At 36.9% G+C, this 144,179-nt stretch overlaps 8 protein-coding genes, 3 long non-coding RNA genes and 1 other non-coding gene across 17 annotated transcripts; 8 read left to right on the top strand and 4 right to left on the bottom strand.

Moving 5' to 3' along the window:
* Positions 1–12,837: 12,837 nt before the first annotated feature.
* On the top strand, positions 12,838–18,933 carry LOC147489244 (large ribosomal subunit protein uL1-like). Its single transcript, XM_086572779.1, has 6 exons — positions 12,838–13,169; positions 13,255–13,289; positions 14,088–14,307; positions 16,508–16,673; positions 17,843–18,048; positions 18,693–18,933. The coding sequence occupies exons 2-6, from the start codon at positions 13,285–13,287 to the stop codon at positions 18,744–18,746; spliced, it is 651 nt and encodes a 216-aa protein (XP_086428905.1). The 5' UTR covers positions 12,838–13,169; positions 13,255–13,284; the 3' UTR covers positions 18,747–18,933.
* A 797-nt stretch (positions 18,934–19,730) lies between these two features.
* LOC147489242 (uncharacterized) lies at positions 19,731–27,205 on the top strand. Of its 2 annotated transcripts, none has more exons than XM_086572775.1 (5): positions 19,731–19,848; positions 23,084–23,201; positions 23,275–23,967; positions 24,345–24,489; positions 26,815–27,205. In XM_086572775.1, the coding sequence occupies exons 2-5, from the start codon at positions 23,085–23,087 to the stop codon at positions 26,838–26,840; spliced, it is 981 nt and encodes a 326-aa protein (XP_086428901.1). In that variant the 5' UTR covers positions 19,731–19,848; position 23,084; the 3' UTR covers positions 26,841–27,205. The 2 variants fall into 2 exon arrangements, with proteins under 2 accessions (XP_086428901.1, XP_086428900.1); XM_086572774.1 differs by lacking the exon at positions 19,731–19,848 and adding an exon at positions 22,878–23,016.
* LOC147489243 (Iron-sulfur cluster biosynthesis family protein) lies at positions 19,840–22,864 on the bottom strand. Of its 2 annotated transcripts, none has more exons than XM_086572782.1 (4): positions 22,661–22,864; positions 22,461–22,582; positions 22,274–22,382; positions 19,840–20,122 (listed from the first exon to the last, which is right to left on the bottom strand). In XM_086572782.1, the coding sequence occupies exons 1-4, from the start codon at positions 22,805–22,807 to the stop codon at positions 20,060–20,062; spliced, it is 441 nt and encodes a 146-aa protein (XP_086428908.1). In that variant the 5' UTR covers positions 22,808–22,864; the 3' UTR covers positions 19,840–20,059. The 2 variants fall into 2 exon arrangements, with proteins under 2 accessions (XP_086428908.1, XP_086428907.1); XM_086572781.1 differs by having other exon boundaries at positions 22,461–22,585; positions 22,661–22,807.
* On the top strand, positions 26,922–32,800 carry LOC147489241 (1-(5-phosphoribosyl)-5-[(5-phosphoribosylamino)methylideneamino] imidazole-4-carboxamide isomerase HISN3, chloroplastic-like). 3 transcript variants are annotated; one of them, XM_086572776.1, is made up of 8 exons: positions 26,922–27,062; positions 27,553–27,593; positions 27,698–27,908; positions 28,077–28,162; positions 29,808–29,909; positions 30,205–30,338; positions 31,215–31,263; positions 32,371–32,800. In XM_086572776.1, the coding sequence occupies exons 1-8, from the start codon at positions 26,957–26,959 to the stop codon at positions 32,545–32,547; spliced, it is 906 nt and encodes a 301-aa protein (XP_086428902.1). In that variant the 5' UTR covers positions 26,922–26,956; the 3' UTR covers positions 32,548–32,800. The 3 variants fall into 3 exon arrangements, with proteins under 3 accessions (XP_086428902.1, XP_086428904.1, XP_086428903.1); XM_086572778.1 differs by lacking the exon at positions 26,922–27,062 and adding an exon at positions 27,323–27,462; XM_086572777.1 differs by lacking the exon at positions 26,922–27,062 and adding an exon at positions 27,347–27,483.
* Positions 32,801–34,747: 1,947 nt separating this feature from the next.
* Positions 34,748–35,591, bottom strand: LOC147489240 (uncharacterized). Its single transcript, XM_086572780.1, has one exon. It carries the CDS (start codon positions 35,485–35,487, stop codon positions 35,026–35,028), a length of 462 nt encoding a protein of 153 aa, XP_086428906.1. The 5' UTR covers positions 35,488–35,591; the 3' UTR covers positions 34,748–35,025.
* An 8,695-nt stretch (positions 35,592–44,286) lies between these two features.
* LOC147489239 (uncharacterized) lies at positions 44,287–46,170 on the top strand. The gene is made up of 3 exons (XR_015202776.1): positions 44,287–44,437; positions 45,493–45,660; positions 46,052–46,170. It is a non-coding gene; the product is annotated as an uncharacterized LOC147489239 (long non-coding RNA).
* A 33,148-nt stretch (positions 46,171–79,318) lies between these two features.
* On the top strand, positions 79,319–102,182 carry LOC147489238 (Thioredoxin family protein). 2 transcript variants are annotated; one of them, XM_086575183.1, is made up of 12 exons: positions 79,325–79,652; positions 79,728–79,792; positions 81,042–81,114; positions 81,317–81,335; positions 88,043–88,162; positions 92,429–92,498; positions 96,183–96,226; positions 96,353–96,394; positions 96,619–96,678; positions 96,846–96,913; positions 101,774–101,831; positions 101,958–102,182. In XM_086575183.1, the coding sequence occupies exons 1-12, from the start codon at positions 79,393–79,395 to the stop codon at positions 102,048–102,050; spliced, it is 972 nt and encodes a 323-aa protein (XP_086431309.1). In that variant the 5' UTR covers positions 79,325–79,392; the 3' UTR covers positions 102,051–102,182. The 2 variants fall into 2 exon arrangements, with proteins under 2 accessions (XP_086431308.1, XP_086431309.1); XM_086575182.1 differs by lacking the exon at positions 101,774–101,831 and having other exon boundaries at positions 79,319–79,652; positions 101,882–102,182.
* Positions 102,183–102,322: 140 nt separating this feature from the next.
* LOC147489237 (uncharacterized) lies at positions 102,323–113,519 on the top strand. The gene is made up of 2 exons (XR_015203263.1): positions 102,323–112,569; positions 113,174–113,519. It is a non-coding gene; the product is annotated as an uncharacterized LOC147489237 (long non-coding RNA).
* A 7,404-nt stretch (positions 113,520–120,923) lies between these two features.
* ACA1 (alpha carbonic anhydrase 1) lies at positions 120,924–123,825 on the top strand. The gene is made up of 6 exons (XM_086574446.1): positions 120,924–121,241; positions 121,538–121,749; positions 122,449–122,555; positions 122,741–122,843; positions 122,940–123,122; positions 123,523–123,825. The coding sequence occupies exons 1-6, from the start codon at positions 121,175–121,177 to the stop codon at positions 123,655–123,657; spliced, it is 807 nt and encodes a 268-aa protein (XP_086430572.1). The 5' UTR covers positions 120,924–121,174; the 3' UTR covers positions 123,658–123,825.
* A 755-nt stretch (positions 123,826–124,580) lies between these two features.
* On the bottom strand, positions 124,581–124,652 carry TRNAC-GCA (transfer RNA cysteine (anticodon GCA)). The gene has a single exon. It is a non-coding gene; the product is annotated as a tRNA-Cys (tRNA).
* Positions 124,653–126,015: 1,363 nt separating this feature from the next.
* On the bottom strand, positions 126,016–127,355 carry LOC147489234 (uncharacterized). Its single transcript, XM_086571561.1, has one exon. The coding sequence runs from the start codon at positions 127,027–127,029 to the stop codon at positions 126,199–126,201; it is 831 nt and encodes a 276-aa protein (XP_086427687.1). The 5' UTR covers positions 127,030–127,355; the 3' UTR covers positions 126,016–126,198.
* Positions 127,356–129,400: 2,045 nt separating this feature from the next.
* On the top strand, positions 129,401–134,633 carry LOC147489233 (uncharacterized). The gene is made up of 8 exons (XR_015202581.1): positions 129,401–130,173; positions 131,104–131,317; positions 131,519–132,022; positions 132,132–132,304; positions 132,402–133,015; positions 133,253–133,695; positions 133,811–133,917; positions 134,322–134,633. It is a non-coding gene; the product is annotated as an uncharacterized LOC147489233 (long non-coding RNA).
* Positions 134,634–144,179: the final 9,546 nt, after the last annotated feature.

Below are 144,179 nucleotides of genomic sequence, written 5' to 3'. Positions count from 1 at the left end.
GGTGTAGTGATGATGAATGATGCTTGAAGAATTGTTGTCAGATTCAGCCATTGCAGGGGGAAAAAAATGATTTAGGTTTTGAAGAAAATAAAAAATAAAACTGATTTGACAGGGGTTTAAGATTCAAGGATTCAATAATGGGTTCGCGATTCAAGGATTCAATGCAGTGGATTTCAATGTTTTGGCTCTGATACCATGTAGATTCAGAGATTCAATTCAGTTTATTATATACTTGATTGAATTCTAAGATATTACAATTTGGTTTATATAAAGATGACCACAAATAGAAACAAAACAGTCGGTGGCTTGAGAAACACGAGGCTGGTTCGCCATGTTTTACTTGGAGACGAGTGCGGGTCGCTCAAGATTCTTGGAGACGAAAGCATGTGTCGCTCCATTCGAACTTTATCTGAGCGCAGGTCGCGCTCTATACATGAAAACTAATATACAACTTTCTACAAATTCCATATAGTAACATGATGTTAACATGCTGCTACTGTGCTACAGACCAAGTATTGTTATCGTTTTCTTGGCACTACACAATTTAGGATAGATTACTGCGCTTGTGGTTTGTCAAAAAGTTAAAAGTTACTTGTTATAGTATATACTCAAATTGCCAACTTATAAAACAAAATTATATGTATATACTCAAAAATATATAATAAAATGAAGTGTTTGTATATACATAATCCATTCTAAAATGAGATAGAAAAAGCTTCAAGTGAATACGGTTATGTTCTCTGAAGTATCTTTTTTTCCTTGTGGCTGTGAAAATGTGGTTTTCAGACATGGCCAAAGTCGAACTGAAGAAGCTGTTTAGCAAATGAATGGTATGTTGAGTCAGCTTCTCTGAAAGTACCAGTTCATTGTGTTATTGCCTTACTCAAGACTTTGAGCAGCCTGGCTGTGATGTTAGCATTATGCGTAAATATATGAATAGTAAGTGAAGATTGTTTAGTCCAAAGAGGTTCTATGTGGCTTACACCTATTTTTTAGCAAGTTTTGGTAAAAGGAAGTTATTTCACACTCAAACTCTCCAAAAAGATTCTACTTAGCCTACTCTTATTTTTTGAGCATGTTTTGGTAAAAACAAGCTATTTCACACTCAAACTCTCCAAAGGGTTCCACGTGGTATAATAGGTTTAGATAAAATGTTATCTCTTATATTAGAGTGTCACCTAAGAGAGAGAAAACTATTTTTTAGAGGTCTCTACTTTAGTATATAGACAAGGTTTTCGACTAGGCCATATGGGCGGGGCTCTTACTGTATTTTACTTGATGGGAGTTTCTCTGTTTCTAGCAGTGCAAGAAGTTTAGTAGGATGCACAACCCATTCAACATGTGCCATTAAGAACTAAATTGAAAATATAGTTAGGCTCATGATTATCTACTACTAACTTTCCACCACCAATAAGGAAACATTTATCTTGTTTTTGACAAAGGACGACCACGAAACACCATGATATATAACAGGCCTGCTTACAATATCAGATTACCATTCACAAATTCATTGCCTCTCCATCTATTGTTTTGTTTTAGATCTATTGTTACCTATGTATGTCATTGCCAAAGTTATTCCCGTTATCAAACACAATAAATATACGCACAATGGGGGTGATAAGGTAGTTCTCTACATTATTTTGCAATAAACTAAAAGTTTAAGAAGAATATTTTCTTACATCCATTCATCCTCATAAAAACCTTTATGACTTACACTTTCCAGTATATAGATGGCTATGTACCAAAACCAATATTCAATTCCATTTCTTAGGTATTATGAAGGAACTTTAAAGCAATCCAAAAAAGTCAAATTGTTTAGATATCTTTCAATTTCAGTCCTCTAGAAATTAGAGTTAGAGCATGTAACTTTTCAATAGTATGTATTCTGGATACGAATGCTCATAAGTCACATTGCGATCAAAACTTAAGATCTTTACAGAAATGACAAAAAACTAAATAAGGTCACTGAAGATCAAAGGCCAAAGCATAGAACAGAAAACAAACTAAACACAACAGTTGCTAGAACTAAACGGAATGACAATTAACATTATGCAATTTCTAAGCCTTAATTGATTGGGCCATAGAACTTGGACTTCTACCATGGCCAAACTTTGAGTAAGTGTGTGTTTATGAGTTTGAGCTTGATTTCCTCCAAGGCCAGTCTTGAGGTCTACTTCAACAATGACTATCTCAGAGTAACGACATGCTTCTTCGGTCACACACAACAACCTTTTATCATAAGGTAAATAGCTTTGACCACTCCATAGTGGGGGAAAACCTCCCATTGAGTAAGTGCATGCGTGTCTATGAGTTTGAGCTTGATTTCCTCCAATGCCAATCTTGAAGTCTGCTTCAATAGTGATTGTCTCAGAGTAACAACACGCTTCTTCGATCCCACACAATAGCCTTTTATCATAAGGTAATTAGCTTTGACCATTCGATAGTAGGGGAAAACCTCCCATTGGAGTATAATTTATTTAATAGATAACAAAATCAATGTCATGGTAATAAAACTGGCATAAGTTTCCAACTTACAAAGTACTTTCTGCACACTAACTCTGAGAATGCCACTGACATTTTCTTCTTGCCCAACCCTATGAGGACATGAAAATAATAACCAAGCATCACACACCACTTGCCATTCATAATTTCCTGGTACATTCATGTTGAGTTTCAATTGACTCAACAACGCATAACAATAGTAGTATGATTGGTTTCTAGTGGTTTTATACTTCTACAAAGAAATTGTAGTGCTCATAGATCAGTTGCAGGTGCTCATAGAAGTTCCCTTAATCGATTAGGCCAGTCATATATTTCCTGGAAAGCATTGTGTACTTCCCCTGAGATTTAGTCATCTCCATTAGATAGCAGGCAAGCAAAACATAAGTGCAAAATCAAACCCCAAAACCAACTTTAATATAGTATGTGTTAATCATAACAATTCACTTGGTATAACAATGATTTATTATCTGCACAATATGTTTGACAATGTACATATCCTTCGTGTCAAAGAGCAAAGTAGATGCATTAAACTAAGACTCAAAATGTATATGAGAATTATTGTTCTTTCTTGCATCACTTTATGTACTTGGGAGCCATGCAAAGAAGAGACAATAAATGCTTAAAAAACATATACCTAAGGAAATCAAACTATAGAGATTTTAATCTACTCCTCAAAATACCTCAAGCAATTCTAACTATATTGTAAAAGCTTCTCAAACTGTTTGGAATTTCCGGCCTGTGAACTTCATTAATAATTTCCTATATGTTGATCATATTATGAAGTTCTAGCAAACCTTAATTTGTTGCACAAAGCAAGTTAATTCAAATTTATAACATCTTTGAGCTTCACTTGATCAAGACAGAGTATCCCCCCAAGCGTACGAAAGACCGCTGTAAATTAGTGACCCCCCTTCGATGATATAACTTGCTAAAGTATCCCCCAAACATACGAAAGACCACTATAAATTACTGACCCCCCTTTGATGTTATAACTTGCTAAAGTTCGATCATCATCGAGTTCTTCTCCTAAGTTCATCTGTCGCAACTTCACTTTGTAGATGACAAAGAGCACAACACGGTGGTAAAAAAATTCCTCAATTTGATCAAACATGCATCAGATTTTTCGGTAACTTCTTTGATACCATGTACCGTGTGTATTATTAGTGTATAGCTTGTCCAGCCACCCTAATATTGGTAGTTGTCTTTATAATAGCGGGAGCAGATATCAACTACCATTTCATCGGACATGCGTATTTTTATTAATGGATTTTTTTTGATGTAGTGAGTAATAGGCTCCGATTGTTTGCCATTCAAGAATTCTTGTTTAGGCAGTTCATATCATCCATACATAGTGGATTCTATAGAACTACCGTGGCTGCTGAACCCAACAACAAGTTGGGAAGAAAATCTAGTTAGGCTCTCTCTCATTAAGTACATGCTATTAAGTGTTTGAGTTTTTTTTTTTGTGACTTATTAAGTGTTTGAGTTGAATTAGGAAACTGAAGGCAGGAACGTAATTGAGTTTTTTCTACGAAAGAACCAACATCTACGTGGCTTCACTCTCTCTTGAGAGAGTGCCACGTAAGGTGTACTATGCTTTAATATAGAGAGAGGTGATAGTATATATAGGGCTGTCAATGGTCGGGTCAGGCCCGAAACCCGATTGAATCCGAACCGATAAGATAGGGACTTAGAACTTAAATGTTGTCCAATAAAACTATTGGGCCAGTTATGGGCATACCCCTGTCCGACCCCGATAATGGGCTGACCCGAAAACTAAGGTTATTTTTTTTGTTTTTCAAATAAATAATATTAAATTTATAACTACTAATATACATAAAATGTTAAGAGGTTTGATGTATTAGTGTTGTAGTGCCACATATAAGGCCTGGGTTCGAGTTTTACTACATTATATTTTAGTTTTTTTTAGAGAAATAATAAAACTCGGGTTCATTTTCTTATAATTCTCAGAAAATGAGAGATGAGATTAGAGAGAGAGAGAGCCGAGGTGTAAATATAACGGACAACATCAACTCTTTGGAGCATTATGAGAAGAGACAAGTACATAAAACGCTCTATTCCCTCTTCACATTGATATAACTAGTATGCTGCAGTGGGGGCCCAAATGACCTTTTGTCCACATACCCCCTCTCGCCCAAAATGTTCACTCCACTCACTTAATTATAAAAAAGGTGATTATAAAAAAGGTAAGTATCACTAATCACCGCATGAAGAAAGGATATTTAAAACTTAAAAACTCACAACTTTAATAAAAAATCCCGAATTAAAGTAAGTCACACAAAAATGCAAAAGCTTATTCAAAACCAAGGCCCAAAATATCGAATTTGGTGAATATTTCGATATACCTAAAAACCGATATATATTGGATATATCGAAAAAATATATTTTTTTGTTGACCAGTTAAAATTTTGTTTTGTATGTCGATATATCGAAAATATTATCGATTATATCGGAAATATCGTCAATATATCGATCAAAATCAACAATATTTGGTCAAAGCCAACAATATCGATCAAAGTCAACAATTTATATCGGATACATCATATATATCGGTTGATATATATATCGTTATATCGGAATTTGTGATATATATCGAAAAAAAAGATTCAATATTTGGTTGAAATATATCGAATATATCCATATCGGTGTACCAAAAAATATATATATATCGACTATATGTCGGATATATCGGCGATATTTTGGACCTTGCTCAAAAAGATTTTCAAGTGAGCAGAACGAATGATATTGGGCTGGGTGGGGTAGGTGGCCCAAAACGTTGCTTGGTTGGTTTCTGTCTGTCCTCAACTTCTCTCTCATTTCTCATTTCTACGCCATAATAACACTCTCCTCTTTTTCTCCTTAGTCAATCACTCATCTATTATTCCTCCCACACTCAATCAATCGCGATAATTCTCCCTAATGACACGTCTCTCCATAATTCCGACCAAATAAATTGAACACGGCATCGATGTGTGGAAATAAGAAATTGGAGAAGAACAAAATCATGACTGATTCTTGAACCCCATCTCAAATTTCTCTAGTACCCATTGATCTCAAAAACAGCTTACCATCTTCCACTCTTTGTAGACGAAAAAGTGTTTGGTCAAACTAAAAGTACGTTTTTTTTTTTCCAATGTCGGTTTCTTGAGTTGGACAAATGAAGTTTCATTTGAAATGGTGTTGTCCGAATATATAATTTTGTTGTTTTTTAATCAGAGTTAATGATTGGAATAATTCGTTATTGTGTAGTTGTTGTCGTTGTGTTTTTTTGTCTGGTTGGAGAGTTGGACACAAGTGCTGGTGACTCAGTGAGTATTAAATAATCAAGTGAGCAAAGCAAACGTTCTGGGCAGAGGTACGTGGCCCAAAAAGTATTTTGGTTGGTTTCTGTCTGTCTGTTCTTGCCCAAAAAGCACCACCTGAGGTTGTGAACTTCCGAAATCTACTTGAACATTTTTCTCTCAGAGAGTAAGTTTTTTTTTTTGAGTTTATATGCCTTTTCCTTTCTTATCCAACACAGATTTTTTTCAAAATATGGTGTGTCCATATAGCCTAGCAATATTGAAACCGTTTCCAATTTGGGATTTCTAAATAGGAGGTATTGGAGAAATTAATGATTTCTTCCAATAAAATATGAAGATGAACTAAGTCAGTATTAGGGTGTAACGTGGATGAACATTGTGCTTGATAAATTGCACTAATAATTGATAACATAATAGGGATTCAACCTACCAAATGATGATACAGTGAATACCCGTAAGCCTAAATGCTTTGGGTTTTTTTACCATATGAAAATTTGCAGCAAAGACATCATTAAGAAGCATCCCTAACTCTGTTCTGGCGTCTTTAGAATGGTGGCTATGGACATTGGAACCGATATATGAGCGATAGAGGTCGCATTGATTACTCTTGGCATCAGCTGATTATGAACAAGAGGATTACGAGCATAACTCCTGCACTGCTGTTACCGGAATATTATGGGGGTCAACTTGATAGCCACTGGGGTACTTTTGGGAACTTCATAAGAAACAAATTTGCTCATCGCATAGATGAAGTACCTTGTAAAGTCCTAAATTATTTTTAAGGGTAAATTAGTAAAGGACACTTGAACCTTAGGGGCGATTACGTACTGGGCCAGTCGGATAGACGGTTAGCTGACGTAACGTAAATTAATTTAACACCGACCGAGGAAATCTAATTAGTTCCGGAAAACCACTTGAAAAGTTCTTAAATTTCATATAATTGGTTACTTAGAATATACTAAAAATCGAAAAGAAGATAAATAAGAAGTGATAAAGTAATTCGATACGTAGTAAACTCGTGGGCACCTAACTAAATAATTTAATAGTCAATAAAAGTCCGTCACCACAAACCCAAAACGTAAAACCGTGAAAACCGATTAAGTCGCCGATCGACGGCTGGCCGCGAATGATACGGTATCACGTGCGCAAACTTGGGCGTTGCACGCAAGGGCGGGGGATTCAAAACCGGGTTGGATGCTAAATTAGAAGGTAAGGGCAGTATGGTCTTTTGACAAAAAAATAGACAAAATCGCACCAAAAATCGCACAGAACAAGAAATCGCACCTCTTCTTCCCCAATTCGCACCTCTTTAAAACCCTAGGAGAGAGAAACTCCCTTCTTCCCAAATTCAGTGATTCCAAACCAACAATTTAAACACCCAAACCTTAGAAATCGTGAATTCGAGTGTGGAGATGCAAGAACTCTTGGAATTTCGTCGGATCGCAGAGAAAGGTGAGTGCGATTTCCGTCTCTATTAGATAATTAGCTTTACATTTTGATGGAATTGGATATATCGATTGTAACTGATTGTATTGGGGGTGTTGAAGGTCGGCAGTAGCAGTTGGAAGAGCTGGAGTGGAGTGAAATAGAGGTGGAGCCGAAAATTCTTGGAGTTGTGTCGGGTTTTCGCGAAAGGTTAGTGAATTTTGCCTACAGTAAATAGTTTGAACTCGATTTCATTCTATTTGGTGGTATTGATGAAGGATAATTGAAATGGGGTGGGTTTAATGTCGACAGTAGCTGTTGGTGGCGATAGAGTGGAGCGATTTTGGTGGAGCAGCGAGCTAGGAGCGATTTTTGCTGCTGACTCGGTAAGAATTTGGTTATTCATTGCAAATTCGAGAGATTCATGTCGATTTATAACTGTTAAGGTGAATTTCGAGAGATTTAATATGAATCAAAGGGCGTGGGATTGGTTGTAGTTGAAATTTGGAATTTGAATTGAGATGTGATAGGATTGGCGTCGATATGAGGGCCTGCCATGGCCCGAAATAGCCGTAGAGACCGTCAGAGTAACAGTGCCCGAAATGGCCTGTAGCTCTGTTGACAGTAGTTATAAGAAAAATTACCTGAAACCAATTTCTTAACGTTGAGATTTCTTCTCGGCTTACACTAGTTAAGAATTCCTCGCTGTTCGATCAATTCTAACAACCGACGTATATGTATATGATGTTATAGGAGTGAATTCGAGTTGATTCGGTTAAGCGGGCTCGATTTGGTTAAGTGGGCTTGAGGAGAAGGAGCTTGCTAAGGTAGGAACCTACATACCAATATATGGTCTGCTTATTTTCATGCATGATTTAAATTGTTTAAAATAGGAAATAGATAGTTGCGTATCAACCATGCATGTATATATGATATTCATGTTTTACACTGTATTTTCTCGATATAAACTGTATATATAGATAGCTTTCGTGTGAAATGGGTTTTTTGGTAAAATCGGGGTAGCGGAGATTTGGTTTCTTTGTTAAAAGAGAAAAACTGGTTTTGGGAAGGGTTCGCGTCTCTTGTCTCAGTAAGGAGACAGAGAGATGGATTTTGTATGCGGGTGAGGATTACCCGGGTTGTTTGTAAATATGTGTGAGGTTCTGGATTGTCCCCGGGATAGAGTTTCGTGGTTATTTACGATGATTCGCCGTTTGGGAATCATCGGTTGTTATTTACTATGACTGGCCCGTTTGGGAGTCATAGGTTGTTTTTACTCGATGGTGGGAAATCTAGGAACTCACACATACAGGATCAACAGTTTTAAAAGAAAATCTAAATATGTATCTATAGTATTTGGAAAACAATCGGTAATACGAGTATATATATAGATATTACTATGCTTATCACGAGGGGATTTAGAAAAGGAATTGTGAATTCCTAAAAAGAAGGAACTGTTGTCGAAATTCCGGAGACGGCAGTTCGCTCTAGGATTCCAACTGTGGTGTACACCTTTCGAGGTGGTGGGCCACCTTTAAAGGGATGCATCACTGGATGTAGTCCGGGAATTCCTTTTCTACTTTTCTAGATAACCATGCTTTAATGCGTGTCTTATTGTATGGTGATTAGCTTGTGTGGGGTTACATGCTACCTCGATGAGGTTTAGGCGGAGGTGAGAGTTTAGTCCACTCACGGATGTGTGTCGAGGATCCTGAAAGCAGTCTACGGTCGTCGAAGCGGTTGACCACCGTAAGTTAGGTGGCGGCCGTATGGGGGTTAGAGTGGGTCACGGGCCCACTGAGCCCTAAAAGCTTTGGGGATTTTGTGTAATGCGAACACAACAACGGCATTTCAGCTCCTGCCGGTAAAATCAGGAAAACAACGGTGCATGGTTCATCTTTGGAAAGTAATTGAACCGAGATTGCTGCGATTTGGAAGTACCCGGTCGTACAAATCATCATTCTAATAGGATCACGTGACCCACAATAGTTGTATGATGATTGTGAAAACTCTATTTGGTATATCAATGAAGCATGTCGAGATGATTTCTGCTAGTTAGTGATGTATATATATATAGTCACAATATTTGAATACTATTATAGAAACCCTGCATGTTTTAAATGTTTTCTATAAGTAGACTATTTATTGGTTATGTGTGTTTCTACTGGGCATCGTTGTTGCTCATCCTACTTAACATTTCAGACGAGGCGATTCGGCCATGGATGAGGCTTTTCCTAACCCTAGCGATGAGGGTTATGGGGATTTGGGAGGATTCCCTTATGCTTGACGAGAGACAGAGTTAAGTTTATACTTTTGGGTTGTATAGAGATAAGCTAGGTTATTCTTTTGCTGTATATAATGAGCATAGCTCTTTTCTTTTGGTTGTATATTTATAGAGCTCCGCTCCTTTTGATGTATTTATTTGATGTATTCGAGTAGCAGTTACACTTAAACAGTGGGTGGATGTATATAATGTTGTTTAGAAGGTTGGGTTGTATATATATGGTTGTTGGAAGGTTGTAGTTTAGGATTTTCAGGTTATGACAGGTTTATGACAGGTTTTAGGGTTTACGAAGGTCGATTAAACAAAAAAAACTCTGCCGAAATTTCGGTAGAATTGTGATGGTGTCAGCCTCGAGATTCCCTCCTCGTCCTTGAGATGTGTGCTGGGGTCTCGGGGCGTGACATACCTGTAAGTTTCTATTTCCATTATACTCGTACAAGTCTTTTTTTAGAAATCTGAGCTAAATGTTTTAAGGAGATTGATTTCTTTCAAGCTTGTTGTAGACCAGATTAACTTGGGCTTGGAAGAGTATTTATATGTGTTTAGAACATCTAAAACATTGTTAAACGAGTTCCTCTTCATATTTCTTAATTACTTTTGTTCCATCTCTATTTGTGTTTTTTATGACTATATTTAGGAAATTGAGTGTATAACAGTAAGCCCGTCAGGGGCTAGTTTTTTTATTTTTTGCAAGAACGCAAGCGGTTTTTCTATTCAAAGTAAAGAATCGGTTACAGTTAAGAAATCTAGTCTTCATAGAGATAATCTCTCTCACATTTTAAACTGTTTACAAGGCATCATCTACCTCCTAGTATACCTCTTTCCGATTCTATCATCATGGATAATTTTTGCTAGAATTTCCTCTTGGGGGTTGATGAAGAAGCTCTCACCCATTGGGCCTTTTAGGGAGGCTAGGTAATCAGTAGCTTGATTTTCCTCCCTGTACACATGGACGATTTAACTTGTTGAAAGTATTCCATAAGCACCCAAATTTCCAGTACTTCATTTTCAGCTGTCCATGGCGTATGTTCCTCCTTGTTCAAAATCTGAACAGCCCTCTTCGAGTCTAAGGCAACCTTAATTCTTTATAGGTCTTCTGTGATGTCCGTGCCTAGTAGATTAGCATACTTATAAGAATTGATTTAATCAACTCTAATCTACTGGGCATAATAGAGAGATTTCGAGTTCCAGGATGTAATTTTTCTGGTCATGGCGTCTATAAGGAGTTAACAGTCGCCTATCCCAAGTCGAGAAGCCACTAAAGGCATATGTCCTGATACTTGATCGGTGGAATTACCACCTTGCACACCAATAGCACGCGCTAGGTCTACAGCTCCTTCAGATGATAGTCCTCCTACCATGATGCTGCTTTTATGACTATTCATCTTTAGACCTGATATCTCTTCAAACCCTTTAAGAGTGTTCATAATTGTCTTGGTTGATTCTAACTCAGCTTTATAAAAGATCATCAGCGAAGCACATATGAGTTATAATAGGGTTGAAGCATTTTGGATGTAGCTTAAAGAGTTTCATTTGCCTTCCCTTTTCCAGTTTTGCAGCTAAGACCTCCATAAGAAGTACAAATAGGTAAGGTGAGATCGGGTCCCCCAGCTTTATACTCTTCTTGCCTTGAAAGAATCTAACAGATTGGCCATTGACAGTGATCGAGTATGAAGGGGTGGTGATGCATGCTTCTACCCATCTGATGTATTTAAGGGGGAACCTAAATTTAGAAAGAATGTCAAGTATAGCCTACCACTGCACATTTAGAAAGAACCCCATCTTAATTACTTTTGTTTCATCTCTATCTGTGTTATTCATGGCTATATTTAGGAAATTGAGTGTATAACAGTAGCCAGGGTGCTAGTTTTAATTGCTATTTCTATTCCATCTTTCTTAATTCTAATAGGATGGTACTTTGTTTATTTTGCTATTTATCACATTCTGATTATTTTGTTTTCCTACCTTGGCAGAGTGTCAGCGTTGATGAATTGGTAGAGTACTTTTTGGAAATTTTTCCAATGGTCTTTACTGAATTCTTTTGGTTTATAAATGGAAGAAGACGGGTTCAGAATCTCTCTATTAATTGGAGTGTTTGGAGCGTCACAGTGTTTTTTGGCTGAATGTTATTTTAATTAAGTGCGTGGAGCGAACGTTCTGGGCCGAAGAGAGGGTATGTGGCCCAAATGTGATTTGGTTGGTTTCTGTCTATTCTCATTTTTCTTCTCTTTATCTCCCTCTCCTTCTCCACGCCCTCCTCCCTCTCCCTCTCCAATTCTCTATCATCGCCAACCCTTCGTCTCCAATTCTTCGATTCTTCCTCCTTTTCCACTCTCTCCAATTCTCCATCTCCAACCCTTCGTCTCCAGTTCTCCGATTCTCCGCCCATTCCCACTGCTATGCAGTATACTAGTTGAAGACCTCATCTTGGTTTTTATTGATTTTGTTTAGATTATAGGTTTTTATTTCAGTTAAGAGTTTTTTGTTTGAGATTATGTTTGATTTGAGATTATAAGATCTTTTTTAATTGAGACCTAGACTTTTGTACGGATTAATATGTGCTGTAAAATAATCTAGTATGCTTATGTGGTTAAGTGGGTTTTTCCACTACAATAATCCTCTGTGTGTTTTATGAAGGTTGTAGTGTTGGGAGTTGGGAGTCGCCACGGCAATGTTACTCCTGAATAAGCTCTACAGCTTTAAAGTGGATATATAAGTACTGGGGCCACTCATTTCTTACCTGTATTTACAACTTATTCTGTTCGACACTGCATAGGCCCAAATGATGTTATTTCAAATCAGTTTGAATATCAATTACCTGACCTGTTAACGGGTATTGCGTCTTGGTCAGGGCTTAATGGCTTATTTATGTAGCAGATGTGATGAACAGGATCTTGCGTCTTGGTCATTACTGGGCCTATGCAGTTAATTAACAATTTTTGTGTATCCCATTCGTCAAACTTAATTAACAATTTTTGGTGGTGTTTATGTATTATTGAGGGAGACAAAATACATCAACAGTATCTTGATATGTATTTTAGCAAAAAAAAAATCTTGATATGTCCATCATATCATATTTAAGCGAACTGATAAATAAAAGTCCGTGTTGCCAAGTTATGAAGGAGGTGCCGTTAACTCAGGTGATGGCCCCTGAATGTTATGTGGCAGTGGTACTGAACCATTAGTCCATTACACATTAGTCGTAACTCTTTAACTCAACAACTCAATAAGTTATACTAAAACAAGTTTCCTCTGCAACTCAAAAGTTGATGAAGCTGATGCTTCTAAATCTCCTGAATACTGCTTTCCCAGAATTCTTGCAAATAAAAGTAGCCACGTGTCACTTTTTATTTAAAAAAAAAAAAAAAAAACTGGTGCGTACTTTGTCAAATGTACGTATGCTCTCTCTCACGTGTGTTGTTACAAACAAGCGGATCGAGCCATAGATCCAATTGTCCAAGATTTCCAGGCTGGATCCTCAATATTGGGCCTAAAGTTACCCGCCCACTTTACAACCCTAACTCTAGAGGAAGGGGTTTATAAGCATCCTCAAAACTATTTTCTCTTCCTCTCTCAATTTTCGGCCATCCTCAAAACCCTAGTTTTCTAGGGTTGTCATTGTTCCTTTGCTTCAGGTAACTCCTGGTTTTACTATTTTCTTGTTTACAGTAACAGTTAATCTTATATGTTTCTGATTCGTTGCTTATTTTTTGAGTGCAGGGGAGTTGAAAAAGAAGCTCCGGTTTAACCATGAGGTACTTTCTTTATTCTTATCTGGTGTTTTTAATAATACATTTTTATTAGAAATGGATGAAAACTTGTTTTGTTGTTTTTATCCTTTGTACACAGTTTATGATGTCAAGGATTAGTGTCAAATGTTTGGTTTCTATTGAGTGTTAATTACTGCAGCTGTTTGGGCTGCTGGTAAACTGATTTCCCCGCTTGGTTTACCAAACTTGTCTGTACATTGCCATAGGTAGTAAAAAAATGTTGAAATGACCTGATTAATTCTGTTTTTTTCAATGAAACTAATTTACATTTTATATTCGACATAATTATTAGACCCTTGGGACCGCTTACGTGCAGTTAAAACATAGGTGTAAGTAACTAAGTATTTGGCAAATGAGGAGAGTCTCACACGTTTTTTCAATTTGCAAAGGATATTATTTTCTTTTTTTGGTTACAAATGTTCTCTGAGTCTAAGTACCACAACACCTGTTCTCCAATAACTGTCAATTCTGTGAAAATTGATTATGGGGCCTGGTATTTTTCAATGTATAATTATGTCTACATTCTAAAGGAACATGTTGTCGCTGGTATTAAAAAGTTGTCACACCTGGTCTGGTGCAAAAAGTGTAAACAAGTAGGTTTTATTTTTTAATGGAATTTTCCATAGGCAGTATGCACCTTGAAGGGGACACATGTTGCTATAAGTATCTTATTTATACTATTGAGCGCATTTGTAACACCTACTTTCCTTTGGTATGGTTATCTTTGTCATGTGTATTTAATGCAATTTATTCCTGACTTCTCTACTCTGTGTTATTTTGTAGTAAGCTTCAGAGTGATGTGTTGAGAGAAGCGATCACCCAGCTCAATAAAGAGCAAAAGGAAAAAGCTCGTAAATTTACTGAGACATATGAGCTCCAGATTGGGCTTAAGAATTATGATCCTCAAAAGGATAAGAGGTTCAGTGGTTCCGTGAAGCTGCCACACATCCCGCGCCCTAAGATGAAGGTCTGCATGCTTGGAGATGCTCAGCACGTGGAAGAGGTAATGTTTGATCATGCACAATTTGTGATAGGAGATAGCAGTGAACCGATGTTTGACTAGGACCTGTCGGCTCCCTCAGTTAGTTTATTATTATTAAAGGCATCCAGTCATCTTTCATCCCTTGCAGTAGTAATCATTCTTTAGGTAGCTGGCTCTTAAGATATTGTTATTATTTCTTTGCATATAATGAATGTTTAATTTTAGTCAATACTTGCATATTCCACACTTGTACTCATAGTTACTTCTGCAGAATTAGTGAGTGGTATGTTTGCGTAGTTTTGATCTGTGTGTGGAAAGAATTTTGGAGGGGACCTAGTGCAAACCCTTGTCAGTTGCACAATTGTGGCTGAGCTAGACAAGTGTTCCAATGCCCTTTTCAACAGTCTAACACCTCTGTTTCTGGGCACTGGAATAGGTTCTGGAATATGAAACTCTTAAAATAATAGTGAAATTGAAGTAAACGATTTGTCTTGATGTATGGACCTTTGGGTTTATGTGTTCGATTGGGAGTCTTTGCTACAACTATTGTATCTTAGTTCGGGCCGTAGTAGCTTAATACTCCTGTTGTTTTCTGTATTGCTTCTTGACTTGCCATGTAAGAGGGTATCATCCTATTTCTTTCTTTCCTAATATACTATATATCTCTATTTTATCGAGTTGAAAAAAAAGAATTTCACTTAATCGTGGGGAGTGAGTGGAAGATGTATGAATTGTTTGATACATTCTTAAAAAGTTCGACTCAGATTGCAGAATGCACTCAAAATGTTAACTTGAATTCCATTCATTTATCATGTTAAGTTCAGTTTTGCAATTCAGACTTTATGCATAGAGAATATAAGTTGTATTATGTATACCTTGATCCTCACAGAGTTTCAAATCCTCTGGTTTTGTAATGCCGGATGAATCTCTACCTATGTTCGGAGGAGGATCTGATATTGAGTTGGCATCTCAGAAAGCCTGTGTTTGGTCTCAATCTACTCCTGGCTCGCTATGATGCCTACATTTTTTTTGGATATCATTTCCGATATTTTTCACCTAAATGTTTGATGATGTTATAAATAAAGAGGTTAATATTACTTAGTAGTGTCAATGAGTGGAGATTGGGCATTTTAACTTAAAGGTAAGGACAAAACGTGGAGTTTCTCAGACTTTCAAGATGTTATCCACCAAGCGAGTAATTTTCTTAGTCTAGAGGACTTTCTATTGGGAGTTTACGCTTATAGTGGTTCTCTGTGAAGTCCCATTATGAGTAGTTGGTTGAAAGCCACTCATGGGGATTTGGGGAAATTTGAATAGAGGAACAATCTCTAGATAGTCTTATTGGGGGTTAAGGATCTTCTCTTCTCTTGGGTTTTACTGGAATTTTTGCCCTTCCTAAATTCATAGCTGGATGGAATAGAATTATATGTTAAACTTTTGGTGGGAATAAGAAATTGAAATTCTGTATTGGCACATTTTTGTGAAATTAATTGAACTGTGTGCGTCAGCTTGTTCCATATCATTGGTGTGACAATCGCCTTTAAGTGTGAATTCCATTTCAGTTTAAGGTGTCATCCTGACATCATTAACTAAAATTTGGCATGATTTGTATGCTGCTCCCACTTGACTCTATCTTTATGGTCAATATGATGTATAATCACACTATAATCCTCAGATCCTGCCTCTAAAACTCACTATAATCCCCAGATCCTCCAAGAGATTTAAATTGCCTGGGTTATCTAACTGGCAGACCTTGGTGGTTAATCTTTAGCAATGTTTAGGAGTATCTAACATAGAAGTGGCATCTCAGAAAGCTGTTGCTGTCTCAATCAGCTATTGGCTCGCTATGATGCCTACATCACTATTCATAGTGCTGCTCTAGCCACTCTAAAAATAGTAAACACAGCGCTGGATGCTGAACTTTGTAGATTTTGTTAATAGCTTTGAGATGTGGAAAAGCATGATGTTGGGAAAATCTATTTAATTAAAATTAGACAGGCCTTCCTTACAAAGTTCCCTTTCTGGGGCCAGACTAAGTTTTGCATGATTTATGATAAAAAGAGGGTGGTTCTAATATTTAATTTCTAATTCTATTTATATTATAAATTTATTTTTTATGGATTCTTCTGGTTTTAGTCTGAACTGTGTTTTCAGAAGGGTCTATTATCTGGCTTCTGCATTCATTTTCTAGATATTGATGTTTCATTAATATTAAATGCAGGCAGAGAAAATAGGCCTGGACTACATGGATGTGGAAGGGCTAAAAAAACTAAACAAAAACAAGAAACTTGTGAAGAAGCTCGCAAAGAAACACCATGCTTTTCTAGCATCAGAGGCTGTCATCAAGCAGATTCCTCGGCTTCTGGGCCCAGGTCTTAACAAGGCAGGCAAGTGTAGTGCCATTTATGTTGACATTCCGTTTTGCTTTTTCGTTATCAATGCCAATATATCCCAGGTTAGTTAGTTTGAAATTATTGTATGTAGAGGATGCACATTCTTTTATACTAAGTTGTTGGACCCGCCTTGGACGACCTAGTTTCTAATAACTATATTATAAAGAAATTATGCTTCCATTTGCATTGTTTGTACAACGAATTTTGAGTGTCAAGTCTTTCTATGGATTTCTCATCTCTGGAAAATATGATCAAAACTGTTCTCATGTAAAGTGCTGTTATGATCTGATGGCTAAACCCACTTACAGCTTTAAACCAAAGTTATCAGACTCAGCCCGGGCCTCGACCCGGCAAGGGGACCGGGTCACTGGGTTGGCGGTCCAACCAGTGCATTGGACTGTGTTACTGGGTTGAACCACAGTAAGTATTATATAGAAATATATAAATTATTCTAATGTTCAATAAGGATATTCTTTCCCCAGCGGACACTGTGTGCTGTGTTTTCCCATAAACCATGGGTTCAAACCCCTCTAGCAATTTTTGTTTTTAAGAATTGTTATTTTCTATGTTCAAATGTAACTTTATATTAAAGATGGAAGTCACAACAGGTGCGATTGGGTAGGCCAACTGGCAAGTATTTCTGTTAGTGACACAGGGAGCAAGGATCGACCCCGCAAGTCAGCGTATTAATTTTTCAATTTGTGCGATTTGAGAACTGGGTTAATGGCTCGGTCAACTAATAAACCATCCGGTTTAATTGGTTTAACGAAAACTGCCCGAGTTAACCGGTTCAGGACTGGGCCAAATGATCCAATAATAGACCCAACCCAGTTAGGAGTCCGGTTTGCTGGTTCAGCAGGTCAAACTGCCGGTCCGGGCCGGGTCTGATAACACAGTCTAAAGTGTATCAGCTACTTATAGTGTATTATCTAGCTGCTGCTATGGTCACATGCAGACATGTAATAGCTCTGAAGGTATCCAGTGACCGGGAAAAAGGGAATTTGAGGGATTAGGGAATAGAGTTCTAGCTATGAAAAAAATCTTTCATGACTGTTAAATCTACTCACCGTGGCTGTCCCTTTTTCTGGCTAAATATGTACATGCATAATCTTTATACAATTGGATGACTGATGCACATTGTTTTAACATTGTTGAAAATGCAGGAAAGTTCCCTACTCTGGTGACTCATCAAGAATCATTAGAATCGAAAGTAAATGAGACAAAGGCTATGGTAAAGTTCCAACTTAAAAAGGTTCTTTGCATGGGAGTTGCTGTTGGGAACTGCGGAATGGACGAGAAGCAGGTCTTCCAGAATGTGCAGCTCAGCGTTAATTTTCTTGTGTCATTGTTGAAGAAGAACTGGCAGAATGTGAGTATTAACACACCCTTTCGTTATCTTGCTAAGCCTTAAATGTTTTTATTGTAAGAGAAGTCGAGAATAAATCGGAGTACTTCAAGATTTCTGCATGTTTAGAATCATATCTCTTTGGCACTTTGGCCTGTGGGGGTCTCTTTCTATTAATTGTTTCACCTTAATTGTGAATAAGCTTATTGCAGTCTACAGAAAACTAATAATTCACCAGCTTTTGGATGTTTAAGCCCAAATCTGTGGAAATTTGGCAAATATCCTTCACAAACACATACACATCACTAATAAAGCAAAGACCAATAAATATCGAAAACTAGGTAACCCATTTCATTTTGTTCAAATTAGTTGGATTGTAATAAAGACCCTTCTTGTTGAAACAGTAAAGTAATTCTAGAAAAGCATTGTTTATTTATGACTTGAATTTCATTCGTTGATTGCTTGCAAAATTGCATCTGCTATATTTATGAACTGGTTGATGAAATGTTAATGTGATACAACCTTTTGCGTAATATTTTGAAATGCAACAGTCCTTTCTTATTCATGTTAAAAGAAATTGCATTTGCTAATGCTTCGATTGAAAATCTAAAACTTCATTGCTAAAAATGATTTTAGCACTAACTGTTTCTTCTGCTGTGTGATTTCAGGTGAGGTGCTTGTACCTTAAGACCACAATGGGGAAGCCAGTCCGTATCTTCTAAGCATTTTGTGTGCTGGATTGCTATGTAGTGAGAAAGAGGACTATAAAGTTATCCTTGAGTGTTTCTTTTATTGTCTTTTTGACCTCAGTTGGAACTAGGAACGCAGTTAGCAATTTAAAACATTTAATTTCAGTACATCCTTGGATGGACAATTAAAATTAGAATTTCTTATCCTTGTTTGCTTGCATGTGGCAGTTGCAATTATTTTTTTGTCGTAACTTGTTAGTAATTTAGTGAGGTTAAGTTAACTATCTAATTTTGAACTTTGTGTAAACCGTGAGTTCAGAAGGCATAACAAAAGACTTGAATATTGAAGTTGATTAGGGACACTAAAATTAAGTGATTGATGATGAAAGTGAAGTCTGCTATAGGCCTATAGGCAAAGTCGAGTGAGATTAATTTTTGGATGCAAGTTCGGTGAGTCATGTTGAGTGCTACAAAAATTGATATTTTGCAGATCGCAACTGTTAATTGTTCTCAACACTTACCAAAAGAAATCAAAGTGTACCGGGCATTGTAAAAGCCAGACAAACCAATATACCATGCCTCCGAGGATATCCTCTCCTTTTTAAATATTTATTAGTTTGCAAATTTTCACAAACCAATATACCATGCCTCCGAGGATCCTCTCCTTTTTTAATATTTATTAGTTTACAAATTTTCTCTGTTCCAAACTTTTGGTTTAGGTCTAGTAATGGTGGGGAACTGGGGAATGGGGATGTATAAGGGATGATAACCGAAGGTAAAAGAAAATGAAAATGGGTCTGCATAGAGGTGAATTGGTCAAAGAACTGATGGAAGTGGAGAAAAAAAAGGTCGGAGAAGCAAATAATGAGTACAATAAATGAAAGAGAAGCGAGAAAAACTATTCAAACTTTGATTTCGTCCTTGTCGATGGTTCAAACTCTACAGACTTGCCAGTAATTCCAACCAGTTAATTTACGTGGGTGGTTCTGCAAAGTATGGTATAATTGGAAGATCTCAGATGATCTGATGCCAAGCTCAAATAAGCACAGCCACTCTTCTACTATTTCATACCATACAAATCTTCCGCCAGGAAACATTTCAGGACTCGCTAGGGAAGGCAATGAGGTGGAACAAGGTAACTTTTAGTCATAAATTTGCACTACATACACAAAAAAATATTACAGATTTGAGCTGCTACAAAAGATGCGCTCTCATTGCGCTATTCATTTTATTGGACACCATAAATATATACTTCACTGAGAGAAGCTGACAATGGGGACACAATTTTTAATACAGCTGTCTTTGGATGATGTGTGGAGAATAGCTCTAATCTTATGCAAGAAACACTACTTCACCATGAATGAGCTTTTACAGCTACAGCCGCCAACTGCACTTGGATTTTCAGTTACCTGCACATTGAATTAAATGGTTGATAAATGGAGGCTGGAGACGACATCTATAGCATAGCAGCAAACACCTACTACCTTGTCTTTAACTAAGCTCTTTCTCATAAGTGGAAAAGTGGAAGAATCAAATCTAATAAAAGAAACTAAGCAAGGCCATCATCTCAAGACATAGGCAATGAAAGATTTAAGTCATCCTTGTTAGTATAGATTACTATTACAATACTTGCACAACAGTGAAGTTCTGCCATAGAAATGGAAATGGCAAAGAACATTAGTTGACTAATTTATAATCTGATAGATTGGCATTTACCTCAAACGAAACACAGAATTCCAAACAGGTCAAATTGGGGTTGAATATCTTTCAGCTATTATCTTACCTTTTAGGACAGAAGGTTGGCACGTAAAACAGTGGTAAAACCAAAGATGCCTTAACCTTAGTCCCTGGTAATGTGAAACCATCTCATGCATGCTATTCAACCAAGGATTAATAACTCATAATAACTAATAACAATATACAATACACACCCTTCTGAGGGGCTAACAATGACCCTATTGCAGCGGGTATCAAAAATCTACGGAAGATTACAATAAAAAAAATAAAAGCATGAACCTAGGTGTGGTTCCGTTGATTTGTGAGTTGTGACACAAAGCATTTGACCTATCAAAACCAATAGCACAAACATTGTTGATTAATAAAGAACTTTCCATGAACTGGATTAATGTCAAAATGCGCTAGTTTCTCTTCCTATAAGCATGTCTTTCTCCTGACTACTACCCTTGGGGAAACAATTGTGGAATGACTTCAGTCCTCCCCCTTTTGGTGATACTTAAACGACCACTAATCACTGATAGGGAATCTCTGACAGCTATCCATCCAACTCCATTTTTTACAAAAGGAGCACACACAGTTATGGATCCGCTGCGAATCTGGTTTGACAGGAACATGATGGAGAGAAGCATACCATATTGGTTTTCCTGACTCTCGATCAACAGATCCATATCCCAAATCCTCTTCTTCCCAATGAAACCAGGTCTTAAATCTTTTTGAGCCACCATACCCAACTTCTATCATTTATCCATCGTCTCTGAAAACTATAGTTGCAATGAGAAAACCTCGACAAAATTCTACCAGCTTGATTCACTCATTACCATTATGCTTGATCTCAAACGATCTCCAATCAAGTGGAAAACCCCTCTTTTTACTCGTTATAAACTTAAGACAAGTTTAATCCATGATTAACAGACAAAGCCCATGACTGGTTTAACAGAACTTCTTTCCAGATTTAGCTTATAGAAGTTCTACAGTTGACGTAATTTATTCTCTAGACCTAGACCCCGGCTGTGTTTGGTTCACATAATACACGATTCCTGGAAAATGAGAGAAACAAGGAGAGAAGAGAAAGTCACTCCCCCTACTCGTGGTTCCTCTTCCTACCCAATTTATTAGCCAAAAAAGAAAGAGGGGAATATCCTTATATCCATTCCAAAACATGACACATTAGTTCTGAACTGAGTCATTCTTCGGTTCTTCCCATTCCACCTCTAGGTCCCTTCACCCTTAAAAATTCAACGTAAGGCATCAGAAACCAAACCTAACCCTATCGACCACTTACCAAATAGGGAGTATATTAACTTCGTCAGTTCATTTAAGTTGCCATGTTAATTCACTAATTTATCAAACCTTAAGAACATTATGTTATATGAAATTACCACAAAAGGATGTGCTGTTGGTGTATTGAGTATTTCAAAACCTATTCTGCCTTGTTTCTGTAAGGCGCATTGCGCACGCAACCCCCCAGATCCTAGGTGGTTCGCCACAAGCGCGCCTACTCACCACGTTTTCTTTTATGTATTCATAGCAAATCTATCGTAGTCATTGTATTCGTCATATCTAGCGTGAAGACTTCATCAGTTTAATGATATGATAACTGATTGTCAAATGGGAAAAAAGAAGAAAAAAAAATATGCAAACTGGAAATAAGCTTTCAGTCATCATGATCCAACAGAACGGAGTAATAATTTCATGCTAATATGCCAAATACCCATTAACTACCAACCCATGCAATGTTGAAATGTAAATAAAAAACCATTATTTACATTGTTCAGAATTGAAACTAGGGATGTCTTTTATTTAGTCTAATTGGTAAAACTTACCACAAAAGCAGATCGAATTAGCTCCTCTACATAATCCACGGTTGCGCCTTTGACAAAGTCGTATGAGATATTGTCAACTACAAGCTTAACTCCATCTTTCTCGAATATCCTAGAATCATTTAAAAAAGGCAAATGAGATGAAATAAAAAAGTGGATTCTACATAATCTCAAAAACATTGTCTCTGACCTGTCATCAGAATTACTCTTGTCATCCAACAAAAATGCATACTGGAAGCCAGAACACCCACCAGTCTCCACACTCAATCGAAGCATTTTTCCTGTTTCTTTGTCATGCAACTCTTTCAATCTCTGCTAAAGTCAGCGCAAGATCGATAAACTAAAAAAGTAGACTTCTTTATGATTTACAAGAATAATAATAAGACTTACACGTATGCAATTATCGGTCATGCAAACGGGAACAGTAACAGTAACAGCAGCAGAAGATGAATATAAAGAGGTTAGAATTTTATGATTCTGTTTAACTCGGTTGGTCATTAAAGCTGTTAAACGATGAATAAGAAATGATCTACTCATTTTTTTTATTTAGCTAATAAGGTTCTCTGGAATCATGGTTTTTATTATTAACTTTTAACGATGGGCCTGGGTCCATTTGAGGCCCACTTATAGATTACCAACCATTCTGTGTTGAGACTTGAGAAGAAGAAAATGGCAGGGAGCTTTCGGCAATGGGAATCTGATCCTCTCTTTTCCGCTGCCGAAGTTGTCCAAGATTCAGCAGACAGGTCCGGCCTTATTATTTGACTCTTATAGTATAATGGCATTGATATATGTTTTTATTTGTTTGGGCAGAATGGAGTCAATTTATCGGAATTTGTTGCATGAGCAAAGTCTTGTTGAAGCCGAGTCTACTTCACTAGATTATCATAGGCGAGATCTTGCAACTGCTCTTGGAACGACCAAATGGCAGGTAATAATAACCTTTTCTTTTCTTATATCTCTAATAATACCAACACTTTTAACACGCCCATTTTTCCAACTAGTTGGAGGACTTTGAAAGGGCAGTCACTTTGTCAGCCTCAAACGTCAGGGAAGATGTTCTTTCCAGACACAGACACTTTATTAGAGCCATTCAAGATCAAGTTTTTCAAGTTTCTCAGAGAAATACCCACTTGATCAACTTAAATGAAAAAGACCAAGATGGCTTGGCTTTATTTCTCTCTGCTGGAAATCCCGTCGACCCCCTTACCGAGTATGACTCAGATAGTAGTGTTATGAGGAGGTTCCTTGATTCAACCAAGCCTTCTGGATTCAATGATGAGATCATAGAGTTGAGAACTGAAGAAATTGAAGATCCTCGTGAGAATGGTGTTATGCATATAGACCACAGCTTTGATAATATAAAGGAGGATAAACTAAGAAAAGTGGCTTCTAATTACTTTACCCGTCCAGGGTTCGAAACAGTGATTTCCATCGAAGATTCTTCCAAGAACACTCAAGGTGGGAGTTGGGAACTTGAAAATCCTGACTCGAATGCAAAAAACATTTTCTCCAAGAATAAGTTAAGAGGATCACGCAGTAGATTAGACGTTTTTAGTTTTTTGGGTAATATGTGGTATGCCTACGGGGATAAGATGGCAAAGAGTTTTGCAAAGAGGAGAAAAGATGGAGAAGTGATAGGAGATTTTGATCAAAATCCTTCATCATCTTATGCTGATATTTTGCAAGCTGAGCAGGTAATTTTGAATAATCCTTTTGCAAAACTATAATTTGATTGCAATATTTACTTCTTGGTATGTTGAAGAATATGACCTCATCATTTAATTTAGTTTCCAGTTTGTATGTGCTACTCTAGAAAGGAAGACAGTATGATAAGATTATCTGACTACCTACTGAAAGATGAATCAAGTGGGTATGCACTGCCATAAGACGGGAGAAAAGGATAAACCTAAAAATGAACATTTTCACAAAAAAACCCAAATTTTTGGGATGCCCTTAGGTTTAGGAGTTTAAAATCCGTCATGGATGCATGTAAACTTTCTCAGGCTTGTTAGATTTGTGTTTTGAGATGCAAGTTATTAAAACATGTAGATGATCACATTTTGTTTTGCAGGGTACGTATTCCTGGATGGGGTTCTCCTCTGTGCCTAGTAGTTGGTTTGGCTATTATAAGAGATTATATCTAAGGTTGCAGTTACAATTTAATAGGTCTCCATTGCCATTGACATCTCTTCTCATACTTATACTAATGATATTAGGTAAGAGACCTTTCTTTTAGATTTTGAAATACATCGTTTAATCTTCATCACAAGTTTTTCTTCTTATAAATTGTTTACTACTTGGAATTTGTGACTGCAGTAATACCTGTACAGTATATGTAAATTTTCTTTTCTGGATAGATGCTTACATGTCACCTGATAAAAAGATGCTACCCATATCATTTTCTAAAGTTCCTGGTCGTCATCTTTGTTTAGGGCTTTAGGCTGTTAGGCATCATCCCAGTTTCCTGCGTCAGGAGGATGTTCTCCATTCATTTCTGTCTTTGACCTTTCAGGATGAGAGGAGCGTTGAACCATTTGCTCAACTTTTCGGATCATGTTGATTTTGATGTTAAAAGTTGATTGAAATTAAGAAAAAAATGAAGGGGACAAGAGCTTGTTTGATGCATTTTAGACTATAGGTAAATATGCAGTTTATCATCCAACAGTAAGAGAACTGTTGTTTATATCTCTGAAGTATCTCCAATTCGCAATGGATATTTAATATATGAACTTGAGGAACCAACAATGTAGCTACTTGTTTATATACCCATGATGAACACTAAACCAGCTTTGCTTGAAGTACTGCCCTTCATATCACGAGATTTCTCGACAATTTAGAGCCAACAATGATAGCGGAGATGATTGTGAAGACAACGCACTGCAGTAAGCCATTAACCAAACAGAAGAAGAATAGGTAATGGTATACGAGCTCAATTTAAAACACCAGCAGAATAGCTTTATAGTTTAGTGCATATGCTGTCATGAGTTAAAGAAGATACAAAATATGCATATAAAAATGGGAAATAGTTTTTGTTTTGAAGTTGATTAGCATCAACGAAAAAATTCAGAATAGGGAGATGGTGTGAGGGATTGTCTAGATTCTAGACTGATGATCCCCTCAGTAATCAGTTCGGCTATTGATGAAACCTTAAGATGGATACTAGTAGGTGTATACCACTAGTAGTTACAGTTTTTATTGAAAACTGCAGAAGTAGTTGGAGAATGATGCAATTATTTGGCATTAATTAGGTATGTTAAAGGTAACTTAAAGACTTTGGTAAAGTGCCCAGTGGCTGACACCCTATGATTTACTAGGCTTGGATGTAGTGATAGAGGCCTTATGGATGATTTCCTTAGCTTTCTCTCTTTGTTTTCAGTTCCTTTTGGTGTTTCCAAGCATTTGAAGAAGGTATGTAGATGCTTCGTTTGGAATCAGGAGATAGGGAAACAAGATGTATCTAGTAAAGTTGGATACAACCGTGGGAGGAAGGGGGGGTTCTGTGTTTGGGGTGCAAGCACAATTTGCTTATAAATAAAGCTTTTTTAGCAAAATGGTTAAGGAGGTATGGTTAGGAACACACGAAAGAGAGCATCTTCCTATTACAGTTATGTGGACACTATGGAAAGAGAGAACCTCAAGGTCTGTTAATGGCCTTGAAGCATGTTGCTATGGTACATTGATTGTAACTCGTTCTAATTTAAAAGTTAAATTAAATGAATTGAGTTTTACAGATTAAGAGGAAAACAGAAAACAGAAAAAGAAAAAAGAAAATTTCTCTTGGGAGCCTTGTATTACATTAATAGTAAATACTATTGGTATCAGTGTTATGTATTAATTTTTAGTTTTTGTTTGCAAGTCTTCCTGCTTATCTGTTTTGATAAATATACAATACTCCACCTTTTACCGTTGAAAATATAAACAAATAAAGGTTGCCATGGGTTGCTTTGAGTTTTGTGCGCATTATTAATTTCCAGGCTTTCTATATAATAGATCTACAGAGTAAGCTTTTTAGTTTTCAGTTTCATCGATTAAATTATATGCTGATATCGTAGATGTGTCAAAGACTGTTAATAATCCGTATAAATGACCTGCCAATTATTACTCTATTGTATCTTGTGGTGTTTATGTCTTAGCCAAAGCCCGAACCATAACTGATTTGACTGTAGTTCTTATGAACTTTAAGATAATGACAAAATGACTGCACAGTCTCTCAGCTGGTACAGTCTGTACCTTTAAAAGGAAAATGAGCAGAAAAATCCTGGCAGAAATTGTGGACCCGACCTTAATTAGTAAATACAAGTATATCGTGCGACAACCACAATGCCAATACAATGTTTTGATGAATAATCTGATGTTATTATTATTATTTAATTTTCACAATTTATCTTATTCGAGATTTATTTACTGGCTTTTCTTCTGTTTTCATATTCTTTCCGACATTTCCTTCATAGTGTGTGCGAAGTTGATAATGTACACAACACTTTAAGCTCATTTTTGTTGGGTATCGTGTTAGTAAACTAACAGTTACTCTTCTCTCGCAGGAATGCTGTTATTTATACTGGTCTGAGAATGGTCTTTCTGCATCAAGTCTTTGTTGGACATCTCCAAATTTTCAGTATCAATGCACTGTTCTATACATGGATTTCTTTCTAGGAATAGCATTGTGAAGAGATTTCACTGTTTATGATATCCATTGGGCATGGTGTTCCAAAAATCTGTTCTTGCGATTTTGAAGCAGGAGTTACAGATTTATACAATCCAAATGCTTCAAGAGCCTTAAAATTACACGGTGAAATGTATATTTTGTGTCATCCCAAAAATTATCTGCACGTCTTTCTGTTGAACTGTTCAAACTTGTTAATAGTCTTTTCATTCACTAATGGGCCATAAATGTATATATATTTATTAGATGTGAAAAGTAATTTGTGCCAACACCTCTCCCAATCGGCAACACGTACGAATAGAAATGTAAAAATATGTCGACAAAGTTTCGTGATATGTTTCGAAAAATATCGAAATTTTCTGGCAATTGGTGTGCAAATATTAAAAAAAAATTGCGAGGTCTCTCAGACTACAAACCGACAAAAAAAAAACTCTTACTTGGCAATAAAGAATGAATTGTGCCGGGAGTTTTGGATTGGAATCAAATCTTATTAGTTGGTCAAAGAAACAGAGGTTTATTATGAGTGGTGTGGCATATAAGTGTTCAAGTACGTACTCATTACTTGTGTTTTCAATGTTAAAACTCCAGTTATTTATTATTACTTGTTTATTTACAGCTCATTGCGTTCGTTTCCGGCCATGCATTGATATACACAAGGTCAGTAGTATCTTATGGTTGCATGGTCTTAGTATATTTGAGATATTGAATGATTTGGAGTCAGTCTTTGAGACAATGTTACTGGGGTGGGTGATATGTTTTAGGGAAAAGTTAAACAAATTGTGGGATCTACTCTTCATGATTTGAAAGATGGCGGCGGGTCTGATCTTGTGACAAATTTTGAATCGGATAAGTCAGCTGCACAATATGCGGACTTGTATAAAAAGGATGGACTTACAGGTGGTCATGTAATAATGCTTGGTGGAGATGATTTGAGCAGAGCTGCAGCAATTGACGCCTTGCTTGCCTATCCTGGTATGTTGTTTCAAAGACCTTTTCATCTCCAAACATAACCACTATTACATTGTTTTACATCAGGGTTAAGCTTATCCATGCGTTGGGACTAAGATATTTTCATAATATGCTTAAAACTTACAGATTTTTCCTTCTACTGAACTTATTGCGAGGAATGGTATATTCTAGGCGGTTTGCAAGTTGGAGGTGGGATCAATTCTGACAATGCTTTGAGTTATATCGAGAAAGGGGCCAGCCATGTCATTGTTACATCGGTATGCAATTCATACTAATTTACTACTATGAAGTTCTTAGCCAGTTCAAAGAATGTCACACAATCTTTTGGGATATTCGGTTTCCTGCATTTATTTTGTGCCAGTGTATAGTCAATCAGCTATAATATTACAACTTTTACAAAGAATTCCAATATGTCTAGTATTAGATCGTGAGAGGCACATTTATTACTTATTAACCCATACACCAAAAGAAAGAAATCTTGTCTGTTTGTAGAATACATGGTCATGTAGTAGATTCAGTCTTAGTGTCTTACTTTGAGAAAATTACCTGGAACTACCCTTAGCTCTGATTCTTTGACTAGGAAATCTGTTATTCGGAGGTATTAGTGGGGAGAAGTATGGAGGATGTAAACCATGGCTAATTCTGTCAGAGAAGGGAAACATAATATAAATCCCAAAATCTCATTGAATCACGCCTTGTGCTCCATTTGCACATTCATGTGGAATTCGTTATTGACTTACTTCTCCCGCCCTCTTACATATGTCACACCAAACAAGTATCATTATGGAAAATTCAAGGTAACTGTCTTCTTACATAGATAACCTTATTAGGAGAAAAAAGGTAACTATCAACTTTTGCTGCCCTTTGTGTATGGCTGATGGAGAGTCTGTCAGTCACATTCTCATCCACCCATTGTCCTTTTTCATTGGAGATATCAGATATGGGGTCATTTTGTGGTCACTATGGGGTGTTTTGGGTTGTTCCTCGGTCAGTGAAAGGCTTGTTGGTTTCTTGGGTCTTAAGAGTCCATTCTAATTAGGGGTGTAAACTGTGGAGCATCTTACCCTTTGCTATCATGCCGGCTCTGTGGCTGGAAAGAAATAGGAGACACTTTGATGATTGTGTGACATCTATGGCGGGGATGATTATATCGGTCAAAGATTTCATTTTCCTTTGGTCGAAGTTTTGGGAGGAGTGGAGAGTCACACTCTTTGAGGAAATTTTATTCAGATGCGATTTCTTGCTCAGCCAAGCTTGATTGCACTTTGTTGTTGTTGTTGTTATTCTTCTTAGTGGCAGATTTGAGATTTGTCATTGTGTGTTTCTTGTGTTCTTGTTTCCCCTTGTTGTGCTTCCTTGGGATATCTCATCCTATATTGTTGATATTATGGTTATATGTAAATGTAGACAGTTTGCCGATCAAACCAAAAAAGAAAAAGATAAAGAAATTTATAATAAACTTTCACACCCCATTGGGTTGCAAAACAATGCCCTCTTATTAAATAGTGCAAAAGAAATTTGGGAGATATGGAACATTTGTTTTTCATTGCCACTCCCGGAGGATATAGACATAGGTCCTGGAGATGTTCTTAACTCAGTTGGGCAAAGCTAATTGATACATTTACAAGTGTTTCCCTCATCCAAGAGGAAGTGATTATTTGAGCATGTGAAATATGCAATTGTATTGGTAAATTTGAAGGACAGAACAATAGGATATTCAATTTCAAAAGGCATTGTGTGGAACTCTGAACTATAACACAAGTAAACACTCTTCAGTTGGGCCTTGTGTTTTCAGTTGAAACTTTTTAACATAAAAAATTAAATATATCCGCGGAAGAATTTACTGGTATGTTATTGGTATAAACTTGTGTTCTTTCATTAAGCTTCTCAATTTCATTGCAGTATGTTTTCAATAATGGACACATGGACCTTCAAAGGCTCAAAGATCTTGTCTGTAATATAGGAAGGAGGAGGTTGGTGTTGGATTTGAGCTGCAGAAAGAAGGTATGCATGATCTTATTAGTTGTTATAAACATTTACTGTTATTAGACAGGAATTTGCAACTAAAGTAATAACACTAATACAATGTTACATGTGCCACAAAAAAAATGTTAATGTTATGTTCTAACTTCTAAATCTCCACAAGAAGGCAAGTTTTATGATGTAGGACAACAATGAAAATCTTAACAACAGTTAATTAGTATCGAAAGGTAGGAAATATGTTTGATTGTTTATATAGAAATTTATTTCAGGGTAAGAAATTTATTTCCTTTAATTGGTTAGGTATTATATTTTTCAGGGTGGGAAATATGCAATTGTCACTGATAGGTGGCAAAAGTTCAGCAATGTATATCTTGATGAGGAAACTTTGGAATTTCTTGCCGTACATGCTGACGAGTTTCTAGTTCATGGAGTTGATGTCGAGGGAAAGAGGTCAGTTTTCTTATTCTTTTCAATTGTTGTAAATTTTACTTCACATGCCTTTGGCTATTATGGCAAGGCATGAAGGATTTGTTGTTATCTGTTTCTGTCAGAAATCACAATAAAGAAGACTGTCCTTAGAATCAGCAAATATGCTAAAATATTTCTCAGCAGGCAAGTATTTGCAAATAGGAAATCACTGGTTATGACTTGGGAGGTTGGGGCCAAGGTCTTAGGTTCAATTCCCACCCTCATCAGGGAAAAAGGGATTTAAGGGAAATTAGGGAATAAAGGTTCTAGCTATCAAAAAACAAAGGGTAAAAAAAGAAAGGATAAATCTGATTCAGGGGTCAGGTAGTCTATGGCTTTCTCCAAGTTCGGTGAAAGGTATGTTAACCTCTTGGTCTTCGGGTTTGCAATCTCAAAGGGGAAGACGTATATGGAGTATGATACCATTTGCGGTCTTGTGGGGCCTATGGATGGAAAGGAATAGAAGGACTTTTGAGGGGGTTGTGGCATCTTTGGAGGATGTGATCATGTCGATTAAAGGCCTCTTATTCTTTTGGGCCAAAGTTCATGAGGAAAACTAGTAACATTCCTTTTGAGCACTTCGTGTGTAGATGGGAAGATATTTTGACTTGAGATCGTTGTGTTTTGGTTCTTGTGTACTTTGTTTTTTCCTTTTAGATTTCCATTGTAAGGATATCTCATCCTACTGTTTCTCTGTTTCTTAATTTTATATCAATAATATATATATTTACCAATCAAAAAAATAAAATAAAATGACATATTAAAATCAGTTTTTGAAACCGATGCAACTTGCAAGTATCACTAGTCTAATATATGTTCATCTACGAAAGGCAATTTTGACTGCATATTTATTTGCAGGCTAGGAATTGATGAAGAACTTGTTGCATTGCTTGGCAGGCACTCTCCCGTATGTACTATATCAACATTGCATGGTGTTGTTTTTTTCTTTTTAATTTCCTTTGCTTTCTATCCTTGGCCCAATCTGCTAGAGAATGAACAGTAGAGAAGGATTTGGCTTCCTTTGTCCCAAGATTATTTCATTGGCAGTTATTATATAAAATGCTACTGAAATGTGCCTTCTCATTTGATGTTAGCTGTGATTCAAAGTCTTTCTTGTTCTAGAGGAAGTAACTTTTTCATGTTAATCTTATCAAGTCATTTACCATAAACATATTGATGAAGAATTCAACTGCTTATTCAGAATAGTATGTACTCGATGCCTTGTGGAGTTTATCTAGATTGTATCTTTGGTACGCCTCTACAGGGTACAATATATGGGCGACCAATGTTTTTTTTGTACGAAGCTGCAAAACTCGTCCACTTTTTATGTTAATTTACTTTCTTGGTAATGAGTTCATATATTTGGAGTCCACCTCCATGCACCAAACAGCAATCTTATCTACCTCGTACTCCATGTCACCTACTCACAATTTGGAATGCATGTAACGTCTACCAAACACAACCTAACTCATTAACCATTTAGAATATGTTAGTTTAGAATGACATACTATTTTATGAATTTTTGAACATTTGTTTCTCCTATGTTTTTCTTATGGAGGCAATGGCTAGGACAACATTTGAAAATTTTGTCTTCATTATTCAAGGATGAACATGGTTTATAATATTTAGTTTAGACTATATACTATTTCCTATGTTTTTCTTACGGAGACAATTTATGGAACAACATCTGAAAATTTTGTCTTCATTATTCAAGGACGAACACGGTTTAGAATATGTAGTTTAGACTAGATACTTTCTTACACTATCAGGTATATTTAAATCCATTGTTCGTATATCTAGATCGTAGATAAGGAGGTGTCATTTAAGTGAACCGGTTACCAATTCCTAATGTTATAAAGTTGGAACTTTGAGCACCACTCAATTGAATTATACACTACATTATCCCCATCTCTCTACTATGATGTGTTCAGAACTTACAATTTTTCCTTTTATGCACATATTTACACCGTTTAAAGACATGGACACGTTATGATGTGTTCTGTTTTTCTGTTAGATTCCTGTAACTTATGCTGGTGGAGTTATGACGATGGCCGACTTGGAGAGGATAAAGGTGGCAGGTGCGGGTAGGGTTGATGTAACCGTGGGAAGTGCTTTGGATATTTTCGGCGGTGATATCACATACAAAGATGTCGTAGCTTGGCATAAGAAGCAAGAGTCCGTGGCAGTCTAGTGGGCCCCAGACATGCTTATACTGTCGAAGTTTCTAGACATGTTGCTGCTATCAGGCATGTACACTTTACCTTTCCTATTGTGTAATTCTTTTTTTGTTGCCAATGAGGATTCACTTGTTGTATACTTTGCTTTTGGTATAGAACAGTACATGATCATCAGCTAAATTTTCTTGCACTAAAGTGTTGCCTGATTGAATTCCTTTTCTTTATTTTCAAAGTTTTATCTGTGAACTAAACAATGGTTTGATGATCTCATTTGTCTTATGAGACGATCTCTACCCTTCAGTAGTTCATAATTCTTTTTTTTTTTGGTGTGGTGGGGGCTATCACTGTGTTTTATGGTTAGTGATTTCAGGAATCCATTTGTATTTATTAATTGAATTGAGATAAATATTTATGAAATAGTCATTTGAAAAAGAAAAAAAAAGAAAAAAAACTATTTATGAATTATGATTTAGTTTTTTTGCTTAAGTACAAAATTTGACAAGAAAAATTAGATATTTAAAATTGGTAATTTTGTCTTTTAACTTCATTGTGCGTCTGTCTTTTTACTTCATTATGTATTTAAAATTGGTAATTTATGGTTAGTGACTTCAGTCACATTTGTTCTTTTAACGAAGCAGATTAACTCTATAAGCTCACTGTTTGCAGCAAGGCCCAAAATATCGATATCAATCAATATATCGGTGTACCCAAAAACAGATATATATCGGATATATCAGAAATATATTAGAAATATCGGATTTAAATTAAAAAATGGTCAAAAAGTCAACTGATATATATTGTAAATATTGGATATATCGATTATATCGGCAATATAAAGTTTTATATCGGAAATTCCGATATATATCGAGGAAAAAAAAGAGCTCTATATTTGGTGGATATATGTTGGAAATATCGATATCGGTGTACCAAAATACCGATATATATTGACAATATATCGGATATATCGGCGATATTTTGGTCCATGGTTTGCACTAATAGCAAGATTAGTTGACAAGATGAGACAAATTTGTGTCTGTGCTGGTTTCCTGCAAACTTTGCAAATTAAATTAAAAGTGGGAATGCTTTGGTGTTTCACCACGAAAATCGTACAAAAAAAGGATGAAATGTAGTTAAAGACTGCAGTTCTGAGATGGCAGCACTGTGATTCTAGGGAGTATCGGTCAAGGGGATAAACTCTTAATAAATGGTGAAGGGGCTAATCCCTAGTTAGGGATGCTGTGTTGGATTGAAACCCAAAATCCGAAGATTTTAAGATAAGACTAGACTTGACTTTATTAAAAAAAATGGAATAAAATAGTTGAGAAGAGCTGTCGGAAGCATTAAAGTTAGACTGGTTATCTGGATGCGTAACCTCAAGTAAATTAAAACGAATGATTTTAATTGGTCATTTTGTCTAGTACTTGGCTAAAACAACAGTCACACTGACAAAGTTTAAGGTGATTCTATCGGAGCAATTTCCTGACCTCTTATCATATGTTCATCAGCATCATCAATTCACTATTTTGGTAAAAAAGTAATAAAGAGAACTCCCACTGGGTACAAATAGAAAAATATATGCATTAGAGCAAGTCCAATGGGGGCTATATAGGCCACTCCAACCACAAAAATGTTATTCCAATAGACTGTTAAAAGTGTTTTAAATTTGGAAAGAGTCAAAAACCCAGCCAAAGTTAAGACTTTTTCTAGCAGCTGCTATAATAAGTTCGGGAGACGGATGCCCGACGGTATAGTTTCTGTCGTCCTTGTGTTAATTTTCGACGGACGGCAGACACAGAAACTGTGTTGTCCATCCAAAAAAAATTCAATTTAAGTTACAAAATAATGGACGGACGGCAAAAACTATGCCGTCCGTATCATTTAGCACTTTAAAATATAAAACGCGATTGGATTGGTTTTTTGATTTTGGGGTGCCAAATTTGACTGGGCAAACTAAAAAGCCTATGTAGCACCTTTTAGCAGCCCAATTTAGCAGCTTTCCATTGGACTTGCTCTTATCAAAAGAATAGGACAACACTGATATCTAGTTGTCCTTATCATAAACCCATATTCATATTAGATATTAGATTCCAGATTAGCTACAGTGACAAATGAAATAGAATTTAAAACAGTTTACTTTTTACAACCGCGACCTAAGGTGTTGTTTGATTTAAAACAGTTTACTTTTTGCTTCTTGAATATATATGTTCCGAAACAAATGAAATAGGATTTCCATGTATTTGATTGTTCTCTTAAACATGCTTTCCATTAATGTACACATTCTAAGTGTAGCTTTTAAGTTTTAAGGACACATGCTAAGGTGACAGATACCATTAAACTGATACTCTGTGTTCATTAGTTCATTTGCTTTTCTCGTAGAAGTGAAAGCTGGAAACATAACTTGAGTCTAAAACTATACATGTCTATCAAGTAACAGCCGTTTGAAGCCTATAAGTTAGTAAAGTAAAACTAAAAGGAAAGAGACGGGTTTTCAGTCATTCAGGTATACTTTGTAAAACAGGCTTCCATCCATTGCAATTCCTGTCACAATCAACCTCATCTTTGGTTTTCTTTTGAAGCTGTGACACCATGTCATCAACTGAGGGTATTCCTCCCTTAGCTAGCATCTCCTTTAACTCTTGCTTAGTTATGACTATCTTAATCCTCACAACACCAGTTCCCTGCTTGGTTTCTTCCTTTGTACTTGATACTGTTATCATACTCTTGTTGGCTTCTTTTGTTGGTAAAGGTGGTGGGAGAAGATAGTAGAGGCGCCCGCTAAGCATGTCAGTGTCTGCGCAAAGATGCCGCTGTACTGGAAGAGAATCTGAGATGGCATGGCCACTGAATTCTGATAAGACTTGTTGAACTCGTAAAGGTGTCTGATATTCAAGTATCTTGCCATCCGTCTTCATGATCTTAACAAACTTATCTTGAAGGACCAAACAATTCCCCATGCCTTTTCTAATGCTATTCTTGAAGGAACTAAGGAAGGTTGGTTGTTTTTGGTTATTAGTGAAAGGTACAAAGTCACAAAGACAATGGAAGGTTAATATTTATAAGATTAAGATGCAAAACTACCCTTAGAGCACAACCTAAATTACTGAAAAACAAGGAAAGAAAACAGAATAAAAGACCACCCCTTGACCACATTGGTATTGTTTGTTTCCTTGTTTGACAAATTACAAATGAAGACACTTACAACTGACTACAAGCTTGTAGGTTTTCTTGTACGAAATATCAATTTGGGTCCTTGTATGATGCCCCCCAAAGTCTAGTATTATGGGACTTAAATTCGTCTTAAGTGGATTGCTCCCCTACGCTATTGCTGTAGTGGGATGAGAGGTTGAGATTCAGTCGGGCGATGCGAACCGTAGAAAGTGATTGATACTCGGACATGTCTATTCAGACCGATGCATAATTGACCACTATTCTGCAATATTGATTATAATATATATACATTGACTCGTTTAAGAAGATTTGATGCAAATGGTTTTTGCGCATTAAGCACGTTAGGAATATGTTGTGTTTTTTGGTCCAAGTACTATTGATGTTAAGAGTTTTATTTGTTTCTGTTTATTGAGACTGAAAACAAAAGGTGGAGTGCTTTGTAGTAATTTGCTCTGTTATTCAGGGCTGAGATAAGAATTCACAAAGAGACCCACTTGATAGATATGGCAAGATTCATGAATTACTAGATAGATATGGCAAGAATCATGAAGTCCGGTTCGTAACCGGGTACAGATATTAATATATGTAACCGTGTTATTTTATTGTTAAAACTGTGTCGAGATACACAACACATGAAATTCGAGATCGAGATCTGTATTTCGAGGCAAATATGTGTATTTCGAGATGATCCAACTGTTATATAACACGGTTACAGAAATTAATCTATGTACCCGGTTATAGAGTAACCGGACTCTATGAATTACTAGATAGATATGGCGTGATGCCGTGATTCATGAATTACTAGGGAGGAGAGACTAGTGCGTAGGTGATGTTGTCAGCACGCATGCCTGTGGAGAGGTGGGTTTCAGGCTTTAAGCCTTAGTGGAGGTAGAAAACTTTCCATTTTTTTTTTCTAAAGTGTAGTACGTATTTTCATATAATAGTGAATATAATAATCATTTTTACAATTAGAAGCATAATTAGAAGTGTAAATTTATAATCCATCTACAGTGTACCGTAAGTTTGGTATTAGTATTAGCATCTCAATGCGCAGCTAAAATAAATTGTGGCATATCAGTTTTTTTGGTCGATCAAAATTGTTATAATTGTGTCAAATACCAACGCATTTTCACAAGATTTAAGGTTTCTATTTCGGATGGGAATATTTGTCCCGTTCCAATTTAAATTTTCTTCGACAAAAATTGTCCCGTCCCAATCGAAACAAATTTTACTGGCAAGAACGCGGGCATGCTCATGGCAATGCCAACTTGAGCGCAAGGCGCACTCAAAAAAAAAATGAAAACATTATGAACGGCAAAACTTGACCCGTCCAACATCTGGTCGGATAAAGTTGTCTCGTGCGAGTGGTTGCTAAATTTCTGAGTATTTTGGTCGAGAAAAACAAAAACAAAAACGGGTGTTTTAGCGGCGTGTTGGTGAACGAAATTGCCAAAAAATTGCTATTTGTCATATTAGAAATGGTTTTGATTATGCTCTAACGAAATGAAAATAAAACTATGTCCCTACCCACATTCACAAGATAACAACTCGTCTACACCAGGAAATTGAGTTACAGAATTATTCCCGAGTTGTGGGCCCAATGGTAGAAAATCGAGCCATTTTAATTTTTTAATTAAAAAAAATGAAAACATTCTGAACGGCAAAACTTGACCCGTCCAACATCTGGTCGGATAAAGTTGTCTCGTGCGAATGGTTGCTAAATTTCTGAGTATTTTGGTCGAGAATTTAACAAATTGCTGAAATGGAAACGGGTGTTTAGCGCGTGTTGGTGAACGAAATTGCCAAAAAAATTGCTATTTGTCATATTAGAAATGGTTTTGATTATGCTCTAACGAAATGAAAATAAAACTATGTCCCTACCCACATTCACAAGATAACAACTCGTCTACACCAGGAAATTGAGTTACAGAATTATTCCCGAGTTATAGACAAGTCGCTGGAGTCCTTTGTTGAAAAGAAACAACAAAATGATTACAGCGAACAAAGGTGTTGGACAATGACCGTCTATATCATATTTCTTTTTTTCTTTGAGAAAGTGCATATGGGTTTGATCAGATCCGTTCTTCGATCAAGAACCCCCACCAGTGCTTTCGGTTGTCTACAAGACAATGACGGTAGGCGTCATGAAAGAAACCTAGTCAAGAAACAAAACTTTTAGGTTCGAAATGCGTGCATTACAAACTAAACAGGATAAGAATCATATATTTGTTAGCCAGGGTATTCAATATTTCAATGTATCATCATTGTTAACCTGATAGCTCGAGATCTTAAAAGTAACAATGTAAATTTCTTTAATCATCGTATTCAATGTATAACGTCCTAAACAGGGCAATATTTATCTGAAAATCCACTCAAATGACTGAGTGAAAAACATATTTCTAAGTAAGTAGATTTTTAGACACTCTTCTGTTAAGGATCAATTTTTTTAAAATGCGTCATCTGAATGAAAGCAAGTTTTTGTACGAGAGTGCTTCTAGACTTGGTCTAGATAGTGTATGTATGAACTGCCTTCTATGTGTTTTTGATATGTTAAGCAATTATATAGCCAATTTCCGCAATAACAAATCCTCCCTGGTAAGTTAGTTGCCATCAGATCATGAACAGTACAGTCCTTTCAAGATTGAAAACGAAGAGTCCAGATCTTCTGTATCTTAAAATAGAGTACTATTTCAACAGAGATTCTGAGACTTCTATCCTGAATTGATAGAGAGATGCATCAATATTTCTTTTGAAAGAATAAAATGTGAACCGCAAGTCGCAGTAACCAGTGAGTGCATTCCTCAGCTGAAGGAGCTAGCAACCCTTTCTGTTTTCCTACCACGTCAGCGTGACTTAAAAATTCTTTAAGTCGACATGGCATAAGGATAGCGCGTTGCTTCTTCTGGCAATGAGAATTTCTAGTACCCTTCCCCACGGAGATTTTGGTCGATCATCCAATTGCTCCTCTTAGGGACCTAAACATGATTTCTGTTGGCATATATCGGAACACTGTCGACATAGAGATCTAGACTAAGATCACCCAGTGGCCAGGGGTGATTATTAACAATGATTATTTTACGAACTCGGGCACTTCTAATTATCTCTATAATAAAAAGTCTGAAAAGTTTTATTAGCACTTAATTAAAACAATAAGAATGTCAACCTTGTCTTCATTCCGCCGAAGTGACAAGGAATCATGTAGATTGCATAAATGCATAGGCATGTTTTTGTTGTGTGTGGCAAACGCCTAAATGTCTTTTTCCTGTAATATTACAATATTCGTTAATACAGGCCTTTCAACATCACAATATTCGTTGCTCATTGCTTTTGTTACTCCATCCGGCCTTCCCGATCTATATAATGTAAAGACCATTTTTTCTCACTATAGTGCCTCTTTTTTATGTTACTTTTGGACTTCAAGATTGGATGAAGAGGGGGTAAACTTGAACTGATTTGGCAAATGGGATTGTTACATCTGTCGATCTTCTCATTAGTTGGGCGGCACCGCCTAGTGGAATTCTTTGGTTGGGTAGTCATATTTGACTTGGATAGTTGGATGGTTAATCTGCATATTTGATGTTTCACGACGTTCTCTGAATTTTGTTCATTTTGTATGTCTCATTTCCTTTTGTATGTCTTACTCCTACGTTTTTCGCCTTACTTCAAATATAGGTCATCATGATCAGTGGAATAATAATAACAAAAAAATAGATATAAATGATATGCAAGTTACACTATCACTTTCATGATGGTAACTGGACTTGCATAGTGGGTTGGTTGTGTCGAGAACTGCGTCTGTACTCTTGAGTCTTGACGGACGGGCAATTCCTTTTTATAACTAGGGGATAGGTGTAGGTTCGTTTTGAACTTTAGGTTGTCATCGAGGAAAACATTACAGAATTTCTAACAGTGTTTGACAATGCATTACAGCTCCTAGGCATGCTGAGTTGGTCAAAGTGCCCCTTCTGAAATGTTTTTGTTAAATATTTAATCTTAACTTCAGAAAAAATGTTCTCGTTTAGTTCTTCTGGAAACTGGAAAATAGATTATTACGTTCTTATATTTCTTAATATCCTTTCTTTTTGTACCCGCTGAAGAAGTAGAGGGAAAATGACGCATGGCCGCATGGGCCATGGGCCAACCGCCAATATGACTTCAATTCAAACATATCTAGGTCCAAACTCCAAACCTCACCCAATTCGTGTGCTTATGAAATGAATTCTATGTAGTTCTCACAAGTTACAATTCCATCGTTAAAAATATGGGTGTATCATCTTCAAAAAAAATACTATATCATTTCGTTTAAGTTGTTCCTCTCAATTTTTTTTAATACACCTCTCTCATTTCTCTTAACATTGTAGTGTCACCACTCAAAAGTTTTACCGATTTTGTTAGTCGGCTCGTGCAGAAAAAAAAAATAGAAAAATAAAGGAGCATGACCATTTATCCAATAATAGACAAAAAATATTGATCAGTTACTTGTCATCGAGTCAAATAGAAAGTCACATCTTCTCTCCAGCAACACCGCCACCGTCCAGTTGCGCCACCAAATGTCTTTCTTATCTTTTGTTTTAATTATTTGTTGATGTTTCTCTTATTTTTATTTTATTTTTATTCTCCTTCTTTTTCCCCTTCTACACACCACTACCGCCACCAACTATCAATTATTGTTGTTCAACTGCCTTTAAATTAAGTGATGGGGTTATTTACCAATAATTTTTTGGGATTAGTTATCGGCAATTTTTCTAGATGATTTACATCTTAAACTTGAAATCTTAGTTTGATGTAAAAATAATAAATATAGTAATCTCAAATAAATAATATAAAAGTGGTGGGTGCTGGTTGGGACTTAGACTTGAGATTGGGTGGTTAGAACTTAGAAGAAGAGAGAAGGAAGTGAGTCAACCCATTACTTGACTTTTTCTCTACAAATGATGTTAAACTTGAAGAATATATAGGTGAACAAATAGCTAATTTTTGTCTGTAGAGTGGTAGGATGGTCCTGCCCCTTTAAAGGATGCTAGCAATCCTCGGTTTAGATCGAGTGGTAGGATGCCTGAGACTTCCCCAGTTTTTGCGTATTGAGTCACTTGTGCTTTACTAGTTTTATGACTTTTATCAGTTACACAAAATTAGGCCCATAGACATAAATTGACTAGTAATTTTGGCTAGGGTGAACAATAATTTTGGTTTTAGGACAAAAATGAGTTGCAATCATTAATAATTTTGGTTTTAGGACATTTTCGGGATGATATTAGCAAGTTATTTTTGTTTAAGAGCCGGAGAGATCAATCTCTCCTGCTTTCATGCGCGCGAGGGCATAATCGTCCATTGGAAAACAGATCTCACACCAATCTCTAGACACGTGACTGTTGAATAATAAATCAAAGACCATTAATACTAGTAGTTGAAAATGCTCCCAGTGACCCACGCATTTCCAAAGCCTCTTTTTTCTCGAGATCGACACATCGATTTTTCAATAAATTGAATAAAGCATAAAAAAAAAATCTAACGCCCTTTTTTGCATATTTCAATTCTTCGTAACCCAAAATATATATAAAAAACAAAACCCTCTTTATGTACTCTCTTTTCAATTTCAATTGTACAAAACATTTCCAACTCTGCAAAAAAAAAATCATCTCTTCAAACCCTTTCTCTTATTTTTCTTCCAAAATTAAACTAAGGTTATTCCTTCAAGCCTTCCATTCATCAAGTAAATTAAAGCCATGTAATAGTTTTTGCCTATGAACCACATTCTGTTTTACTAATTGGAGTTGTTGCTCTAGCCGATCTCACGGGTTTCATGCCTTTGCCCAAGATCAAGGCCCCCATAGCTTGATGTTGTAAGTGTTGTTAATTTCAATGCCAGTTAGCATAAAGGAGAAATTCCTATCTTCCCACCCATTTTGCTTCTCATAAAAGTTTATCAGGTTTTCTACACACCATTTCTAAGTCAAATATGGACATGGCTGGGCTTACATCGGCAACAAAGAAAAACTTCATCTCTCTCTTGGCTGCTGGTTATAGTTGTATTATAGTGCTAGGTGGAGTACAGGAGGCATTTTATATGGACCGCAATTTTGAGGTCTGTTTTATTTCTTTAACGTGGGCAATGATAGTTCTTTTCGTAGAGTTTTTCCAGTCATTTCTATGTGAGCACATGAAGACACTTGAAAGTTGATAAAGATGAACTTAGGGAATTCCTCAACAACAGTACATAGAGGGCATCTCTCAGCTTATTTTGTGTGCGCCTATTTGTCATCATTTTGAAACTTTCAGTTTAAGCCGTGTTAAATTTCAAATAACTTTTTTATTTTTATTTTTCACGTTCTCTTTCAAATCTCTCTGTTCTATTATGGAGGAAAATATCACTGTTAGACTTGATAAAGGAACTCCTTCTTCCCTATAGTCCATATATCGTGTCATCCGAAGTTGGCCTCTTTGTCTTATGGTTATAATTATTATTTTTTCAACCTTTTTTTGTTTCATATATATTGTGTAGTTCCTTTTAGTGGTAAAACATGCATTTCTTTACTTCAGGAAAGATGTAATTCTCAGTAAGCAAGTTGCTTAGTTCCGAGATTACAACCTTCCCACTAACAGAAGAATTTAGACTTTGGATTACACGACAAGGCTATCCCAAATACAGTTTTGATACCTTAACCTTAGGTTCATCAAAGCTGCTGCTCCCTTAGAGATAGTGTTTTACAAGATTTTGTGTAGCGCTCTAACAAGAAAATTATCTGTAAAAGAAAATTGAAAGTAAGGATGGTATATGTCACAGATTGCTCTAAGGCATTTGTTATCTCGCTTCATGTGTACAAATACGTTGGCCCAAGGTGAGTTATAACTTTAATTTAGAAATAGGCCATGTCGCTTATTATAACCTATTCAATTATGGTTGATATCAAAACTGATTGAGTTTTACTTCCACAAAAGGATTGCAGATTCTATACGTAATATTTTTGACTCAATTGGGTGGCATCATTATTTTTTATTATTATTTTTTTCTGTCATTTCTCTTAGAATTGGTGTTTTATGAGCCCTCTCAGCTCTTTTGAAACTCTTAACCTTGAAACGCCAATGCGAGAAAGTGAGCTATTACTATTTGATAAAGTTTTAGATATTTTTTTGTATGTTCTTTTAATTTTGGGTTTCATTTATTCGCATAGTCGTTAAAATTTTAACTGTTTTTTTCTTTTTCTTTTTAATCTCTTTCATTTTTATAAATGATGTATGAAAATTCTCTCATTAAAGATCTTGCCAAGTGCTCACCATAACTTGATCTGTAATATCATTGACCACTATACTTGGACTCTATTTAAGTTACAGAGTTCTCTTATATTATAGAGTTGTTTCACACAATCCATGATTATTTTAACGAGAAGAGCAATAACATTTTATCATATCTAACATTTCTGTTGGATTTGGATTTAATTTTGTGTTTACTTTGGATTCATAAATGTACGCAAACTGATAACATTTTATCATATCTAACTTTGGAATTCCTATATCATGTTTTAGAAAACCGGACTCCCCAAGATCGCGACCAAGGCCTAACGTTGAAGCGAGGGATGGTACTCCAAAGAAGAAGCAGTGCAATTGTAAGCACTCACAATGCTTGAAATTGTAAATATATCTCATCTTTGTATGTGTATGATTTTGTAAAAAACTTGGTAGATAAGTTATGTTTTACTATTTGCTTTCATTATGGAGTGAGTGTCTAAACTATATTATGCATCGAAGCTTGGTCTTAAAGACCTTTTACAGTTTGGTAATTCTTCTGTATGTTTACATGGTGGAATTTTGTTCTTACAGAAAACTTATATTTTAGAGATCATAAACAAAAGCTATGCCTAAATTGACATTTCAAGAATGAGGAGCATGTTAAAAGTATATATCCCTCTTGTAACATCTTCTCTCCTTTTTTAGTGAAAACTCTCTCTCTCTCTCTCTGACTAGATTGGTAACATATTTTGCTTTAAAAGAATTAGTTGAATCAGGACTCTACCAAATCTGACAAAACAACAGTAGGTTTTAGTTGTTGTAGTGATGAGTAATGATACAACTCTGTTTTATTTTAAAGAAAAGGAGGTGGGAGGGTAGGGGTTCCTATAGAAATGTGACGGATTACCCAAAAAGGAAAAACAATGCCCTCAGATGAGCATATAATAAAGTTATTCATCTTGGATGAGTTTCTCATTTTAACTATTATCTATGCAAGGATTAACATTTGTGATCTTCTATTTTGTGGAAGTTACAGATTTACACAAATATCCTTAATTTCTTAATCTGATCATGAGTTGGCCTTTTAGCTTTGTCGTCCATCCATTACCAAAATGATTAGGAGATCAATGATTCCAAATTTGGTGTAGGCAGAGCCTTGCCCAACTAAAAGTTCCTACCGATTGCCAATACTTCAGCACTATATAATTTGGGACTACCAGTTTTTTTCCTCGGATAACTTATTTTGTTTCTTTCTTTAGTTGGCATTTTATTCTCTGTTGTTTTTGCCAACTTATGGTTCTTACTTGAAAAGAAAAACTAATGAATCTTGTAATCGTGGAGTGCTTTGCTTCAGGAATATACTGTGATGGGTGTAACTGTGTAAATTGCTGTAACAACGTTGAGAATGAGGCTGCCAGGCAGGAGGTTGTCGAAGCTACTCTAGAGCGTAATCCAAATGCATTTTGGCCAAAGATTGCAAGCAGTCCACATGGTGTTCGCGATATTAGGGTATGTTATAGGACTCTCAGGTTTGGAAGTAATTTTCTATTTAATTGTAAAGGTCTCAGTTGCTTCATCAGTGCAATTAGTCATTTAACATACAGGAAACATAGTTAAGTCATCAGGTTTAATATTTAAACTCTTCCTTATTCAACAAGCGTCGTTTAATTAACTTTTTTGAAGCATGGCGTTTATATGCCAGACTTTGCATAGCTCTTATAAAAAATAGCAACGTTAGATGTAATTATATTGTATGACCATCTCCCTACTACCCTATTATGAATTGGGTCTTACATTCTTTTGCATGCCACTTGGAAAAAAACCTCCAAAGCACAATAATGGGAAGGGTTTGGGGGGATGAGGTATTCAGTTTATTGGATGTGTTTTGAAGATGTTAGTATGGTTATATGTTAGTGAGGACTTATACTGTAATTGAAAGTTTTATTTTCTTCTGAAAACTACTCTTATTATTTTTCATTTTAAACATTTTATATGCTCTTCTATGCTTACGGTCAATGGAGATGACTTCATGTTGTGAATGCGAGACCATTACTTGAACAGTATACATGTCGATGCACTAGGAATCCCAATAAGTAAATTTGGAAGACCTTTTGTTAACATTATGAGCATTAGCCGTTCATCCTGATTTTCTTTCTCTTTTTTTGTAATTTGGTTTATTTTTTAGCCTTTTTTTTTTTGTCATTATAGGAATTTGACAATCTAGACAACAATGGTAATTCTCCGATTTCACCATTCTAAACTGTAAGGTTATATAATTGCAATGCACCATTTAGAAACAACGAGTATAGACTACAAGGTTACCTAACATAGATCCCATATTAGGCTGCACAAATAACCGGTGGCCTTTGAGGGTTTGACTAAGCTTTCTACATAACAAATCAAGTAGTGGCAACATAGCCATAACCGTCAACATTCACAACCCAAGTAATATTCTATCCTTATAAGCGTTGATATTTTTCTTTTCAATCAGTAGTTGTCTTCCAGCAGATTTTATGTCTCATAATTGAATGAGTTTTAATATTGTTTTATGGCTTCTCATGTAGCATGGAGGTGGTTTCTTTGCAATTCAGCAAGTTGCTCCATGCCTCCCACAGCTGTGTGAGAAATGTTGACTGTAACCTTTTTTGTCATCGACTTTCCAATTTGACGGACAACCAATGTGAGAACAACTCAACGTTTCCCCCAACGGCCCAACACCTAATGTTTATGAAGTAAGGTTTTTTCTTCTTCTTTTTTCTGCGCATCTCAAAAAAATTGTAAGCATGTAACATGCTCCAAGATTTATTATGTTGAAGATGTGTGGGTTTAAATTTTACCACTTTCATATCATATGCAAAATGTAAACAGTTTTGCCTTACTAGAAAAATAGATTAACCGATTAGAGAATATATCAACCAGGTTTAGGTACTGAAACTTTCAAGGGGTTTTTTTTTATATAAATAATACTCAGGTGCTTCTTTTCATGATAATTGCTCAAGTACGATAGGTTATTTGTTGTTAGAGATATTGCTATCTTTGGCCTAAGTTTAGGCTATGTTTGCTTACACTTTACTTGGCGATGAATGGATTATTAAGTACATTTTGGTGTGATATTAATGTTAGGTGTTGGATTGACAAATGCTAACTAATGTGACGGCCATGCGATAATCACAGTGGAGGCTGCAGTTATTGCTAATGGGCATTGGAATGCTCATCTACAAATAGGTTCAGCAGTACATTTATGTTACAAGAGCAATAAACATTAAATCTCACTCCTGGTCAGATCTACCTCTGGTAAGCTCTCTCATTTTCTTAATAATATAATTATCCTTTTATTTGTTCAGTATCAATCTAAGCATTCATTAAAACTTAGTACCAATGTACAATGTCCCAAAACCTTTAGATGAAAATTTTGACACTAACCCAGTTGTTTATAATTGCATGTATGGTGTTGACGAGTTGATGCGTTATGAGTGCGATAATAATATTTTAATAAAGTTAGTGGTACTTGAATGGTGTAATTGTTATTGAACTTGCGGTTGTAAATCAATTAAACATCGCATGATTTTTCTTTGACTATGCTTTAGTTAAGGGACTTATTTCGTTGTGAATTAAAATGAGTATTCAGTGGGAATGGCGCCTCGAAATTATCAAAATAACCCTTCGTACTAAAAACCACATCTCTTCCAAACCCTCTCTTCATCTTCCGAAATTCAACCAAAAGACTCACATGTTTTAAACAATTTAATTCAATCACACCCATCTTCTTCAAGGGAAGGAGAATCCTCAATTTTGTCAATGAGCTTCGCTCGAGAAGAAATCGAATCAAGGATTCGTCATTCTCTTTGAACTATTTTTTTTGTAAGTTCAGTTCATCGATTGCTTTTACTTTACTGTTTTCATTACTGTTTAAAGAATAATATCTCAAAACCTCACCAAAATAAAATAGTTAATTGTTTTTTTTTTGTTTCTTCATTCTCTTTGAATTATTTTTTTGTGTTAGTTTGTCAATTGATTTTATCGTATTATTCCGTTCCAAGGTCTTGATGGTGGTAAACCAACATATCACTGATATTGTAGCTCAATCATGGTTCTGATTCTGAATCAGGTACGACTGTTTATTTCCTATGATAACCATTTTCTAATTTACCATTCACTTTTATTATATCTTTCTATTCAATGTTACCTGTTCATCAAATATGATAAATATTTATGTATACGAGAATTAATACATGTTGTATTGTTGTTGGTGAAATTGGAATTGCGTGACAAATTGACAATGCTTTAATAAGCTAAGGCAAGCCCTGTGCTAAAACTGGAATTACATTACATGAAAAATGTATGGATTGCACAGGTGAGATCATCGAGCATACACACTGTTGTGATAACAAATGTTTTATTCTCTTTGGTACTTTTTTCATTGATTATTCTCTTAGGATAGTGCAGAAGAGGAGGTTTGATTGAATGCGTGTACATGTGGTTTGCATTGGTTTTTTTGTATTAGGTCTTTGGGTTGTTAATTACTTAGTTACCCCCAGTGTACAATTCAAATAAAAAGCGTGGGGTTGGTTTTTCTTTTTCCATAACACTTAAAAAGACCAAATGGACTTACATAAAATTACAAAGTAGACCAATTTTAGGGGTGTTTTGGTGTGAAGAAAAGTAAATATTATGAAAACATGGTTTTTTTAAAAAATTTCTGATGGAGGCCCTAGAAGGACCATTATCTTAGCCATAAGCCTAGGTCGAAGAGAGATCTAGAAGTATATAAACACTACCCGAAGGAGAATGAAGATGTACGGTTTTGTAGTGGACTTTTACTTCTTTTGTCACTTTTTGTAAATACTTTGTTAATTGAAAATCTTTGTAAGTGTGCAACCTTCTAATAAACTTTTACACTTACTTAACACATCCTCTTTCAATCATATAATGATACAAACAGTTGTGGAACAACTCAATGAAAGTTGTAAGGTTCATTGCAGAAGCAATTGAGCAATGTCTAGGGATTGCTGCTCGAAAATGATCAGGATTTACGGCGGGTGACACAAGGTGGAGCATAATTGATCAATACCAATTAGCAAAGAACGGGAAGAAGACTTCTGTTACAAGGTATGCATTATTCAAACATACTTTTGTTACTAAGTTTTTGTAATAGTTTAACATATACTTGATATAAAATTTGTTACATGCATGAATATGATAGATAGGAGTATTTCTTGCAACCTAAAGGAACATTATGAGACCATATGGTGTTTCATTACTTAGGCTTGCCAGAGCGACTTATTTACAAATAAATTGCTATGAATGGTAAGTGTAATCGATTGGAGCATATTCAAGCTTAGATGGGTCTTCGGTGGTCTAGGTTTTATGTTAGACCTAAAGGTGTGTTTTAAGTATATTAAGCCTACAAATTAAATGTGACCGACAAAGTTGAAATAAAATATGGTAATAGGCTACAATGCATGCGTGTTTGTTAAATTATGTGGTTTAGTTGTTGATAGTTACTTATTTTAATTGAGCTATATATTGACAGTTATTATATTCTCAACCCGATGAATTTAAATCATTGTTAAAATTAAGTGGTATGAGTATTGTGCTTTGCTTCAAGTGAATGCAAATGCAATAAGAATCGAACAAAAGATGACAATGAACAAAGTAGCAGTAAAAGACATAGATATGCATGCATACTAATAAGAAAAGGTTTTGTGTTGAATCATAAATACTTCCTTTTTAAGTTGATTTTGTCCTTAACTAACAATTGGAGGGTGTTTTCATTTAATTTATTTTGGATGTGGTGAGGAAATTACAGCCTTCACAAGAATTTGGAATATGAGTTGATAGTTTTCTTATGGCAATGCATAGCTGGAGTTGTGTCTAAAGCAGACCTCCTTGCTTCTCATCGCTTTATCGTCGATAACGCTTGCTACCTGTGTTTTCAGCACTCTAAAACATCATACCATCTCTTCTTTGTATGTTTGGTTTGGGGCTAACTTCATTACCGTAGCACACTTATATAATGGAAAAACCCATCTCTCCTAACCCTCTCTCTCCTTCTTCCGATAGTAGCCTAAAGGTTAGTTAATTTGGTGATGGCCTGTTTCCTAATTCTGACAAGCTACTTACAAGTACTAACTTAGGGAGAGTACCTTAACATTACAAGAATTCATCATTTTCTTTTGAGCTTTTGAGTTGCTTCTATCACACTCAGCACAATTGGTTTTGCCACAGGGGTATTACGAAAAATCAGGAGAAAAAAATTGCTAAAAAAAATGAGAAAAACTTGTGAAGAGAAAAACTGCTCCTACTCAAAATGGAAAGTAGGGGAATTACAAAAACTCAGGAGACGAAAAAGGAAGTTTACCCGTTTTGAGCTTGCAAATTCAAAACAAAAACAAAACCCTTCGTTAAACCCCTCCCCGGACCACTATGGATCAATTTCTTTCCTCTCTCTCAATCTTTGCCGAAATCTTATCAAATGCCTTCATTAAAATTCACTCCGTCTCCATTCTCAATTAGATAGTTGTTGATCGGTTTAATGCATTGAATCTTCTTCTTCGCAGCTTCATCAGTGGAATTTTATCTAACTTAACCTCAAACTTTTCTATCGTCTTCTTCACTCAAATTAACAAGGAAGTGACGTTTACTTCCTCTTTGCTATTTCAAGCAGTGGTCATTATTGTTTTAATTTGCTCATGTATATCAAACAAACTGATTGATTGATTGAAGTTTTGGTGGGGATGATTACAGAAGTCGTTTTTAATGGAAGCAAATCAATCTTTGTTGATAAGAACTTAATTGAGGGTCCAAGCCCAAATGAAAAAAATAACTTCTTATTCTGGCCGTCCAGGTAATCTTTTCCATCTCCATGTTGGTATACCAAGGATTATAATAATGATAATAACAGTAAGATACTATTATTGTTGTTGTTTTCCTTCTCCGAGCAGTTTTTTTTCCGACCTCTTTGCAATACTTCTTTGTAGTGAAACCGATTCAGCAACCAATCACAAGTGATATCTCAAAGGCGGATAAGCCTCTATGGGAGCTATGGGATACGAGATCGGCTGCTTGCAGGTCCTAACAGCCTTACTTGATTCAAACAAATGTATGACAGATTCTCTGCTGATCATCTCAATTTGTTTGTATTTTGTTCATCGTAGTACGTGTAGTCAACAGAAAACCTAAGCGGCAGATACAACTTAAAGGAGAAAAGCTCAAAAAGAGAATTGAAGAAGAATGAAGTGACAATTTCAAGGTATATTTTACTCAAAATCTGTGAAGCCTACATCGGATGGTCAAGGAGAAAATTGTTTGGGCACATCCGATGGTGGCAAACTTTCTATAGAGTATTAGTGCTATTGGGAAACTCCTAACGCTTAAGAAAGTTAGACCCTAAACACTAAACTCAACACTTTCTTTGTGAAAACAACACCCAAACTATTTCTTTACGGAAACTCAAGCTTCAAGCATTTTGCACAAAGCTTTCACTTGAAAGGTAATAATCGTGCTCGATCTCTAATCTCCTTCTTCTATCTCTGTTTCCTCATCTTATTTGATTTTACTATGCCTCATGCCAATGAGTGTCTAAAGTTTTTTTGATTTTAAAAGATGTCATATTGCATTTTGCACAAAGCTTTCACTTGAAAGGTAATAATCGTGTTCGATCTCTAATCTCCTTCTTCTATCTCTATTTCCTCATCTTATTTGATTTTACTATGCCTCATGCCAATGAGTGTCTAAAGTTTTTTTGATTTTAAAAGATGTCATATTGCATTTTGCACAAAGCTTTCACTTGAAAGGTAATAATCGTGCTCGATCTCTAATCTCCTTCTTTTATCTCTGTTTCCTCATCTTATTTGATTTTACTATGCCTTATGCCAATGAGTGTCTAAATTTTTTTTTTTAAAAGATGTCATATTGAGATTGTTGATTGTTACAATGTTATTATGTGGTGTTAAGTTGTTCACATAGTATAATGACTTTGCGTTTACTATGTTATTGTGTGGTAAAAGTCTTTGATTATGTGTTGTTGATTTTATCAAGTTCTGTTTGATTAAGTCCTTTGCACCCATTGTATCTGACTTAATACCAATTATAAAAGTTAAGGCCATTGTCAAAGGGACTAGCAAGGCCAATGAACTGGAATGGAATTATATATGGATTTAGTGATTCTGGTGAAGTAGTAAAAGCATTCCAAGCAAACAAGGTGCACTGGAAGGTTAGATCAGACAACTTGGAGCAACTTAACAACAACTTGGATCAAATTAACAACAAGTTGGAGGGAAGTTCATTGTGGAGCTAACTTATGTACTATATTAGGAACATCCATGGCCAAAGGAACTGCACAATGGTGAGAAGGTAAGCCTGGCTTCCTACACAAGGTGGAACAAGATGGACTCACTTATTATAGATTTATGAACTAATATAAAAGAGTGAAGTCTAATAAAGCTACCTCTTTAGAGCTTACCATATATATGTAAGACAATGTAGCCACCTTTTGCTATTAATACAGGTATTCTTTTTAGCAAAAGAAAAATAATCTTATTTAAATTTCCCTTTTTGAGTTCAGGCAGGCTGATAATGTAGAGTACCATTATTGCAGTACTTGGAAATGTTAAAAGTGAAGGCATTAGATGTTGAATTTTGTGAACAGCCGAAAGACATGTAGAAAAGGCAACTGGTATTTATATATATTGTTGTTCATGTTTAGGCAAACACTAGCTAGATTCTAGATATAACTACGATGCCTGATCCCATGTTGGTGTTGACTTTGATCAAGTAAATCTATCCTTCCATAGCATGATTTGAGGTTTATGGTCGGATCTATTCAGAATTGAGTCATATTGTCATATACGCGTCAGCAGATTTAACTTATAAGTCTCATAGGTCAATAAAACTACTTTCGAATTAAAATTGTTCGTAATACAACTTTTTGGGCTTCATATTGTGACTTTTTTTTTTTTAGTAATGGGTTTGTGTAGCTAGAATTACAAGATACCTAATTTTTGTTATTGTGAAAGGATTGATATATCTTTGCATTTAGGATTTTGCTGCAAGAAGTGGCTAGAAATTTTTAGATTTTATTGTCAAGTGGGATCATTTGTCAGTAGCTACTACTTAACAACCCCTAATCTGGCGAGATGAATGTAAGCATTCAAAGGGGGATTACCATTGTTTCAGTTTTGCAGTTTTATTCCTTCAAATTGTAACCGGCCACTGAACTTGGAGTCGGATAAAAAAAAATGGTTGTGGAAAGTCTCAATTGTGTTAGTTATTTGTTAAGAGAGTGTAGCTGCTTATTCAATTGAAGAAATAAAGTAGATTAATTGGATTTTTTTTGTATGAATTTTTTAGCTTGGGATTATTGTATTATACTAGAAGATATCTTTTTGAAACGGCTTTTTGACCGACCTACTATAAAACTTCAAAATCATATGCAGATGGAGAGACCATTGTGCGTAATGAATATAATTCAGTTATCGCTTAAACATATGGTATGTTTTGAGAACGTGTTATATTCCTTGATTGTTGCGTTATATTTTGATATAGTTTATATAGGTGAGGAGGATAAAAATCGTTATTTAGAATAATATTAACCCAAAAATAGAAATAAAACCTTTTGTAAAAATCTTTCAAAAAACATAAACTCTTCAAACAAAGTATACTATACAATGAATCATTATCTATCAATATACATATATTATTTATTCAAGTGGACTTTTAGGTTTTTGAGTCATTAGCTATCTATATACCAAGTCCGGCCATTGGCTAGTAAGTAAAAACAATACAAAAAGGAAAAAAAAACGTTTATTTTTTTATCATCTTCCTCAATAGCATGTTCTGGTTCTTGAGAGCTATTATCTTTTTCACCATAGTTCATCATTTTCTTCATGTTCTATTTCCAAAAATGAAAAACCCAATTCGAACTCTTCTTCTTACCCCCATTCAACCAAATCTCAATATTGAAGCCATGAATTGGTGTTTCCAAGATTATAGTTTCTCTTGCTAAAACTCAAAATAGAAAATGTCCCATAAATCCAAAATTATAGTACAAATCGAAATTTTATAGACATGATAATTCAAAACCCTTACAATGACTAATTACCTTACTGAAAATAAAGGTAAAATTGGAACTTCAGGATATCTCCACAACTCTAATAAATCGGATGAAAATAGATTTCTTTTCATTTTTGAGTTTTTCTTTTTGGTTTTTTAGGAGTTCTATACTGTCTTTGTCTGCTTTTCTTTTATTTTTTTGGTCACTTGTTGGTCAACTTGGGAAACAAACCAACAGACTAATCTAACGGATGTAGCCCATGTACGCTCCAAACGAGAAGAGATCGACCTCTTTTTATCATTTGCCTTTGTTTAATACCAATTATGACATTCTTCTCCATCTAACAAAAAACACTAAAACTAAAAATTTGTAAATGTTTTTGAGATCTAATTGTTTCCTTCTTTGAACTAATTGATTTGTGTGTTATGATTATCAATTTAAGATATAAGAAAATATTTACTTTCTTCTCCATCTAGCAAAAAAGAAACTCCGACTAATTATAAACTTGTAAATTTTTTTAAAATATAGTTGTTTTCACATTTGAGCTAGCTGATTTGTGTGTTGTGATGTAACGATTTAAGATATGAGAATATGTATTATTCTCTCATGATAAACACTCTTCTCATTTTGGAATATATTTTTTCACTTTTTAATTATAGGTTATTGTTAATTGAAGAATAATTTGGTCAATTTCAACACCGGTTCAACAAACAATTTAACAAAAATTGAATTTTCTCTTCAAATCCTTGGATCTTATGTTAATCAATTGTGTGATTTATCTCGATTTCAATATTCTCATCGTCAATCAATGATAATTTTAAGTTGGGACTTGGGAGTAATAATCCAATACACTTGCAATATATTTTTTCACTTTTTAATTATAGGTTATTGTTAATTGAAGAATAATTGGGTCGATTTCAACACCGGTTCGACAAACAATTGAACAAAAATTGGATTTTCTCTTCAAATCTTTGAATCTTATGTTAATCAATTGTGTGGTTTATCTTGATTTCAATATTGTCATCGTCAATGATAATTTTAGGTTGGGACTTGGGAGTAATAGTTTGATACACTTGCAAACACCACTATGCATGTATAATATGCACACACCACTATGCATGTACAATATGCACACACCATTACACATGTGCATAACACACATTATATTATACATGTAAATACTACGTACTATGCATGTATATATCACACATACACACACTATTATGTATGTGTGTAACAAACATACAAACACCACTAAGTATGTGTACAACATACATGCACTGTATGTGTATACCACACGAGAGAGAGAGAGAGAGAGAGAGAGACCAAATTCATGTACTAAATATTTTATTGGCTTCGTTCTAAGCGTTACACTACCGCACGCACAATATACACATTAGATACCAAATTTATGTACTAAACATTCACATGCATACTACTAATCTGCATGTGTTTTTCAATTATTTATACCTTGTATATATACGCATAATATTACTTCTCCCACTCTACTTATTCCTAGTAGGTAATTATTTGTTTTTTTTCCTACTTAAATACTCCAAAATTTTATTGATTTCTAAGTGTTGCGTAACACGCATATATACACATCAAAAACCAAATTTATGTACTAAACCTAACCATCACATGCATATTACTAGTTTATATGTGCTTTTATTTATATCTTGCACTTGTATACACATGCATAGACCTGTATGCATATACAATCAATTCACAAAAATATACATGTATGCATGTACATATATACACTACACCATTTGGGCTAATTTGCAACCAATGAGGTTTTTCATTAGTAACACATTACATCCGTTAGGTAATTTAAAACATTTATAATCCATTAGCAATACAAGTATCCGTTGGTAATATTATGTAACATTTTTTGTATATTTTGTCACGTTTCAGTATACGTTAGAGTTGGGGAAGAATTACGTTAAAAAAGAAAAAGAAAAATCACACTAAAAAGAAATAACGAAAACTTCAGCGAGAGTCTTTTATGCTCATCTAAACCCGATGCCCTAAAAAAAACACCAGTGGAGCGGTGTTGTCGGCTAAGGTCTCGATTCCTCACTTCGTAAGTCGTTCTCCCTCTTGTTCTTCTTCTCTTCCTCCTCCCCTTTAAATTATTGTTCAAAATTGATTCCGGGTTTCTAAAGTTAAAATTGATCTATGTTCTAGGGTATCAATTCATTGCTTCTGCCACCAAGTGTTTGCTCTACTCAAGGTAACGAATTTACGCATCAATTTTAATTTTTTAAAATTGGTTGTTGCTAATTGGTTTGGTCCAACTTTGGATTATCAGATAAAAGATGCATCTCTTATACAAAAGAAGCTTGTTTGATAGTTATTAGTTATTTGATTCGAAAAAAATTAGGTTTTTTGTTAGATCTATTTACTCCATGTGTTGTGATTTGATTTTCTAATTGTTGTTATTACTGTTAGTATTGGATGTGCTTGCTTGTACAATGAGCTGGTGTATTATAAAAAAAGATTAAGACAAATGATAATAGCAGCTCATGGGTGTTTTTGGAGCTTGTATGTGGCTTATTTATTAAGATGGTTTTGCTTTGTTTTGTTGTAGAATGTGAACAAGTCAAAATTGGTTTACTTGGATAATGCAGCAACTTCTCAGAAGCCTACTGCTGTTTTGGACTCTTTACATAATTATTACTCAACCTATAATTCCAATGTGCATCGTGGTATTCATTTCTTAAGTTACTTATGTAATCTAGTGTGTTTATTTTCTGCTACCTCCCAGTTTTGTGACCCTTTTTAACACTGTCGTTACAAGAGGTTTTACTGAAAATAATCTTCATCAAAAGTTCTTACTAACTTTTCCTTGCAATTTAGTGCAAGAGCCACTGATGAATATGAATCAGCGAGGATACTAGTAGTTTAATCCATGGATATTGTGACTAAGATTGAAAGAAGAAGAAGCAGATGAAACCATTTGCATGAAACTGTTATGAGTTTTAGACCATAACAATGGTTCTCCTCTCTGCCCATTGCTTCCTTTCCACCTTCAACTTCGAACTACAAGTAGGAGTTTAAAGGAAAGAAATGGAAGGTATGTTGTAGGCTTCTTCTAGGTGAAACTTTACATTGTTACACTGAAATTGATTTGATGATGATAAGGTGATTGTTTTAAGTGATTAATATTGATATATACATTGTAAAGATTTGTCAAACCATTTATTTTGTATAATGGAGGAAGTCGTATGCTGCTAGCATATATTCATCATTGATAAGTGAATTGGTGTCATTTGAAGTTGAAGATTAGGCACGGACTGAGAGAAAGTGAATCACTTAGATTCTTCCTATTTATGGATCTGGATGGTAGGGTTAGGTTCATTTAAGGTAGATTACATGTGTATAGATCAGCAAGCCAAGTTAATTTCATATACTCAAGTAATGCATATTCAACTATACCAAGGTGGATGTGCCAGGTGAAGAGTGATTGTGACAAGGAATGAGGCCAAAGTGTGATTTGCATACTTTTATACTCAAATTCTAGCAAGGGACTCTTAACCTCTAAATTCTTCGCAAACTTGAGTTTCTTAAGCTGTTATGGTTTATGCCCAATTTGGTGTGTTAATTCATGATAGTTTTGAAAGTAGATGAACGTGCCTTTTGGACTTATTTCATCACTACTGTATGGGAAATTCTGATTGAAAGAAATAAATGAGTTTTGAAAGGATCTCTTTAGGTCTTAATGATTTGTAAGCTTTTCTGGATCGCAGTTTGGGAGGGAAACTCTGCCCTGAAAGAGCAATGTAGGAGAGGATGCTTTCCTTCTATCTGCTTGTTTTTCTAAAAAAATTTATTGTTTATTTTATTTTCTGAAGTATCCTAGTAGCAAACTGTTAGTCTTGCCAGTTTACATAACTTGCTGTTACTTGTTGAGTATTATGACCGCATACTGGTAGCATCCATTATGCATTTATGTATAAATTCAGAAACCTGTTTTTTTGCAGCTTATCGGAAGCTTGCCAGGAGCTATCATCCTGACGTAAACAAGTGAGTAATTACGAGACATGCTAGCGTATTTCTTTTCGTACTTGCTTCATATGCTCACTTTTGCAACATCAGTTGGAGTTCAAATCTTTATTTCGCTGTTGTGGATTGCATCCATTTATTTACCTCATTATTGTGTTAGAAACACTTTAAATTTTTGCTGTGTTAATTATTAGCATCTCCTAGCACAAATAGTAGTAGTATGCATATTTTTTATGAACATTTTGTCGCCATTAACGGGAGATTTCAAACTTTAAGAGATTAGTCAGAAGTCTACTCTTAGGAAGTTTATCAAATGTATGTACTAGTTTTAAAAAGATTGTGCCATGTTTGCATTTTCTCCTAATCCATCACATGGCTACAGTCTCTCCATACAACATATGCACTTGGCTATCTTTTTCTCTTCCTTGTATATTGACCTCTCAAGTTTTTTTCATTTAACTTGTATATTGGCGTCTAAAGTATTGGTGTTGACAATTAAACACACATAAATGCTTAAGAATGTAAAAATTCTACTAGTTGTAAAGTTGTAAAACCATTTTTTGTTATATCGCTTTGAACGATAAACATACAGTTGTGTGATTTCATTTGAAATTGTCAAGTGATGAAACGTCATATCACTTTCTGACTCCCCCTCCCCCTCCACGATTTGATAGTTTATTTTAAATTGCATTTTTTCTATTGTTGAAATATTGCTGGAAGACCCATTAGTTTCAAGAAATTGAATTCTACATAGAAGTGGATCTCTCTCCTACATGTACGACAGAGTATTTTTCTGCTAAAGAGGATTATAGCTTATTTTTTAAATTTATAACCTCATAAGTTGGAGAATTGAGTTCTTTAGTCGAGTAAGTACATACATACATATATAACAGTGACATACATACATTATAAAAATTCATGAAGGAACATTTGTGTGAACGATGAGTCAAACGTTTTCAATTTGAACTTTCTTAATATTGAAAGAAGAATATTAGAAGAGGAAGAAGGAAGATAACATGAAAATTTCAAAGTATAAAGGGGAAGGATGAGGTGTTACTCTTATTGGTGAGCTTGTGTAATGTTCGGTTTAATTAAAGATAGCTATAATTAGCTGGTCTTGAGAAAAATTAAATCATAGACATCACATGCTAAAGTGAACATGAAGAAGAGGCCGGATCAACTAGTCTGGACATTAAGTTTTACACAGGCATGTCATACACTGAAAGTCTGTGACAGTACGATTGTCAAATCTCTCTCCCTCTCTCTCTCTTCTAGTATCCAAACGGGGGTCATTTTATTCTATTTTGCGGGGGAACGCGTAACAAAAATTCAAGGACATTAGCAATGCCTATGAGGTAAGCAAATGGTTTTTTACTATCATATCCTTGTGATCAATGTTTCAACCATGGAAGATTTTTGCTTTTGTGGGCTGTGACTTTGGCTACTAATAAAATTTTATATATAGGTGTTGTCGATGATGAGAAACGGTCATTATATGACAGGTATGGAGAATTTGGGCTTAAAGGTGTTGGCATGGACAGATGGGGTGAGTTCATCATCATTTATCACTTGAAGAAAGATTAGGATCTCCAAATATCAAACACTACTATAAGTTTTGCATTTCCCACTCACAAGGGAGATTTGTATTAATTGTAGGATTTCAGCAACCCCTTTGATCTGTTTGAGTCTTTATTTGAGAACATGGGTGGTATGGGTGTTATGGGTGGAGGAGGACAAGGCACTAGAACAAGAGCAGTGGATGGCGAGGATGAGGTGTACAATCTTGTCTTGAATTTCAAGGAAGCAGTTTTGGGGTTGAAAAAAGATTGAGATAACCCGTTTGGAGATTTCGTGGCACTGTAATGGGTATGGTGCCAAACCTGGGACCAAGGCATCCAAATGTAGTACCTGTGGGGGGCAAGGTCAGGTCATCCAATCAGTAAGGGCTCCTCTAGGTGTTTTCCAACAAGTAATGACGTGCCAATCATGCACAGAGGGACGGGTGAATTTTCCACCCCTTGTAATACTTGTAATGTGGTGAAGAGCGAAAGCTGATTGAAGAGCTCGCCGACCTTAACAAGTCTAAGACAACAAATGCAAGAAGATAGTTATTAAGGTGCCACTACCTTCTCATTTCTATTATTGACATCCTGACCTCCCCTGGGCGCAAGTGCTGTTCTCTTGTAATGGGGCCTGAAAGGTTGTTCGACGCTCTAATCTCTCAATCGTCTCGGCATCCACACAATTATTATCTTGGTTGGTAATTATTTTGGGCTATCTCTGTTATAAAACAACTTGGACGAAAAATGAAGACATCTTTTAGGACAGTCGTCTTCCAATTTTATTTAAACTCAAATTTTGTTAGAATGATAAGCCTGGTTATAGTATATTTTATTATATATGAGATTGCAATTGAGAATGTGGTAAATGCTTTCCTTTTTTTTTTTTATGATTATTTTCATATGATTATTTACATTCGTCAGAGTTACTTTGGAATTCAACTGGTAAGTTGCTAGGATTTGTATCGTGAAGTAACAAGAAGAAAATCTGTGAATGTATTTCGAAATGAGGAATAATGTTAATTTATTATTACAATGTTAAAAGTATGAAACCATTTTATTTTTTTTATACAATAAAAATTCGTTAGTAACGGATACAGAACCGTTGGCAACAGATTTTTTTTTATACAATGAAAATGCGTTAGTAACAGAAAATCAAAGTGATGCTTACAAATTTGGTAACCGTTACTAATAAATTTCTAACGGTTATGTATCCGTTATTGAAATTAATTTTAGTGACACTTTATAACCGTTAGTAAATTTTGTAACGGATAATAAGTGTTAGGGGTGGGAATTTGGCCCTAAACCCTAACTTAACCCGACCGACCGACCCTAAGCCCTATAAAGCCATGAAAATAAAGCCCCTCACAACTAAAGCCCTCACAGAGTTTAGGGTAGGGCCCGCCCTAATGCTTTCTAGGGCGAGGGGCTAGGCTAAGATTCTAAAACATAGGGCCTACAAATTCAAACTAAGCCCTAACCAAGCCCTAACCGCCCCCTTTTCATACTTTCACTATAAATACACATACCATAATTGTCCAACTCTTTGTTAAATATTTTCAATTAAAATAACATTGTCCTTTGTAATTTATCACTTACAATGAGGGTACTTCCAATAACTTGTTTTATATAACAAAACTTGTCAACTTAGCGGTCATTATATGAAGAACAATGAGCACTAGCCTAATAAAAAATAAGACTTTATTCCTTTGATCATCAAGTCAAAGTCCATAACTTATTATTCTCAATTTCTTTTCTCACTTATTTCTTATAAATTATATTTTTATTCACATCCAAGCCAAGTCTAAAACTAAAGGTTTCCTTCCACACCATTAAAGCAAAATACGTGAGCGGACATTTGTAACATAGAAACCAAAAACACCCTTTGTCAGAAAAATGACATTTATAATCTCAAACCTTTCTCCATCACTTGTTCAAAAGCCAATATTTTCATTTCCATATACAAAGCTTGAATCACTTTTAAATTAGAAGAAAGGTAATATTATATTTGTTTGAATCTATTATAGAAATAATTTATGATATTACAAATAGTTTAACAACTTCCATGACCCAAGTCTTAACCAAAACTATTATGTTTCTTCTTTATATCTATTACTTCTTCCTTTAAAATGATAATATAATTATTTGTCTATGTATTTCAATGTTAAATGTAATTTTAGTGAGATTTTGAGTACAAGGAAGAACAAATTCGAACTTTCGATGTCAATTTTATTTAAAGTTAGATTGTGGATGTGCATTTTAAATTTTGGACTTATATAGGATTATTACTAGATTGGTTGGACTTTGAGTTTGTAGATTATTGTACATTTTTGTAATATAAATGAATTTTAAAACTGATGTAGTAAAAAAAAAAAATATATAGGCCCGATTATTTAAAGCCCGACTTCTAAAGCCCGAACCCTAAATTAAAGAGGGCTAGGGTTATTTTTTTGGCTTGAGATTTTAGACTTGTGACCCGGCCCGAAACCCGTGACTTTAGGGCAAATTTGGTAACCTTACCCCTAATATCCGAAGGGCTTTAAATGTTTTAGGGCGGACTTTATAACCGTTACCCATTGCCCACCCCTAATAAGTGTTACAAATATCCGTTACTAATATTAGTCATGCTTTTGTGTCAACGCAAGATAACCGTTACTAATATTTTTTGTAACGGATGTTACAAATAGACTATTATGGTGTAGTGATAGACCTGTATGCATGTATATACATGCATAGACCTGTATCAATTCACAAAAATATACATGTATGCATGTACAACCAATTCACAAACATTTGTCTCACCATTAAGTGGAAAAAAATATTTACCCTTAAAAAAGAAATAACATTCAACAAACTGAAACACTGTCTCAAATAACATTACAACACTATCTTAAATATTACCTCAAACATTTACTATTACTAAAACCATACACTAACTCCAATCTCTGTCTATTGCTTCACTACTCACGGCTTCCTTGTTTCACTTATTTTGCTTGCTTAGCTTTCTCTTGATACTTGACTGTCATTGATCTTTAGCTTCCGACTTCTTCTATATATGTCTTATTCATTTTGTTTTCTAGAAACTTTAGTTTCAATCTTTTCCAAAACTTCTACACTAACAAATAATACAATAGAAATGATTGCAAACTTCTCAAAAAATAATAAACTTTTTAATGTAAGAACCTTTATGTAAAGACCTGAATTATTATTAAGGGTATTTTTGTAAATTTCATAATAAATCTAAAGTCATTTATGTAAATTGGTCGTCGGGTTTATATTTCAAACGTACGTAACTTACTGAAACTTAACTCCGACTCCTAAGCCCCGTTAGATGAGCAAATCTTATACGAAAATTTGACCAAAAATGGTGGTTAGCGGTTTTCTGCGTGTGAAGCTGGCACGAGTTAACAGCTTACACGCATGATTGGGTCATCATTATAGCATGCGGTGAGATAGAATATAGAAGATTAAATTTAGCGGGATGAGCTGGAAAAATAATTACGACGCGACGTCAAATTCGTTAGTGGTTAGGAGTCTAAGTAGGACGTTAAGTCTAATTAGGATATATTGGGCTTGGGCCTAAATATATCGCGGCCCAAATAGAACAAACGAAATCGCAAAAATCAAATTCGCATCAAATTCTCTTCTTCTTCCCTAATTTTCGCCCTTGTAAAAAACCCTAGGAGAGAGAAATCAAAATTCTCTAAATTCCCATCGATCCAACCCTCAATTCTTCACACTCCCAACCTAGTAACACTAAAAACCAAGCGTGAAGATTCAAATTGAGTGGAATTTCTTCGTACCGCCGCTGCCGGGTGAGTGTAATTTGTTTCAAACAACTAGTTTTAACTCGATGTCGATAGCTGGTGATGTATTGATGGAAATATTGAACGGGGGTGTGGTATTTCGGTAGTAGCAGTTGGAGTAGCTAGTGAATTTGAGTATACCGAAGTAAAATCGCGGAGACAGGTGAGTAATTCCTCTCCAATCGATAGTGTAAACTTGATTCGATTTAATTGGTGGTATTGATGAAGGATAATTGAAATGGGGTGGTTTTAATGTCGACAGTAGCTGTTGGTGGAGATAGAGTGGAGCGATTTTGGTGGAGGAGAGAGCTAGGAGCGATTTTGTTGCTGAATTGGTAAGAGATTTTGATATTCTCTAGTTCTATACTTTGTTGATGAAGTTATTATGGTTGGAGTGTTGAAATTTGGATGGGATTGTGATGTAATGGAAAATAATAATAATAATAATTATTGAAATTGGTTGTTGAATGTCGGCAGTAGCTTGTTTGGAGAAGGTTGAGTTGAGCGATACTTGATTGGAGCTGACTAGTTAGGGAGCTGTTCTTACTGACTCGGTAAGAATTATAAATATTCACTCTATTTCAGAGAAGTTATGTTATTTATATACTTGTTTAGGATTAGGTCGATTGATGAACGTTTGATAAGGAACACCCCGTAATTATTTCTAGATTTAAGGTGAATTGAAGAGTGGAATTTGTTTGTAGTTGGAGTTGGGAAAAATCTTAATCGTTAGTGGAATTGATAGAGTGGTATTGACATAAAGGCGCGGAGATCGTCAGAGTAATGCTTGATTTAAATGGCTCAGTAGCTCGTTGACGATGTAGTTAGATGAAAAAAATACCTGAAACCAAATTCTTAACGTCGAGATTTTTTCTCGGCTTACACTAGATAAGAATTCCTCGTTGTTCGATCAATTCTAATAATCGACGTATATGTATATGTTGTTATAGGAGTGAATTCGAGTGGATTTGGTTAAGCGGGATTGATTCAGTTAAGTGGGCTTGAGGAGAACGGAGCTTGCTAAGGTAGGAACCTACATACCAATATATAGTCTGCTTATTTTCATGCATGATTTGAATTGTTTAAATAGGAAATAGATAGTTGCTTATCAACCATGCATGTATATATGATATTCATGTTTTGCACTGTATTTCCTCGATATAAACTGTATATATAGATAGCTTTCGTGTGAAATGGTTTTTTGGTAAAATCGGGGTAGCGGAGATTTGCTTTCTTTGTTAAAAGAGAAAAACTGGTTTTAGGAAGGGTTAGCGTCTCTTGTCTCGATGGAGGCAGAGATGGATTTTGTATCTTGGTGAGGATTACCGGGTTGTTTGTAAATATGTGTGAGGTTCGGATTGTCCCAGGGATAGAGTTTCGGTGGTTATTTCACGATGATTTGCCGTTTGGGAATCATCGGTTGTTATTTACTATGACCGCCCGTTTGGGAGTCATAGGTTGTTTTACTTCGATAGTGGGAAATCCGGGAACTCACATAAAAGAACCAACAGTTTTAAAAAGAAAACTAAATATGTAAATAGAGTATTTGAAAACAATCGGTAATACGAGTATATATATAGATATTACTATGCTTATCACGAGGGGGTTTAGAAAAGGAATTGTGAATTCCTATAAAGAAGGAACTGTTGTCGAAATTCCGGAGACGACAGTTCGCTCTAGGATTCCAACTGTGGTGTACACCTTTCGAGGTGGTGGGCCACCTTTAAAGGGATGCATCACTGGATGTAGTCCGGGAATTCATTTTCTACTTTTCTAGATAACCATGCTTGTACGTGTCACGCTGTATGGTGATTAGCTTGTGTGGGGTTACATGCTACCTCGATGAGGTTTTAGACGCGAGGAGTGAGAGTTTAGTCCACTCCTGGATGTGTGTCAGGATCCTGAGCAGTCTGCAGTCGTCGAACGGTTGACCACCGTAAGTTAGGTGACATCCCGTATGGGGTCGTGGTCACGGGGCCCACCCGAGCCCTAAAAGCTTTGGGGATTTTTGTGTGTAATACGAACACAACAAGCGGCATTCAACTCCCCCGGTAAAATCGGAAAACAACGGTGCATGGTCTTTGGAAATCTTGAACCGAGATTTTACTGACCGGGTCGAAGTACCGGTCGTGTACCCTCACCATTCTAATAGGATGCAGCGGCCACAATAGTTGTATGATGAATGTGAAAAACTCTATTTTGTATATCAATGAAGCATGTCGAGATGATTTCTACTAGTTAGTGATGTATATATACATAGTCACAATATTTGAATACTATTATAGAAACCCTGCATGTTTTAAATGTTTTCTATAAGTAGACTATTTATTGGTTATGTGTGTTTCTACTGGGCATCGTTGTTGCTCATCCTACTTAACATTTCAGACGAGCCAGTTGAGGAGGAGGTTTTTCCTAACCCTAGCGATGATGGTCATGGCGATTTGGGAGGATTCTCTTATGCTTGACGAGGACAGAGTCAAGTTCGTAGTTTGGGTTGTATAGAGATAGTCTAGGCATTTTGGTTGTATATTTATAGAGCTCCGCTCCTTTTGATGTATTTATTTGATGTATTCGAGTAGCAGTTATACTTAAACAGTGGGTGGATGTATATAATGTTGTTTAGAAGGTTGGGTTGTATATATATGGTTGTTGGAAGTTTGTAGTTTAGGATTTCCAGGTTATGACAGGTTTTAGGGTTTACGAAGGTCGATTAAACAAAGAAAACTCTGCCGAAATTTCGGTAGAATTGTGAGGGTGTCAGCCTCGAGATTCACTCATCGTCCTTGGGATGTGTGCTGGGGTCTCGGGGCGTGACACTTTAAAATTTTGTGATACTTTACTCACTAATAATTTCACGCAAATACAACACACATGTAAATAAGTGTATGCATATTAAAACATGCATATACTTATTTGCATGTAAATTCGTTGCTCAAATTAGTTGTAAATAAATTAAATAAAACTTGAATAACAACATACCAATTACAAAATACAAATTATTCTAATTCGTTTTAGACAACTAATTCACATATTTACACACAATAAAAATGTAAATAAAATAAATCACAAAAGCTAGGGTTTTACCTTTAATGGTAATTCATTATTATTTTATTCTTCATTATATTCATCTTCAATTCTTCTCAAATTTTCATTAACATATTAATCCGAACGTCTCATTCTCAAATTGTTAGAAAATAAGTATTTCAAATTTTGTAGATTAAAATTTCAATTGGGTACTAGAAGAAATCAAAATTTGAAAATGGTAGATTTCTTAAGTTGATAGATTCAAATACGTTTAGTTAGTTGGTGAGGTTGTAATAGGAATCTTCAAAACTAACTATAGTGAATTTTTAGCTTTCATTGGTTGTGACTTAATTGAGAAGAATAGTTGGGTTAAAAACCATTAAAACAATAAAAGGGGCAATATCTGCCGAACTAATAAACTAGAACCCAAATTAAAGTGCAATATTGTCCTATGGGTTTGTTCTCCGTATCAGCTATGGGTGTTTCAGCCCAAAACCAGACCCAAGGATACTATCCAATTCAATTTGGGCTTGACCCATGGATTACCAGGTCAGGTACTCAGTCAAAAAGTACAAATTATATATCCATCTGGCGCCGGCACATAAAACGATAAAACCATTTATTATGGGTGCTGTATTGGGCGCCACTTATATTAGATCGGGCAGCCTCCGCCCAAGCCCAAACAACAAAGCCCAAGCAATAAAGCCCAATACACCCCCCCCCACCAAATCGAAACCGGCAACAACCTACCATTACCGGTCGTCTCTTTCGCCCAAACCCTTCGAACCCTAACCCCAAATTCGAATTTCAAATCTCAAACAAATCTCCAACAATTCGATTCGAAGTTTCTCCAACAAATCTCCAACAATTGAATTAAGAAGCGGTTGTTGTTTTGGCCAAAACAACAACAAATCTCCAACAACTCGAGTTTGCAACTCGACTGGGTTTGTTTGTGAGGATTGCTGCTGATCATTTGCGACTCGACTGGGTTTGTTTCAATCTCTGCGAGTTCTTCAATCATTTGCCACAATATGTGAAGCATATGTGTACAATTTCTGCGAGTTCTTCTGCGAGTTCTTCATGTCGAACCTGACCTCGTGAGAAAGCTGTAAGTTTCTCTTTTTTTTTTTTATTATTTCCCCTCCAATTATAAGTCATGTCTGTATCATTGAAGAAAAATTTTCTTGTTTGAGTTGTTTCAAAGAAATTATTGAAAACACCTGCATGTGATATTATCATTTGGTTTGTGTAATGGATAACCCACAGAATGAAATAGTGTTGGCACTCCATTGGGACGAAGGTTTTCCTCTGTTTTAGCAAACCCGCCTCCTTGATGGGTTTTTCTTGTCTCTGCTCGGACGGGTAATTTAGGTTGAGGTTATTGAAATGTAGGATTGAGTGACCAAAAGTTGTCGTTCCACCTTATTTAATTTGACCAAGGATGTCATGCAACATTTCTAAATGAAATCATAAATCAGATGCAATGGTGCTTCAAGTTCGGGGCCATGTAGACTCGTCTAACACTAGATGGCGTATCTTGCTTCCTATTCTGTTGGGTTAGCAGTCAGTCCTGCCCAAGAACTTACAACTTATTTGTAACTCAAATTTTTGGTCTAGAGTTCTTGGGTGATTTGGGTTTACCCCAATGAGCACTACATTACTACTCTTGGTTTCCCACGCCTATTATCGTATGGATTGGTTTAACATTATGGTGAAGTTGGACACTAGAGGCATCAGGAATATCACTCACGTATTTTTGGGAATTAATAGTGGAAGACCTTAAAGGGTATTATGATGCAACATCGAGGAGTCTCTTTGCTAAAATGAAGGGCGACCTTCACCATAGGCGAAGCAACAAACACTTTCCTATTTTAGCTACCCAAAAAATATATTTTCCCTTTTCTGTGTGTTGTGCAGAATCCTTTTCTAACTTTTACAATTATTGATATTTTGTTCCTAGTGTTCCACAGTGGCATCTAAAATTCAATTCTTTTTGGGTACTTTGATAGTTTGATTCATGATCTCGTATGAGCTAATCTCTTACTCCAGTTTTTAGACTTTAGTTAAACACGTTCAAGCGTGTTACAATAAGTTAGTTTAGTTTTACCAACTTTGCTAGTTGGCACCTGCAAGCTCCACCATATTCACAGTCATCTTCCACAATTATGAGACACCCGGTGTTCTAATATCTCTTTTTCTTCTTTTTCATTTTTACATCTTCAAGGAGTTGCTACTTGGCGAAAAACTCAAATTAAAATTGGAGAAACTTCGCTGATCTCGTTTCCTTCCTTTTCTTCTTCCACCGACAATTAAACCTTGATATGTCACCCAGCCATCTTGTTAGATTCCTTTATGATAGGTGTAGTAGTAGGCATTGGATCAAAGGGAAACGAGCAGATTTGTAGTCGACATCGGGGGAATCGGTATGAGGTTAACATGTCAAACAAAGAAATGCACTCTGCAAGGGTGGGTGGTGTGTTGAGTTGAGATATCTCTAAGTTGCCGGGCCCCACGATGGAAGGATACACTTATTCCGTGCTGAAAATATGCGAGAAAAGATCGACGAAAAGCCTCAAGCGATACGATTACCCTTATTTATTTGGATTACGATTAGGAAAACCGAGTGCTCTAGTGTGCTCTTCTTTTTGTTGCTTGTTTCATAGATGTAGGTGCTTGAAGGCGAAACCTATTTAACATCGACACTCCATGGGTAGGTTTAAGAAGTAAAAGAAAAAAAGTTCCGTGTCGGATATGACACATGGACTGATTAAAGGTTATAAAGATACTGGTACCGGCGTGTCAAACTCACTTAGGTTGAAAGCGAAAAGGAAAGGGAAGAAAGAGATCGGGATGAAAAAGATAAAAACAATAGGAAATCGGATGAAAGCGATCAAATATGTGATCTATCAGGGAGAAGAACAATGTACCACATGGTTTTAGCAATCTGAAGTCTTTTTAAGGTGGTATGCCGATGCTTATCCAACAAGATCTAATATTATCTCATCTAATCTTTATGAACTTTGCCATTCGTCCATGTTCATGTTGTTTCAAAGATCGCTCTGTTAGCATACCAAATTATCAATGCCTACGTTATGAGTTGACTAGATGAATATATACTTTTGTATGTAATAAGAAGTCGGGTGAGGCTTTGATTCAACTAGATTAGAGCCCCCAGCTTGTACTTGTATGTGGTTTTAGTTGGACTGTTAATCTACATATATGTTGGTTTTATGCTTAGTATTGTATTCTTGTTGCTTTCAAAGAATCTACGCTTTCTTGACAAGAAATGACAGGGAAGAAAAAGAGGAGAGAATCATAAGAGTAGCACCCATCGAATAAGACTATATATTTGTAACACGAAAATGGTTGGTTGAAGAAATAATCGATTGATTTATCATATTGGTCATCTGAGCACGTATGAGACACGAATTTTTTTGGAGGGAAGGATCCTTTCCAAACAAGATTCTGGAGAAGGGGGTACCTCTTCATTTCTCTAATTCACCAATGCCTCGTGAAAAATTTCTCTTGTGAAGGAGGCATTTGAATTCCTAATCCATTCCCATGTGTTTTATTTGTTATTAAATGTTACCCTTTAATCCCCTAAGGAATTCAGTCCCAATGAATCATGGCAACTTACAACCATCACTAATTTAACATTTTTTCTCAAACTCTTTCTAGAAGAACTGGGGTTTAATTATGCAGCTACTTCTATGTAACTATACTCCTCCCTAGTTGATGTTGTTGTCTCTCTCTCTCTTATTTGATTGGAAGATCGTGGAATGTTTTTGAAATACTTTGGCATAGGGAAGAAATCAATCATTGCGGATGGAAAATAATATCATAATGCTATGTATATCGCTATGATGGACAAGAGTTTATAAATGAAATAGAAGGTGTAGGAAGGAGATAGTAGAATGTGGTGCCAAACCTCTTGAATTTCACGATTAGTGCATGCAATGAATGATGAAGGATTTCATTCATGCAATGTGATCTGTGGTGGAGCTTATCCCGAGTTACAGCAAGACCCCTCTCAGAAAACTGTATTTTACATGAGCAATGCAGTTTTTACATAAGCAAACTTCTTATCTTGTTTGTTGTGCATCTTCACTTTACATTTTCTTTGTGCAACGTGTTAGACAAGTAATTGTACGTGTATCCTACTTCGGTTTAATGAGTATCTTATATTGTAATATATAAAATTCTTATTTGGTCGATCTAAACATGATGGTAGGTCTACTTTGGTTTAAATTCATACTGCTTATGTTCCTGAGTCTTGGCTAATGAGTAATGACCTTGATCACATGCAGCTTTTACGAGTACTTGCTTAAGGTCTGGATACAGGGGAACAAAACTGAAGCGGTAAAGCATTATAGGTGAGAAGCTTTCTTTGGTTTTCAAACTTCTTGAATGTATGTTATCAAGGTGGTTTTTTGGGTGGTTTCCCTATGCTTGCGAGGGACGAGTCAAGTTCATTTTGTTGTAGAGAGAGTCCGGTTATTTTTTGTAATACTTGATGTACATAAATGGCGGTTCATACGTAAACTTGATCTTGTATATATATACATTTTGCACTGTCGTGTAAAAAGTTAGGTTATATGTACATATGGTTGTTGGAAGGATGTTATTATTGATTTCCAGGTTATGACAGGTTTAAGTATACGAAATGTTGACCAAACAAAGGAAACTCGCCCAAAATTCGATAGAATTTGGATAAGCGTAACACCTCATTCTATTTCTTCATATATACTTGGAATTATCATAGCAAGCTTATAAGTCTATTAGTTTTACGACTGGGATGATCTCTTTTTTCTAGTAGTTTTCTTTGTACATTGTTTATTTAAATATGGTTTACTAATACTTGTTTTATTTTTCTTTGTAGCGATGGGTCCTCGATCAAAGAATGTGAAGAATGAATGCGAAAACTACATTAAGGGGTGTTAAGAAATTGTTTGGTGGCGGTTCCTCTAGCGGTGATGCAGTTGGAAGAAAAAGACATAGAGGCGAGGCTTTAACGGCATCGGTAGCGTAGAGGGGACCATTTGGAAAAAGAGGTTCTTGAGGTTCCCGAGGTTGATTAAGTTTAGTGAAGATAGTGTAGATAGTGTAGATAGTGATATTAATGTAGGTTTAGATGTAGGTTTAGATGTAGGTTTTAGACAAAGGGAAGAGTATAGTAGAAGAGGAGAGTGAGAGTGAGGAGGAGAGTGAGGGAGGAGAGTGAGGAGGAGAGTGAGGAGGAGGAGGATGAGCGGGGATGATGATGTTGAAGAATATGTGGTAGAAGGCGTACCACCGGTGGAAGAAGCACCTCGGTATTGGATTTCGTAAGAAAATCCAATGATGATTTGGAGTTTCAAAGAGGTGTGTATGGGGGAGGCCCGTATGAGTCGAGTTGTTGTATGACTATGCGGTGCATGTAAATTTCGCGATGTTTGGGAGAGAAGGGTAATATTTTGTTTTTCTTGTGTACTTTGATTTTTTTTTTATAAAATCTTTTGTTTACGTTCATATATATCTAATGCGTGCTTTCGGTTGTTTTCAGGAGGATCGTGGGCGTTGAAGTGTGTTTCACACTTAGCGAAGTTATCAATGGAATTTCAAAATGAATGTGAAAGGTCTCCAGATTTGCCATGCGGTTGAGAAGGATTTGGGTTGTTTGATCTCGTGGAAGGTTATCACGAGCATATGGATCCACCATTGATCGGCGTTTGTGGAGAGATGGCATCCGGAGACCAACACCTTCCATATGCGGTTGGGAGATGATCGCGTGACTTTGGACGATGTTGTCCAAATCGTGGAGTCTGATTAGAGGAAGAAGCGGTGCAAGGGGACGATGAGTGAACTTACAACAATCGATAAATCTCTTACATCTTGGTGCGGGGCTCCTATTGATTTGATTAGGGGAGATGGAAGCTAGCGGGTTCACTTCAAAAGTAAGGCTAGAATTCATCAGGAAGCATTTTGCGAACAAGATTCATGATAGCCCTATATGTGACGCTGGCGGGAATGTGGTAGAAGGCCTCGAAGTTTCGGGATGTTCAACGGGATCATTAGAGCTTTTATTACGTTTTTTCTTTGGATGTGCCGTTTTTCTCGACAAAGTCGGGATTTGGAGTGCCTATATGTTATCCGAGGCGTTGTTGAAATTCGATGAGATAGAAGAGTATGCATGGGGTGCGCGACAATTTTGGCGTTTTTTTATATAGAGGTCTCGGCCGCTGCCACATGTGCGAAGGTGAAAGGAGTTACAGGCTATATGACTCTTCTACAGGTAAAACTTGAGTATTTTAGAGTTTATTTTTTTTAATGTTAATTTTATTACTCTATCAATATGTTAACTATTTGTGTATATCTAGGCATGGATCTATGAGTATTTTCGGTATTCATGACAGTCCCAAACTTCAACTATATCTCGCCTCACCCCGGCGTGCTCATAGACACATCGGTCGCTCCACACTATTACGACACAACGTATGCATTGCGAGTTTTATCGGCGATAATTGATGATTTGAATGAGTTCAATGTAAGTATTAAATTCAATGACAATTTGGTATTTAAGTTTCTTTATATTTATTTTTTAGTAATTGATCATTAGAGTTGTTAATGACACATTTGATTTTGTTTGGGTTGTTTGGCATCCCTACAAAAATATCGGAGATACAAACCCCGATCGATGACATTGCATTTTTGAGGGATTGCTATATGTTTTCAACATTGTCGAGCTTTACTATTTGTCGCTTAAGGGTGGTCGCGTCGGTTGGGTCACGTGCAACTTGTACCTAAAGATCCTCCAATGCCAAATTGGAGAACAAGAACCGTGGCGGGGACGGGTATGAGGTGAAGCCGGACCAATATTGGGCCACTTTATTGGAGTCGGGGGCAGAAGAATCCGTGATTCAACTCGCAACCGAGGACCTATTTCGTCTTATCCATGGGAGTGTCATCAAAACTACATGACTTGGTATGCGAGGAATTCTCATGTAGTTTTGGTGAACCCGAAGCTTCTTCCGATTCATCCCTCCCTCGAGACAACTGCCCTAACTGTTCACCGATTGTAAGTATTGTGATTTTTAATTGAGTTTTCTCTAGCGTGATTTTTGCATTCGATTGGTAACTTATCTTGATTTTTCTTTTTAAATGAGCGGCGTCATCGATGAAACCGGTCGTTTGCTAGAGAGAGGTCTGCAATTGGTGGGAATGATATGCTAGAGGAAGCAAGGTCCTCCTTGAACAGCGTACAACTTGACTAGGTGCAAGTACATTGGTGGTATTATAGTTGATTTGTTTTGGTTTAGGGTTTGTAGAATGTGTTTGTAACTTTGTAGTTTAGTTTGATGGATGTAATTCATACATTGATGGATATGATGTTTGTATGAATGTTTGAATGGAATTTAATGTTTAGGGTTTAGGGTTTAATGTTTGAATGTAATTTGTTTTGGTTTAGGGTTTAATGTATGAATGGAATTTTATGTATGGATGAATGTTTGATATCGATGAATATGGAATTTGATGTATGGAATTTGATGTATTGATGTATGGTTTAATGTTTGAATGTTTGATATCGATGAAAAGTGGAATTTGATGAATATGAAAGTGTTGTAAAAACAAAGCGAATTTTTGATTTTTTTTTTTCTTCCAAACGACCCAGCCACATCGTTTGGCATAAAGGCCAAACGACCTCAGCAGATCGTTTTCCCTTTATACCAAACGACCACGGCAGATCGGTCGCTTTAAATCTCAAACGACATGACCACATCGTTTGGTCTAAAGGCCAAACGACATGACCACATCGTTTGGTCTAAAGGCCAAACGACATGACCACATCGTTTTGTCTAAAGACCAAACGACATGACCACATCGTTTTGTCTAAAGACCAAACGATCTGGCTGGGTCGTTTTGTATTAAAGCCAAACGAGTTCACCGTGTAGTTTCGGTCATTATTGACAACATACGAACGTTATTTCAAATCACTCGATTGCGGTCCGAATCAACTAGTCGATCACTCGATTGCCATCCGAATCAACTTAGTCGATCATTCGATTTCAAAATCACTCGATTGACGTCCGAATCAACTTAGTCGATCGCTCTATTTCCAAATCACTCGATTGCCGTCCGAATCAACTTAATCGATCACTTGATTTCCAAATCAAATCAAATAAAAGTCCTAACATTATTTCCAAATAACAATAAAATAAAATAAAATTACATTTGTTCCAAATTACATCAAAATATCAAATTACATCAATATATCACTTAGTCGATCGCTCGATTTCAAAATTTGCCGTCCGAATCAAATTAGTCGATTACTCGATTTCCAAATCAAATCAAATAAAAGTCCTAACATTGATAACATAAAAATCAAATCAAATTACACTTGTTCCAAATTACATCAAAATACAAATTACATCAAAATATCATATCGACAACATACAAACAACTTAGTCGATAACATGTACTGTTGGGTCTTCAACGAGCTCATTTTCCCATATTAAATTGGGAATGTTCAATGCCATAAATTGCAATTGCCTTACTGTCAAGGCCAAATTCCAACTTTCAGCAATATCATATCGAGCTCTAAGCCATTGGACATTCTTGGAGGAACCAGGACAATCTTCAACAAGTTCAACATTGACAAAATGATTTCCACCAACATGTGCTACCCAACACTTGGGTCACTCTCTCGGGATTTGCTTGGGTTCTCGTGGCATGAGAAGGAAGCGACGAGCTCCTAAATGCATAAGGACAACATTAAATCTTGAAGCAAATAAGTATCCAAAGACCAAAAGGCATGCTCATCCACTTATTTAAGGGTGCGTAACCTTCTTCATGTAGGATTTCCTTCATCGAATAAAAACCTCACTTTGATTGTACAAAGTACAATAAAGGGGAGGTTGTCGAAGCTCTTCGCAACTCCCCTTCTCATCCGTGGCCATTCTTCTTGACTTCTTCCTAATGCAATGCAGAAAGCTCTATAACCCATAGTTGCCATCGCCACCGGGGTCATGGACTCTAACAATGTATTTATGCATTTCTTCAGAATATCCAACCCGTAATCCTTAGGACCCTTCGTCTTTCCAAAGTCTAAGTCATCTCTCACATTTCGTGGTGTACCGTTTTTTGGAGAAGGCTTATTTCGTGGTGTGGTTGTTTTGGTGTTTTGGGAGAAGGTTTATTTCTTGGTGTGGTTGTTTTGGTGTTTTGGAGAAGGCTTATTTGTTGGTGTGGTGTGGATGTTTTGGGTTGGTAGTTTTGGAGAAGACTTCTTTCTTGGTGTAGTGTGGATGTTTTGGGTGGGCGTAATGTTTGGTTGTGACGAGACCCACTCTTCATGGTCACGTTGAGAATGTTCAAAATGAGATGGATCTCGCTTTGAAGAGTTATCATCTCCGGTTTGAAGCTTTTCTCAGCTGCAGCTACCTTCGGCCCGACCTTTGGTTTTGCTTCCTCACAAGGCGGTACTAGCCATGTACTTTTCGGTGCGGCAATCTCCATAAGCTTCCTAATCATAACCCTCGCTCTTCTTCGTAAAACCATTGCAAACCTATTCATGAACAAGTCCATGAAGGTGCAACATCGGGACCAACACCCAGTGACACATTGGGAGAAGCGGACAATGTTTTCCAAAGGGGTCGATAGCGATCAAAGGGATGGACCTTCTTTGCTCTTCAAACTCATTAATTCATGAGCACATGGCGGTCCATGGCTCGTGGCGCCAAATAGCACCAACACCTTATCTCTCCATCTTTAACACGCTTTACGCGGGTATCTATTTCTTCAAATAACAAGTCTAAACACTTGCGTGAGACAAGGCCTCCGAGTTCACGAAAAACAAAGGAATCCGGTGGTGGTGCTTTGAAGTTACAATCATACTTCTCTCGAAGGTAGCTCTAATTTCGGACATCCGGATCTCAGAATCGGGTGGATTAAATTTAAACATACTCAAAAAATCATGGCGGTTTGCATTTCCTAGTACACGCTTCACCGAGCATGAGACCCTTCAACTCTATTGGTGGTTGTACTCCCCTAAAATGAATGTTGGTTGGTCGGTCCAACAACAACGAACGAATCGATCCGTGGAGGAAACCAAGTCTCTCATGAAATAACAAACAAAATTGGAGTACTCAACCCCGTAATATTTTTCCAAAGCATCCCATCTGTTGGAAAATAACCTGTCTTCGATTTGACTACTGTTGTTCCATGAGAACTGGGCCTTTCTACAAGTTCTCGTAGTTGGAAAAATATCGTAACATTTTGAAAGGGACGACGTAGCGATATGCCATCTACATAGATGCTTGTGTGCGTTAGGAAAAAACTCTGTCGGCGGCACTCATCGGGGCTAAGTCCCTGTCGGACCGATCCGCGGATGGACTTATGTCACCAAGCAAGCCACTAAAATGATGCGGGGGCCCACTCATAGTCATTTGTTGTTTTGGTGAAAGCGGCACTCGACACACGGTGAAAGATTTCCATGTTGAAGTCACCCCAACAAAAGTATCACGAAAGGCCACCGATACGGTAGTTTTGTAGGTAGCGTCTAACATGAAAACTGTTGGAAAAGTCCGAGCCAACTTAACACCTTCCGGATGGGCCCATAACAATCCGTTATCTCCTCGGTATTCTCATCCCGTCTCAACTCCTCAAAATAATGTTCTTTTGCTAACAACTCCGCGCAATCAGTAATTGTGTGAGACCGTTCATATCCATTTCCTCACTTACGCTTGCGGTGTAGACTTGGGATATACTAGAGATGTTATCATGATACCTATTCTTGATGGAATCAATATTTGTTTAGGTTTTATTTCACACTTACTCATCTCGACAAATACGAACTGGAGCGGTTAGTCGGTAGCAAATGCATGTCCTTCAAGGGTCTTCGCCAATGGATGGTTGTGAACACCATTAAAAGCGACAATTTTCCAACTATCGGCAGTCTTGCGCGTTGGAAAATACCTTTTAACTTAAATGGACATCCCGATTTCTTGGTTCCCGACCTTCTCTTTATTAGCCTTCTCTTACGCCTTCCTTCTTGTGTGACCGATACACACCCGAGCACTCACAAGCCAAATTCAATCTTGCTACTCGGTTTCCTTTGGCACACTCAGACTTTTCAATGACCACAACAACATTAACTTGTCTTCCTCTAGCGGTTTGCCCAATCGATTGCCTCCATACGTGTATGAAAGACCTAAACACATAAAAACAACAACTATTATTAATACACTAATAAAATTATATTTAGAAAATTTAAAAAAAATGAAATCAATGCCTACTCAATCATACCTCTTCAGAGTAAAAATTTACGTTGTATCACTTAAAAATCGGTTGACAATCCACATCATTCGAGTTTGCGGAAGATCGGTTCCGGATAGCGGCAAAGAATTCTACATATAGAAGAATAAAACAAGAGTCTCAAACAATGCATTTAGTTTCAAACGACCTACCATGTAGTTTCATCAAGAGTCCAAACGACCGGCCATGTAGTTCTATAGTGTAATGAAACGACGGCCATGTAGTTCGTAGTGTAATGAAACGACCCAGCCGTAATGTCGTTCAAGTGTTCTCAAACTACCGCCATGTCGTTAAGTAGTGTTCTCAAACTACACCGCCATGTCGTTCAGTAGTGTTCTCAAACCTCTGAGGCCCATGTCGTTTGATAGTGTTACCAAACGACCCACCATGTCGTTTGGGCTCGGGTTTTGCATTCATTCATTTTGCATCCATTCATTCATTCATTCAATCAATCAAGTGTTTTGTATTCATTTTAATCAAGTGTTACCTCATTATTTAGGTTTGCATTTTGTCGTCGACGATTTTCGGAATTTCATTTGCTCGACTTGTCGTGATCTTCAAATTCTTCACCTTGACCTTCAACATTTTGTTCCACTTCTTCACTTTCAACATATCTTCTATTTTCTCCTTCTCTAATTTGTTGTTTTTCTCTAATTTGTTGTTGTACATCAAACATTACCTCAAATACTTCTTCTTCATCTTCATGTTCCATTTAGAGAAACTTGAGTGCAGAGAAACTTGAGTATGTAGAGAAACTTGAGTATGTAGAGAAACTGAGTATTCTATGTAAACCCTAAACTCTAAACCGAGGTGAATCATTATTCTATATATATTTGAAATTTTGATATATTTGAATAATTGAGTGAAATATATTTGTAAACCCCCAAACTAGTTTATTATTTACAATTGAATAAAAAATGAAAAATAACAAGTTTAGATATAAAACAGATTATTATTTTAGATTTGGATAATTTAGTGAAATATGTTTGAAATTAATTTTTTTTTTTATGTCTGCATTTAAATTTGTAAACCCTAAACCCTAAACCCTAAACCCAAACCCCAAACCCCCAAACTAGATTATGATTCAAAATTTGAAAAGAAAATAAAAAATAATAAGTTTATAAATAAAACAAATTATTATTTTGAATAATTAATTAAAATTTGTTAGCACTAAATTTGTAAATAACTCTAAACCCTAAACCCTAAATCTCAACCTAGTTTTATGATTCACAATTTTAAAAATAAAATAAAAATAACAAGTTTAGATATAAAACAAATTATTATTTCAAATAATTAAGTGAAATATGTTGTACTGAAATTTCTAAACCTTGAACTCTGAACTCTAAACCCCAAACTAGTTTATGATTCACAATTGAAAAAATAATAATAATAACAAGTTTAGATATAAAACAAATTATTATTTTAGATTTTTATAGCATGTTTGATTACATGTTTTAACTTGGTTATAAAGATACTATGTCATAACAGATAAAGAGTGTAGAGTGCATGTAGTTTTATTGATGTAATTGTGTTGTTTCTAACCCAATTTTTTAAATCGGATTTCAATTTTTCTAATTCAATTGAAATCGTTTGAGTGCATTTGGAATCGTTTGAGTGCGTGTCCACGTCGTTTGAGTGTACACTCAAACACGTGACCAAGTCGTTTGAGTGTAAACTCAAATTACATGTCCAAGTCGTTTGAGTGTACACTCAAACACGTGACCAAGTCGTTTGAGTGTAAACTCAAATTACATGTCCAAGTCGTTTGAGTGTACACTTCGGGCGACACCATGTCATTTGAGTGTTACTTTGAGTTTGAGTTACACTCAAACTAGATGGCAAGTCGTTTGAGTGTATACTCAAACGATATGGACAAGTCGTTTGAGTGTTACTCACACTAACATCGAAACTACTGGCGGCCATGTAGTTTGAGTGTACACTCAAACTACTGGCGGTCATGTAGTTTGAGTGTACACTCAAACGACATGACCGTGTAGTTTGAGTGTACACTCAAACGACATGGCCGCAGAAGTTTGAGTGTTAGTGTGAGTAACATCGAACTACTGCTGGGACCATGTAGTTTGAGTGTACACTCAAACGACTTGGTCATGTAGTTTGAGTGCACACTCAAACGACATGGCCGCAGTAGTTCGATGTACACTCAAACTACATGGCGGCGTAGTTTGAGTGTACACTCAAACTATGGCCGGCGTAGTTTCAATGTTAGTGTGAGTAACACTCAAACGACTTGGTCGTGTCATGTCGCCGGTGTACACTCAAACGACTTGGCGAAGTCGCTTTTTCGTTTAACTTAAACGACATGGTCGTATGCGTTTTTTTTTTCAATTTCAAGCGACCACCATGTCGTTTGAGTGTAAACGTAAAAGCGACTTCACCAAGTCGTTTGAGTACATTTCGCATCGAACGGCGTCGTCGTGTCGTTTTGAAAACGTAAACAACCCAGGAGGGTTCGTTTTGGCAATACCGGTTGAATTGGTTCTTTGGGTTTTGGGCTTTATGGCAAATTTGTAATATGGCAAATTTGTAAAATTTCTTTTTTTTTGAAGGGTTGCCCAATCCAATTTGATGAGTGCCCAATGGAATCACCTTTATTATTTTTAACTGGTAAACTCTCTTCAGCCACTTATTAAAGGACAAAACACTTCTATCCTTAAAAACACTTCCTCATTTCTTCATCTCCAAACAAATTGGAGAGAGAGAGAGATGGCAGGAGTTTTAAATTTCCAGCCAACACCATTTTTCAAACCTAGTTGTTCAATTCCAAGAAACCTTAACCGCAAAACATCTTCACTCATTATGGCTTCTTCTTCATCTTCATCAACACCAAGTACCATAACTCCTCCACCAAATTTCAAACCACCTCAACCAAAACGCTTTGCAATTCGTCCAGATAAGATTCTTGATATCTTATCTGCTTCACTTGCTCTTCTTTTTCGTCTTGGTACTGGAGTTTTTGTTTCTGGGTATGGAAAACAATTTGTCTTGTTTAACTTAATTGCCCATTTTAGTTTACCTATATTTTGTTATCATTTGTGCAGATATTCGGCGTCTTTTGTATCTGGCAGTGAGATTCCGTCCGACGAGTATGCTTTTGAAATTGCAGGTAAATTTTGTGTGGAATCTATTTAATTTTCGTATTAAATATACACTTCAGCGGTACCATTTACCACAATTTTATTGTAACACATGAAAATTTGCTTAGTTAACACTACGATACTACATTCAGTGAGAGAACAACTTAGAATTCCAATTAAGGGTTTTTAAGAAAGCGGGAAGAAAGGGAATTAAAGGGAACGGGGAATAAAGTTCTAACTGTCTGAAAAATAAAGCGGAAGAAAGAGAACTCGGCCAATGACTTGAAACCCTGCTTTCCTTGCTAACAGACAATGACATCGGCTGTGCTAGAGGAAGAGAAGAAGATGGGAAGGTGAAAAAGAAGAAAAAGAGAAAACAGACAAACAGTCATTGTGACAGACATACGTTTTGAACCCCCTACATCAAAGGGAGTTTTCGTTGCTCGATCTCAATATAATTTTTGTAACTGACGTAGTTTTAAAGTGGGAAATAAGTAAATAACTGTGACAATTGCCACATGAGCCTGAGAGTATACTCCTGTGAGCAGTCTGCCTCATCCCATAATTTTATGACTACTTATGCATGGAAACTGTGAAATATGAGACATTATGACACGTGAGAATTCACACTTTGGAATGCTAGATCAACCTTTCCCGTATGGCCATGCATTCATTCTAGCACACACTCACTTGAATTGCATGCTCATATGTAGATGCATCCAATTGATACCCTAAGATGGGATAGTGTTATCATTTTTGGTGAAGATGATGTCCACCAAAAATAACATGCTCATACGGTTACATTTAGGTCATTGTGGGATTGTTTTCCGAAAGATGATCTCTCCTTTCAACGAGTATCATCAACATTTTTATTGATGCAAAAACCCTTGTCAATATTCAAGAGTTATGCAGCATCCTTTTTAGTTTTGATTAACGACTTCAATTTTACATTATACACTGGTTGAAGTAGTATGAGAAGCTGATATGTTGCGCTCTCCACTTCAACAAAGTCATCTGAATCAGAGTCATCCTCGTGTAGCAATACAAGCCGATGTCATTTGGATCTTTAAAGTCTGTTTCTACTAATACCTTGCCCCGAGATAAATGTCTTGCGCGTTACTATCATCATTGTGTGCTTAATCATGAAAAGAGCATGAAAAAGAAGAAAAAAGGATTGATAGTTTGTCTCATCATTTCAAAATACCCCGTATTCAACAATCCAACGTATTTTTTTACTTCTGGGAGTTTCTCAACTTATACCGTGATTCCCTTTAACAGGTTTCAAGGTGAAAGAGACCTCGAAATTAGGCCCACGTCCCGAGAAGCCTATTGCAATTTATGAATTTGAGAGGTACTAGGTTTCACTTCTTCTCCACTTTCTTTGAGCATTCACTGGACTTAGAAGGTTGTAATGGATGTTCATGGTTAGTTTCAAATTACTTTGATTTTATTTTTATTTTTTTAAAAGATTATGTTTGTGATAAAATATAGACTGAACAAATTTTTTGCTTGTTTCAAATTTGGATCTCAACGATGAACTTTGGAGCCCTCAGTTGTCCATTCTGTCGGAAGGTAATTGTTCAGCTTATAGCAAAATTATTCACGTGATTTTGCAATTGAAAATTATCCCTTTCTTTTTAGTTGCTTTCTCTTACTGTTTACTATGTCATGTACCTGAGACCATCCTCCACTTCATGCCCTTTTGATAAAGTATATGTTGCACATTAGTTTCTGGTGGAAACTACCCCTATTTCGTATGCTTTTGGTTCCAACCTGTCAATCTGAAATGCTTACACTTTTCCTCACCCCTTGATATTGGATGGTACACGTCAAAGTCAAATTAACTGGAAAGTAGTTACCTCATTAGATATGAACTTTATCTTGCCATGGGTGTATCCCATGTGAGAATATTTTTCTGCTTACCGCGACCAAATTTTTTTCCATCTTTGTTTTAATCGGGTCATTTTGTCGAATTTTATGTCTTTGTGTGTCCTTTATATTTGAATGGAAAATTAAGATTCTCTGGCAGTCTGGCTCTCCTCCTGGAATGTCTCTGAGTTCTGCATGTCTCTAGGGGTGAGATCCACCCAAAAATCCTTCATTTTGTCATGAACTCGTGACTCTTGTCCCACGTGGGACTATTAGATATTGGTTCACACACCTTTTACAACGACATTGTTGGTTGAACAATAATCATGGTTGGAGGGGGTAGCCGGTTGAACATTAACCACGTCTGCTTAATCGCGAGCTTTCGCTTCTTCAATATCGTGATGGTAGCCGGTGTTTTGAGCTTGGGGGCAACGCCTATACCTGTGGCTTCAAAGGGGTAGCATATGTTCTCCCAACTTATAAGAGCGTGAGATGTATCTCCATCTGGTCCTGTCCATAAGAAGTTCCTGCATAGTCTGTTAATCTCTTCATTAACTCTTTGTGGTAGTATAAAAGCCGAGAGCCAGTAGATACTTAGGTTGTTGATCACAGGTTTAATAAGTTGCAATCTCCCTGCATATGACAGAAACTTGCTTCTCCAACTGTGAATTCTGTTTGCAACCTTTGATAAGAGTGGCATGCAATCTGTATAAGATAGCCTAGTTGTAATAAGTGGTAATCCCAAATACTCAACTGGCAGTGTACCTTGGCTGAATTGGATAGCATTTCTGACTTCATTGCATAGAACATCATTAATCCCTGCGCAAAATATGACTTTTCTGTACATTTGCTTCTAACCCCGAGCAAGATGAGAACGCATTAAGAGTCTCTTAAGGCCTTAGCTGTATCCAAGTCTCCATTCATGAATGCTGTAAGATCTTCTGCAAAAGATAGGTGAGTAATCACTGGATTATGGCATCTATAATGAAGTTTATAGTCACCACCTCTTACACTCTCTAGTATGAGGTTTGAAAAAAGCTCCATTACCAACACAAAAAGGTATGGGGACATGGGATCACCTTGCCTAATCCCTCTTTTGCCTTGGAAATATCCATGTGGTGCACCATTAATCATGATAGAGAAAGATGGAGTCTGAATACAAGCCATGGCCCATATAATGAATTTTTGAGGAAAACCCATTCTTGTTAGTGCAAATTCCACTGCCTCCCATCTAACTGAGTCATAAACTTTCTTTAAATCAATCTATGCTGCCATTCTTGGGGGGTAATTGTCTCTATGATAATTATGTAACAGTTCATGAGACAATAAGATGTTGTCTTGAATACTCCTTCCTTAGATAAAAGCTGATTGGTTATGTGACACAATCCTTAGCATAATTTCCATCATTCTAGAAGTCATGGCCTTAGTAATACATTTGTAGACCACACTACAACATGATATAGGCCTGTAGTGACTCAAAGAGGTAGGACTTAGCACTTTAGAAATCAAAGTTACATAAGTAGAATTTACCTCTTTGAGTAGCATCCCTGAGACAAAGAAATTCCTAATGGCTTTGATAAAATCATTGCCAATGATTCTCCATGCTGACTTGAAAAAGTGAGCCAAACCCATCCCCCCCCTGGTGTCTTGTCACTTTCTATGTTTGAAAGAGCCTCAACTATTTCATCTCTTGTGACATCCTCTTGTATCTTTATATCATTACTCAACTGGTGCCTCGGCAGTAACTCCCTAACAGAAGAGAAGTCCAACATATGAAGATTCATAGGACTATACAGACTTTTGTAATACTCTACACACTCCCTACCAATGTCATATGTATCCTCTATAACCTCATTATTCCCATCCCTCAAGCAAGTGATCTTGTTCATCATTCTTCTTGTTTGGACAGACTTGAAGAAATAAGCTGTATTGTCCTCCCTAACTGTAATTACTTGATCCCTTGACTTCTGCTTGTTCACTGACTCCTCATTTAATGATGCTCTTACAAACCCAGTTATTGCTTCCCTTTCCTCTTGCATGAGAGCTGCATTCAAAGGTTGTTGCTGCAATTTGTCTTGAACTTCATGCAATTTTGTTTTCTCCTTCGCAAGTCTGATTGTAACATTCCCCACTCTTTCTTTATTCCACTCTATCAAAGCTATTTTAATATGTTTCAATTTCCGCATAAGGACATACATTGGATTCCCAACCACTTGACATTCCCATGTCATCTGTATCTCAGCTCCATATAACCATTCTCTTTGGACCAGAAATTAAAGTATCTAAATGATCTCTTCTTCTTGTGTTTCTGTGCCAATGAGTATACAACCATAGATGAATGGTCCGACACTGCCCCAGGACTCAGAAAATCTGCCTCAAAGTCATTATGCTCATCTACCCATTCTGCATTCACCATTACCCGATCCAGCTTGCACCATACTCTTATATCTTGTCTGTTATTCCATGTGAGAAAGTTTCCCCTATACCTTAGGTCAATCAACCCTGAAAGAGATGTACAATCCAATAAGTCACTATAGTTACGTGGCCTCACAGCTAGCCCTCCCATCTTTTCTTGAGAACTCAGTATAGAATTGAAATCCCCTATCACCATCCATGGGACTTGTATTCTATTAGACATGTCTATAAGGTCATTCCATGCCCTTCTTCTAATTCTGCTATCTGTGCTTGCATAGAGTGCTGTTAAGACAAAAGTTTTGCCATTAACTAGTGCAAAATCAACACTAATGTACTGCATATCCCTCTGTATGTGGATCGCTGTGCAAATATTTGGGTCATAACAAACCCAAATCCTTCCTGCTTCACTAAACTGATAATTCTCAATCACTTCCCAACCTGGGCATACTTTATTTCTAACTCCATCCATATTAATTTGTTTCACCTTTGTGTCGAGGATGCTGAACACTGCCTAATCAAATCTTTAACTTCTAGCTGCTTAAACCCCATGTTAAAACCCCTTATATTCCAGCAGGCCGTGTTAATCATTTAAACCGATTTGATGTTATGTTGCTGTACCTTGTTTGGTCCTTGTGATTTGTTTGCTGTACTTTCCCAGAACCACTTGTTTGATTCTTATTCACTGTTTGCCTTGAGCTTTCTGTTCCCTGAGCTCTCGGTTCCTTCACTGTAAGTCCTACTTTAGGGCTTTCTTGCTGTTTACTCATACTCACCCCCATTTCTGGTTCCTTACTTCCATCATTCCCACTCGTGTCTTTCTGCTGCTGTTGCATCTCTTTCTCAGGCATTCGATGTTCAGTTCTCGCTTTTATCATGTGTTTCCTCGTGGGGGATTGCCATCCATTATTTTCAGTCTCTGCTGCCACACTCTCTTGCTCATCTTTCTGCTCTTGGGTTTTCTCTATAAGTGTCTCTTTCTCTTGTGTTTTTTCCTGCGATTCCTTCCCTTTCTTTAACCAGACCTTAGGTGGTTCTTTCTCTGCATGCCTATTCTTAGCACACTTCGCATTTGTGTGTCCAAAGACTCTACAGCCCATGCACAATGGAGGTTTCCAATTGTACTCGATTGGAATGCTAAATGCTCTCACCTCATCAACGACTACTGCCACTTCAGTCTGAAACTTGCAATCTACTTCCACTTCAACACAGATTCTTGCATATGTAGTTCTCGTCATCTCTTCTGTTGGCTTATCTGTGAACATTGGGATCCCTATAGCACTTGCCACCTGACTGAAGCCCTTCGAGTCCCACATCTCCAGTGGAAATTTTTTCATAATAATCCATATAGGTATGGTTTTAAGCTCCTTCAACTCGGCTTCCACGAAGAGTTTCCATGGCCGCACTACGAACAGCTGACTAGCTATGTTAAAGCTTCCTATGTCAAGAACTGTATCTCTGTCTTCATCTGATTCAAATTCAAAGGCGAACATCGTGTCCCCATAATGAAAACTTATTCTTTAGTCTCCATGTTCAAGTAACTACATCACGAACGTATAGAAACCCAGGTTTCTTCCCTACGAAGCTGCCCACTACAAGCTTTTCGTATTTCTTCTTTACATGCTCAAACTGATTTGATTTGACGTGCACTATAGGTTTCCCATCTACCATAGTGGGTTCAATGTAAGACAAGTCTTTCTTCCCTACTGATTTGCGACCAAGAATTTCAGCCCACGATGACTTTTTTGGGTTTTCAGAGTTCCCTAATGTTTCGGATCTTGCATTTGTGTTCTTATCAGATCCGCCTTCTCCAATAGTTTCTGCCTGAGGATCCTTATAAATCACCAATGCTTGTTTATCACTTGCACTGTTGTTAACCCCCTCTACAGGCTCACCTTGCAACAAATCATTGTGAATCTGCATCATTCTCTTTTGCACTAGTTTCTCTACTGATCCTTCTCCAAATGTGTTCAATACCATAGCTTCTATCTCTTCCACTTCATCATCCCTAGCAGGAGTACTGGGATTACCTTGATTCAATGATTCCCCCTTGTTTGCAGGAGAAACCCTAGTATCTGATTGTGTATTTTCCATGGTTTTTTCCTATCATTTAGCACTTTGATTGCTTTTGCGTGGCTGATTACTATTAGATAAGCTTCGATAAAAAGAAAAAAACTGTAGAAAATTTGGTGAACATTATAGTGCATTCAAAGATCTTGATGTTAATTTAGCCGAAGTGATTAAGAACAAGTATGGAACTACCAACATAATTAAAAAATCACAAACCCTGAAAACAATTGTAACCAAAACCCCGAGTACTCTTTTAGTGATAATAACTCAACCAAATTTACTTACTAGGAGATTACTATGCCTAATATATAATGATGATTTCTTGATCAACAAGGATCCTTATTTTCCGCAACAACTCAAAGATCATACTAATTCCTAGAAACTCAGCTAAAACAGGAAATCATATTACAAAATAAAATAAAGATGACCACTGTCAACCGCTTGAACATGCACATCATTGAAGCCCATGTGTCCCCAATGGCATACACATCATGTGCAGACCTCCTCATGCAAGTCTTCATGTGCAAACACATTAGTAACATGTCTTCCATCTGTGCGAGCGAAGAACATGTTTCTTCATACGGTGTGTTACTGTTGTTTAAGTACTGTAGCACACGAGCGAGCCTTGTGTCAGTTAATAGTCTTACAGGGCTCTGTGGATATCACGGAAAAAATGTAGCTACTACTCTCAAAATTTGATTGATATCACTAGTGAGAAAAAAAAAAAAAAAAAAAAAAAGGAAAAGAAAAGTTAAACTGATATAGATGGAACGGTCGCGTATATTCTCTCAAAGGTTGATATGATGGTCAGATAGGTGATCTTATGGGGAAGAAGTTAGTAATGATGATTGTGACTTGTATCAATTTAGTCTGGATCAAGTCTCTAGATGTAGTTTTGGGGAAGAGGGGTTCCTTCTCATATAGATTCTTCAGGTGTCTTTTTGGGCTTGTCAAATTATTCTGAAGGTATTCAAATGTAGCAGAGTTGGACTTGGACTCTGTTTCCTTGACATGATTGTTTCCTGTGTGGGTATCCTTTATGCAACAGGAAAGTAATTTCCTGCATGTAGCGGGAATTCTCATGGATTTGGAAAATACCCAGGCTATAGGTCTGGACCAGGTATGTACTTAGGGATGATCTAGGTACTCTGGCCTGTACTAGGCCAGCCTAGGTGAATTGAACTCCTGGAACGATGCAGCTCATCTGTGATTTTATCAGGCCTAACTATACCCTGCAGCCAATTTGCAAGGTGAGTTGTGACACATGTTTGTGAGGAATTATTCCATGACAGAGATCTATGGATAGTGGCATGCCACTTTAGAATTACACATAGGCTCTTGGTTTATTAAGAGAGAACATGGTATTTGGTAATGTACTATTACACATCCATAAAATCATATGTTGAAGCCTCATAAGGGTCCAAAAAATCCAGTTTTGCAGTGGGTATCTGTATGCTTTCTCAATTGCCAAAGTAGTCCTTTGTGCCCAAATTTTAGTCTAGGCATGAAGGTTCATAATACATCTAATATATCACGAGTTTGTTCAGTAAAATTCTATTGTTGTTAATGGAGAAGAAGTTTGGAGAGATAAGAGAGAAAAAGAGGATACGGCCTTGTATCACTTCTGTATATGTATGAAAATAAGAGTTAACAATAATAGAAACTTCCTAAAAAATGGGTCTGGGGCGCTGCCCCCAAGCCCCCAATGGACCACCTGCACATAATGCAAGCACCCTATAGCCCCTCAGGGGATGTCCCTTCGAACTCTAACTACACATGGTTGGTATTCAATTATGTCGAACTCTGGAAGCTTTAGATAAAGGAAAGTTCTATATAATGATTGCTTTATTTTATTGATTACCGGACATTATCGTTAATCTTTCTACTCTACCTGCTATAATGCTTTATGATATCTTATTTGTCCGCAGGTGAGGGAAATTGTGGCAGTTTTGGATCTTGATGTTCTTTATTATCCTTGCCCGAGAAATGGGCCGAACTTTCGGCCCAAGGTTGTTCAAATGGGTGGCAAACAACAGTTTCCGTACATGGTGAGATGGACATTTTTTCCTTTCTGAACTATGTTTTCAAAACAATCTCAAATATCTGCCCTCAAAGGGTTAAGCTTATATAAGTACATATACTTTTTGACATGTTGATCTCACATCTATTTTATTTCCAATTAATGACTTCGAATTTGCTGATGTCATCTTCACTACCTGTAGTTATTGCTACTTGTTTATTGTATATAGCCATCAGTGTAATACTTAATAATTTGGCTCCCGGGTTGAACTCTGAACTCTGAAGGTATGGAGCAGAACATACTTCTCGATTGCATGATTCCAAACCAGAAATATGATCCATTCCTTGATTGCAATCTATTGGGAGATTCGTTATATATGCTTTAGTTTTTCATATGGAGCATTTTTCCCCTTCATATATGAACACAGTTTCCCCCCCCCCCTGAAATGGAACATTTCTTTTTCTGAAATAGGTTCTCTCTTCCTAGATTTCCTTTTACCACCCATCTCTTGGTATCCCTCTCTTGATATCCCTCTCAGAGTCTCAATGACCACATTCTGTAGGTTCTAAAGCGTGGTTTCCCTGCTTCATGATTCTTAGTAGTTCCTCTATGTTAGATGATATTCATGACACCTATATAATCTTTTTGATTTCCAAATGAAACATATCATGGATGAAGTTATCCTCTCCCATCAGTCTTGCCGTTTACAAAGCTGGCAATAAGATGAGCTATGTTGAGATGTTTGTTATAGTTCCACATTGGGATGTGTGAAGCCTTGCAGTATAGTATAAATGTCCTAAGAGCATCTTTAGGAGAGAAACCAAGAAAACACCAAAATTTTGAACCAAAAAAACACCAACCAATTTCAGGAGAAACATCAAATATTCGACATCAAATGACGTGGTTTTGGATACACCGCGCCATATAGCCCACGCGGCTTTCTCAAAACCACGCCACTGAAGCCCATCTTAAAAGCCCAAGCCCACGTGGTTTTCCAGAAACCGCGCGATGTGTCGCACATCAACTTTTTTCTTTTTTCTCTTTCCAAATCTCTAGCGCGGTTTTCTCAAAACCGCGTGATTGAAGCCCACACTCTAGCCCAAGCCCATGCGGTGTTAAAAAAATCGCGTGTGGTTCCTGCGAGAGAGATTTGATACAGCACCAAAGCTGGAACCAAATTTTGGCCGATTTGGTGTTTTTTTGGTGTTTTCATCAACATGTGTCTCTCCTGAAGATGAAAAAACACCAAATTATTGGAAATTTGGTGTTTGATACTAGGATAGTATCTCACCTAAAGATGCTCTAAGCCTCTCCACTTATCACCAATTGGTTTTAAGTTGGATGGTCACAATGTTTAAGAAGCTACTTTTGTGGGGTTGGAAGAGTTCTAGTGGAGACATCCTTTTGATATCGTCATTGATTGTGGGATAGAATTTGTTTGGTATGATATAGTTTCACAATTGCTTGTGCAATGGCAGATGTTACTTGAGTGCACTAGATGATTTTGTTTAGCGGATGAATGTTTCAAATGATGATACATTAATGTGCTAACATGTGTAAAAAGACTGACTAGAGGCGTATAAAAAATAGGTGCATGGTAAGGGTTCATTGGTACTTAATAAGGTTGTGACAGGTGCCAAGTTTGCTCTGTTGCAACCATGAATGTCCCTTGTCTCTGCTCCCTCTCCCCCTCCTCTGTTTTTTAAACTTTGCTCCGGGATTAACCGGATCCCATTGGAGATTACTAGCAATTTACATGCAAAAGTAGTGTTTTTTTTTGGCGGTCAGTAAATGTAGTTGATAACCATTCACTTATTCCGTTGTTATTGCTTTAAGCAAGTCCACCAGCTCTTTAGCTGAACTGATATCTTGCTAGTGAAATTTGAGGAGTTCAGGTTGACTTAATGTTTTATAAAATTTAAAGATAGTTTCTATGCAACTAGTTTCATATAAGCGAGCAAAGGGATTTTGTGAATGTGAGCAACTCTAGATGGTGCGTTGACATGATCGACTTCAGAAGAAGTGGTTGTGTTAAAAATTGGGTGAAAATCGTAAATGGGTTTGTCTCCGTGTCTTAAGTGGTAGTACACTAATAGTAGTATCAAATTGGATAATGACTGCTTTGGTGAAAATTTAAAAATTCTATGTGGTAAATTTATTTCATCTGGTGAGCAGGGGTTGACTGCAAGATGCCAAGATGTGTATGGTTGCGGAATATGGAATTACTTGTAGCTAGGATGGAGAAATGAGTGTGGCCAGTGGTCTATTGGCAAAACTATGACAGGTTGTTTTTTAAGATCTTAACCTCAAGCTCATAAGTTGGGAGGGGATGGGGGTTTAAGGGGAAAATAGAGGATGGAGAAACCGAGGGTTTCAGTTGATAAGTTTTTCTCATCAACAATCTTATATAGTCTTAGTAATGGATCTGTATGTAGGTGTTTACAGGCAGAGACATCAATCCAGGAGTGAGGACTTATATCTTCCATTAAGCAGTATGAAGGTTGTTACTGAATTTGAACAAGTCGGGAGTTGGAAGACCATTCGAGTCTCTGGGCGAGGTTAAATTGTGCAGAAGTGAAACTTTTCCTACTACCTTTCACGCTCCCTTCGGATGTGGACTCTGTATTTATGAGCAGCGGGAAATCCACTAATGGAGGAGAATGGAGATGGGACATAGGCTGTTGTTTCTTTGGAACTGGGTTAGTTTCTAAAGGTGCTAGATTGCTATCTGTATATTTGAAGTCACAGATCATCTAGTCAGAGAGTATTTATTTCTCCATTCCATTCCATTTCCACCAAAAAGTTCGGATCAGGTGTTCTCCAAGAAGGTAGGTCATTGATGGATATGTGAGCTGTAATTTTTTTGGAAAAGGTCGAGGATGTTGGGATTAGTGCATTTTTTAGTTAGTGAAGAGTCTTTCCCTCAAGTATATATATAGGGAGTTTTGGTCTGTAGGAGTTTTAATTTGATTTATTGATAATTTGTAAAGAAGAGTCTGGTTTAGAATGGGTAGTGGGTTTGAAATTCATGATTGGGAGGGAGTGCAATGTTGAATTCTTCAAAGTTTTAATTTTTTTCACTTTGGTTCTAATAAAGCTCTTCCATACGGTAACTGAATAAGGACATTGGGTTGCAATGTTGAGTTCTTCGGTAAAAAATGCATTCACAAAGTGATTATTTTTTTTTCATTTTTGATTCTAATAATGGTCTTCCATACCGTAACTGCATAAGGACGTTGGGTCTTCTGGGATTTTTGTGTTTGGGACAAAAACTAATTAAGGTGATCTTTATGTGCTCTTGAGTGTGATGCTTCCTTCTTTGTAAAATCCTAAATTTTGTTTTGTAAGTTATCTCTTGTGATCGAGTCCCAGTTGCATCTACTTAGGTTTAAGTGGGCTGGTGTTCAAATTTAGATAATTTTTGTTGCTGCACTCAACTAGAATTTTTCTTGATGATGCCTTCTATTTCTAGTTTAGCAAAGCAATTACAACTCTGGTCCTTATCCGTTCTGTCATCGTAAGTGAACCATTTGCATATCCTCAGATTGCTCAGGATCTTCCAGTTTTTATTCCTTGTTCTTGGTGATGTCGTAAGACACATGAAGGGTTTTCATGCTGCGGATGTTATCAATTGTGGTTTTTTCGACTTTCCAAATTGTTGGAGATCTGTAAGTGGTGAAAATTTGAAAACAGAAGAGATTTCTGAGAAGAGAGGCAATTATAATTTCATTTTCTTTCAATTAATTAATTTCTTAGTTTGAATTCTGGAATTGCATAATGAGCAGGGGCATTTGTGTCATGTACCGGCATAAAATTTTGATTCTGGTAGATCCTCTTGAGCTGCATCCAACCATTGGCTGAGTGTAAAAATACCTCGGGATGCGTAAAGTGGGAACAAACCTAATTATGATAAATTTTAACCATAAAACATCATTGTTTTTTTTTTTTTTTTTTTTTTTGGTTGGCTTTATCTCCTATAACTTGTATGTTTGACAAAACGCTCCTTAGTCCTTACCATATACTGAAACAGTCCCCAGCTTCCCCCACCCCCAGCATATGCACAAACAAGCACCAACATTAGTAGAAATAAGAAAAGATAAAAAAATTATGCATTTTATTTTGATTGACATCAAATGCAATTCACTTATTAACCAACCTATCTCTCTAGCTTCCTATTTGTTCGTTGCACACGTCTTTTAGTTGGCCATCATGTCTTCTACTAGATAGCTGAGGTTTACCAGATAGACTTATACTTTGAAATGGGAGCTAAGTATCTAATTTTCCTTCAATGCAGGTTGATCCCAACACAGGAGTTGCGATGTATGAATCAGACAGCATAATCAATTATTTGGTTGGAAAATATGGTAAGTTTGCCTGTTCAATTCAGTATATCCCTGAATTGTCCTTATCTTATTTTTGCCAGGTGCCAGCTTGCTTAGTCGGTAAAGTTTGTAGGACTAAGAGTTGTTTCCTCAAACCTGTCTTCAGTAGTTTCCAACACCATAATAAACCTAACCTAAAAAAAAGTTAAAAAACTGTCAAGCCTTTAAGAAAAATATCTTTAGCATCCTAAAATAGTTTCGACTTTCTAGTGGGTTTTATCTTATCTTTGATGCCAATACTTTATCCAAGAAAATGCTATGAAATTTTTCTTTTTTTGGTGGAAGCAACAGATTGTGATACTCTTCACTTATACATATTTTTATTTGTGGGTTCATATTCCTTTCCTGTTCAGGATACTTCTTTCTCTGTAATTAGTGTCAATTGTCAAGTGTAGTCATGGCTCATTAATGGAGTGGTTTCATGCTGACTTCTTTCTGGTCACTTTTTCTTGTTTTTCTTTATCTTTGTCGTCTTCATTATTTTCAAGACATTCTGTTTGAGAAACAAGAACTGTATGTTGAAGAGATGCAAATGTTACGATAGATGATTGTACTGAGTATTAGGGATGGGGTTACTAGTGTAAGTGTGGGAGAAGATGATGTATCTTATTGGCGGAAGCTTCAACAATGGATGAACATCAATTATGATTAATGGACAAAACACCTAAATCTAAGGTTTAAACCTTCGAACATGAAGAAAGAAATAATATTCATAAACAACCAACCTAACAATGAAGGTCTAGATGCTTTTATATAAGAAAACAACTACTAAATCTAATTGGAAACCAAATAGGAAACCATCTAATTCCTATTCCTAATTGAATTAGGAAACCAAATAAAATAAAAACTACTAATTAATTATTTATTCCATGCTCATGCATCATACTCCCCCGCTTGAAATAAACTCGTCCTCGAGTTTGTTGCATGTAGATTTGTGAATATTCTGCAAAACTCTTATACTTTATTATCACCCTCCCTCCTAAGGTTCAAAGGAATTCGACCTCGAATTTTACCCAAATAATGGCTCACAAAAGAAATCATGAACCACAATGCTAATAATACTCCATTTTGAAACGTCCTTTTAGAAGAAATTGGGAGCCGCAGCTCACTAACTATGTGCTGAAAAGCATTGTTGTGCTGAGTAAAATCCTTTTCAAAGTTGCAAAGGAAGGGATCGATATAATCACTTCGTGCGTGCTTCACATGACCGATAATTATTGTGCGTGACATTAATACTAATCCACCAACTGGAGGAAGCAAATTGGACAGACCAGAATGTATTGAACCACTGCCTAATAGTGACCCATGTGGTACTGAAAGCCGAAAATCAGAAAGTCTTCCCCGTGCTAAATCAAATAATTGACATTCCTTATAGCCCAGTCCAAAATAATTTGTGTGTAGACGCCCTTGGACCTGCTGGTTAAAAGTCCACAGTGGGAAGTCCAATTTAGCACGAACACTTAGAATGTGAAAAAGTTGTCTTCTTCCTTTACCATGAACTTGCAGAAGTTGGGTTAGATTTTCACGTGCCCAAGAATCGAAGCAGCCATGTTGCAACTGAAATTGAAACACACAAGTAGTAAACAACCTTGATTGCTAAGCACTAAAAACCCAAACTGCTAAAATATATGCCTTCTCTTTCTCTGTCGTTGTTACTAAAGGAGTTATAGAAGGTATACGAAGAGGAGGGGTAGGTTTGGTGTCATCTCCTTTTGTCTTCTCAAAAATTTGTGTTTCCTACTTCTGATTTTGGTGTTCTGTTTGTTCATCACCAATTCGCGCAGCACATGTATCTCTCTTTTGGTACCCCGCATCTGTTTTTTCTAAAGTGGTTTTGACTTGAATTGGTGCTGGTGGATCAATGGCCAAGGGTTCCACCTCCCCTACAGCAGTAGCATAGTCTGAAATTGTCACTTTTTTAGCATGGGTGTTCTCCAACTCTAAAAAATAGGACTGGTAGCTGGTGTGTTGTAAAAACCAGATTTTGGAAGAGAAGAAGTACAAGAGAGACCAATTGATGAAGCAGTAGCTGGGACATTGTCACCAATTGAAATTGTCTTCTATTGCGGCTCTTCTTTGCGCTGTTTTTCTGGTTTAAGATGCTCTATTGCAATACCATGTTGACGTTCCTTGATATGAACAGTAACAAGTTGGGGTAGTGGGGCATTGGTTACCCGAACTGGATGAACAAATTCTTCATGAATTTGGTTTGCAAGACGTCTTTGTTGATGCTCATGAAGGTGGCTGTGGATTTCTCGACTTTGTCGTCGATAATCTCCAAGAATAGGGTGGTGTTGGTTGTGGTAACGTGTAACACTGCCATGACTTCTATGTGCATCACGATGCTTCTTGTTGGGGATTTGATTTGTCACCGGTGGTTGGGGATCAAAACAGGATAACAACTCGTTAATGAGATGTTGTTGGGATGGGTAGTATGTCTTGGGATCAGCATACTTACCTTGGTGAGAATATCCCTCATCAGAATATTCATCTTCATCGGAATCAATAAAAGACTCCTTTTCATCGTAATTGTAGGATTCATTACGAAAATACAATCTTCGTGGCTCAAAATTTTGGCGGCTGCAATTGGGAGTTGGGGAATGAAATCTAGAGGGAGGTTCATACCTTCTTGGAGGAAATCTCGCGCGGCGGCTGTGGGTACGGTACTTCGATCCATGGGGACTTCGCAGTGGTGGTGACTCTCTTCTACCTCTTCTTTGATAATCCATCACAATATCTCCCAAGAAATTAATGGCTCTTGATACCAATTTGATGCATCTTATTGGTGGAATCTTCAACAACGACTAAATCTAATTGGAAACCAAATAGGAAACCATCTAATTCCTATTCCTAATTGAATTAGGAAACCAAATAAAATAGAAACTACGAATTAATTATTTATTCCATGCTCATACATTAGAAGAGCTAAATGTGGTCTCTATTCTTGAGAAAATAAGAGAAAGTAAGATTTAGATGGTATGGACATATATACAAGGAAGACTTACTAGTGCACCAATAGAAAAAGAAAGATTAGTTTGTGTAGAAGGTAAGATAATATGATGACGACCAATATTAAAGTGGGACAGAGTTATTAGAAAATAATTTAGGAAGCTAAAAATAACAGATTATATGTCTTGTACTAGAAAAGATTGGAGAAAGAGATTTCATGTGGTCGCCCCAATCATATTTGTAAATGCAAGGTTGATGATGATTATGATGATGTTCATACCTGGAAAATCTGTTGATAACTTGTTCAAGTACACTGGAAAATCTTTTTTTTTTTTTGGTCAATCAATTTTTTTTTTTCTTTCAATTTTTAACTTTAAGGCCTTACGTAGGAGGATGCAGTTATAACAGTGTACTTGATTAAAAAAGAAGGAAAGATTACTATTGAGTAATGACTTCTATTCGATATATATGTACTTGAACTGTAGATATACATTGTTGACTTCATCTTTGTCTTCTTGACTGGTTAACTGCTAGTGTCTTTACTGGCTCAAACTTATTGTCTTTTATACTTCACTCACCTTTCCTTCTATTTAAGGATGCTTTTAACGATCCCGAAAAATACATAAAATAAAAAATAAAAAATTAAGGATTCTTTTACCTTGAAAGTCTTTAAATGCTATGTTCCCATCTTTACCTTGTTGACTTCGGTGTTTATAGGTGATGGCACTGTTCCTTTGACTTTGTCACTTGGGCTACTTACTGTAAGCTTTTTTACCTAGTGCACATTTAACCTCTTTATACTAGTTCTGGCTTTAGTTTCTTTTGAGTTACTGTATCCCTAGGATATTGCTTTTAACATTTTATACCGTTTATTTCTTATATTGCAGACTTTAACAGAGGGATTTGCCATGATTGGTCGTATGGGAAAGGTAAGGAAGTCAAATTCTTGTTCTTTTCTTTTCTTTTCTTCAAAGGTTCAAACTCATTTGGTGTCATACCTGAAGAGATGAAGATGATACTGTTGTTTTGGGTGTAAGGCAAGCCACCTTAAGCATTAGAAACTTCTTCAAATAAATTTGAGTCCTAAATCTTTTCAGATTAAATTCTTGCCTGAATCATCACTGATGCTGCTTATACTTTATTTTTTCCTCAGGGTAGTTCATATATACCTTCAAAACTGCCACCTGAACCAGTTGAACTATGGGCTTATGAGGTTAGATCTTAGAGAATGAAGAGTGTAACCCACATCTCTACTTGTAGTACTACAGGCTTTGATATCTGATATTACCGTTGTTCCGTTTGTCTTATAGCGCCATGACATGGTGTGACCGCTTGAGTATCTTCTGATGTCCTATTCGGAACATATGATTTCATTTTCAGGCTTCCCCCTTCTGCAAAGTTGTGCGTGAAGTTCTTGTTGAGCTAGAGTTGCCTCACGTACTGCACAGGTATACACGTTATGTCCTATTTGTCAAGAGGTAGTAGTCACCAGAGTGTTGAATTCTTTAACTCTTTCCACACTAAGTGTTCAGGGAGCCAATGTTTCTAGATGTTTCTCTTCTTTGGCAGATGCCTAGTGGGTATTCCTACCTTTGACTAATGGAAAATGAAGTAAAATTACTAGAAGAATTTCCAATTAACTGTGAACTCATTTCTAGGATTTTGAAAATATAGATCTCAGAATTTTTCTGTGTTCTGTGTTCTGTGTTGTCTGGCAATTACAGTTATATTCAGTCATGCCCTTAACAAAATTTTGTGATAGTTGCTTTCATAGTTACATTTAGTTGCGGTCGTTTTGCCTTTGTTATCTAAGTATATGTATGTCTGACGACTTTGTAAATTTAGAATTTGGTGAACAGAGCACAAATTTGCAAGTTGGGACTCAGTAGAACATGGACTAACACCACCTCTTTTATGATTTTGTACCAAATATGGCGGAAGTGTTGAATTGTAGATCATGTCTTACAATTCGATTGTTACCCTTGAATCCACAAGGAACACTTTTGAAATATCAAGAACAAATAATACAAGTTTATGGAATTTTATTGATAATTGCATGAAAATTCATTACAATGAGAGTGTTTTTATATATAAGAGACACTAATTCACAGAAATAACTTACTAGGGACACTTAAATTGTGTTGGATGTTCCGCATGGGTGGTAAAATACTAGGAAGATCTTCTGGTACTAAGTCCTTAAATTCCTCCAACATAGTCTGAATTTTAGGATTAACCGTCTCATTAGTTTTATTGTTTCCTTTGATAACTAGGGCATAGATTTCTCCGGTCTCCTTGGAATCTTTCAAGAAATTGCTAGATATTAAGAAATTCTGCACCTTCTCTTTTGAAGCTTCGGACGCAACTGGATTTCCCATCGGAGCAAGTACAACTCGAACACCATTCTTAGAAAATGTGAAAGTATTATCTTTCCCCCAATGGGTTGAATCAACATCATACTGCCACGGCCTTCCCAACAAAGAACTTCATCCAACGACTACCGATTGAAAAAGAAATCTTACACCTAGAATCTACTAGAATCTACCCTTGTTTCACCAACATCCTTTATCCAGCCAATTGAATATGGCGAAGGGTGTTTTTCAGTAGGTAATTGCAGCTTATCATCCATCTCCTTGGAGACAATATTCTCACTACTTCCTCCTTCAATGATCAAGTTACACCCGCCCATTAACTGTACACTTGGTTTGGAAAATGTTATGGCGTTGTGGGTGCAGTCCATGATGTGGAGTAAGGAGTAACTTCCGAACTACAAAGGAAACTCCATCATCAGCATATACTTCTTCTTCTTCTTCTTCTTCCAATTCAGCATCGTCCAATTCATGCTCTTTGTCATGCGTGGTTAAAGTCACTTGGGCTCTTGGGGACAATGGTTTGATCGGTGTCCTGGCTGTCCACACCTATAGCATTTATCATTGTTATGGTGGAGAATATGGATTAGTAGAGCGGTAAAGCGGTTAGGTGATTTTGACTTTTGAAGTACTAGCCCCTGGTTTAAATTTTGGTTAGGTTGGGTTGGTGGTGTGGAGGACTGTTGCATGGGTGCTTTTCCTGGTCGTTGCTGGAAGGTAGAGGTGTTGTTAGTGTTAGGGTCAATGTGAGATTGATTGAGTGCTGTGTATGGTCTGCTAAGGCCAGGATTTTGGTCAAGGTTAGATTAAATGGGAGGTGTATATGGTCTGCTAAGGCCAGGATTTCGGTTGGTCTCTCCATCATGGTTTCAGCCCTTAAAGCTAGTCGAACAACATCACCCAAAGTATGTGCAGTCTGCAAGGCGATTCCATCTTGAATATTGTACTTCAGTCCGCTAATGAACTTTGTTGCTTGTTGGGAATCTGACTCACTAAGGTCATTGCGGGAAGCCAATCTATAAAATTCAGTAGTATACTCATCCACCGTGCGATAACCTTGTCGACGATTATGGTATTGTGAGAACAAGACTTGATCATAATCAATAGGTAAGTATCTACCATGTAACAGCCGTTTCATTTTCATCCAAGTTCTGATAGGAGGTTTGCCTACACGAGTATGAGAGAGTTGAATTTGATCCCACCATGCTGAAGCACCAACCTTCAATTTGTAGGCAACATACTTCACTCTTTTTTCATCAGGAATTTCCATGAACTCAAAGAACTTTTCTACTTCAGACAAACCAGTCTAGGAAATCTTCCATGTGAAGTTGACCATTAAATGAAGGCAGATCCATTTTCACTTTGAATTCATTCCCCCTTTCTCCAGAGTAATCATCTCTCTGAAAATTCCTCCTCCATCGTTCATTCCTCAGAAGTCTTGCCAAATTCTCCAAATCCTGATCACTAGAATCACCGCCATATGTGGCAACACGTATATTTTCAGTCCTTACTTCTTTCCTTCAAATTCCATTTCCATTCCTTACTTCTTCCCTACGAACTCCAAGATCGGCACCCCTTTGCGGTAGTCGCAGATCCGGTGTTGTAAGGTTGGTTAAACCCACCACCAAAGCCTGAATTTGACGTTGGGTTTGCGTTTGAGACTCTACTAGCTGCTCAACCATGTCGAGAGTTTTTCGAGCCACGTCAAAAAAATCTCTCTCACCACCATTACCACCATTAGAAGTCATCACACCAGGAAAAATTGGCGTAGCGGAAGTGTTGATTTGTAGATCACGTCTTACAATTCGATTGTTACCTTTGAATCCACATGGAACACTCTTGAAATATCAAGAACAAATAATACAAGTTTCTGGAGTTTTATTGATAATTGCATGAAATTTCATTACAATGAGAGTGTCTTTATATATAAGAGACACTAATTCACAGAAATAACTTACTAGGGTCACTTGGCAGTCTATTATAGACTGCATTCTAAAAGTAGATAATTCTAACTACTAATAATAACTGCCGATAACTGAAATCTATTAGAAATCAGTCTGCAGATAACTGAATTCTACCTGAATTCAGTCTTTATCCTACATCAAAATAATATTTTGTTATTAAGTTTGGCTGCATTTTAATACTGAATCCTGGGATGTCTGGAACCCAAAGTGCATCACAATGACCAGAATGTCAAAATGTTGGTCTAAGCTGTGATATGAGAGGGTCCCAAGGAATAATCCCCAATCTATTTTCTTTTTGATCGCTTAGAATCCCTTCATTGTCACAAGTAATTTATTTATCCAAGGAACTTTTGTGGGCAGTTTACATGCTTTTTTTTTTTGCTTGGTAAGTTAAACACATATTAAAAAAGAATGGAAAAGAATTACAAGTTTTCTAGGCAGTGCTAATGCCCATAGTCACTCATGCATGGCGCACATAGAAACCGTAAGGCACCTCCCATTTATATATCCATGGGGGTCTGCCATTACAAAATATGATCTCCTTGTTAGCCAGTCGAGACACTCTCTTAGCAATGATGTCAGCTGCTTGGTTGGCTTCCCTCCAAGTATGGGTCACTCGCAAGGAAGTACATGCACGAGAGCATAGTTTCCATCTGTTGAGAAGTTCCCATGGCATAGATGATGAGTTGGCAGCAGTTACCGCTGCTGATGAGTCAGATTCCACCCACAGGTTATTCCATCCCCTTGACAAAGCTGCCTCCACCCCTTCAACTATGGCTGTACATTCGGCTAGATAACATGTAGTGTTGCCCAATCCTCCACCCAGAACGTATAGGAAGTTGCCATTGTGGTCGCGAAAGGAGACCCCAAAACCCCCAGGCCCAGGATTGCCTCTGGCTGCACCGTTAGTGTTGAGCTTCACTTGTGCTATGGCTGGTGGTATCCAAATACAATGAGTCCTCCTTCTCGCAGCAGCAGTGTTCATATGGATACCCCATTCATTCAGAATTCCCGCATCAGACGGCTCCGTGTGTCCTTTTGAGAGGTAAGAGGTCGTGATGATATGTGATCTTACAATGCCCTCGCAAAAGGCTTTTGATACTGCTTTGTCTTGAAAGAAAACCCTGTTCCTATGTTTCCATAAGCCGGTCATGCCTCCAAAAACTGCAGCAGTCCATAAATGTACAACTCTCGGGCTACTATTCTTGCTCAGTTTAATGGCTTCCTTCATGTTCCAACATGAAGGAACATGAAGGGGGCAGTTTACATGCAGTCATCAGTTTTCCTGTGAGACCACAATAGCAAAAACGAAATCAGCATCACTTTCCTTGGGGATCACTTTTTCAAGATCAAAAAGTTAAGTTGCAGTGTGACTATGGGCTGGAGCAACATGTGTGAATTGTCAGCCATTTTGCGAATATTTTTTGTGGCAAGTTCATCATTTTAAGTTTTAACATTCTTGGAGTCGACCATTTCTGAAGGGTGAGGCAAAATAGATAAATGCGGTGGGAAAACAAATAGTTATTTACTTCTCTCTTTCTATTTTCATGTTCTCCACCTTCATCTTGGTAAAAACACTCTTTTTACGAAAAATCTCTATCCTATGACAATAGATGAATCCAAGGCATTAAGCAATATGCCAAACCAGTCATTTGACAAGGTCATGTGAATCCATGACCAGCTAGGTATTATAATAAGGATAGTTGTGCCGTAATCAGTGGGGACAGATCTGATACAAATTGTGAAGATTACATCATTCATATGGAAATTAATCATCTAATAGATTAAAACTTTAAGTTCATGATGGATAAAAATAAGCACTGTGCTTTGTAGTTGTGATTACTCTGTATGCTCTGCAGTTTTTGGACATTAGCTTCACTATCAGCAAACTTGTTATGTTTTTAGACCTTTTACCTTTATAGCTTCTGGTGTAATTCTTGTATGGACTATTTTGTTATGATATAAATTTGCAATGCAGTTGCGCTCGTGGAAGCCCAAAGAGACAAATTTTATATCAGAAGGCAGGACATTTCCAGGTCTCCTGCTTCTGTTCTCATAAGTTCTAACTTTTTTTTTTTTTTTGCAGTTTTTTGCTCATTCAGCTTCGTAAATGCTTTTCATTGTTGTTGAATCGAAGGGCTGGTATCATCGTTCTTGTGCAGGTACCTTACTTAGAAGATCCCAATACTGGAGTGAAAATGTTTGAAAGTGCAGAAATTGTAGACTATCTGCGAGCAACTTATGTTCTACCGTGATCCATTTTGCCTAAAGCTGCCGAGGTTATTTGCTTGTATGTATTGTCTATATTTGCTGGTGTTTCTTCACTTTCTTTGTAAGCACCCATGTCTTTTCTCCATTTTAATATGAACATTCAATTTTGTGTCTTAGTGTTTCTTCTGACCCGATTCACCCAAATAAATATATGAAGCTATCTCACTAAGCTCCCTGATGAAGTGTCATAAAGATGAAAGATAGTGCAACTATGTTATATGTACTGTTACCGCCAGGTACTAACCACCACTTACTTCCTACTCTAAATGAGTGCTTAACAATAACTGGATGGATTTGTTATTAAAATTGATGTGTGTGTGGATAAGTTAGAACTTGCTTAACAAGGATACCGTTTTGGACTTTCGTGGAATAAAGTAAATAATGTTTGTGTTAGTGTGGAGTTGGTGTTGCTCAAAACACCATGAAAGTGGAGAAGAAGCTAGGGAAAAGCCTTGGAAAGTGAAGGGTGAGTTGTAGACAAGAGGAGAGAGGATGCTTTGTGGCGAAGGCAAGAGAAGATCCCCCTAGGGGATGCTGTGGTCCTGTGGATAGTATGTGGCAGCCAGAGATATTTCCACGTGCTGCCATTGATTGGCTAGTGCCAGAGGTCGGTTAGTGACCTAGCTGGCAAGAGCCCACTAAACTAACAACGTCTGACACAAGATTCTCCTCTTGTCAAATTTTTTTGCTAAGGCCGCCAGAGATAGTGTCACTAAGAAGAACGCTTCTGGCATGGTTGCATTCTTGGCCTCCAAACCTTAAGATTTAGGAACCCCCCCACTTGCGGTGACTTGGCTAAAATGGCAGTTGAGCTAGCACATAAGAGTTTTTCCATGATGTAGGTGCCAAGAGGTTGCTTAGCTGGCAAGGTGAGTTCACACCGATGCCAAGTGGATGTTTAGTTGGCGGGATAACACCATCTACAATAAGAAAATCCAGTATGAATGGATGTGTTATAGAAAATTGGTTACGAAGAATTGGAGAGTGGTTCAGAAGTAGGATGATTTTTGCTACATTCGTGCAGGCATGTTAAATAATTGCAGTGGCAAATCAAAACAACGATAAACCATTTTTAAGAGTATGTATGTTGAATAGGTTGAAAATTAAAAGTCAGCTATCGTAGAAAAGCATAATATTTGATGAATTTTTATATTGTAAGATATTTTGAAGTGGTATACTAACAACATATGGTCACTTGATAAACATGTGCAATAGTCTATCGAAATAATCTATTGGTTAGTGTTAGTGGTGATACTAGGAGAGTTGTGACATTGTTGTAATGGGGGAAACCAATAAGAAGAAGAATAATGGAGGCAGGAGAAAATAGGGTTAGAGTTCATAAGTTTACTCTACCTGAGACTTATCTATATATAGTCTAGTCTAATACATGAGGGAAATCAAAATAAGAAACTCAGTCCGTTATAACATGTGGAAGTACTGACATGAGGGGGTGCACGCTCTCTAGATACCCACACATAGAGGGCGCACGCCCTATATACTTCAACACTCCCTTTCAAGCTGTAATTACGCAAACTATGTAAATTACAGCTTGGATTGCAGAAATGAAAGATAAGAATACTGCTCTCCCTTTCGCATAGAACTATCTTTAGTTGAAAAACTTGAACAACGGTTGAGACGTTCTGGAAAGTGAAACGGTCGGTTTAGGCAATATCGTAACCTGAATACTGAAATTGTACCATAGTCACAAACGGTAATCATAACACATGTTTAGTGGCGCGCTACTTGGCTGCTATTCACTCCATTTGTTGTTATGACTGTCACAATACAAATTACAAACCATAACACTGATTTGATGTGCGCTTCTTGGCTGCTACTATCAATATCACTGTTGAAGTCAACAAAATACTGTTTTGGGTACTCCTGAATATTGAATACTGGTGCAGTTAAGACTTAACTGCTACCTGAATACTGAAAAGTGCAGTTTAGGCTTGACTGCTATTTGAATACTGAATAGTGCAGTTTAGGCATGACTGAGTGCAATTTAGGTTTGACTGCTATCTGAATACTGATGAGTGCAGTTTAGACATGACTGCTACCTGAAAGATGAATACTGAATAGTGAGGATGTCATTGCTCATATTGTTGAGATGCAAAGGGGCGCACGCCCTTATGAAGTGAGTACGCCAAGACATGGCTGAATATAAAAACATGAGTACTCTTCCACATACGTCTCTATATTCTCCTTGTCTCAGATACTACTCAATGTCCTCATACTTCCATACTCTTCCCTTCAAGTTAGAATATACAAGGCGCAGTTGGAACATACAAAGGCTTGTCTATTCTGACTTAAACTTTGAAACAGAGGAACCAAATACCAACGCAATAATTAGACTGACCATCCATGAACAATCAAGTCGTGGAAAGCGTGATCTTTTCAGCCAAAGAGCTTCCAAATAGAGTGCATTGAGAGAAATGGAAGATCATAGCAGCAAACCAGTGGTGAACAGTAACTTGGTGAATAGTATCACAAAACAGTGATGGTGAATAGTGTCAGTGAACAATAACTGTGAATAGTGTCTGTGAACAGCATGATGAATACTTGAATAGTGCCAGTGAACAGTACCCGGCAAACAGTATAGTGAATAGTGCCCGTGAACAGAAAACCCAAGAGCATAAAAAGAATAGGATCAGATCTGCTCGCCGGAAAAGAAAATCTCCAAGTCAAAGAAACAATACCACCAAAAAGAATAAAAGATAGATAAGCTTGAGCCTTGTCAACCAAAGAGCTTCTAAAAAGAGTTCATCCAGAGAAAGAGAATACTAGATCAGCAAACACTAGTGAAAACGTGTTATTTCATATAGATGGGCACGTGCCTATGATTCGAGACAGAATAACTTCAAACTTTGTTGGTCTCTTTTTATGAGAAAAATTGAAACTTGAATACTGAAAACTGAAAAAGAATTGATTTTTTTTTTCTTGTATACTAATTTTGAGATACCTCTCCTAGCATACCACTAAATTGAGATTTGAACCTGATGTTTTGATACCATGTTAGTGGTGATGCTAGGAGAGTTATGATATTGTTGTAATGGGGGAAACCAGTAAGAAGAAGAAGAAGAATGGAGGCAGGAGAAAATAGGGTTAGAGTTCATAAGTTTACTCTGGAGACTTATCTATATATAGTCTAGTCTAATACATGAGGGAAAACAAAATAAGAAACTCAGTCCGTTATAACATGTGGACGTACTGACATGAGGGGGCGCACTCCCTCTAGATACCCACACATAGAGGTAAGGGTGGAATTCGAGCTAAATAAGCCGAGCTTTACCATGCTCAAGCTCGGCTCGCTATTTACACAAGCTTTAAATTGAGCTCGAGCTCGGCTCATATAGTTAAACGAGTGAGCTTGAGCCGAGCTCCGAGCCCTCGGTTATTTTACACTATAAATATGCTATTTGAACTAAACGAGCCGAGCTTCATCAAGCTCATTTGTTACACGAGCTTTTATTTGAGCTCGAGCTCGGCTCATATAGTAAACGAGCGAGCTCGAGCCGAGCTTAAACGAGCCAAGTCCAAGCCGAGCTCCGAGCCCTCGGCTCAAATTGCACCCTTACATAGAGGGCGCATGCCCTATATACTTCAATTGTTAGAAATATCTTAACTGTTTATGGGTGATCATGTGGCATAGTTTTTTTTAAAAAAAAGTGTTTACTATAAAATAGGCCCGTGCATAAGCACAAGATCTTTTGAAATTTTGCTCAAGAGCATATACAAATTTGGTGACAAATCGTATGTTTTAATTGGAAAAACTTAAAATATACAAATTTGTTAAGTTTGAACTTTTACTCCCTGGTCCCCTTTTTCCCTATGAAGGCTGGATTCGAACCAATACCTGGGCCCAACCTCCCAAGTCTTGACCAATAGGCGATTGGACACCTTCAAATGCGAGGGCTGGTCATCGATCTACTTGTGTCGAGTGTTAGGGTGCTCAAGCTCGGCTCATGTGTACCTTGAGTCGAGCTCAAATTTGTTCGATCTTTATTTGGTACTCAAGCTCTACTCATTGAGTATTCGAGTAGCTCAACGAGTCTAGATTCCTATTCTTCTAGACTACAAATTCGAATTCGGTCATACGCTCCAGAGTTTGATCTGACTTGTACTGAGTATAGGCGCGACTTCGACCACAAGCTAGAAATAAGTGAGCACAAATAGATATAGAATTTTACCTCGAGCAAAATAACTTGGTAAATCCATATAACAAAAATACTAAAATGCAACTACAATCCACTAATACCACAATAACCACCATCTTACAACTATTTCAAAGTGTACACAATATGAATACAATAAATATGTGTTGAGTAATTATAATCCAATACACTAACATAAATAATTATCCCAAATAAGTGTTAACAGAACTATGTAAAATGCGAGCTACAAATAGCTCGCAAATGTCTTGAGTTCGCTCAAACTCAATTCATATTACATATTATTGAATGAGCAAGTTTGAGTCGAGCCCCAAACGAGCCGAGTGTGAGTTACTTGCGAGCTACTCGGCTTGATGACCAGCCCTAAAGTTGTCTACTCAATGTTGCCCTTCACATTGGCGGTCAATTCTATTTGACCCACAAGAGAAGTCTTAAGAGAACAATTCTATTTGACCCACATTGACGGGTACGAGTGGCGGGTTTGGACACGGATATGGTGATTCAGATCGGACACGGTGAGGCCTGAAAACCAAGACACGACTAATATTCTAATTTAATATTATATATATTTGTAAATATAAATTATTTAAAAAAAATATAATCCATTTAAAACAGTTTTTGCTAAGTTTAGATCTTGAATATTTTTTTTGAAGAGGATAGATCTTGAATATAACCCATTCCAAAAAGGCCCAAGTCCACATTGCTTATTAAAAACCCACTTTTTAATTGTCTTAGAAAGAAATTCTAGATCTGGGTTGCCGCCGCCATGGAAGAAGATGGTGCACAACCGACAATAGCAATCCACCCCTCGAGGAATTCTCGGGTCAATTTACTCCCTTTCCTTCTTTCTTAATCTTCCTCCTTTCTTTATCTTTTTTTTTTCTTTGAAATTGAGAATAAGATTCGAATGGCGAATCTGTATCGAGTCGGTGTCCATGTCTGTGTATTGTCGTACACTCGTACCCATGCAACACAGCCTGGACGTGTTCATTTTTGTAATATGGCACTTTACTTCATGCCTATCTCAAAAACAATCCTAGGTCTTGTTGAGTATTGAGGGTTGCAATACGATGAATAGGAACACAAGATATTAAGAGTATCGATTCAATGACTTCAAGGTGCGGAGAATCGGCTATACTTTTGGCTGTCCACATGAGGTGGTTAGATTAGATATACTCACTGGAGTAGTTATTAAATGGTGAAAGAACCGTTTAGTTGGCACCAATTTAAAGACACATATAATAGTGCAATGTGTCTTTGTTTTGAAGCACAATGAAACGTTGCCGAATACAAACAGATGTGATGTCTCGACAAAGGGGATTGGTTTAAAACATGTTTGAACCACCACAAACAATTGAAAATGTGCGAATGTTACTTGAACAAACACATTCCAAAGGGTGATGTGTTTATTCCAAACGGCATTGTACTTTATGGAAAGGGAATTTGACAATTATAAATTGGTGACTTTCACAAACAAGATATAAGTTTGAAATACAGAAATACAGAAAGATATAAGTTTGAAATACAGAAAAAAATTCCATAGCAATTTTGTGAGTGCTAAGGCATAATTAGTTTGAAAGAATGTTTTTCGGTCGAGTCGGATCATACACAATCTGACACTTAGTGAACCATCGATTGAGGCTTCATTGTATTATGAGTGCATATTTCTATAGACCCCATTGTGTGTTCGCGGTTTCTACCGGAGTCAAATGGGAGAAAATTTGCTTAAAAGATAGCTGATTCTCCGCGCCTTGAAGTCATTGAATCGATACTCCTATTATCTTATGTTATATTGCAACTCAATACACAACAATTTTACAAAAGTTGACTCACACAAAAGGTAAGAAAATAGTCCTATTATCTTGTGTTCTTATTCATCGTATTGCAACTCTCAATACTCAACAATTTTAAGTAAATTTTCTCCCCTCCGGTAGAAACTGTGAACACACAATGGGGTATATAGAAATATGTTTTCATAATACAATGAAGCTTTAATTGATGGTTCGTCGAGTGTCGGATTGTGTATGATCCGACTCGACCGAGAAACACTCTTTAGAAACTACTGATGCCTTAACACTCACAAAATTGCTATGGATTTTTTTTCTGTATTTTGAACTTATTTTTAGTTTGTGAAAGTTACCAATTTATAGTTGTCGACGTCCCTTTCAAAAAGGTACAATGCCGTTTGGAATAGACACGCACCACCCTGTAGAATGTGTCCGTTCAAATAACATTCGTACTTTTTCACTTGTTTGTGGCGATTCAAACATGCTTTGAACCAATCCCTTTTGTTAAGACATCACATCTATTTGTATGCGCCAACGTTTCATTGTGCTTCAAAACATAAACACATGAATACGCACCATTATGTGTCTCTAAATTGACGCCAACTAAATGGTTGTTTCACCATTGAGTAACTACTCCAATGAGTATATCTAACCGCCTCACGTGGGCAAAGCCAAAAGTAACACACAATATATTGCACCATATGACTATTGTCCAACCCAAACCCAAACTCAAGTGGGTTGCAGGTGTCGACTAGCAAAGTCGGTAAAATCTTTGGGTGATGATACCAAAGGTCTGCGGTTCGAACCCCGCCAGCATCAAAGAGTTGCTGATCTCATTTAAAACAGGCTTGCCAATCAAAAAAAGAAAAAACTCAAATGGGTTAATACAAACTTTACAGAAAAATCCACCCATATTTGTGAGCCAAAAAATCAAAACATATTTTAGAAAATTTCCAACAGGTCTAAGGGGTCGTTTGTTTTTCTTAGCCTCTGAATGCTGATTGCTGATTGCTGAACTCTAAATAACATGTTTGTTTTCTGTCAGAGTGATCTCACTTTGAATGATGAATATAAATCATTTGGACAATTTTACCCTTGTTATCTATTTTGAATACAAACTTGATTGTTTATGAAAACAAAATATCATAATTGTTTTTAATAGAGCGCTTGTTTATATACTAGAATTATATATTAATTAGTATAGCATTGAGTTACAAATTATAGTAATTGCTCATGATTTTTCTTTGGTTAAGTTAACAAATGATTGTTTTTCATAAAAATATCAAAATGAAAAAATAAATTAAGGAGAAAAAAGCTATACGCCCAAATCAGGTTTGTATTTTGTTCAAAAAGTGGTTGACACTTGACACCCGACACTTGTTATGATCTGTGAATTTGTGAATGAGAAATAAGTAGTATGTAGTACTAATTTTAGATGGGGAGTACTGTATAGTGATCATTGTCTCTCTTTCCGGACCTTAGCACTTGCAGACCCACCTTGCCATCAACTGATTGCAGAGAAGCAAACACACCTAGTTCTTAATAACTCAAAAATCTAACATACCCTCTCTCCCCATTTTCAATAGCATAATTCAAATTCCACTCAACTGCTTCAATCGGGACTGCCCAAATTCAACTTGATCCTATCTTCTTTATTCCAAAATCCATCATTAGATATAAGTTGAAGAATTCCATGTTGAAGAATTTGAAGAATTCCATGTTGAAAACAAATCGTGGAATTCGTTTAACTCTAGGTTCGACATGAATCATATCTCATTTCATGATTTGTTTTCATTAGATACAGGCATCTATTTGCTTTGTGTTTTTATTTTTCTCCTAAAGATTGAGACATCAAGTGAGTGTATCTGATGCAATCATAATTGCAATTAAACGAATTCCACGAATCCTTGATAAAATCAATTCAATTCAATCCCAAAAACTCGCTATGGCAAAGGCCTCCTTATATAAGAAAAGAACTTCTAAAACGAATAAAACACCCTAAATTCGGAATTTATAATAACCCCAAAATACTCTTATACTAAATAACCTCAAAATACTAATTATACCTAATTCCAGTACTCCCTAATGACATAAAAACTAATATATGACTCAATTATCAATGTGAAACCCTAATTCACATCATACTCCCCCACTTGAAGAACTCGACTCTGACGAGTTAAAAGTCTTCTTAGATCTCCAATCACTACTATGATGTGGTGGTAGATAAACATCCTTCCCAACTTTAGCAAGCACGATCTGAGGAGACGCCATCTTATGCAATGGCTGATTACGCAGTGTAAAGACACATCGACTCTGAGAAAGACGATATGTTTGCTCCCAAGCACAGTAAACAACTCGGACACTATACTGCCAAGTGACGCATAAGATCAAGTCACATGCATCAAGACTACTCACATGACAAATAATATAGTCACTAAAATCTCTCATGCAAACACCAACTCGAGCTGTCTCTGTGAGTTCCTCAAAATCTCCAACTCTAAAAGAATGCACCTTCCTAGGTCGACGATGTACATAGTAGTCAAACCAAGTGTGTCAACCATACGATTACGATGAGAAATCAAAGAAATATTACTGTCATTATCCAAAACCATATGAGCAGGACAAGTCTTAGAAGCCAGTAGATTATATAAGGTAGCACTCTGTCGGAAAACATTACTACGTGCAAACTCATGTATTGGCGAAACATGTGCCAAAAGCATAGGGAACCCTGTATCTGCTGGAGTAAGAATTCCCTCAGATGTGTCTCTGTATGCTTCATCCTTTGTCTCAACTTGAGGTGACTCCATATCAATAGTCAAAAACTGGCTTCTTGGGACAATTTGATTGAACATAACCTTCTTGACCACAACTGTAGTACTTGACAATTCTTCTCGGACCTATGGGAGTAGCTCTGTAAGATGACATTTAACTCATTTTCTTCTCAGACTCAGAAGCAAAACTATAAGCTTCCTCCAATGTGACAATTTGTACATTGGCTAAATCATACCGAATATCTCCCATAAGGCCATGCAGATAACGGCGAATGCGGACTTCTTCACTCTATGGTAGGTTGCAACGTGATTGTAGACGATAAAAGGACTCAGTATACTCTTGCACAGTCTTAGAATCTTGTTTCAAATCTTGTAACTTCCCGTACAATTGTTGCATAATTCATAGACACAAACTTAGTAACCAAAGTTTCTTTCATGTGCTACCATGTAGTGACTTGCCCAAATTCTAGTACAGGCGTTGTTGGAGAAACTCTAAACCGTGAAGCCTAGTAGCAACCCAAGAAACCTTGCGATTTTTTGACATATTTTGATAAGCAAACACATTCTCTATCGTGGCAATCCATTCAAGACAAACCTCAAGTTCCAAAATACCTGTAAACTCTAGAATATCAACTTTTGGTTTGAACTCACGCTCAGTTGGTGGAGGACGATTCACAATAATGGGAGGGAAATTATCTCTACAAGGTTCCTTTCCATTTGTCAACAAATCTCGTAACTTAGCAAAACGTACATCGAGAGAAATCGTCAAATCTACTTTCAATTTCTAAATTTTTTTATTCAAAGCAATGAACTTCTCATCATAACCAGATGTTTTTTCAATTATATCATTCAAACTCTTCTCTAATGCCTTAAACTTCACATTAAGTTCTCTAATTGTCGTCGTCATAAGAATAATAATTTTTTATTTCGCAGTGAATAGTGACGCGTCAGTGAACAGTGTGCGATACAATAACGATGATGAATAGTACCGTGTTTGAAAAAAAAAAAGTCAAATCTTTGTTTAGAAGAAACAATAAACATATGATTTTGATAGAGTTGCGGAAGCGATTTTTTTTTTCGTCTAGTTCTTTTATCTTCTTCAATGATAATAACAATTAATCAAGACCTTCAAAGGTAATAGAAGCTATGAAATCTAGCTCTTGATACCAATTTGATGCAATCACAATTGCAATTAAACGAATTCCATGAATTCTCGATAAAATCAATTCAATTCAATTCCAAAAACTCGCTATGGCAAAAGCCTACAACTCCTTATATAGGAAAAAAACTTCTAAAACAAATAAAACACTCTAAATTCGGAATTAATAATAACTCCAAAATACCTTTCTACTAAGTAACTTCAAAAATACTAATTATACCTAATTCCAGTACTCCCTAATGACAGAAACCAATATAGGACTCAATTATCAATGTAAAACCCTAATTCACATCAGTATCATTGTAAATGGTTCTTGAACTACTTATACAGATGATTGCATATTTTCATATTCCAGAGAAAATAGTCACTAGAGTTCAAAAATGTATGGTCCTCACATTGTGCAGTTTGGAGATATATCTGAGTTGACTTATCTGTCTTTCTTTTGTGAAAACCTACCCATGTTTTGAAGCTAGTAAGAAAAGAGATGTCACATGGGATGTGTCCTCTAGCCATTTTGTGTGGCAAATAGATTGCAATCTTTTTTATCAGTTTGCAGGGCCTACATTCTTCGTAAAGGCAGCCTTTAGAGAATTTGTGGAATAAGCATCTAATTTCAGGTCTTCCCACTTTCTACAAGCTCCATGTATTTATCCTATTTACCCCCCCCCTTCTTTTCTGTTTTTCGTAGACAGATATTTTGTCACAAAATCATAGTTGTGTATCAATACAAGTTTCTGAAGTGTAGGACTGATACAGTTCAGTTGATGACGATGGAACTCTAATAGTGGAAAATATTACTTATATGATTTGATAATTAATTTATTAGTATGTACTATGTAGAGGTTTAGAGGCATAATTTTATTCATCGGTTGATGAAAAATGGCAAAAACCAATATTTTTTGTTTACTATGACCACAGAGAAAATATACTTCTTTTCTATTCTAGAAACTGCGAGCACTAGTGAAGTGGCTATCCATCCACCATTTAGTTCTGATTTTCACTTTTTGGACATCCATGTATATGGTCTTTTCTGTCTCAGATTTATCATTTAAGGTGTTAAACGTCCAAAACTCCAGGTATATTCGGAAAGCGTTTGAAACACACTGAAGCACAAACATGCACATAGGAATATAGGATATTGGGGTGGGGGGATATTAGAGTTGATCAATTAAAGCTAACCCACCATTGCCTTTTTGAGGTGTTGCTTTTGTTTCTTTGCAGAAAGGCTGAAGTTCTTTCATGAGGTGGTGGGCGTGGGGTATGTCTATCATCCCCGTCTTTTTGTCAAAGGCTGAATAGTGTAATCCCTGGACCAGAACTCCCAGCTCTTATCCCATCATAACCCATATATAGTGCATCTCCTTTTCATGATGGAAACAGGCCGTGACATTATCAATAATAGAAATGACAAAGGCTGAGCAGTGTCCAAAATTTGTATAATGCCTTGTTGTCATTCATGTTAGCGAGATTATTTATCAAGGATCATAGATACATTCTGAGTAAATAATTATTTAACTGTTATTCAATATTTGGGAGGAGGTTGTAAACCCCTCCTATTTGAATGAAATACATACCAGATAAGCAACTTATAATTAGTGCCCCTAAATATACAATATAGTTTGCTTATTTTTAGGCTCGAAACTCTGCCTAGGCTCAACTGCGCAAGTGATTCTGTGTCCACGCAGGATCTATATGTGATCTTTGTCCACAGGGGATCTGTGTAGTAACAATTCAAAGGAAACACTCCTGAGATTATAGAACAACCTTTGAGTTCTGTAATGTTTCTTTTGTCCTATAGGAGCTTAATGAGTGAAGAATAGGAGAGTTCATGGCTGGTCTTGTATAGCCACAAAAAAATTCCAGACGAAGGTCTTTTGTTGCCACATGCCCCATCCCCTCCGCTGAAAACTCTCTATAGATTATAGACACGGGGTGGTTTTTATTTTTTTTGGTAAATTATATACGGATTGGAAATAAGTGTATGGGACATTAGTTCATTCATGAATGGCCAGAATGTTTGGTACTTCTAATTCATGAAAGGACTTGCATTGGTTCGATCAAAAGCTATTTCCCACAACAGTTGAACCTGAATTGAACATTTTGGACCACATAATGCTAACACAGGTTTAATTTACATTTATTCACAACTTGTAATCAATGGATCGTGAATTCGTGATGTAATTAGAGCATCTTTGGGTGAGAATTTATCCTAACATCAAACACCAAATTTTCAATAATTTGGTGTTTTTTCATCTTCTAGAGAGTCACATGTTGATGAAAATACTAAAGCAAACACCAAATCGAATCGGTCAAAATTTGGTGTTTGTTTTGGTGCTGTATTAAATCTCTTTCGCGGTTTTGGAAAAACCGTACAGTTTTTTGAATACTGCATGGACTTGGGCTAGAGTGTGGGTTTCAATGTTTTTGCACGAGAGATTTGAAAAGAGAAGAGAGAAGAAAATTGATGTGCGACATATAGTGCGGTTTTTGGAAAACCGCGTGGGCTGTGTGGGCTTGGGCTTTTAAGGTAGGCTTATGTGGCGCAATTTTGCGAAAACTGTGTGAGCTATACGGTGTGGTTTATCTAAAACCGCACCGTTGTTTTTTTGGTTTCTCTCCTAAAAATGCTTTCAGTACACTTTTTGTTGTGTTTTCGAAGGTATCATCTCGTGTCTTGTATCTGAGTTTGAGTACATCCTATTATGGGAAATCTTCATCAATGATTTGGATGACAAAAACAGTAAATAATAAAAAAGTAAATAAATAAAGTGAAAAAAACTGAAGTAGCTGTTGGAGTTATCCCTCACATGAGGAGAGAAAACAGAGTCGAGAGAAGAGAAAGGCGAATCGGCGTTGGAAATGTCGAGGCGCCAGCGCTCGGATGAAAGCGACGGGTTCCTATTGAACTAAGGCGACCAGCGCTCATAGAGGGACCAGCCTTCGATCTCAAGTACATTGAAGGCCAAGGCCAAGTCTAATTTTCGTGGGCTTTGCTTCTGATTGCATGAAATTTGGTTTTGGAGATAAAAAAACCAAAAATCAAGGTTTTGGAAAAACCTAACCTAACCTAACAAGTCGGAAGGATTGGAATCTAGACTAAAACAAAAGAGAGAACCTTTACTGATATACAACCTGTAAAGAGATAAAGTGATCTAGTAAGGTGAAATTTGAAAGGAGAGATTGTAATCTTCCTTCCCACTTTATTAAGGCTGGCTCTTGTGGAAGTAGGCATCATTGGCGAACCACGGTAAATCTTTGTGTTGTGGTTTGCTTTTTTTGCTTTACATTATTATCCGTTGTTAATAGTTGTTTAGCGAGTTGGGCATGTTAGTATAGGTTGTAGTTGATATTTAGATTTTGTCCGGGAGTTGAATTGTGTTCAAATACAAGTTATCGTGTAGTGGGGAATCGATTGGTATTGATATAATCCCCAACAAGTGGTATCGAGCCTTGGTTAGAATAGCCTAGGGTGTTATCGAATCTTGGTCGGGAAGGTGTTTGTGAAATTCGAGAGAAGATTTGAGGTTAAATAACTTGTAGGGATGGACCATTAAAGTGAACACTTTCGTATGATGAGTCCGAATAGGAAGAACTACACCATCCGGAAAGCCAAGATGGAAGACTTTGTTATCTTGCAAGGACTTGGCACTTCCATTGAGAATGAGGGAGTAAAACCGAAAAAGGCCCGATGAAATTTGAGTGGAAAAAGCAAAAGCGATTTGATACATTCGTGATGGATTGACGCCGGTGTCTTTCACCACGTGCCCCGAGACTTCTGACGCCCGATTCTATGGAAGAAACTTCGAAGACCTTTATGAGAGGAAGTCCGGGTGGAAACAAAGTGCTAGTCGTTAAGAAGTTTGCGGAACCACGGTACCAAGAAGGTTCTTCAATGTCCGAGCATCTTAATGAAGTCTGAGAATATCATCAATCGGATGCATTTGATGAAGATCAATTTGGGAGGCGAAGTTGAGGCTTTGTTTCTATTAGGCTCTACCCGAAAGTTGGGAGACATTAGCGGTTTTCTACATGGAGGCGACCCAAGGATGGAATTGTTACCATGGAGATGGCTACCACGTCTTTGTTGAATGAGGAGACTAGAAGGAGTGCAAGAAGCGACTCTTCTCACTCGGAGATCCTTTTCACGAGAAACGGGGAGAGGTCAAAACGAAAACCATCTCGTTCTAGAGGTGATGGCGGAAGTAAATCTAGGGGTGAAGCTAGAACTCTAAAGGCGAGAGACAATGTTACTATTGTGCCCTAAAAAGGCCAGCCGGATATGAGAGCGCGAACAACGAAGAGGGATGGGATGAATAAGCGTGTACATGGAGACATGGTGCGGAGGCGGAAACTCTGGAGAGAGATACTACCCGCGACTAGTCGGCGACCTAGTGGGAATTGTGTCGGTGTGGTGTGTCTTTGTCTTAGTACCTCATGTCGGGGGATCTGAGTGGGTGATAGATCTGAGGAGCATCCTATCCGTCACACGCCGCGGGGATTCTTCACTACTGCTACGGTGTGGTGAATATGGTGAAGTGAGGATGGGTAATGATGGCGTCTCGAAGATTATAGGCATTGGAGATGTTCATATAGAAACCAATGTCGGCTACACCTTGACTTTCAAAGGATATAAGACATGTCCACGACATACGGTTAAGCCTAATTTGGTGGGGAAATTAGATGGCGATGACTTTGTAAACTTCGTTTGGTAGCGGGGTATGGAAGCCGAAAGAGAGGTTCCATTTGAGGAAAGAAAAACTTGCTCTCTTTACAAAACCACGGGCTAGTTTGTGGAAGCGAATCTGTGTGAAGAAGAAGCTTCATCCGAGCGTGGCACAAGAGGCGTGTCACATGGGCATAAAAGGGATGGAAGTTCTTGCTAAGCAAAAGGCGTGCGGACATTAAAGGTACACATTTAAATACATGTACTCATTGTTTGGTAGGAAAGCAACCACAGGGGTGTCTTTCAAAGATTCGATCTCACGAGAAAGGACAACGTCCTTGAGCTAGTGCACCACTGGACTTATGTGGTCCTATGAAAGTGAAGTCCCTTTGGGGGAGCCAACTTCTTGACATTCATTGATGATCGCGTCAAGAAAGATATGGGCCTATAGTCCGAAGACCAAGGATGAAGTACTTGGCGTGTTTGAAATTCCGGCATGGTGGAAAGAGGAGGGAAGTTGTTGAAGTGTATTATTTCGGATAATGGGGGTGAGTACATTGGGCCATTTGAAGAGTATTGCGAGTCATGGGATTAAGTCATGGCGGACCGTTCCCAAGACACCGCAAACGAGAATGGAATAGCGAGAGAGAGAATGAACCGTACCATTGTAGAGAGGATGAGATGCATGCTATCTCACTCTAAGCTACCTAGAAGCTCTTGGGTAGAAGCAATCGCGTCTGTAGTGCATGTGATCAACATGTGCCGGCAAAGCCTACGAATAGTGATTATCGAGAGAGTATGGTCGGGAGAGATGTTGATTATGGATACTTGAGGGTATTTGGGTGCGGGGCATTTGTGCATATTAGAAGGATGAGAGATCAAGCTTGATGACAAAGCCAAGCGGTGCATTTTTCTGGGTTATGGAGATGAAAAGTTTGGTTACAAACTCTATGATCCGATTAACAAGAAGGTAATCGAAGTCGAGATGTTGTGTTCTTAGAAGACCAAACCATAGCGGACTTTGAGGAGGGTGAAATTCTGAGGGCTTTCACCAATGATCTTGTTGATTGAACCGAAGTTCCTCTTGTGGAGCGTCTGAGAAGGCATTGAGAATGCGAGAGAACCATGAGTTTGAAGCTCATGATGAGAATCTATTGCTCATGATGGGATAGAACCTATTGGTATAGAAGATCGGATGAGATGCATGAACCACCACCGAGCAAGTAGAAGTGCAACCTCACGAGGCACCGATGGAGTAGATGGGGCAAGGAGGGTCCGACAGGAAGGGAGAAGCTTCAACCGGTATCCACCACATACGTGCGTGCTACTATCGGATGGTGGAGAACCTATGTACTATCAAGAGGCACTTGAAGGTACGACAAAAAAGAAAAGTGGTTGAAGGCCATGCATGGCGAGATGGATTCTTTGCATAAGAATCACACTTATGAAGTTAGTTGAGAAACCCGCGGGGAGAAAAGTTCTAAAGAATAAGTGGATATATATAAAGTCAAGCATGGGGAGAACAATCTCACCCAAGGCACAAAGCTCGCCTTGTTGTGAAGGGATTCGGTCGAAAGGAAAGGGATTGACTTTGATGAGATCTTCTCTCTGTAGTGAAGATGACTTCTATCAGGGTGGTATTGGGTATGACCGCAAGTATGAACCTAGAGGTTGAAAGCGGACTAGATGTTAAAGGCGGCTTTTCTTCATGGAGACCTTGAAGAAGATGTCTACATGGACCCGACGAGGAGGGGTTTGAGGTCAAAGGCAAGGAGCACCTAGTATGCAAAGGTGATAAAAAAGCTTGTATGGGTTGAAAGCAAGCAGACGATTGGTACATAAAGTTTGATTCCTTTATGGCGAAGCAAGGATACAAGAAGTCGCTTAGATCATTGTGTGTTTGTTCGAGATTTCGGATGGGGATTTCATTGTCTTTATTCTTTGTATGTGGATGATATGTTGATAGTTGGCCCAAACATCAACAAGATATCAAAAGCTAAAGAAAGACTTGAGTAAATCCTTTGAGATGAAGGATTTGGGTCAAGCAAAAGCGGAATACTTGGGATGCGGATCACCGTGATGAAAGAGTGGGAAGTTGTGGCTTTCTCAAGAAAGCTACATTGAAGGTGTTGAAGAGATTCAACATGGATCAAGCGAAGCCGGTCGGTTGTCGCTTGGTGGCGGTTCGCATGACCAAAGAGATGTGTCCTAAGGGTGAGCATGGCGAGTCGGATGGAAAAGATTCCTTATGCATCCATCCGATTAGGCGGTTTGATGTATGCCATGGTGTGTACTAGGCCGGATATTGCTTTCGCCGTTGGGGTGGTAAAAGCGATTTACGTCAAATCCGGGTAAAGAGCATTGGGAAGGTGTTAAGTGGATATTGAGATATCTCAAAGGCACTTCAAATCGTGTTTGTGTTTTGGTGGAAGTAAGCCCACTTGAAATTTTACTACGTCTCACGGAACATGGCGGTGATGTTATTTCGATGAAGTCCACCTCGGTTATCACGGTTACTTTTGCGGGGGCGGTTTCTTGGCAATCTAAGTTGCAAAAGTGTGTTGCCCTCTCCACTTCTGAGCCAAAGTATATTGCAGCCGCGAGTGTTGCAAAGAGTTGCTATGGATGAAGAGGTTCTTGACGAACTAGGGCTAAAAGCAAAAGCGGTTTGTAGTTACATGTGACGGTCGAGGCGCCATCCACTTGAGCAAGAATCCGATTTTTCATTCTAGATCAAAAGCACATACACGTGCGTTATCATTGGATTAGAGAAGTTCGAAGACAAGCATTTGTGTATCGAGAAGATCCATACCGACAAAAGCGGGTGGGGATATGATGACCAAAGTCTTACCAAAGGTAAGTTTGATGTTTGTTGTGCTATTCTTGGGAATGGCCGACACTCCCTCCTCATTGATTTGGCAATTGCATGGAGGTATCCCCCTCATTGTTCGGGGGAGATTGTTGAGTTATCCCTCACATGAGGAGAGAAAAATTTGGAAGAGCCGAAGCGGTGGGCGGAAATTTTTCGGATAGCGACTGCGACTTAGGGTTCGATAGACTAGAGGCGACCAGCTTCATATAGAGGCGACCAGCTTTTTCGATCTCAAGCCTTCAAGCTTTCGGGTCTAATTTTCGTGGGCTTTGCTTCTGATTACCGCGAAATTTGGTTTTGGAGATAAAACCAAAAATCAAGGTTTTGAAAACCTAACCTAACAAGTCGGAAGGATTGGAATCCGGACTAAAACAAAAGAGAGAACCTTTTCTGGATATACAACTTGTAAAGAGATAAGAGTGATCTAATAAGGTGAGAGACCTGAAAAAGGAGAGATTGTAATCTTCCTTCCCTTTTTAATAAAGCGGCTCTTGTGGAAGTAGGCATCATTGGCGAACCACGGTAAATCTTTGTGTTGTGGTTTGATTTTACTGTTTTACATTATTATCTGTTGTTAATAGTTGTTTAGCGAGTTGGGCATGTTAGTATAGGTTGTAGTTGATATTTAGATTTTGTCCGGAGTTGAATTGTGTTCAAATACAAATTATCTGTGTAGTGGGGGAATCGATTGGTATTGATATAATCCCCAACAGTAGCATACTGGCCTCTATTGTGGTCTATATTACGTGGTTTTGTATACTGTTCCATGTATCTGTTCAACTGTTCAAGGCTTCAAGTAAGCTAACCTGAACCTTGAAATTATTGCCCTCTGATATACAGACATGAGACGACCAGCTAAATAAGTGTCTTCTCGTCGTTCTCGATTGGTGTGGATACTACTGATTCCAAACCATTGATTGCACATGTAATTGACGTGTTAAAAAGAAATGTATGTGTGGTGCCCAAATCACCATAAAATGTTGCATGAGAATACAAGAGCACGACTGCTCGAGTATCTAAATTTACAATACATCTCAAAATAACAGGTTCGCCTCTTGTGAAGGTATCCCTGATTCGATGAACCATGCACCACGTAGGTGGTCAAGGCCTAACGTTATCTTACAAGACATTCTGTTGAAGTGTCCATTGATAGTGTACTTAAAGATGATTCTAATTCACTCGTATGTAACAAAGAAAAATATATATTGTCTCGAACTTAAATGACAAAAATATGTCCAACCAAATGTTTTATTGCTCTTTCGCCTGGGAAGTGGGCACTACTGCACTAGCATGGGTTCTTGTTAATGATTCCTTATTGTAATATTAAAAAAGATGTATCTCAACTGTATTTTAAGATTACTTTTTATCAATAACTAACCAACTTCTATTTCTTAAACCTCAAACTCTAAATTAAGGTATTAGGGGTGTAACTAAATACCATAACAAGGAACCAGTGTTATATATAGGCCATGGCTGGTGAAGTTGCTCCAGAAGTTTGGAGGAACCACAACGAATTCAAGCAAAACTTCGCTAAATTTATCAAATTTTGGTTGAAGTTAAGGCAGAAACCATAACCTCGACTTCCACCACACATAAATATTACCTATATATAAAAACAATCATTCCATCTTTTTCTCTTGCTGATACATATAGAGACGCATAATAGGAGAACCAAGATTTGCTTCCAATGGCTCCGCCGAACTCCATTCTTGTTATCGGAGTCGCACTATTGCTCACCGCTGCCTTGACTGAGCGTAAGAAACTCACATTTTCTTTTCTTACTTAGAATGTTTCTCATGTTTTTTTTTAACAATTTTGTTTTCAAACATGATTTGGTTATTTGAAAACAGTTTTATCTATTAGGGTGGCTAAATATCTCCATCTAAGAATGAAGACCTACGAAGAAAGGATGAAAGTATTTTAAGAAGTACAATAATATGTTGGATGAATATAACAAGTTAAAAGCATTATAAATTCATATTATTTGAAGTAAAAGTGTGTTTAGTACTTTAGTTTCACCTCATTTTTTTTTTCTTTTTTGTGTTTACAGAAACTTTTGTCAATTTTAGCTACGTTGGCGTAAAGGGACCAGAAAAATGGGGGAGCTTGAGTCCATATTATTCTACATGCTCCAAAGGAAAATCCCAGTCCCCCATCAACATTGTGAAGAAGGATGTTGTCTATGATTCCAAATTGCAACCATTTCTACGAAACTACACTGCAACAAATGTGACATTGATCAACAATGGCTTCAACATTGGGGTGCGTTTACGGTTTGTTTTACCTTCCATCACAACTTTTTTCTATATTCAATCCTCTTATTATCCATCCATAGTTACAAACTTATAATCGACGTAAAGTTGAGACATACGATCTGGGTTGTTAATGGGTCTCTATTGCACCCCCTGCGGCCCATCTTAATCATGGGCTCCAACTAGTGCAATTTAGGGGCAAAGGCCAACTTCGGAGTTTAAGCAGTTTAAACTTTAAACTGATGGCCTTCAGTTTAAACCTCTGCACTCTGCCCAGAGAATTCTTTCCTAAACTCCCAACTCCTAAGCACTTAAAAACGAAAGTCCTGATCAGAACCAGCCATTCTCCTAACAATATTCACAAGATCCATGCGAGAAAGGCCAAGCAACTAGCCTTCTAAAGACATTGTTTTTATGAATATTAAAAGTGTAGCATTCCTCTCTATACATATAGCTGCCACACTTGGTGCATTAGCTCCCAAATGGAAAATGTTTCCTTTGAATGGAGAGGTCCAAGTGCCCAACTAGCCCCCCTACTTTGAGTTAAAAAAATGTGGCGCTGATGCAACTTTTTTCATGTTGGGCTCATACTTTTAAGTTTTAAGCCGGAAGAAAAGTTAGTTTGGGCGGGCAATAAACAGCCCATATACCCTTAGCCTATCCGATCGAGGATGATTTTGATTAGCTTTTTTATGTATATTTTTTGTAGATTTCTTGTGGAAGTGCTGTTGGATATGCAAATATTGATGGAATGAAGTACACCCTAAAGCAAATGCACTGGCATTCACCTTCTGAGCATACAATCAATGGAGAAAGGTAGTTCTAGACATTTAATCTTGATGTATTGTAACTGGTAACAACAAACAAGTTTCAAAATTAAAGAAGATATGTAAGACTTGGATGACTTGGATGAACGTGGTGAAAAACATATTAGAGTGAGATTTTGTTCTTGCATTATTTAGAGTATGAAATGCATTCATTCACCACTTTTGCAATTGCAGATTCGCCGCGGAGCTTCATTTGGTCCATATAGCCAGTGATGGTAGTATCTCAGTGGTGGCAATCCTCTTCAAAATTGGCAATCCCGATCCGCTTCTCAATCAGGTAGATACGGATGAATACTAATTTACTATTTAACTTGGCAAGTTTTCAAGTATGTTTCGTTTGACATAACGGATTTCTTGTCACAAATGTATGCAGATGAAGGAAAGTTTGAATCAGTTGACAAAGGAAACATGTTCTGGTGATCAAGAAGCTCATGTTGCTGTCAGCAGAATGAAGCTTAAGCGTTTGAACAAAAAGACCAGGAAGTATTTCAGATATGTGGGATCTCTTACTATCCCTCCCTGCTATGAGAATGTTACCTGGACTGTCCTTGGCAAGGTATATATCTCTCTTCAATTATATAATAACATACAATGCAGCCAAATTAGGTCACGGACTAAACGATCAGCACAATAATATCTTGATAGTAGGTCACTAGGTCTGCATATTTGGAAAACTGACTAATTTAATAGCGATGAACTGCTAATGATAATTTCAAATTTTCGTAACTAGAGCTAGAGCTAAACTTTTACACCAAGAGTAAAGGCCTAGAGTCCACAGGGCAATAGTTGAGTTTATAGTTTACCTAATAATCTTGTTGGTTAGAAGTTAGAGCCTTTGCTATGAACTTATAATCTTCTGAAAGTGTAAATAAAACACGTAACAATGTGCAAATTATAAAGTGAAACCTTTACATAATTCAGGGTTTGCGTGCATCTAAATTTTTGAATGGATGCAGGTGAGAGACATATCTGACGAGCAGCTCAAAGCCTTAAAAGCACCATTGGACGCAACATTTAAAAACAACTCTAGGCCTGTACAACCATTGAACGGACGCAGAGTGCAATTCTACAATGAGCTTCACAGCAATTAAACTTGTATTTTTGTGCGGTGTCTTGAAGTACGGCATAATGCAACCTTAATGGAACATTTTCTAATCTTGTTGTCACTATATAAATGTATCACTAAAATTTGTAACTGGACGTAAAAATAAAGTTTTATGGATCAGTAGTAATAATAGTGTAGAAGAAATTGAGTTGAAGATGGAGTTGGTTTGCCTTTGTCTATAACCAAAGTTCTGCTTTTGCCCAACTCCTCTCCATTTGATTAGTTCCGTACTCAAGTACTGCACTTGATAAGTACACAATGAGATTTTTTTTTTGGACTCGAGATCTCTACAACTGGTACCGTGTTATCTTGCCGAATCCGAGATGTGTGTGCCTCGATACCTGTGTATGTGCTCCGAAATGTGTGTGTGGTACATAAATCAATTTATACCCGGTTATAGAGGAACCGGACTTTTTTTTTTTTTAGAAAAAAGTTAATGGGGTTAGGCATGGGCGGTTACCTGTTAATTCCTCAAAATGATATGTCCTACTTTATCCTCATCAACATATATTTGCAATTGCCTGTCTAGAGGAGGTATAAAGGGATCACATGACTCATTACTAGAAGGTAGAGATGCTAACAGATCTGCACACCTATTAGACTCGCTCCCTATATACACATGATTGAAACTAATGGTTACAAAGCTCAATGCCAAAAACCTAATACCAGATTTATAGATAACTTCGTCGATAATGTGTACCAACTCAAAGTATTGTACTTTTAAGTTTTAACAAAGTTTTGACCACCGAAAACTGGTTAGCACAATGAAGAATAAGATGTTTTGGCAATTTGTATTTCATACAAATAGCTAAAAATCAGAACAAGAGAAAAAACAATGATGACCAAATGCTGAAGAAAATGTTGAGTGTCCCTGTCAATAAAAAACAAAGAATTTCTGAATACAATGAGGGGGCCCAACCGGGTTCGAACCGGTGACCTCTTGATCTGCAGTCAAATGCTCTACCACTGAGCTATGGACCCTGTAGTGGCTAATATACTTTACTATAAATTCGATGGTGAAAACTGCTCAACTTATCTATCAAAATTTGAAAAAACAACTAAAAAGGGTATTAAACTTTACATTTTTTGATAATATGGGGACCAAACTGTTTGATTTTTGCGATGTAGGAACTTCTGTCAAATTTCTCTAATACCGTTTCTATTTTTTTTTTTTATTATTTTTTTTTTCAACATTGCAAATTAAAAAATTTATATTAATTTTTTTCAACATGACATATTAATTTATATTAATTTTTTTTTCAATATTACAAATTAATTTTTATTTGTATTATTAATTTATAAAATGAAAATTAATACAAATTATAAACGGTGTTAGAGAAATTTGACGGAAGTTTCTACATTGCAAAAATCAAAAATCAAAACGTCAGGAAAAAAAGTTTGGTCTTCAAACTGTCAAAAGGTGTAAAGTTTGATACCCTTTTTAGTCGTTTTTCGATCAAAATTTTGTGGGTACCAATTTTTCCCTTTGTAAAGTTTGCAATCTGCTTAACAATCTTTTAATATATCAACAATATTCAGAGAAATCAGAAGTTGGTATTTCTACATACCATATAGATTACCTCATTATACTAGAAATTCATAGATAAACTTGGCATGTGAAGTTTTAGATTGTCGAGAAGAGGTTAGGTAGTCTTCCTATTGTTACTACCTAATCTCGTGACTTGGGAACGAACGATATTAGGTTCATCAATTCAAAGTGAGCAGGGTGCATTTTATTTTGTAAAAATGTATGGCGAGCTTTTTGAGTCCGCTGGCCACTCCGGCACTCCACCTAGGCCCTATCCCCCTTCATATTATATTATGTCCTCATATTCTTGGTTTGGTTGCATGTCTTCATAGTTTGTTCGATCTATACAATATCCCAGAAAAGGGTTAAGGTTTTGGAAGAAAGAAAAGAACATAACAGAATAAAATAGAATTTGACCACTAAATTCGATTAGTAAATACCAATCTTTCAAACAAAATATTTGGTCGGCCCATCGGAAAATTACAAAGAACCAAATTGATTTAATGATAGCCGTAATACTGAATATTTTTTGAAGAAACTATGTTCCTTCTGACCTCCTTGGCATCTATTGCGGATGTAAACAAGCCCATAACACCAACAGTGAAGTATCGTAAAGTGTCTTGATGTTTTGGAGACCAACTTGGAGCCAATTTGACTGGTGCTGAATTGCTGAAAATTTGTACAGTCAGTGAATTGCCATTATCTTGGCAAGTTGTCACTTGTCACAGTGTTTTAGATCATCAATAGAAGGTTTGGTAGTCTTTTTCACGGGTGATATGATATGATTTCTGAATAAAGATTATTAAGCATGAAGCATTTATAGTGGAACAATATTTATTTATTCCACAATCATTATATATGTACAAAAAACACCTCAATCTCTCTCACACTTTCCCGCTTACTATTTACTGACATCTAAAAATTTTCACCCAAACTAAACAAAACAAAGGAAAACCAGTTCTGCATAGGACAAAATACGTACCACTTTAACCAAATCCTCTACACAGACGCCGGTCCCACACATTCCCATTCACGACTGCATTTCACCTCCATAACTGGGCCCACCCCACGTCTGCTCAACACTGACGACTCTCCACGTGGCGTTTCATCAAAATCCAGTCCACAGCCGCCAAACGAATCAGATCGTCTACCAGACACAAACCGTTTCATCCCACCTAACCCAGTTGACTCACTCATGGTCACTGACTCATCCACGTAAACATTACACTTTTCAGACTTGACAACCGTCAACGGTTTAACCACTGTTTCTTGATCATCAACTGCGGCAGTTTGTCTACCACGGCCCAAATGAAGTGCGTCCTTAAAACTCCTCCATAATCCAAGCTTCTTCTCCTTATTATTATTTCGCTTCAATGGTGGTATTGTAGAATTATTCTCCTTTGTTCGATGGTGCAATCTCACTCTACGGCTACGATCACGCTTCGACCTCACTCTACCAATACACGACACCTTTGGCGAAGACGGTTCTGTCAACGGAACATTATTATTTGCTGATCTTGAGCGTTGTTTAGGAAAGAACCGAACGTTACTCGGATGTTTATTGTTGCAACTCTTTCGATCAAGATAACATGTTTTTTGAGGCTTGGGTAATCCAATAATCGAAGCTTTTGATTTCAAGTTGATGGAATATCGTTTTGAAAACGAGTTGGACGTGGAAGAAGTTGGGTTTGAGTTATTTGATGAGTTGCCTTTTGTTGAACCTTTTCTTTCGTAAACTGCGTTACGATCATACCAATCGTATTCATCTTCTTTTGAGACGCAGTATGATTCTGGTGGAAAATATGGAGTTTCTTGATCGACTTGTGACATTTTGAATGGTTGAGATATAAAGTTGAAAGCAAGATAGGAAGAGGAAAGAGCTTAAAACAAGTGGTTGAGTTGAAACGGAGCCTTTTAAAGAAAGTCAAAAAAAATATGAGTTGAAAATACTGAAGAGGGAGATTTTGAGTTGGATTCTGCTTCTTTGCTTATTATTATTATTGGTTGCTGGTTTTGGGTTTGTTTAGAGGGGAATGGGGTGTGGTGGGGGTGTGAATAGTAAAAGAATTGTGAAACTTTGAATGGAGACGAATGCATGATTGAGATGCACCCTCTATTATTTGGGGTTTTCCTCAAAATTTATCTAATTCTCGTCAGTTTTCTATAGAACCTTCCAATGTTTGTCCCTTCTCTTTGTCTGAATTTGCAATGTCGGCATATAAAAATATGTCAACCATAGTACAAAATTCCGTTTAGGAAAAGATATCGGTATGCTTAAAAGATGATTATTTAGGAAATGTCGACACTAAGAGACCTTAATATACCAGTATATGGTGTATCTTAAGAAAAACTGGTAAGATATTGTGGTGTTATCGCCGCATACTGTACTATGATTTCGACACTGCAAAGTCGAAAAAATTGGCATATTGATTAATTCGACAATGTTAATATCATGCTGATTAAGTGATTAACAACAGTACTATTTCTCGGATTTTGTACACCATGGGTCCATTACCCTAATAATGGAGTTTGGGCGTTGATTTCAATTTCTAAAAGGTTTGATTTGAATGGTAGGTCTATTGAGTGTTACATATCTATTGTTTGTTTTAGACTATGTCTAATGATGTCTTGATTAAACTATAGAACTATAGCATATATAGTGCAAGTTAAGACGATAAATAATCATATATTTTCTTTTCTTTTTTCTTTTTTTTGGGTAAGATAAATAATCATATCATTATAGTTATGTACTAGTTTGTAGTCCCGTGTACATACGCACCGGCTCTTATGAAATTATTTAGATTTTTTTAGAAAATTGGGATTACCGTTTTAGTCGCTAATCCGTTTTAATTTTCTAACAAATTATTTTAATTAAATTTTAAAAACCCGTTTTTTTTAATTGGGAGAGAGATCATATTTTAATAGGAGAATAATTCCCATTTTAATTAGATATGCTAGCTAGATTTTCCATTTTCAATAGGGGATGAATTCCCATTTTAATAAGAAAATGATTCCCGCTTTAATTAGAAGTGCTAGAATTTGTTTTAATATGAGAGAAATTCCCGTTTTAATACGAGATGACGTGAAATTTTAATAGAGCTCGAAAAATACCTCTTGTGGGAGCTTTAATATTAAGACTAGAAAGTAGACCCGTACATACGCACCGGCTCTTTTAAAAATTTGCTCAACAATTATAACAAATCGTGATTCCTGTTTTCGTCGCTAACCTATTTTAATTTCCTAACAAATTGTTTTAATCAAGTCTTAAAAATCCATTTTAATTTATTAACAAATTGTTTTAATTATGTTTTAAAAACCTGTGATTTTTAATTGGGGGAGAGAGATCATTTTAATTTGGAAATAAAGAGTTTTTATGCTACTATTTGAGTTTTGGTTTTAAAAGGAAAGGAAATTCCCGTTTAAAGTTAGATTCTAAAAGGAAAAGAGTTTCCCGTTTTTAAGTTAACTATTAAGTTGATGACGTGGAATTTTAATAGAGTTTGAAAAATACCCCTTGTGGCAGTTGTGGGAGCTTTAATCAAAGACCATTAATACTGAGTAGTGGAAAATGCTCCAAGTGACCCACGTCAGCCCCCCTTTTTTCTTTAAGACTAACACATCAAATTTTCATAAAAAAATAGATAAAAATTCTTCTTTGCTTTTTTTTTTCAATTTCCCCTAAAAAAAATCATTGTCTTATTCTTCTCTTCTTCCAAAAAAATAGAATGAAAGTGATGTCTTTCCATGTTGGGAAACTTTTTATGAAACAAAGAAAAACCTTTTTTCAATTCTTCATCAAAAAACTTTCTCTATGAACCCAACTCCCTAAAAAAATCATCTCTTCAAACCTTATTTAATTGTTTCAGTTTTTTTTTATTGCTTGATTTTCCATTTTCTTTTTAATTGCAACTAAGAATTTAATCAACTCTAGATGTGGGTGAAAAAAATTTTAAACAATCAAAACCATTTGTTGGGAGACTTAATTCTATTAATAAAAACCAAAAAAACCTTGAACTTTCTCTTTGATTGTTTTGAGGATTTCATCAACAAGAAAAACCTTTTCTCCCTATGAACAAACTCTATGAACCGACTCACGACCGACTCTAGCATTATCGCTATGAATCGCAAGCAGGTTATTTATGATCATGCTTATTTAATTGTTTTGGTTTATTTTATTGCTTGATTTTCCATTTTCTTTTATTCTTGATTTTCCATTTTCTTTTTGTCTAATTGCAACTTCAGAGTCCATTTAATCAACTCTAGATTCTTGGGTGAAAACCCATTTTCTCGAGCAATCAAAACCATTTGGGAGTACGTAATGCCAATTCTATTAATAAATTTATTAAGACATACCAAAAGTTGGAATACCTTGAACTCTCTCTTTGATTGTTTATGAGGGTTGTATTTTAGGAACCCAATTTTGATTTCCTTTACTACATTTTGTAGAGTTATAACAATTTAAGGCCTTTTTTAATGCTATTGCGAGATCTGGGTATCCTTTGCGATTTTTGTAATTAGGCAAATTGATTTTCACAATGAAGTATGAAGTATACGTATCTATTTTATCATTTTGATATAAAAACTAGGCAAATTGATTTCCACAATGAAGTATATGTATCTATTTTTTTTTTTTCTCTCTGAATATCTGTTTGCTTTGTGAGTGTAGTTGTAAGTTATGACGCTATCTTGGCAGCCTATGAAGTATGTTGTTCTTAGAGAATCCACATTCACCAGAGCGTGTGTTGTTCCCCTTGGACTAGATGAAACGGTAACCTCTTCAGCACCAATATAGACTTCAGCATAACCTTTAGCTACCCTAGGATTCTCCAACTGTACATAATCATTAAACATGTGTAAGTGATCAATGACGACCGAGCATAAAACTCCTACAAAATGCAATAAAGGATTCACAAAAGTACAGCATTTCTGTTAAACAAGCTAGCATTTTAATGACGAGGAATATGGTTGAAAGAGGTACGGTATCAACATTTCCCATATTTTCGTTTGAAATCTCTACATCTGTGTCTTCTTTTTCAGCATGTATAAGAAATTCAAGCCCTATAGCGCAGCCAATGAGGATATTAACATTATCCAAACAGACATATATTAGATGATCTGAAGCTTTCTTTCTCACCATCAGTTCAAGACTTTATGTTGACTCCGATTACCAAACAGTAAACATAACTACCTTTATTTTCCCTTTATTGAAGTTTAGCAAACAAGGGTGTGTGAAATTAATGGGAACTAATAAAATTGATGCCCTATTTTATGTGAATTAAGGAGATGGTACATATAAAGCATGTAATGCAATTATTTATGGTTTCACAGCATCCTTTCCACTTCCATACATGTTTTTAAACAGTTTGAATTTCAGAAACTTTTTCTGTTTTCCATGCTTTTCCTTCAGTATTGATCCACATATTTCAAACAAACAATTAAAAGCTTCAATGCAAATAAAATATCACACTCACTAACTTCAGGGTATTGATTCATTCAGATATTTCATTTTGGGTGATTTTTCATTGCTGCAAGTGGATCCAACATACCTCGAGAACCTTATGATGTGCATGGATCACACATGCCCAATTCGAGTCCACTTGCATGTGAAAAACCAACTACAAAGATAATTGGAGGATAAAAATAACTATCTCTAACTACAACTATGGGAGAAATTACTCATAAAGGCAATTGCATTGGCTTCGCAATTTGACTAAAATGCTAAAAATTGCATTGGCTTCGAAACGAGGAACGGATTTTAGATGATAAACGAAATAAGAATCTAGAGTATGTGGAATATGCTAACAAGAATAGAGTTTTTAGTTGCTAATTTGAGCAGTGCGTGAATACTAGATTTCTGATTTTGATAATTACAAAGTTTTTCTGATGACTTGCATCTCTATACAGGGGATATAAGCATTTCTTTAAAAGAACAACTTTAGAAGCCTCAGATTTTGTGAAGGATGATTGCGTCTGATATCACATTCGAGGTTGGCGAGGAAACCACAAGTTGATACTTGCTGCTGGCTCTCCTGTCTTTAGGGACCAGTTTTATGGAGTGATTAGAAATACAAACATTGATAAAGTAATAGTGGAGGATGTTAAACCTGTTGTTTTTAAGGTGTTTTACTTGAATCTCATCTCAACTGTTTCATGTATGCTCTGTATTATGATATATAGTTAAGCATGTAGATTGCACCACAAGTTGTGCAACCTAAAGCAATTTTTGTGTGGCTGGATTCTTTGAAATTGTTGGTTACATTTCAGATGCGCATCTGTTTCTTTTTGACATTGTAACAGTTTTCTTATATTAAATTGCTAGGCAGCCTTTTGCAGTGACGGAAAAGCTTAGAAAAAGACTGAGCACGACAGTTGATCGTTCCGCCCACCCTCGCTTCTCCGAACCACTGACAAAAGTACGTAACTTCAAGGCAAGTGTATAATCATTATTACACATCCTATTTCTTCTTCCACTATGAAAGGTTTGGCTTGCTTGGCATTTGTCCTTAAGTCCTTCAAGGAGGCTAGTTGTTCGTGTTGGAGAGAGCGCTCGACCGTCGCCACAACTCTACTTCGGCTGAGCTTCTAAACTCTATTTCTTCCTCTTTTAAGCTTTTCCTTCTCTTATGGGACTTGAAGCCAAGTATGAAGATGCGGCTTTTCTCCCTTTGATAGATCTGACAAAGCACCCCTTACTAAATAGGGGCACTTAGCTATCCCTACAATGATTCAACCGAAAAGCGAAAGCCAAGGACAGGGGGTCGTGGAAGTGTTTCGAGCCAAGTGTCTAGACGAAGTCTGACCAATTCTTACTAATAGTCTTAATGTATCTCTCTCTCTCTCGATCATTTCTTTAAGTCAGCATAACAAACCAACTGATTGTTCTATATTTATTTGTGTCTCATGGTGCGATCCTTTTTTTTTTTTCCCAGTAGGCTATGGGATCTTCTTTTGAAGTTTGTTGATCGCGACACGTAAAGCGTATTTTGCCCATCATATCCAAAAGATGTTTATACCAGAGGTTGTGATGGTGTTGTGAATGATAAGCATAGAGTTCGTGATGTTGAAGGGTCTTCAAAGTCATGCCAAAGGGAATGATAACATATTGGTAATATTACTCTCTGAATTTCTCTGCATCATAAATTATTTTATATTGCAATTTAATCGGACAAATAGAGTTAAATAAATTGTTTCTTCTTCCAAAGGCAATGATGGGAAAGAATATCTGCCATTACTTTTTGCTCCTCGGCCAGTTTCTTGAGATGACATTGAGGTTTCGAAGGTTCTCAACGCCGGCCGACGGGACCCAATAACTCCGAAATGGAATCAATGATGAGAGGTGCAAACACAATTCTTCAAAGATGAAATTTCCAAAAGTACGGACAAGTCTCAAAGTGTGAGTCTTCTAGGGTGATAACCTCTTTTCGGAGTTAAAGATGTTGGTGAGCCCGGAGAATTAGATGTGGATCAATATAAGATTGGCTTTGAAGGAGCTAAGCCCTCGTCTTTAGTTTGTCATATCTATTCTTAACACAATCTTGATCTAACTTCAAATTTGCATTTCGTAGTGCTGGTAGTCAGCATTTACTCTGATGGTGTGCCTCCTCTGCGTCGGTATTTAGCAAAGAAAGAACTACAGCCGAGAAATTCACAGTTAGGTTTTACTAACGACCCAGTAACAAATCCAACACCATTCAGCAGAGATTTCCTCATCTTCTCTGACGTCTTGGATAGCTTCCTGACCCTACGCAGACACAAGATAAAAAATACTTAGAAACTTTTCAATATCAAAACAAAACACATTGTTGCTTTGCAAAAGGTAAGTGTTGCTACTAATTTTATGTTTAATACCTTTTGAGGACTTTGATTTGTCTGATCATATACTGTGATTTGTTTTTAATTAAATTCAATATTTTTAGCTAAATTGACATCATTCATTGCAAACAGTTCTTGGAGATGCCATATTCGTGCTCATTAACAAATCAAAGATTACCGATGTTGTATTGATTTCCATGCCACCGTTACCATTGTTTTAATTGGGAAAGAAACGATTCAGGTACACAATAGTTCTTCTCTCAAGGACGTGATGGTTTCAAACTGTGATACGTGCAAGCAGTAAAATGGCAATGCAAAAAATCAGAGCTGTAACGAGAGATAGAGAAGGAAGATTTCATTCTGCAAAACTCCCCACCAAATATGAAATTGTATACAGAAGATATTTCTGATGACGAAGATGGTGATGAAATAGACTTTGATGGGGATTCAGTTGATAGAGGATCCAAGTTTTTCGAGCCAAGCAAATTTGATGGAACATCAGGTTAGTGATAGCTCGGAGAACACAACATCTGATAGTGATTCGGATATTGATGATGAGATGGCAGAATATTATATTGAAAGAATTGGGGGTAGCTATGATGTGGTTGATGCAAATTTATTGTTGGAACATGCATTGGGTCTTTCGGATGATGAGAGTTCGTCAGGGAGCAGTGGTGACAAGAGGTTGGTAAAGTTGGGGTGTACTGCTTTCCATGGTAAACTATTTATAGCCGAGTTTAGTAAGCTTCCATCTAAAGAGTCAATTTTTTAAACCAACCCATTGGTTTTTCATTTGCAGGTGTATCCAAGTTTGATCCAAAGAATCGAAAGCAGTTCAAAGGCAAAAGCAGCTAGTATTCGGCCTTACACTACCTAAGGCTTTGATCCTGAGATAAAGGTGTTGTAGCCAAGGTTCAAAATATCGATATCGATAAATATATTGTACCCAAAAACCGATATATATCGGATATATCGGAAATATCGGATATATATATTTTTTGGTGATCGATGCAAACTATTTAAAATATCGGATATATCGAAATATAATATCGAAATATCGGAAATATTCGAAAAATATATTGGAAATATCGGATTTATATTAAAAAATGGTCAAAAAGTCAAAAGGCGTAAATATCGGATATATCGATTATATCGGCAATATAAACTTTTATATTCGATATATATCGGAAAAATAAGGGTACTATATTCGGTGGATATATATCGGAAATATCGATATCGGTGTACCAAAATACCGATATATATCGGCGATATATCGGATATATCGTCGATATTTTGAACCTTGGTTGTAGCCAATTGAACTCCAAAGCCACCTTTGCCTTCTTTTCCTTTTTTGCCTTCGAGTGCGTTCTATCTCTGCAAATAGCAACAAAAACAATGTCTCCACAGATCAAAATCACATGAATCAGAGACAATGGAAGCAAACTTGGCTAAAACGCCTGACATATACTGGGCCAAAAACTTTCATTTGACAGTAACACTAATGCCAAACCAAATTACGAATAATGAATTTTGGCATATTCATATATTGTGTGTGAGACTCTTCCCTTGGTTGACGAACACAGAGAAATCAATGTCAGTGCTTTATGACCATGCACCTAAAATTATTGTTGCAAGCTTGAACATTCTAAGCCCTCAGACATGAACAGCTATGAAGGTGCTTAATTTGATAGATTATTAAGTGTGCCCAAAATGACAACATTACTGAGCCAAGTTGGGCACTGTGTTATTACGGTTAGCATAACACTTCGATCAAGTTCACATGATTCTGCAAAGAAGGTAACAAAAGAACGTTTGAGTGTTTGACACAAATAAAAATCAATGCATTTTCCTTTTGAAATAAACTTGTAGCACTGGTTAGAAAGCACAAAAAGGACGGTTGTCTTATTAGGGCATGTAAGGTTTACTTCTCTTTGATAAAGTATTAAACCATGTGCTATGAGGGGGAAGAGCCTCCTCAAAGCTTTAAAGGAATTTTGTTTGTGACTTCCCATTGTCTCCCCAAGGCAAGCTGTAGATTTGAATAATATAAATCATTTTGTTCAATCAAATGCAGAGCAGACAATTTAAACTAAGACAAAAGACCATAAATATGATTGAACAACTAAACCAAATTAAAGGTTCAGGCAACCGAAGAATGAAATCACTAATGAAAGATTCAACACAGAGAGAATGCTAACAAGTAACTCTGGCCAATAGTATTTAGACGAATAAAAGTATCAAAAAGAAAAACTCACCAACAGTTTCTTGGTTTCTCAGAGACATCTCGTTGTTAACAACTTCATAATAATGTAGTCGCTGGGATAGTCGAGTAATCTCAAAGTTCTTAGAATTGATCTCGGATTCCAGTTCTATCTCAGCCTCAGCCTTTGCAGTCTCCCTCCCGACCGAAGTAGAAACAGCACGTACAAGAATGATTTGTTGGCATAGCTCTTCTACAGGATCAGCTTCTGACTTTTCATCCTCTGTTGCGTTAGTTGAAGGTGTAGGAAGTGTCAAACCCTCAAGGGATAGCCTCTGTGCAAGCCTCTCCCGCTGTGTTTGAACTATATCACGGGCTTCCTCTGCTTGCATATGTTCCTACGCCGCTTTCACACACGATGCTTTAATGTTGGGATTTCAGACCAGCATGCTGTCACATTTGTTAGTTTACAAGACTAAATTGCTGAATAGTTCCTGTGAGGAATTCCTTGCATTATATAGTCAAGATTACTTACAATATGTACCGTATATGCAGCTTGCATATTATTCTAATATGGAAAATATAAACACATTCCTAAAGTACAATTATATACATAGATATGGCAATTGCTGTCAAGGCCATAATATATGCCAATCTCAATCTCAGTGACATATATGGTAATACAAATATAGCAATCACTGAATCTCCGCAAATCTCCAGCCACAATATTTGGCAACCTCATTGACATCCTCCCTCAAATTGATGCTGGTCGATCAAAAAGCATCAATTTGCTAATAAGAAACTGGTGTCGTTGTCGAGTCATCGCCTTGGCAAACACATCGCCGAAATCAAGATCCGTTGTGATATATGGAAGTGTGATAATGCGATCATCATAAGCATCACGATAGAATGGCAATCCACTTCTATGTGCTTAGTGCTTCATGGAACACTGTGGTTTGCAAGAATTTGAATGGCACTAGTGTTGTCGCGATGAAGTGGAGTAGGTTCTAACTGTGGACAACCAAGCTCCGCTAGAAGGCCCCGAAGCCAAACAATTTCAGAACAGGCAAAAGACATAGCACGATACTCAGATTCAGTGGAAGATTTAGACACATGACCGCTTCTTCATCGCCCAGAAATGAGAGCCGCCCAAGAAACATACACCAACCAAGAATCGAAGCGACGCAGTATCCGCACACCCAGCCCAATCAACATCACTATATCCCACCAAATCAAGGGGAGAATTGGCAGGAAAGAAGAGACCCCTATCAGGAGTACCCAATAAGTAACGAATAATGCGACGAACCGCAGCCAAGTGTAGGTGCCGTGGAGCGTGCATAAACTGGCAGACTTGCCGAACAGCAAAAGAGATATCAGGTCGTGTAATAGTGAGATAATTCAAACTACCCACCAATTGGCGATACAAAGAAGGATCAGAAAGAAGATCACCCTCCTCTTTGTGATATTTCACATTCACCTCCAAAGGAGTATCAACCGATCTACCATCCTGAAGACCAGCCAAGAGAATCAACTCCTCCATATACTTATGCTGATGCAAGTAAGTCCCGCCTGGACTTGAAAGCACCTCAAGACCTAAGAAATATTGTAATGGACCCAAATCCTTCATATGAAAAGACTCCTTAAGACGGTCTTGAAGATGAGATATCAATCCAGAGTCAGTTCCAGTAATAACAATATCATCCACATAGACTAGAAGAATCATAGTACCTGCCTTGGTTGCAGAGATGAAGAGAGACGAATCATACTGACTCTGAGTAAACGAGAAACCTAGAAGAGTGGAACGAAACTTGTCAAACCGGGCACGAGGAGCCTGTTTCAATCCATAAAGCGAGCGCTTTAGCTTACAGACATCGGAAGAGGGCAAAGAAAAGAGACCCGTAGGGGGTGTCATATAAATCTCTTCCTTAAGGTCGCCATGCAAAAAAGCGTTCTTGACATCCATGTACCGTAAAGGCCATCCCTTAAAGGCAGCTATGGCAAGAGTTGTGCGAACTGTCGTTGTTTTGGCAACCGGGGCAAAGGTCTCCTCATAATTCACGCCATATTTTTTATGATTGTCAAGAGCCACCAACCGGGCCTTATAGCGATCAAGTGATCCATCAAAGTGAAACTTAATAGAATAGACCCATTTACAGCCAATGGGTTTGATGCTAGTAGGACACGAAACAATATCCCAGGTGTGATTCTCCTGAAGAGCTTGAAGTTCCTCTTGCATAGCCTTCACCCAACATGGTTGGGTAACTGCTTCAGAATAAGAATTAGGAACTGTAATATGAGATAAGGCTGCAGAGAAGCCATACCAATCAAGAGGACGAGTAATATGAGAGGATCGTCTAAGAGCATCAGAATCTGGAATGGGATCAGGGTCATTAAGGGGCGGAGGGGTTGGAGGCCGTTCTGATCCAAGTAATGGGTCGGGAAGGGGCGTAGGGGCTGGAGGCCATCGTCTCTGATAAACCAAACTTGGTTTAAAACGCTCGATAGACCGAGAGCCATCATCAAAACTAATGAGCGGGGCCAAGTCCGAAGAATGCACAACATGCTGCTGAAAGTAATACTGAGTCTAAAAAAAACAACATTGCGAGAGATACGAAACCGATGTGCAACACCATCATAGCATACAAAACCCTTGTGAGCAGTACTGAACCCATGAAGGCACACTGAACAGATTGAGCAGCAAGCTTATGACGTCATGACGGGGCAAATGGACAAAGAAAATACACCCAAAAGTATGTAACATGTCATAGCCAGGATGTGTACCGTACAAGCGGAAATGAGGCGAGTCAAAATCCAAATGTTGAACAGGAAGTCGATTAATCAAGTGAATAGCTGTGGAGAGGGCTTCAACCCAAAATCTGGGAGGAACTGAAGATTCCAAGAGCAAAACTCGGACAACATCTAACAAGTGACGATTCTTTCTTTCAGCTACCCCATTCTGCTGAGGGGTATCTGGACAAGAGCGTTGAGAGAGAATACCCTTTTCTTGCAAGAAAGCTTGACAGTCATGAGACAAATATTCCCCACCATTTTCGAACCTCAGAATCTTAATACTGGATGAGAATTGTGTCTCAATGAAAGCTACAAAAGTCTTAAGAACAGTACTGGCCTCACTCTTAGAACGAAGAAAATATATCCAAGTGTAACGACTGAAATCATCAATAAACGTCACAAAATATTTATAATTAGCATGTGAGGTGACGGGTGCCTTTCCCCAAATATCACTATGAATAATCTGAAAACATTTATCAGCTCGACTCCCATGAACTAGAAATGGAAGAGTCTTGCTTTTCCCAAGTTTACAAGTATCACAATCAAAAGACAAACTAGAAAACTGAGACCCGATCTTTATTACCCAATAAACCAATTTTCAACAAATGAGACAAAATTAGAGCATTGGGATGGCCCAATCTTTTATGCCAAATTTCATGCCTACGTCCAACACTAATACAAGCCAAAGACATAGTAGTAGGAATAGTAAATTGTAAAGGAAACAATCTTCCGACTTTAGGCCCCTTCTTCAGCGATCACCTTCCCGACCCCCCGATCCTACACAAGACAACCGCACGGAGAAAAACACATGTCACGCGGTTATTGCCAACTAATTGACCAACCGAAATCAGATTAGTTGATAAACCCGAGAGACAAAAAATAGTATTAAAAGAAGACCCAATATCACCAACCGCAGGTGATCGGGAGGGTGCGCCATTAGCAATCTGAATGTGTTGCGCCCGGTATATCGCCGAATGTTATGCAAATAATTACAACTACGTCACATGATTGGATGCTTAATCAACAAACTAGGGAGAAGAAACAAGAGTGCTCTTACCTTGTAATCCCAAGCGCGAAACAATCATTTGTTGAACCAGTTCTGCAATAAGAGTAGGTTGACTGGTGGTAGCCTGCGAGAGTGTGGAAGGAGGGCCCTGAACATTAGCTTGAAAAGCATGAGCTTTCTGATTTTGAGGTCATGTGGGACACTCCTTGATAATATGCCCGGTTCCTTACAATAATTGCAGACTTTTTGAGGACAATTGCGAGCAATGTGACCATACCCTTTGCAACAAAAACACTGCGTTTTACCCTTCCCCCGTCCTTGGGCAGCATAGGCAACAGTCATCACATTAGATGAAGATATATTAGTGCCCATGACAGTTTGAGTAGCCAGCCGTTGTTCCTCACGCAAAAGTTCACCCAAGCACACATCTAGAGAAGGAACCGGATTACGATTCAACAGACTTGCCCGAGCAACCTCAAATTCGGGTCGTAATTTCAGAAAAAAACTGGTCCCGCTTGCTAATCTCTTGAACATCTTGGAGGGCTTGCAAGGCATGTGCTGGGACCTTATCATGAATGATCCCAGAGTACTCACTCCACAAGTTCTGAAAACCATAATAGTATTGCTCAATAGTAAGAGTGCCATGATTGTAGTTAGCGATCTCTAATCCAAATGAAACCACCGTGCATTGTTGTTTTGATAATAGATGCGCTTTAAATACTCCCACATTTCCTTAGCAGTAGTAAAAGAGCGTAAATTATTCACCATTTGAGCCTCCATGGACCCTAAAATCCAGGAAATAATTCGTGCATCCTTCGTCTCCCATGCACCGAGATCAGTAACAACTATGGGAGCTTTTGAGGACCCATCAATGTGACCCCAAAGCTCCTTCCCTTTTAGAAACATCTTGAACTGGAATTCCCATGTGGGATAATTCTTTCCTGTAAACTTAACACAAAAGGCTTCAACATAATTCGTTCCCGTCATAGTTTTCACTACAAAGAAATCTTGCAGACAAAACAAATTGACGTTGCCGTAGATAAAGAAATACACCACTTGTGTATCGAGAGGGCAAACGTTGACAAAGTGTTGTCAACCCACGACCAACTACTAGAAAACCTACACCGTTGAAGGCTGAGCAAGACCAAAACCGAGGATTCAGCACAAACCCCACGAGGTAGGCTCCAATACCATGTTAGTTTACAAGACTAAATTGCTGAATAGTTCCTGTGAGGAATTCCTTGCATTATAGTCAAGATTACTTACAATATGTACCGTATATGCAGCTTGCATATCATTCTAAATATGGAAAATATAAACACATTCCTAAAGTACAATTATATACATAAATATGGCAATTGCTGTCAAGGCCATAATATATGCCAATCTCAATCTCAGTGACATATATGGTAATACAAATATGGCAATCACTGAATCTCCAAGAAATCTCCAAACCACAATATTTGGCAACCTCATTGACAACATTTGCTGCATGATTGGCCTGTGAAGGACTTAAGCCTTTCATTGACATCTACTCATCATTTTTGCAGAGAGTTATAAGCAGGGGCATTTTTCATTTTTAGTATTAACTTCTTCTTTAGACATGATCTTGTTGCTAAATATGGAGTTAATCTCTAACGTAAAAAAATAAATATTGTAGCTTATAACTCACGACAATGGGAGATCCTTTGTAGCATATATTTAACTTCAGTTTTTTTTAACCAAATGAATATTATATTCTTGGTTCTTCGGAAACTTGCCTTAATCTGCGGAATCTCAAAAGTTCCTTTTATTAGTTAAAACATATTATGTCCTTCTGACATGACCATGGAAGAGAGGTGATGACGTTGTTTATGATCTGAACTAACTTCTACCTTTTAGAATCTAACATTATGCAGTCTAGCCTGCAAGACCTGCATCAAAAGCCCTCAGCATGACACTCCCTTGGTCATCTATGATCATACCTCAAAACCATATCTATCAGCCATAACAGAACCATCTGCATTCACTTTTATAGCCCCAGGTAGTAATCTTAGGTTTGAAATTTGTTTGTACCCAAGATCCCCAAATTATCCAAAAAGACGATACTTTAGTAGCAAAATTTGTGGTATGCGGTACTTCCTTTAGCATATTCTCGCAAGTAGATCTTCATGTCCTTAATTTCCATGCATAATCATGTCAGTTGGTTGTGATTTACTGCAGAATAGTAAAATTTTTATTAATACACAATCATAAGCCTTCATTCTTAACATGTCATTTACTAGGTCCTAGCCTTAGCTCGAGAAGACGCTCACTCTCAGTCCTAAGATAGCCTATTATTGTTTTTGTGAACCCTGCTACTTGCCCCAAAAGATGTATTCCGAATAACTATTAGTACATTTTGCTTTCTCCAGTATTCTTGCACGCAACTGGCACATCAACACCACGGGTAGAAAAAAATTCAATCAACAAGTCATATAGTACAAGTACACTAGTGCTTCATCTTCATAAGCATGAATCAAAAGACACTATCAGTTTGATGAGCTACTGTCCCTATTGTTGATCTCTTCATATATGATGAGCATGCTTCACTGCCCCCAAATCTCACTTTAGAAAGTCTGGAGCACCTCCTAAACCCCAGAAAGCACAACCATCGGTTTAAGTAACCATTCGTTGATTTAGAAACTCTGGAGCACTTACTTGAAACTCGACCCAACCTTTCTAGCTCTTTATTTATCTTGAATTCTATTGTAGATTGAAGAACTTTCCTTTCTTGCTTCCTTTATTTCTGAAATTCCATACACAGTTTTAAGGAAACACATCATTGTTTAGGAACTACTCAAAGACTCGAAAGTACATGTTGTTTCCCAAATAAGGTCATCTTGACAAAACCTTCCTATGATTTGGGCTTAGCATTCACCATTAATGATTTCTAGAGGAGCAAAACCCACATTACATCTTAGCGTTGCGTGAGTTAGGAAGTTAGGCGAGGGGTGGATAAGAAGTTGGGAAATATATAAACCATTGAGATCAATCTTAATCACTCACACACTTTCTTTTAGAGAACCATGTCCAGGTTCAATTAAGATTTTGAATTGAAAAGGAACCCCATAAGCTCTTTGTTGTCTGTGTCAATTGTGCTAGAACCAGCTTCTTTTATCACCCCTATATAATAATTCATTAAATTCCTGACTCTCTCCACACCATCCCACTCACCCTTTGAGGCATATATATTTGAAAGTAAAACATAGTCCACATGCACTATGATTCCGTCTCATTGCTAAAAGCTAATCATTTGCACATTTCCCTAGAACAACGTTGCCTTGGATCCTACAGGCCCCAAGCAATGTTCTCCAAATGATGGGATTAGGTTCGATTTCCATCTCTTCTACAAATGCCTGCTCATGATCATGAGACCCACAAAGCACATATCCAACAATCATCACATTCCACGTAACAACATCTCTCTTAGGTACCTCATTAAAAAGTTTCCTAGCACTCTCCATCTCCCCACGCTTAGCATACCCAGTAATCATGACATTCCAATAAACCAAATCTTTAACCGGCATCTCATCAAAAAGCTGGCGAGCCATCACCAACTCACCTCTCCTTGCATACCCGGCCCGTCCAAAGTGACCAAGCTACCACATCCCTCTCCACGGAACTCTCAAAGAGCATCCTCAAGAACCTTCAACTCCCAACAATTTGTATGAAAATAAATAATGGTATTCCTAACAAATGTATTCCACTCAAACCCAAACTTCAAAACCTTCCCATGAATCCCATTACCCATATTAACCCAAGTATGAGCAAAAAGATTGCCGCTAGAATAGGATTCATGCATTGGCTGTCTTTGGAACTGAACATCTCTATACAGGGGCTGGCAATAAGCCAATTAAGGTATGGTCACTGCGGGTAATGGGAAGTGATTGAGTGTCAATTCAAACTGTTTCAATACCTATGATTCATAGTTTCCACAGAGCACTAATTTATTACTTTAGTCTGTGACAACATTCTCAAACAACGCCAAAAGACTTACTAACTGGAGCAATTACAGAATAACATAAAATCAACATAAGCTAGAAAATAATTGATCTGGCTGAAACACACAAACTTGCAAAGTATCAAGACATATTACAATTCAAAACGAAAAAAACAACCATCCAAACACCAAAAAACTAACACCAACTTTCTAAAACTAACAAAACATCATGTCTTTCTTAAAAATATCCACAGCTAGCCCTTCAACCTTCAACTTTCCTATCCATTTCTGTGTTCGCAACAGCGACACATTTGTCTTCCCTATACATACTCTGACATTTTACTCCTAACGCAGGTTAACTACCAAACCTGTCAAATCAAACATAAAATATTCAATTCAACCAAAATAAAAATGAGGAGAAAAACAAAAAACGACAAGTAGATGATATAAAGGGAACAACCTCTTCATCAGATTCATCCAAATCAATATACTTCGTAAAAACTTCAACCAAATATTCCATACAGTTCAAGAAACTTAATCCTTCAAAGTTTTCCCTATAATACGCGCATAATTATCCGCTTCATTATTTACCCAAAACATCTTTATAGCATACGAACGAACACCAACACTTCACAAAACAAAAAAATAATAATAAAAAAAAACATCAAATTAATAACATTATAAGTAATTAAATTACAAATGAAATAAATAAATAAAAACTTCTCTGATGCTCAATTCTACAAGAGAACTCCTTCCTACTTCTGGCAAACACTGCAACTCTATTTTAAGAATATATAAAACATTGTTCCACATAAATATATTAACTTTTAATAAGTTAATAAAAGTGGAATCCAATTAGGAAACTTACTAATAAAACAATATTTAAAAAGGAATCCAAGTTAACTCATTTAGTTAATGGCTTTCATAAAATACATACATACTTAAAAAATTTATTGAACCATATATTGGACTATCAAGGTAGCAGGCCCGACCATAGGTCGGGCTTAATGGCTAGTATTAAGATATAGATGGGTGTTTTTTTTGGTAACCAATTATGTATCTTTGTGTCTGAAATTTGAAAAATATATTGTCAGGGGCAGCCCAGAGGTTTTGGGGGCCCAAGTCAAACTTTACCAGTGGGACCCTTATAGGATAGTTTTAACAAATATAATTAGTTCATTTTACAAATTATAAGCAACGAAACTGGTTTA

The sequence above is a fragment of the Coptis chinensis genome, chromosome 7 (assembly GCF_015680905.1).
Source record: "Coptis chinensis isolate HL-2020 chromosome 7, ASM1568090v1, whole genome shotgun sequence".
Taxonomy (NCBI): domain Eukaryota; kingdom Viridiplantae; phylum Streptophyta; class Magnoliopsida; order Ranunculales; family Ranunculaceae; genus Coptis; species Coptis chinensis.
The sequence above is the reverse complement of the archived record's forward strand: the minus strand, read 5'-3'. Positions and strand labels throughout refer to the sequence as shown.

Bases quoted from the DNA above. Each gene is read 5' to 3' on its own strand.
- LOC147489244 (XM_086572779.1), top strand. The intron at 16,674-17,842 runs GCAAGTGTAGTG...TTGAAAATGCAG, and splicing joins CCCAGGTCTTAACAAGGCAG to GAAAGTTCCCTACTCTGGTG. The intron at 18,049-18,692 runs GTGAGTATTAAC...GTGTGATTTCAG, and splicing joins TGAAGAAGAACTGGCAGAAT to GTGAGGTGCTTGTACCTTAA.
- LOC147489243 (XM_086572781.1), bottom strand. From the start codon at position 22,807: ATGAGTAGATCATTTCTTATTCATCGTTTAACAGCTTTAATGACCAAC. The intron at 22,586-22,660 runs GTAAGTCTTATT...CGCTGACTTTAG, and splicing joins TGACCGATAATTGCATACGT to CAGAGATTGAAAGAGTTGCA. The intron at 20,123-22,273 runs GTAAGTTTTACC...TTCAATGTGCAG, and splicing joins TAATTCGATCTGCTTTTGTG to GTAACTGAAAATCCAAGTGC.
- LOC147489242 (XM_086572774.1), top strand. From the start codon at position 22,940: ATGGCAGGGAGCTTTCGGCAATGGGAATCTGATCCTCTCTTTTCCGCT. The intron at 23,017-23,083 runs GTCCGGCCTTAT...TTGTTTGGGCAG, and splicing joins GTCCAAGATTCAGCAGACAG to AATGGAGTCAATTTATCGGA. The intron at 23,202-23,274 runs GTAATAATAACC...TTTTCCAACTAG, and splicing joins TTGGAACGACCAAATGGCAG to TTGGAGGACTTTGAAAGGGC.
- LOC147489241 (XM_086572776.1), top strand. From the start codon at position 26,957: ATGATATCCATTGGGCATGGTGTTCCAAAAATCTGTTCTTGCGATTTT. The intron at 27,063-27,552 runs GTGAAATGTATA...GTTTATTTACAG, and splicing joins AAGAGCCTTAAAATTACACG to CTCATTGCGTTCGTTTCCGG. The intron at 27,594-27,697 runs GTCAGTAGTATC...GATATGTTTTAG, and splicing joins CATGCATTGATATACACAAG to GGAAAAGTTAAACAAATTGT.
- LOC147489240 (XM_086572780.1), bottom strand. From the start codon at position 35,487: ATGGGGAATTGTTTGGTCCTTCAAGATAAGTTTGTTAAGATCATGAAG.
- LOC147489238 (XM_086575182.1), top strand. From the start codon at position 79,393: ATGGCAGGAGTTTTAAATTTCCAGCCAACACCATTTTTCAAACCTAGT. The intron at 96,395-96,618 runs GTAAGGAAGTCA...TTTTTTCCTCAG, and splicing joins TGATTGGTCGTATGGGAAAG to GGTAGTTCATATATACCTTC. The intron at 96,914-101,881 runs GTATACACGTTA...TTTTTTTTGCAG, and splicing joins TTGCCTCACGTACTGCACAG to TTTTTTGCTCATTCAGCTTC.
- ACA1 (XM_086574446.1), top strand. From the start codon at position 121,175: ATGGCTCCGCCGAACTCCATTCTTGTTATCGGAGTCGCACTATTGCTC. The intron at 121,242-121,537 runs GTAAGAAACTCA...TTGTGTTTACAG, and splicing joins CACCGCTGCCTTGACTGAGC to AAACTTTTGTCAATTTTAGC. The intron at 121,750-122,448 runs GTGCGTTTACGG...TATTTTTTGTAG, and splicing joins ACAATGGCTTCAACATTGGG to ATTTCTTGTGGAAGTGCTGT.
- LOC147489234 (XM_086571561.1), bottom strand. From the start codon at position 127,029: ATGTCACAAGTCGATCAAGAAACTCCATATTTTCCACCAGAATCATAC.